The following is a 144,179-nucleotide window of genomic DNA, read 5'->3' as shown; positions in this document are numbered from 1 at the left end:
GCGGATCAGTTCGACAGGTTTTTGTAGCCGAAACACGGCGCTTTAGATCAGATCCAGCTTCCTCTGGTCAGCAGGCAGCGGTGTCACTCACTCTCTCTGTCTCACACACACATCTACACACACACACACACAGCAGCTCTGGCTGACGTGCCCCCTGAACTCAGCCACAGACATGTGCGCTCACAACAGACACTCCCACCACCTTTAGCTCTCCTCGTCACGTTCGCCGGCGCCGTCCGTTCCTCATCCACACTAGATCGGGGATTTTCAAGCTGCTATCTGAGTGATTTCTCGCAAAATCTGGCGACTTTCTAAACGCTCTTGATGACTAACGACGAGCGATCAACGGGGTTGTTGTTACTAACGTTTGTGCTTTGTATCACGGAGCTGCACGGAGCTGCACGGAGCTGCCGAGCCGCCATGAGCCCCGCCGCCGCCCCCTAAGCTCTCACCGGCGGCCAGAGTGTCACGGAGCGGCGCCGCTGCAGTCAGACACCCGCTCCGCTCCGTGAGGGGGGAAAAACACGCTATAGTTTTTATATCTCTCAATCCAAATGTGTTTTTCTGCACTTTATTTTGATGATACAAGTCTGATCTTCACAGAGGAGTAGGGCAAGACATTCAACATGGCGTTGCCATTAAAAAAACGCTAAGACGAGTTATCTCGTCTTTGGCAGACTACGCTTGGATTCGCTAAGACGAGATAACTCGTCTTTGGCAGTCAAAGAGTTAAGGAGGAATTTTTAGAGCTTTCTTCCTACATTATGGCTTGAGGTCAGATATATACTCAGGAGCGACTCTCGACTCTCCTCAGGTCACTCCACCGCATTTCTGTTAGGTAATAGTCTGCACTCAGACTGGGCCACTTCAACAGGTGGATTTTCTTTGTCTGAAGTCATTCAGTAGTTGTTTTACTTTGATGTCTGCGGTCATCGTTCTGCTGCATCAGTGAATTTATGCTGAGCTTGAGCAAATGGACAGATGTTGTCCTGTAAAAGCTACTTAAAATAAGACGTAGGATTAAAAAAAAAAAAAAAAAAACCCTAATCTCAGTGATATTAAGGTGTACATTTCCAAAGCAATTGTACGTTTTGAGATTGTTTGGAGCCAAATCAAAATCAATTAAAATTTGATTAATTACACAGCCCTGACAAGGACCCAGGTCTTCTGCGCTGGCAAATAGCCTGTATGTCTACCAAATTCATGTAGTTTAATATATTATTCAGTGCTATGTAATTATGTTTCAATTGGATTTTCAATTGTATCACCCTTCACTTACTTTATCAGAGTCAGTATAGACAAAAATATTGCCCACCCCTGGTCTAGAGTATTTAAATTTGATGGCTATAGCAGAGAACAGCAGCAATAGTTATGTGTTGAGATGTAACTGAATCTCATATTTTCACATAATGGTGGCGTCAAGTAATGTAACTTGTAACATGTTTTACACATTGCAGATGGGGAGTATGACTGCAGCTTGAAAAAATTTCAGTCAAAAGCACTTCTTTTTTTTTTTTTTTTTGCTTTAACCCCTGTGATATTTTCAATCCATCGCAATCTCTTCTTTCTCATTCTGCCTTGTTTCTTGTCTTAGCACCTCTACAGAGAACAGACACAGATCTATGTGGTCTTCAGTTTGCCTGACTGTGGAATGAATATTTAAACTCTTTCAAATCACTTTGTAACCCTTTGCAGCTTTATGCAAATCAGTAATTCTTGATTCTGTCAATTGTTTTTTTATAAGTCAAAGTAGCTCTAACCTGCACCTCCATCTGGTTTTGTTGTTTGTACTCAGGGTTCACAAACTGCTGACTCCAATTAGCTTTTGTTAACCTCAGGTCACATACTTTTTCCAACCCACACTGAATATTTTAATGATTTATTCAGTACAGACAAGAGCAACACAATATTTTTATTCATTATTGTAACTTCGATGAAGATCTGATCATATTTTAGACAACTTAATACATGAAAGAAAATAATTCCAGCGGGTTCATTTGCTTTCTTGCCCCTGTGCGCACACACTCACACAGACACATACACACACATGCACAGCAGCAGTTCCAGTAGTAGTAGTGTCCATGTCCTGGGTTACTACTACATGCCAGTCATTTCTCTAGATCCAAACCACCAGCTGTTGGTCTTTTCATATACACTCACGCACACACTTCACTCTCCCTTCCACTCTTTCTCTGCTGCGATCACATTCCCCCTGTGCATCGCATCGCAAGCCAGCAACGACAGATGCGAGCTGCAAGCCCTTAACACCTAACCCCACGCATGCCCCTATTTTGGGGCAAAGAATGAGGCGGACAAGCCTGAAATGGCGTCAGATGAACGTAGCATAGAGCACCAGCGTGGATATCGGCACTCTGTATCAGAATATCAATTACGACGATCAAATTGTCCTAAACAAAGTGTTGAGTAGGTTTTTCCATTTTCACTTCTAGTCAACATAATTTGTATCGAAATTTCCATGGGTGACCCCTGAGTCGGGCCCTTTGACCTACGGTAAGCTGTAAATATTCCATTAAAATTTCCACCTGAAAGGACGGAGAAAGAAGATGGCTGACTTCTGCTCTGTGGAATTTCCACTTTTTTTTTTTTAGGAACATTTTTGCTTCTTTGCATCTAGATTTCAGCAGCCATTAATAAAAGAAGGTATAAAATGTCGGCCATGTGTACATGTCTGTCACTGTGAGCACACGGCTCAGGCCTGTGCTCTATGGATGATGAAATCCCATCAGGTCAGCTGTAATAGAGAGTTATTAATATTATCCAACCAACCTCTGTGCCTCCATGAAGTGTGTGTGTTTGTGTGTGTGTGTGTATGTGCGTGCTTGAAAGCTGCCTGAGGAAGAGCACTCGACTCGAAAATGCGTTTAGTCTTTTTATTACTTTCAAGGCCAGAGCAAATAAGTCTTTTCACTTTTGTCAAGCTGTTTTTTTTTTTTTTAATTGATCAATTACCAGTAATTGTTTAGTCTATAGAATATCTGAAAATGAAGAAAAACACACTTTTTAAAGTATTTTTTCAATTTACATTTTTTTCCAGTTGCTGTTAAATTTATCCAACCAGAGTCCAAAAGCCAGTGATACAAAATGTATGATTAAAACAGCAAATCAGAAAATCCTCATATTAATGAATTATTTAGCAAATAAACAAATGTTTGAGATGTTTCTGTCTCATAAATTACTTTAAACTTTAAACAACTACCTCTCTTTTTATATATATAGTTATTTAGTTATATCAGCTGAAAACAGTGTGTGTACGTTCTGTCCCTGTCTTTTCTAATTGCCTACTCTTAGGTTGACATTTCTTTCTCTGGCTGCCAACTAGAATCACGGAAGATCAAATAAGACCAAACATTGCTGCAAGCACCATTGAGAAATGCTCTTCTGTCACCAGATGATTTAAGACTTGGCTTTCCGGCTTGGTGACTATTATACAGTAGTTGCCAAGTTATTATGTGCCACTAAACACTTTGAACATCAAAAAGTCAAAAGTTGTCCATTGCACAAGGCGCTTGAAAAAACATGCACATTATCCTGAAATGTGACGGTACTGTATGTATTTGAAAGAAGCCGTTACAACATCGCGTGTCTGTCCGCCCAGACCTGACTTAACCGTCTGTCTCATATGCAGCTGTTTTTATCAACTTGACTCATCCTTATCTCCATCTGTACCGAAACATTTGACCTCCCTTTTTTTAAAAACTCGCCCACTCAGATTCATATTTATCGCTGTGCGCGTCCATCTGTGTGTCTGTGCAGGTTTCGTCAGCTCCAGCTGGGTACCGACAGCCGGGTAGCCGAACTGTCCAACCAGGCCAAGCTGCACTCCTTCGAGGCCGAGCGTGCTCAGATGGTCAAGGATGAGACGGCCAAGGCCTTTGCTCAGTGCCAGGTGGAGTGTGAGAAACAGCAGAAGAAACTGGAGGTACTTCTCCCTATTAATATTAGCTCTTGGCCTACACTTCAGAAGGATTGATGATTCATCTCCATGGATTAATAGATATTAATTAATTAACTTATGAGAGGGAAACACATAAATCCCCCTTTTGCCCCCTCATCAACATTTTCAGTGGGAAGTAATAATCATTATATCTGGAAAGGAAATCGAAAATCATGTTGAACATTTGCATGTAATCTAGGTCTTCACTCATTTTCTATGAACAGGTTTTTTTGATGAGACATCCAGGTATTAGAGATACTGACACAACATTGTTAAAAGCAGCGTGACGTGTCCCTGATGTTTGCTCTGCTGTCCAGGTGCAGTGGTTGGTTTTGTGCTCAGAGCAGGTTTCACTGCACGTTAACACAATAAATGTTTTACTTAAGATTGCGGAGGACATTCACATAAATGATTATAGTCCCTTATTCTCTGCAGCGGTTTTTAATCAGGCTCAGTGCCGCTGTGTGGAAGCCCAGGGTATGTTCATCACGGAGAATAATAGAGGAGGTCTAAGTGAAACTATTCCTTTTTTCTTTGTGCTCAGATTTACAGTTTGTCACTTTAAGTGTTTCTTAAATCAAATCTCAAGGTTCTCCGCTAAAGCAAGGAAAGACAGTATAGTGCTTGCATCAAACATCGCATGAATTAATACAACCGAAAATGCACCACAGATCTTTAAATTCATAGCTCTTAAAGATTAATGTTCCACTCTCAGGAATATGTCTTCCCAAGTCTTTGTCTGTCTGTCCAGTGGCGCCAATATTATCTCTGTCCACCGGAGCACACCCATTTATACAAGAAGTTAATTGAGTGCAGATTGTTCTCGATGCACCTAGCGGAGTTCCACCTCTTCACCTGGATTTAACCCTGTCCTGCTTGCCAGGGGGATACACATGGTATAATGATGCATTGCATGATCACGGGAGAAAAAGGATGTTTTTGTCTTTTTAAAATTACAGTGAGTGAAAAATGAGCTCAGGTTTTGATGTTGGAGTTTGTTGTTCCGCATTGATTTAATTTAAGCTCTTCATAACTGTGAGGGTTAAAGCCATTTTGAGATTAAAGTCCTTTCATTTAGATTAAGATTTCTCATTTCTTTGGCCTCTCTCTCTTTGTCAATATGGGAACAAAACATAACATTTGAGAAGGCAGTCAAACACAATTAGAAGCTTGAGACGTGTATAAATAGTTTTTATTGTCCCTGGTAGAAAATACGTTGCAGCCTTAATGCTGCAAAAATGAATAATTAATGATATAATAACTGAATAATCAGGAAATAATACATCATCACACAAGTTTGTGCAAGTTTGAAATATTTTTTTTCAGCTGACCTCTGTGGAAAATAATGCTGCTCCTCTCCCGTCTCCTGACATTCTCTCTCTCCCTGCTCTCCTCGTGTCCCTCAGCTCCTCACTCAGGAGTTTTACAGGCTGCAGACGTCATCGGAGAAGCGGGTGACGGAGCTGCAGGCCCAGAATGCCGAGCAGGCTTCTCGGCTGGAGACGTACGAAAAGCTGGAGCAAGAGTTGGACCACGTCACCATGCAGGCTGCTGAGAGTAAGAACATAGCAATAGCTTCGAGGTGCCCATTACATTACACACATTACTGTAAAGTCAGAAAGATAAAAGCACAAACAAACAGACACCGATACCTTTCAGATAAAGTGAACAGGAGTCTGGCATCAGAGAGAGTGCGTGTGTAATAAAATTTACAAATAGCATCATATTGGATCAAGATGTAGGGAAATATCAGTAATTGCTATTTGGGAGGTGTATTGTGAAAATGGATATTTACTACAAGTTTTGTCCAATGGATTTAGAAAAGCCCAGACAAATAAAAACATGGGGTATCTGCAAGCATTGAATTTAATGCACTCTAAAAGGCCATAGATGGTATTAGATTTTACTTTTTATTGCCTCAGCCAGGCTAGTTATAAAGTTTAAGACTTGGTATAGTATTTTATCTCTTGCAAAAACTGCCCAGTACTGCTGTTCCAGAATTACATGATTTAAAATGAATCTGTGCTCCTTAAATTATAAGTTAATAATAGTTTTCTTCTTAATTATTTAAGATTAGAGATGGTGCTAATTGTAAATCCCTTTTATTTATTCAAACATTGAGTTTCTACCATAAATGTGTTGATAAAATCAAGCAAATCTTACCCATACTGATTTCTGATTATCTCTTTTATACCTTCATAACTGTGAAACTAAGTTGCCATCTATGTGCCGTCTCAGAAATCCTTACATTGAACTTGCAAAAGCCGCAAAACAGCGACACATTGCCACATGGTTATAACGGTCTTGGAGATGTATTGACTATTGTCTTTCTGTCTGTTGCCAGTTGAGGATGAAGAGGAGGCAGAGAGGGTTTTGTTCTCATACGGCTACGGAGCGAATGTTCCCACAACGGCCAAAAGACGACTAAAGCAAAGGTAAAGTACATGAGAAAAATTACTCCATAAAAAACTAACTGCTGAGTTTCCACCCTGGCTGCCTAAAAAGACCTTACAGCTATTTTGATTTTATTATCTATTTTCCTGTCTCAACAAAATGCAATGTGCTGTGCAACATCCTTAAGGTTTAACAAACTGAACATTTTTAATGTCTTTGCTAAGTCATAAAACATTACAACACCTTTTTAAATGCTCTGAAACCTGAACCGACGATATCTTCTGCTTCATGATGAATTTCTCTCATCTACATTGTTTGATGGAAATCAGTGTGCAGTCACCCACGCTACCTCCTACCACAGTGAGGAATTTTCAAATTGTTTACGTAGGGGCTTTGAAATTTATGTTCAGTCTAGATTTGGCCTGTCAGTGTCAACAATTATATACCTATAGCTTTTGAATGTGTTTTTGAAAACAGTACATTTAAGCACCTCATTCGCACAGTCTGTGTTTTGAAGCGTGCATGTGTGCAGCCAAAAAACGATAAACCTCAATCTCAACGGTTGTGGCTACATAAACTGCAAGTGACACAACATGGAAATGCACACCAGTGTAAACCTGTTTGCTATCTCATGTTTTGGAATTTCCATAACCATGTTTGTGGTGACTGTTGTTCAGCGTTCACCTGGCCCGGAGGGTGTTGCAGCTCGAGAGGCAAAACACGTCACTGAGGAGAGATCTGGAACGACACAAGTCACAGACTGGGCAGATATCGGAGGAGGTAAACACACACAAACATAGACACACACACACGAAACATCCAGGTGCCTACCAGACTGGGCTGTGAACCAACACAGATCGAATGACATTTATTTGATTAAAAAAAGAAAATAATTAAAAAGCTCAAAGCGCTTAAAGTACTTGGAACACATGCTTGTTTTCTCACAGTCACAAATCTCCCAGAGCAACTCAAATTATGGTTATTTCTATGAACGTCATTATGATTTATTTCACCTGGCTTTTTTACCTCTCTGATATAATAGTCATTATCACAGAGCCAAGATCACGGGCTCCTCTCTTATCAGCCTCCATTTAGCTTCTCACACCATCACACAGCTCTCTGCTGTTAAAGTCACTGGTGAGAGAACATCTAACCGCTCTTTTAAACACAGATTCAGCCATGGCATGAAACCACACTATTTCCTCAGAAGAGGACCATAAAAGAAATCTGTCCTCACCACGTATATCATTAAACGCACTTCAGGACAAATTGATGACAGTGTGCTCTACCTTTTTTGGTCCATGTTTATCAATGGTCCTGTAAAATGAAAAGAAACCTGTCAGAAAAATGACGGGTCGTTTGGCAGCAGACGGTGGACACCAACATAGACCTTACCTGAGAAGAGTGAGAGGTTGGAGTCTTAGTACCTGTCACACCTGTTGACAGAGTGGGAAACACTGCCAAAAACCATGACGGCCATGCTCTTTGCTCTCCCAACAACTCACTGCAGCAATCATTGAAGCTTTTGTTGTGTTTGGCACACCATATGTATGTGTGTTCAATGCTAAGACTTTAATTCAGGGTGTGTGTATTTTGTCTCTGTGTGACTGTGTGTGGAGTCACATGTCTACTATTTGTGCTTCAACGCTAAAAAAAATCAACCAGTAAGGTTTGAAACGATGAGAATGACAGTCCCAGCGACCAGTGCGCTTGTGTGTTCCCTGCTCTTTATTGTAATCTCAATGAGAGCGGTGATTTTGCAAGACAGAATAGACAGGCTGGGCAGATTTGAGACTAAATAAGCCCGGCATTCACCTGTCAGCTGTGACTTACTGGCACTTGTGTGAAATACCTCATGATTCATCGAGTATGAAAAGAAAGGGTGAAAAATTATACTTCCTATTCAATGTAAAAGGCAAGGGTGTTAACCACTTAACCACCCACACAGATGCCCTGACTAACTAACTATTGTCCCGACCCTCCACCCACTTCTACTCACTACTGGCTGCCAATAAAAGTGGCTTAATGTGTAACAGCCCACCAAACTTTATCTATTGTTTCACAGATTTTAAACATGATACTGGCCGAGCAATATTGCATTGGGTGCAGATTAGGACATGCAGCTTTGTGTGAGGGATCATTAAAGCACTTCACTACAGGTGCTTTTCTGTCAGTACTTGCAAGAAGGAGGTTGTTAGGATGTTAGGATTAGGGAGGGTTGTGGATGGATTTTCATTGCATTTCCAATTATGGCTTCATCTTTGATTCAAATGCAATACCGCTGTTAATAAAAATGATGTAGCATAGACATGCCTTCATAAAAACTTGCATTTATGGGCACTGAAGCCACCCCTTCATAGACAAGGACGTCAGAGATAAGGAAATCTCAGCTTTAGTAGTCAGTCACTGCACAAATATTGACAGGATCTCACAATTCTTTTTACAGTCGTAACTAAACACACCTTGGTTATTATGCATCATCTCTTTGCAATATCAAATATTAAGCGAAATGCCATTGGATACTTGTCACAACACTTGTGCATCTTACATTATGACTCCACAGTTGGCAGAGTTGGATAGCGCACGTGAAAAAAAAGTGCAGATGGAATAATTGCCCCTGTAATTGCTCCGTGCTTTACATATGTGCTGTTTCGCAGTTGTTGGCAGCCAACCAGCTGTTGGAGCAGACACAGCAGCCTTACAGCTACCTGATCGAGACGGTGAGGCAAAGGGATGCACAAATCAGCGCGCTGAAGGAACGTATGGCCCTGCTCGAGGACGACGTCAGGTACATGTGTGGCAATATGCCTCCACAGTGAAGAAAGTCTTTAATAAGGAGATCAACACGCATTACATTTTAATTAAGGACTAGATCTTCTGCCTGGCTTGTCATCTCTATGTCAGTTTAATTTTTTTCCAATGTATTCCTTGTAACTTACTCATCATGGCAACAGGCCATATTTTCCCACCCTAGGGCGTCTCTGTTGTATCATCCTATGTCGTCTTGTGTCGTTATTGCACCTAGCTCACGTTGTCTTTGTGCAACACACGCTGTGCCCAATAAAACGAGTGTTTCAGCACACATCCAGCTGCCTGGCACTGACCTAAATCCCCTCAGTGCCCCTCTGTATTTTCACCTGAGAAATATGCAAACTGACAGACTGCAGGTTTTCGCTTGCTGCTCACTACCACTGAGCGCTCACCTGGGGCAAGCAGGAGAGCGAAAAAAATCCCTTTTAAAACGCTCTCCAGCTTCTCAAGTCTCCCCATCTGATAAAGGCGTTGAAGTCTTCCTGTGGCTGCGCAGCGCTATCTATTTAACAGCAGAAACACGACTCGCAGGAGGTTTCTCCCTCCGTGCGCTGCGAGCTGTCTGTCCGTGTCCCAAGTATGAATTGCATTCACAGTTGTTTGGTGATCAAAATTCTCTCAGCTCAAATTGGACAACGTCATTATCTCAGTAGAGATCACAGGCTTTTTTTAAATGCTCAGTAGAAGGCGATCAGGCTACCAAGTAGTCATTTCAAGATTTGCAAGATGGTTCGTTCCTATTACAAGCTCCTGCTTGTACATTTCACAGCCCTAGGAAAGAACACTTGGACAGTACTGATGAGAGCCTAAGTTTTTCTTTTCTTTTTCACAGACTCACAAACCTGAACAAGCTCTCAGGAAGCAGTTGCTCATTTTGTATATTTTGAGATTCATGAATCATGTTCAGTGTATTATTTACCTATTGATGGTTTCATACCAGTGACTTTTGTTCTCAGTACTAGTAAAGCAAACTGCTGCTTAAACTGTACTTGCCCAGTTACACAAATGAAACAACACTCAAATTATAACGTACATTACACCTCACACGCCTCTCCTGACGCTAAAGTAAAGCCTAACTAACAATGGACGCCGCACGTTATAGTATTTCTACATCCTTTAAATATACTGCCATAATGAATCACATAAACCGTCAGTGATTCACAGGCCCAACTTGTTCAGCAAGTTTCTCATGACCACATAAGTAACCAGAATAAAGTGATGTAGGATTCATAACTTATGGTAAGTAAAGTAATAATTATCTGGTCTCTCTGTCTGTTTTTTGGGTGAAACCCCAGTTCTCTGAGGAAAGAACGGACCACTCTGCTAAGAGTGAAAAACAACATGGCCGCCGATATGGAGAGACTCCTCAACCATCGAGAGGTACACATATTAAACATGTTTTTAGCTGTTTGTTTTGTGCACCTGTTTCTCTGCTACGCTCACTGTCACTCAGTGCGAGACAGATTTGACCAGTTGTATTTCTGATATGTTTTTCAAACTCAAGCAATGAAATGACATGAAAACATTTTTCCATTATGGCTGCAGCTAAATATTATTTTCCTAGCTAATTGTTTGGTGTATAAAACATCATAGTTTTAAAACTGACCATCACAAATTCCTTCAACCCAAAGAGACACCATTAAATGACTTCTTTGATCTGACCAAAACATTAAAAAATACATTTATATAATTTCAGTTGCTGATCCTTACATTTGAGAACCTGAAACAGTATTAAATGTTTGGTATTCCTACTTCCTGAAATGACAATCAATTATCAAAGCAGTTGCTGATCTTCTGCTGATCAACGTATCACTTGATCAAATAATCGATGCAGCTCTGCTTTTGGCACTTAAAAAAGAGGCGAGTCACACCGGACAAATTATTGCACTGTGTTGCAATGTTTCCTTCAAGATTGCGTGTGCTCGTATGAGTGTGCGCGTGGGAGTATGCCCCCCCCCTCCACCGCACCACCACCACCACCACTGTGGCGGCCCCCACCTCCAAACCAGCCGTTTGCTGTACGAAGTATGTGCCCTGTCATAGACAGCTGGTCCTCAGTTTGGCTGCTTGGGATGCCACCGGAGTGCGTGTGTGCTCGTGTGCGCGTTTTTTTGCGTGTGTGTGTGTGCTCGTGCGTGCGTGTGACATGCCGGGGCTCATGTCCTCAGGGGTGATAAATAGAACCGTGACATGGCCCAGAGTTCTCCCCTCTGCCCTGCCGCCACCCCTGCAGACCCTTGGGCTTGTTGAGCTTATTGCAAGTTGTCCCATAGTTTGTCCTCAAGGGTTCAGCAGCACTGGCCTGTGGTGGCAAAATATAAATAAAATATTATATAAATATTGTCTCGTAATATTTATATTTGTATTTAAATCATGTAAAAATATTCATAATATATGAAGCTTAGTTTCAGTATTGCTGGTGAAACATGTCCTGGTGATTAAGTTGATGTTTTTTGGCCTTTTGGACACAACACTCCCACTTATTTCTTATAAGAGGTTCCTGTTTATTGTTTTACTTTTGTTTTCATGTCCCTATTTCAATGAACCATGTGATTCTGCAGGAGTTGGCGGTGATGAAGCAGGTCCTGATCAGCATGCGGTCCAGACAGGGAGACGCTCTAGACCTGTTGGACACAGATAAAACCGGTATCAGGACCTCTGCCGTAGGGAAACAGCAGTCCAAACGCACTAACAAGACCACAGAAGAAGAGTCACCAAACAAACCAAAACCCACTGTTTTTGTAAGTGTCTAACTTGGCAACACCCTTGTATGAGTCACACCACCTTAACCTGCCTGGACAGAGGTTCAGACAAAGGAGAACTAAAGGTTGTCAAGACATGATAAGTTACTTTCCTGCATTTGGTTTCATTTGAGCTTTTCAATGGAATCAGATGGGCAAAGTACATTATGTGAGCTAGGATAATAAAAAAATTCTAGACAGGTGTTGTGAAAGCTCCTGCTGTACCTCAGATTTGTCTTAATCGTCCTTTTCCCTCTCTGTCACTTTCACTTCCAGACCAAGAAAGACGTTCCTGACTGGTACCAAAAGCTGAAGCAAAAACCCAAGTGAATAGTCAGTCATGATGATACCACTGTTGGAATTAGTTGTCACTAAGGGGTGTTTGCAATCTTGTGTTTTATCAAAATGTTTGTATTTAAAATTTGTAAATCACGACATCAAATTTTGGTTTTTGAAATATAAAATTGGAAACTGTCACAGGTGCCCAAGTGTGTTTTTTTTGTCTTCTGTTTGCTCTCATCCTTGGTAATGTATTGTTCAGAAAGGATAAATTCTCTGCGCACTGGTCCAAAACCAGAAGCATTACCTTCCACAGGGTACACATTCCTAGCTAGCCGACTGCCCAAAAATTCCTCTTTCTTGGCAGTGGTCTGTTTTATTAGGTCTGTCTATCATTATTTCCTCATCTTTTCTAGGGTTGCAGATAGTGGTGGCCACAGACAAACAGCATTGCAGGAACCTTAGCCTTTGATTTGCACTAGCCGAGGCTCCTTTGGCTTTAAATATAGACATAGCAGGCATACCTTTATCATTTCAGACCATGTTCTTATCGGTGTCATATTAAACTCGGTCAGAGGACTGCTGTAAAGTTTGTTTGCAACTTTTCATCAGTTTTGTTTTCATTTTTACTCAAATACCTTTTCTAAACGAGCTTCCATTACTTCTGTTTATGGCCTTATTTTCTAATTGAATTGAATAATTTTGAATAACAAGAAAAAACACATAACTTTCATCATTTGTACATAACAACTGTTATATAACACCCTAACCCTATCTGCTTTACTTTCCATTTTTGTTTTAACATAAAAAAATTAAGATCCATTGCTATCAAATATTAAAGAGGCTACTCAGCCTTCAGGGAGTCCAATGAGAGACTTAGAGGGATTATGGGAAACAAAATATCTCAGCTATTGCTGCTCCAGTTTCGGCTGTTCTTGCTTAAACATGTCTCTTTTTGAGACTCCCAACCTTTATGTGACATGAGGGCCTTTACGTTTACAGTAGAAAAGGAAGTACAGTATGACACAACTCAGCTGGAGGCAGATACTTGACTTTACAGTTGACTTTGACAGCTTTAGGATGTATTTCCTAGATTCAAATTATTAATAAATAAAAATGAATAAATTATTATATAATAAGACTTGCCTTTTTTTCTTCTTTTTTTTAAATTTACCAGTTGCAGCATTAAAATGCAAATCATAAATATTATCCTTCCATAGAAATTTGGTATATCTTCACTTTTGCTTTTGAAACCTATGACTTTTACTTGTAGCAGTATTTCTCATTGATTGCATTCCCACTTTATCAGATCTGAGACGCTGATTTCTGATAAAATCTTAAAGCAGTCAGAAGAAAATGTGTTTATAAAAACACAGCAGACAGGTGAGTAACCTTCACGGGCTCTATGGATGTGTACGCGGCTCTGGTCGATGCTGTGTACACTTTACGACAGTGTTGATAATGTATTGAGATGGAGCGTAGGGCGGTGGCCGGTGAATGAATGATCAAAGGCTTTTTAAAGGTTTGGTGGGCGGCGCGTGTGCTGTATTTACACTGTGCAGCTCCGCCCTGGAGATAGAAAACTGTCTGTGGGCCGGTGGAGGGATGAAACAAGTGGACGGAGATGTAGCACACACAGGGCAACACAGTAATAACTCCACCGCTCCACCTCGTCGGCTTCATTCCTCTCCCTGGTACTGCTGTAGCATCCTCCTTTTTGTGTGTGTGTGTGTGTGTGTGCATAACAGGACGAACCAACGAAGCTAGTGCGTTTTGCGGTTCTGCGTCGGAGCTTCATGGCCGCGACACTCACGATGAGCGGCGGCGGCGGCGGGCAGGAGGATCCCTTCTACCCGCTGCAGAAGGCGACTCTCTCCGGCGGATTCTCTCTGGAGGACTCGGCGTTGTTCGGCTTGGACTGCAAGATCACGGACCCGGCAGACAAGGCAGGACAAAACGACTACGCACAGGTAAACCCCCCCACCACCTCGGACAGAAAGCAGCAGAGCAGACCGACTTTACACATTAGTGATGTATTTCATTGAATGGGCGTGGCAGACTGGTTGTAGACCCAGGTTGTTGTTTTTTTTGTTGTTGTTTTTTGCTGGCCTCCAAATTTCCAATCGACCGAGCGGCGCGGTGTTAATCGCCACTTTGTTGTGCACTATTTGCGGTCATGAGAGAGCAGCAGGCTGCTGCGACCAGCTGGACGCGAAGCCGAGCTGCTCCGCCTGCAAAAACGCATTCACCGCATGTTTTCTGTGCCAGCCAGTTGGTCACCAGTTGTTGGTCTCTTCTTGGCGTCCCCCCCACCTCCTCCTCCTCCTCCCCTCCTCTCTCTCTCTCACCATCATACCACCCCGACAACAACTGACTCCAGCTCCGGGACAGAAAGGTCCCAGCAACTCTGTCCCCCCCACTTAGCAGGAAACTTGTGCAGCAGAGGAGAGAGAGAGAGAGAGAGAGAGGTCTGTGGAACAGCTGGTACGACCAGGAGCCCAGAAATAGCAGCCCATCCCCAGGCTGCTGCTTCTACTACTGCTGCTGCTGCTGCTGTTGCTGCTGCAGCAGCAGCGGACAGGGAGGCATGGGTGTTTCCCCATTCCCTTTCATGTTGCTGTTTCATCCTCTGCTGCAGGGCTCCTCTAACTTTTAGATCCCACCAGATTCACAGGAATTAGAGATCGGAATATGAAAATAAAGGGGTGATCTTTGACTCAGAGTCGTTCACCTGTTTGATCAGACACTGGCTTGCTTCTTCTTATTATTTAGTCTGTTCTTGTAAGTGCAAGTGCAGGTGAATTTCCTAATGTTTTATTACCCAGATCAGATCTTGTTCTCTACTTGCACAAGATTGTGGTTTGATCCTCAACTGTTGCCCCAAACAGCTGACAGGTTTTTGAGTTCAGCCTTGCAGGCAGAGAGGGAATGTTGCAACCGCCTATTGATGACTACTTGATAAATGCTTCAGCGGTGACTCTTCCTATCAAACCTTTGTCTTCTCAAAATAGTGCCTGGGAATAGCTCCATGAGAAGCAGTTGTTGAAGTCGTAGCTGAGTGCGTTTCATTTCACCCAAAGTTTGCTTTAAAACCCAGAAACTGATCTGTTTCTTTTTGTCTGTGTTTGTCTTTTTCTATCTTTTTTTTTTTTTTTGTATCAACAGGCAAAATGTGAGATGGACAGGTATCTCTCCCCTCAGTCTCTTTCCCTTCCACCTCCTGCCGACAGCCAGCAGAAGTCACACAGAGACGGCACATCTGCTGTGGATCATTTCTTCGCCGACGATCACACCGGGGCTCCCTACACGCTCAACATGAATCTTTACCTCCCCGACGTGGCCTACCTGAGGATGGGCTTGTGTCAGCAGGTGCGGCCCCCGCAGCCCCAGACCCACACAGGTCTCACCCAGATCAAAACAGAGTCTGTCTCCCCGTGTTTCTCCCCCAACCTGCAGCAGCAGCAGCACTGCCCCAACGCTACGCCCACGAGTAGCTGCAGCACATCTGGGCACGGCCCCGGCGGCATTGCTATGGAAACCGCAGCCATAAACATGACGTTAACGGGGTTACCGGACTTCACCAGTGTTTTCAACCAGTCGGGAGGCAGCCAAGGCGGCGAATCGGTGCCGGAGGTCTTTGTCAAACAGGAAATGCCGTCACAGTTTGAACAGCAGGCTCTCCACCACCATGACAACAGCGGCTCACTGTTTCAGCTCCTGAACTCGGGCTTGGATCATCATCATCACCATGGTAATGGCATGGAGGCTCAGCATCAGCGTCACCATCATCACCACCACCATCATCACCATCACCATCAGCAGCATCAGCAGCAGATACAACACACTTCCACTTCCACAATCCACACAGCCTTCCACGACTTGCCGGTGGCTTCGTCTGCGTCTCCCCAGGAGCAGACTGCTAAGCCGGCCTACTGCGGCCTGGGCGGGGGGCCCGCCGCGTACACACATCCTCATGCTCAGCCGCACGCCCACTTCCTCCAGCAGCAGGTGCCCTACCTGCCTCCCTCGCCGCCCAGCTCGGAGCCTGGCAGCCCCGACAGGCAGAAGGAGCTGCTGCACACCATGTCCCCCCCTCCCTCGTACGCAGCCACCATCGCCTCCAAGTTGGCAGTTGGCACGCCCGGACACAGACCCAGCCCGGGACCAGGCGGCGGCGGCGGCGGTGGCGGTGGCGGTGGTTTAGCCCTGCCCCTTAACACGGGTCCCGCGCCCATCCCAGGCCAAGCCGCGGCCCTCCCCCAGGCCCCCGAGACCACCCCGGCCCCGACCCCAGCTCAGACCAGCGTGGCCGCCCGCTACAGCCGGAGGAACAACCCGGACCTGGAGAAACGACGGATCCACCACTGTGACTACCCAGGTGAGGACGGGAAACGACCATGTGCATGTGCTGATTCCCTGTCACTGTATGTGTGTGAGCGAGCGTTTATTTTTACCCTGCAGTGCGGTCAGGTGAATCTCTGGTCACTCAACAAAGGTCAGCTTCAAGAAAACCAGCTTTATTTTAAGACACCCCTTTTGCATTTTTTGGAAATTACATGTTTGCGCTTTGGAATGACTTTCCCAGGCCCTGTGAGGCACGAGACGCTCTGCAGCCAGAACACGCTGCTCTAGAATTTGAATATTTTAGCAATGGAGACCTAAAAGTCACTGCCAATCAATTAACTTAACAATTAACTAGGTTGTGCATTTATTCTTGCGTTCCAAATAGCTTTGGCACTCACAGTCATGAGCCCTCACACATTGTTGTGGCTTTAAAGTCATCACTGGCATGATTGTGTAATGAAGTGTGTGAGCGTGTGTGGGCGTGTTAATTACATAGTTGTTTTCCTTAAGTCATTTGATTTGTTTTTCCACATAAAATTTGCATAAAGCCACTCTTGACATTATGTGGACAGATTTCCTTTTTTAAAACTGCACTGCACACGCTCACATGCACTCACACACACACACACACTCTCACACACACACACACACACTGTAGCTGTGTGATCTGCAGCTACATGTAAGATATTTAATGTCAACTAGCCTGTGGCAGCGCGTAAAATAGGCTTAAGCGGAGCCTCCTGCAGCATGTTAGCACACGTCTAATTTTTTAAAAGTCAGGTGAAGCAGATCTGTCACACACACGCAGGGAGGGATCCTCACTTTAGTCACACTATATGGTCCTTACAAAACAGGAAAGTCTACTTTTTAAAGTCATAATAAAACAAACGAGTGTCTTTCTAAACCCCGATGACCTTCCTGACATTGTGATCTACTTCACTGTAAATAAGATAATGTGCCAAAGGGTTTTTAAATGCTGAACTTAAAATACCTCCAGTTTGATGTCAATCTAACAGGTGCAGTCAACAGAAGGTTTCTCCGTGTGATTAGTGGCATGTGGTCGAGTGAAATTCTTATGTAAATACACAAAATGTTATCAGTTTTTAATCACACTTTAACTTTTTAACTTTTGAGATTTTGGAAATCAGAACCAGTTTCTGTTTTCCCACAAAACAAACATTTACTATATGTCATTCCCCAACAGCTTCTGTTCTTCATTAGTGCAAAATATCTAGCATACCACCATGGCTCGGTTGATTGGGTAAATACATATCTGGCACCATGCGAATTATTTGGATTTGGATTCAGCCTTCTGTTTGTGTTTATCTCCCTGTCTGTCGTCAGGCTGCAAGAAGGTCTACACCAAGTCGTCCCATCTGAAAGCCCATCTCAGGACTCACACGGGTAAGACATTCCTCTAATTAATGCCACTTTTTTTTTAAAAACAGGACCTATTAGGGGGGAAAAAAAGACGCTGCCCACACACGACTCGTATTTCGGTATCTGTGCTGGCACGGTGTTGCTAGGCAGAGTGTTGTGTTCTTGGCATGTGTGTGTAAATGTATCCTACCCCATTCCCATCCACTGCCCAATATACTATTCCATCAAAACAGGTGGAAGTGACACACTTCTGCCAGGGGATGACTCTGGCGCTATGTGGTCAGTGCTAGACGTGTGGTGCCATCTCTCTCTGGGCCCCGTGGCCTGTCCAGACGGCCATGTTTGAACGCTTTGATACACATTTCTAAGACTGGTCGGGCTGGTTTGACACTATAAATATGTCCATGGATCTGTCTGTGCAGATGCACAATTATCTTAGATCATCTCGTCTTGTCTTATCTCCCCTTCAATCGTCACGGGGCAACTTTCCTTTTGTATTGTTTTCCCTTTCTTCTTCTTGTTCTCCTCTGCTCTCCTTCCTTCTTTCACATTTACAGTACATTCGAACTATTAGTTTTGGATGAGCAAAGTCAACAAACAACCGCTTAGGTGTCGGGGCCCCGCCTCACCCCAGCTAACAAAACAAAGCTTCTGTTGATATCTCCGCATTCCTCGCTCATGTGGATACACACGCAAAACTCGCTCTTTACCAGGTTTTGCGAACCAGAATCTGGTTCGCTTGTTGCAACTGAGCCACTCAGCTCAGCTCAGAGCTCAGAGCGCCTGTTGTGGGTGTGCTTGCCTTGCATTTCACTACTTGGGGGGAACATGACACGACAATTAGATCTGGCGTCATTCATGCTGCAGCCTGATTGTGGTTATTGCAGTTATTACAGGCCACAAGATGAGAACACGACACGTTGAGAGAGAGGGATGCAGCAGCAGCAGCAGCAGCAGCAGCAGCTCCCATCTCCTCCTGCTTTTGTCAGTCTCACTTACTTATTTTCTTTCCCCCTTTTTTCTATCGCTTTCATTCATCTAATCATCTTCTCCTCTGCTTTTGTGCCACCGTCCCACCTTCACCCCCCCTTGCCCCCTCCACCTCCACCCGTGTCTATCTTTGTCTGTTACTCATTCTACTTCTCTTATTCAGCTGCTTGAATGCACACTTACGTACTCACTCGCTCTCTCTCTCACACACACACACGTGCGCGCAGACACACACACGCACACACGTCCACACACACACCTGTCAGTAATCTGTATGAGATGATTCCTAATGCGTTTGGGTCCCAGTGGGAGTTCCCACTCTAATCTCCATCAACATCCATTACCCTGATTGTTTGTGTGTCTGTCTACGTGCATGCGTGTGTGTGCGTACGTGGGTGCGTGTGTTTTGCGAGTGCATTGTGAGAACTGAACACCCCTCTCACTTGACTCGTGCTGTGTTTTGTTTTGTTTTTTTTTGCTTTTTGTTTTTTTTTCTCAGCGTCTTTTCATTGTCTCTCATTGTGTTCAGTTTCAGGTTTGTGTTTCTAACTTTGGCGACGCTGTGGTTAATTTGCAAACAGGTTTACTGACGTTGTTTTAGTTGATGCCACAGTCCTGGTTGTGCTTGTTTAAAGGCTCAGTTCACTCAAATAAGGAAAACAGAATATGTCCTCAATTGCCTCTAGTGATGTCAAGCATACAGATACTTTTTGTTTTTATTTGTCCATTTGTAGTTTTGGACATGTCTGCTTCAGTCTGCTTCAGTTTAACCAGTGTCCAAGGTGCACAGAGCATTCAACAGTTTCCTTATTAGCCTGAAAAACCAATAAAAAAAACACATTTATTTGATAAAGATGTTGTTTTATTAACTGTTTATAATGAGGACTGGTGAGAGTAATGAGGAGAAAAACAAAAACATCACAATTTCCATTAGATTCCTTTATTATTTGCTTTTAAATTGTTGTTGGCCCTTTCAGAAAGTTCACAGTTACATGGAGAAACAGGAAAAAAACGTATTTACATAGAAGTTTATCACTCTTTAGTTTTAGAATACAGAAAAAATGAGAGAAAATTAGACAAACCAGAGAAAGAAGAAAAAAGGGATCTGTTCATTTCTTATGCTTCCATTCATTCATTGTTTCCAGACCAAACTGAAAGCATAGAGCTTGTAGAAATGGTTATTGATGAGTTTTGTAATGTAAAACTCATAATCAAATTCAAATAACAACAAAACGATCTACGCAAATAGATAAGTTACTTGAGGTAAGTGCAAGAATGTATGCGTTTTAACCCACATCAGGGCCAATGCACCTGCACTGATGTAGCTGAGGGCGTAAGACAAGAGGCGTGACTGGTCGCACACTTCCTCAGAAAACGTCTGTGGCTGCAGCTGATGACAGAGTGACAAAAGAGCCATGCTTCATGTGTCAGAGAGACGCGCTCAGGAGCAGTGACAAACAGTACAGACCAGTCGTCCGTGGGAAAGTTGTGCAGTGTTGGTGTTCGACTACCCGACGAATGCCTGTGACAATGCTATTACCGTACGTGCTGTCAGACGGCTGAGCTTTTCAGTAAAGCCAGTTCGCCCAGTCCCTCCACCCAACTGTCTGAATCACGTTACCCGGGCAATTACTGTCTGTTTTACTAATAATCAGCCTAATCAGTACCATCAGTATAATGTAACAGCCTCTAGAGCTGGAGGTCAAGTGATCAAACAAGAAATTCAGCTGAGTGGATCGATAGCAGCGCTCCACTCACCTTTTAACTCTCTGTTTTCTCTCTCTCTGCAGGTGAGAAGCCGTACAGGTGTACGTGGGACAGCTGCGACTGGCGCTTCGCCCGTTCTGACGAGCTGACGCGTCACTATCGGAAGCACACCGGCGCCAAGCCCTTCCAGTGTGCCGTCTGCTCGCGCGCCTTTTCCCGATCCGACCACCTCGCCCTGCACATGAAGAGACACCAGAACTAGCAGCATTTGCACACACACACACACACACACACACACACACATGCACACACCTACACACACGCACGCACACTACAAATACACAAGCACTATCTTGACAGACATAAAGCACTCACTCCATCTCCCACAACTACAATCTGCCTGATGCAGAGCAGCTTCCACTGACACCACAGCTCCTCCTGGTGCTGCTATCATGTGCTAAATCAGTACGATAGCCTAACAAACATGTTGCTCTTAACCCAGAGTGGGACGGTTTGGAGGTTGTAAAGTAGAAAGGTGGCGGCCAGATGAAGTCCCTGGTCCTTTAACCTCCAGATATACTTGGTATAGATTTCTTTGGACGAATACAAAGAAGAAAAATAACAACAAGAAAAAAAATGGTAGCTCTAAAATGTGTCTCCAGTCCATTTGGACTCTTTTGTGTGACTGGAATGAAAGCACTTACCACTCAAAACTTGTACATCTTGTTTCTTTTCTCCGTTCTAACATAGAACTGGCTTCATATATATATATATTTTTTTTTTATAAAGGAGAACCTTGTTTGCAAAACTAGTCAAACCAAATCTTTGTTTACTCCATGGTTTGTTAGTTTGTTCTTATAACTGGAATATCCAGATCTTTATTTTTTACCAAATCATTTGGTTTGCACTAGAACTGGTAATCCAAGTCTGAGCCTTTTTTTGGCACATGCATCTCACTCACCACTGGAACGATTATTATCACTACTGGACTGAATCTCACAAATCATTGCTGTTCAGATATTAAAAATTGAAGGCATTTATACTCTGGAGAGAGGGAAGATAGTGCAGGGAGTGGGGGGAAAAAAGAGAGAGAGAGAGACGAGGGAGGGGTGCAGATGGAGAGATAGAAAGATTTTAGATTTTAGAGAGCGGAGAACCGAGGATGACTGAGGAACAGAGGGAGGTGGATGGTTGCTAAAGAGCAGCAATTAGGTGATGAATTATTCAGATTGTCTTTCAGTGTATTCCCAGCCAGAGAAATGTAAGCAGAACCCGTGGACGCGTCCTAGAATTCATTCAGTTTAACAGAATTGACTGTGTTTGATGCACAAGCTTGAATTAAGCATCTTCAAAAAAAAACAACCACTTGTACATCTCTTTTTTAACCAAAGTATCATCTTCATCATCCAAACCTGATTAAGTGCCTCCTCCTCTGGTTTTATGTGTTTTTCCTTCAGTGGTAGCAGAGCTGTGATTAATGTAGACAGTCCCTTAAACACGCATGGTGCTGTTTTTTTTTTCTTAATCTATTCAATCTCTGGACCCAGCTCTGGGTAAAAAGGAAATGTATTTTAAGATTACATGGCGAGCCATCATTCATTGTAATTTAACAGCTCCGCTCAGGCCACTTTACCAACATCCTGACATTATGTGGATTTTCTTTTTTTTTATCATTATTATTATGAAAGTAACAGTCAGTCCTTTCTCTGAGGGTTTTCGCTCTCTGACTCTGTACACAACTAACTTGCAATGCAGCTCTATCAGTCAATCAAATGTGGACACAGTGTTTTGTTAAAGGACAGGTTTGTACTTTTTCTTTGAAATGCTGTTAAAACAACACTCACAGGCTCCTGACGCACTGGTCTCTGTAGGCGTTTTTTTGTCTTGTCCACACTGGCCACGGAAAAGATCCGGGAACAGGATGAATGAAATCAGTCTAACTAAAAAAAAACTGCATTGTAAAGATCATGAGGAGATAATATGAGGCTTTATCTCTCTTGAGTTAGACAAATCAAACATGGGTATCTGTCAGACTTCTTATCAGTGTGAAATCCCTTCTTTGTGCTGAGGAATAACACACACAGGGGATTTCTTACAACAGAAAAACATTACATTTTTACATTGAATTCAGCATTTTAATGGAGATGAGAACATTGTTTAGTCTTGATTGAACAAAATGTGAACCTCTCCTTTAACATACACTTGACTGTCCATTTAGGTGGTGTGGTTTAGCCTGAACTTACAACTGTATTTGTTCATTCACTGCAGGTAGCGTTAAGATAATATAGCACTGTATTGTATCTTGGTAAATCTATTTATTTGATTGTGTAGAAGTGGGGGTTGTATCAGATCAACCGTCTTTCTCCCCAACAAAAATGCCTTAATGTAAATATATGCACTGTAAATAACTTGATTTTTTTTGTGTTTATTTTTTTCCTCTTTTCTTATTATTTTATAAACAAAAGGGCAAAAAGAGGAAAAAAAAAGTGCCCTGCATCCAAAAAATATTTGAGCCTTTTTTTTTTTTTTTCCTTTTTTTTGGTTTTATTTTCTTGTCAAAGATATTTTGATGCCATTGTTTTATATAATATTGTCCTTCCAACAAGTTATTTTATAAAATCTTTTGTTTTTTCTTCCGTGGTAAACGTTCCAAAGACAAAAGTTGTTTTTTCTTCAACTGAGTGAAGCCGATCCTAATAAAGTCAACTGACACTTTTACACATGTGCTTTTTGTGCTGAAATCAGTGGTGACAGTGACTGAATTGCATTGCATGAGGAATTCTGTGGTATCCATGAGTTTTATATTAAAGCATGTTCTGGAGGAGTGAGCCGTGCTGTGCGGATGGAGAGTGTGTGTCATGAGTGTGGGGCCTCGTCAAGGCCCAAATGAAACAAATGAGACATAACCACACTTAATCTTTCAGAATCTAAACAGGGTTTTTTTTTTTGTGGAGATACTGATCCTTTGTGAGTCTGGGATTTGCTGCGGTAGATCCGACATGCTTAAAAGTTCAGTTATGGGCAAAAGGAGATAAGAAAAGGGAAAGATGTGGAGGAGAGGTGAAGGCGCTCTTGTCCAGGACCTGCAAGTAACCTGCAGCACCCTCGCTGATCAACAAACAATGGTCCTTTGATATCCCAGCAAGAGACAATGGACAAGAAAATAAATTTGACCACCACTCGGGGACAGGAGGGGGAATCCCACTGCATCGAAATGGACGTACAAACATGCACATGCGCGCACACACACACACACACACACATGCACGCACACACCATATGTTCTTGGTTTAAGTCATAAATGTGACCCAGGGTCTCTGTTGTAATCTACCTCAGATGTCAGAAAAAGAGGGAGGTGGAGGGGAGAGGGTGAAAGAAGTGAAATGCAGAACAATCTAAACATAAGAATCTCTGGGGGGACCCAATCAAACCACTTCCGTCCTCCTACATCTCCTCCTCCGCCATGTCTTCTTATTTAATTTCATTTTTTTTTCTCTCTTTGTCTTTCCATGCACCGTATCCCCCTCCCTCCCTCCCCTCCTCTCTTCTCTTCTCTCTTCTCCTCCTCCTCCTCCACCTCCTCCCCCTCCTTCCCGGTGGAAAGTATTGTATGAAAGTCCAGGGGCGCTGCTCTGTGGGTCAGAGTGGAGACTGTTCTCATAACCTGCTCCGCTCCTCATCTTTTCCCCTTCTTTAATCATGCACCTCGTCTCCCTGTAGCCCTCCCTGCTCCATCTTCTCCTCCTCCTCTAACACAGGAGGAGAATTATATACATATATATTATATATACTGTATATACTATATATATTTCAGGCGCTCTCTTCTTCCTCTTCTCATTTTTCATCGTCTCTCTTTCTCACCGAGTCGCACCAAATCTCACCAAGACGATTTACACAGAATAAGTGAAATATGTAGAATCAAGTGTGAATGTTAAAAAGTTAGACCTCATGTTACACACACATAGCCTACACACACACACACACACACACACACTGCAGTGATGAGTGAGTGGGAGCTACCGGTTCATGTTTGGGATCAACTAAATTAATGTCACACATCTGGAAGAAGGCTCCTGCCTGCTCCACCCTCTGCTGTGCTGCGTTGGTGTGATTCCCAGTTTCCCTTTGTGTGTGTCTATGTGTGAGTGTGTGTGTGTGTGTGTATGTAGGTGTAATGTTTCCAATGCTCCTCTCTTGGAACAGACCACCCACTCAGAAGACCAATAGAATGACCACGGGGAGCCCGGACAGACACACACTCACTCACACACACTCACTCACTCACACAGTCACACACACATGTATGCAACTTCCTCCAAAGTCAACCCTTCCCAATCTTCTCAGAATAGAACATGTTGTTATCAGAGATTGAAAAGATACCAGAACAGCTGACACGCTATCAAAAAGTTAAAGATAATATCAGAAATCGAGGAGGGTTTCATTTCAAGACGCTACGTTCATTTTAAAAAATGTTGCCTCAGGTGAACTGCGCAGTAGTTACAAAGTGTTGGAGGTTTGAACCCAAACAATCAGAGCGATCATCATCATGGCTGCCGACATACTGCAGTATTATGTTGTATCATGGTAGTCTACTGTGTTTCACACTGTACAGGAGCTGCTGTGAGAACAAACACAAGCAGAGGAGATAAAGATCATCAAGTTGCATTTGTAGTTCATAAAATGTGTTTTTTTTCTTCATTGCCTGGAGGTCCATCCTCAGAGCCACCTGAACCTGTGGTGTGCAGCTGGACGACTGTGGCTCAGCAGGTACAGCGGTTCATTCCCATGTTTAAGTGTCCTTGACGGGCGCTGTACAGTTCACTGCCTGTCTGTGGGACTGCTGCAGAGAAGCCAGTGTGTGGAGGCTCACAGTGGCTTATAGTGACAGCATGAGGCTGCTGCATGAACCCCCAAGTAGCTTTAACATCTGCAAATGTTGCACTTACATTATACCTATACCTGTCCTGCTGTCATATGAATTTTGGTGTATATGCTGGGTGTCTGATCCTAAAAATGGTTTAATTACAGCCTTAACCAGCCCTGAACTGAGATCCGGTAACGAGCTGTTTCCTTAATAGATTGACTGAATGAATGAAAACCCTCAATGACAAATTGCTCGCGATACACAGGCCATCCTGTGTGTAGGGGTGAATTAGAGGCAAATGGTAAAGCGCTCAGGATTAAATGGAGCCCATTTTGCTCTTTTGTTCAGCTCAGCATTTTACCTCCACTGCAGATGAATTATTAACTGGGAAAATCAGACAACTGGCACCAGGACCCCAGACCCCTAGAGGCCCCCAGTATCACTTACCTGGTGGTTTTTATTAATTGCATATTTGTTTTACAGTACGCACCACTAAACCAAGCATACAGTAAAATGATACGCATTTTAAGGAGGCATGTTACAATCCTTTCTTTTAGATTTCGCCCGCTATGATGTCCTAACAAGTAACAGCCAGCTGTTGGGGTTAGTTTGGAGAGAACGGTTCTTAATTTGCCAACGATTGTGGATCCAGTGCTCTGGCAACAGGTCTGTTCATGGTTGTCATCTCCCACAATCCATCAGATGGTTTTCTGCTTCACTAGACAGACAGGTTTTATAATCCTCCCCTATTTCTCATCCTCATACAATTAAATGTTATTAGACCAAAACAAAGCCTCGGACTGAGAGCCAAATAAATTAGAATGGGAGGCCCAAGCAAGTGCTATCAAAACACGCATTACAGATTAAGTCAGATAAATATGCATAGGGATATAGATGCTTGCAATCAATGTCCCACAAAAGAAGAATGTTTTAAGATTTGGAGGTCAAATAATAATTACTTAAAGACATGCATAAGTAAAAAATCACGCACTGCAGAGGCAGCTGAGGATTGATAAAAGTGGAGGCTTAGATTAGAGCTGTATGTTGGATAAATGTATAAATATCAGGGGTTACATTAGAGTAAGGGTTGCTGCTGCATTAAGGTTAAGTTTTACAAGTAGGTTTATGGTTACTTATGAGGCTGTGTGATGGTTTCCTTGGAAGCGTGGCTTAATATTAATGAAGGTTAATGTACATTTTGTCAAGTCAACATACAAGCATATTTTCTTTATTTGACATGCCAGATATTGCAGTGAATGCTTCCATCAAAGGTTAGGGGTTAGATCAGAGTTTTAGATGATTAATGTTTCAGTGCCGATGTTTTTTTTTTGTTTTTTTTTAACCAGTCTGGACTAGTTAGAGCAAAATAATAACCCATCCCAAACATGAAATGAAATGAAAACAAAACCAAAATTCAGTCTGAGTACTGGCTGGAGGAAAAGGCGTGTTTACTGGGACCATAGTTGATTTCTGTCCACAACAGTTTGACCTTTCCCTGACATCGTCATGTGGAGGTGAAGGCTGATAATCAATACAGAATCAGCAATGCTTCACTGATCGCTGCAGAAAGTGAAAAGAGTCAGCTGGACATTCACACACAGAGTTTTTTTTTTCTTTTCTTTTTTCAAAATTTTTATGGCTGTTGTGATTTCATAATCTCCCATTTTGAAATAAAATACTTGAAACAATGACCCGGACGACCAAATGTTCCTAAGTAGTTTCAGCTGCTGCTCTGAAGGGTGAAGTCTTGTTTTACTCACAGTCACAAGTTGTTTTATTAATCGAGTTTTTCAAGTTCACATTTTTTGTCACTGCCTCACCATGTGAAACAAAACGATGTAGTATCAGCTGTCAAGGAGTTTCAACATCACTCCACAGTGACTAACAAGAAAAAGATGACAAATCCTGCAAACCGTAAACCAATGTGATTGTCTTAGATCAACACAGGCGCTGATAAAACACTATTCAGAGGAACTTTCTGATAATAATTGAGCTATTTAGTCCAGCTCTTGCAGACATCTATTACGATAACCTGTGCTACAGTACTATTATTCCCTGGGTGGGTTCCTCTCCATGTAGAATGGGTTCAAAGGACAAACCCATTAGGCTGCCCTCCATATCAGACAAATATCTTTGCACCTGCAAAACACTCAGGGTGTCACCCTGAGTGGGCCTTCAGAGGATACAACAAAACCCTTTTGCTTTCGCACTTGAAGTGTGGAGACGGACGCCTTTCTGTGAGTTCTTATCGTGATTTGTGAAAACAGAGAAGGGGCTGCAGGCTATACATTGTCCATTATATATCCACACATACGTACACTTGATCAAAGCTGTTTGCTCAGCGTTCACTCCTCAGTCGGGGGACCGGGCAGAAACGCCTCCCTGACCAAACAGTTAATAGTTTCCTCTTGTTTCCTCACATGTTTTATGGTTTCATAGATTAGCGGCGATGAAGCACATGTGATTGCAGCTTGGTTAGACATATTGTATCATAACTGGAATCAGACAATCATCTGGTCTTCACTAGATTGATTGAAATGTAACCCTTGACTGCATGAATTATAGTTTTTTGCAGGTGTAAAAGAAATATTTGGACCTTTGTTTCTTTATAAATGAATTCAGTATATTTTTCTTAATATATTTAATAAAACTCAGTTTTCATTTCTTGGTTTCTGATTCTGTGGTGAACCTCTGGAAGCAGTTGTTATTGGTCATGAAATAGAGATTGGAATCACATTTTGTGTTCTTTGAAACACAATATATTTGTATGGCAGAAGTTAAATTCTCTCTTATCCCCCACTTCTCCCCTGTTACAGGCCACATTACACCAGTGTGCATTGGTAGATAGAAAAAACATAAACTAGGGTTACAATATCATGTAGTAATACTTCTCCATCTTTGAACAAGGTATTGTCTTATTATAACTGTACATTACAAAAATGCAATGTATGGAAAGTCACTTAGATTTGTCGTTCAAATGTGGAGATTAATGGACATGTTATCTTGATTTTAAAGTGTTAAATGGTCAAATTGGAGGGGCCGTGCCACATGTGGCTCTGCTTAATCTTGAAAGTGTGTCTCCCCCCTCCAAAAAAAGCAACTTTATACCCACATCAGCTCCTCATTTCATTAATCAGAAACATGTCGTCAGTCTTTGCAATGTGCAAAGCATCAAATGTGTATAAATGGGAGGGTGTGAGGGTCAAAAAGACTTTCCGTTGACGGAGGAAAATTACATACAGTAGAAGGTCAATGATTCGTCACTCAGTATGAACACAGTTGACTTGAACCTGCGGCTTGAGCGTCTGATTGTGCTGTCTGGTGTTATTGTTTCAGGTTGAGGAATCAGTTTGCTCTGTTTCAATTTAGATCTCCGTTGGGAAACCGTTAGCCCTTGCCATAACAAGGAAAAAAAAAACCACAGCAAAGACACTGATAAAATATAATGGTGTCATTGTCTTAGAAAAAGAAAAATACTGATCACTCTTTCTCTGGAAGACAAACTTAATTCCCAAATTTAAAGTCCCAATGAGACAGCACTGTTGAGACTAGCTGACATTTATAGTCCAGTGTGTTTTAACTTGAAACATATTTCCAGGCACAACATAAATAGGCATTATTCACAACTGTGTAACGAAGGGGGATGTCAGCTGGGACACCAAGGTAGTTTTATGCTATGGGAGAGGTGAAGGGTCAAAAAAATGTGATGTTGTTTTTATTGCTGCAGTTTTTATTGCTCACCAGTAATGAGACATTGTTTCCCAAGAAGTAGAAAAAACCAAAAACATATTTATTAGTAAATACACAGTCTTTGATTTGATTTCATTGTGATTTAAGCTGTGCTTTTAATGTGAAATCAACCAGTATGAGTGTTCCTTTGTCTAATTTGTTTTGGCGTTCGTTATTGGCACTCAGAAAAATTCTCAGGGTCCGCTTGGATTTGAATGCAAGCATCTGAGATTTGAATAGTTGTTTCGGTATCACTCTGGATGACATTTTGCTTTGCAGTCAGAAGTCACTGTAAACACATATATCATACAAACGCACTGATGGCAGTCTGGCATCCTGCCACGACTCAAAAGTCGGGTCAGGTTTTGGCTTGTTTGGGGGTTTTATTTCTGTCAGACACATGCAGGTTTCCAATGTAAGGGGTTAATGAGTTTATCCCTTTGTTTATGTTTCTTTTTTCTACATGTGATGTAGCTTCAGGTGTATGTAGCTACTAAAAGAAAAGTCCAATCAATGAATAAAATACTTTTACACAGCCAAAAGATGTATATATTGTCCTAAACACTCATCATACCTTCTTATTCCTCACATTTTGGCACTGTTTAAATATGTAATTAATTGATACAGATACAGAAAACTTTATTTATCCCCGAAGGGCAATACACTTTCTACAGTTCATCATAGAGCCATTCACACATAGAAACATACATAAAGATAAATGCGCACATATCATATTATATAAATAAATAAAACAGTATTGCACCATAGATTACTTTTACTGCTTTTGGCTACTGTATTGCACTGATTTCAAGTTCAACTCTCTGCATTCAACAGCCATAATAGCAGAAGGAACTAATGACTTGGAGTACTGACTACTGATCTTCCTAAGAGGCTGCAATATATCGCCGTCCTGTATTGTCAGAAAGGGTTTGCAAACCACTGAATTAAAGCAGCAATATTAAGAAACATTAAGAAGTCATGCTGGGATTCTCAAGGAAGACTGAAGAAAGTTACAGCTGAGTGCTTAACATTCCTAACACATAAACCTCATGTTTTTTACAGTCCCCACACACACACACATTGTTATTTTCAGCTCTGGCCTGGAGGAGTATTTGCAGTGGGAGTGAGAGATACATGCATTAACACACTGTTATCCAGGAAACGTCCAGTGTACGACCTCAGGCCATGTCACCTTGTCCAGTGAGCCAAATCTCTGTGTTTAGCGTTCAATTCAGCGGCGGTTGAACAAGCTCGAGTGAAACCAGCTCGCACTAATCTGGCACAAAAGAAGCATCGTACCTGCAGCATGTGCAGAACACACACATGCAAACTCTGACAGACATGTAGTCTCTTGTAGCTAAAGGATAAGCACATAATTCGCTACATAAATAGATGTCACGTAATGAAAAGACGTTCCTTTTGCCTGCCCTAACCTGTCTGACCAGATACTACCCTGTGTACATAATATTAATCTGCGTGTGTGATTGTGTGTGAGCACATATAATAAGTGCAACGGTTGTAATTTTTTTTTTTTTTTGTGGGTGGACAACCATGAAAAGAATCAATCTCTCTCTTCCCCTTCTCATTACCCCCTCACCTCCCTCCTTCTTTCTTCCGATGAGATAAAACATTATCCTATTTATATGACGAAGGCCTCTCTCATGCCTGAATCCCCCTGCTGCAGCCAAAATATCCCCCTAACACCTACACACAGTCACTGAACACATGGCTGACACACACACTCACACTCACACACACACACACGTAGAGAGGCTAAGAATCACATATCCCCTAACTCTCATCCCCCTCCTCCCTCCCTCCTTTTCTTCCTCCTTTCTTCTCTGGCAGCTGCGCGTCATTTTAACTGTGCTCTATGAAACCTGGTATTCATAACTGCTGCTCATGATTCCACCCTCGAGTCCTACTAACTTCATAATGGTAATAGTTTAATCTGTATGGTCTTGACCCTGTCCTGTTGTTTAGATGTGACCTGAGTGGGAGAAAAGAGGCTCCCTCAGCACACGCAACACACACACACACATACACCGATACACACAGCTGGGAGCCATTGTCTCCATGAGAAAGCAATGGCTAGTCCAACTTCTTGTATGACTTCTATCTATCTATCTATCTATCTATCTATCTATCTATCTATCTATCTATCTATCTATCTATCTATCTATCTATCTATCTATCTATCTATCTATCTATCTATCTATCTATCTATCTATCTATCTATCTATCTATCTATCTATCATTTTTGTTGTTGCTTTCGTTGGCGGCAAAACTCATGGGTAACTTACAAATAGCTAATTGAAAAGTTTATTTTCTTTCTTTCTTTCTTTCTTTCTTTCTTTCTTTCTTTCTTTCTTTCTTTCTATCTATCTATCTATCTATCTATCTATCTATCTATCTATCTATCTATCTATCTATCATTTTTGTTGTTGCTTTCGTTGGCGGCAAAACTCATGGGTAACTTACAAATAGCTAATTGAAAAGTTTATTTTCTTTCTTTCTATCTATCTATCTATCTTTCTATCTATCTATCTATCTATCTATCTATCTATCTATCTATCTATCTATCTATCTATCTATCTATCTATCTATCTATCTATCATTTTTGTTGTTGCTTTCGTTGGCGGCAAAACTCATGGGTAACTTACAAATAGCTAATTGAAAAGTTTATTTTCTTTCTTTCTTTCTTTCTTTCTTTCTTTCTTTCTTTCTTTCTTTCTTTCTTTCTTTCTATCTATCTATCTATCTATCTATCTATCTATCTATCTATCTATCTATCTATCTATCTATCTATCTATCTATCTATCTATCTATCTATCATTTTTGTTGTTGCTTTCGTTGGCGGCAAAACTCATGGGTAACTTACAAATAGCTAATTGAAAAGTTTATTTTCTTTCTTTCTATCTATCTATCTATCTATCTATCTATCTATCTATCTATCTATCTATCTATCTATCTATCTATCTATCTATCTATCTATCTATCTATCTATCTATCTATCTATCTATCTATCTAGCCACACATCTAATCCACTCACTGACTCAGGTGGTGAGTCATGGCTGAGCTACCACCAGGAAACATGACAGGGAAGTGTTAGATCCCTTCACACACATGCCGCCTGACTGGAAAAAGACAACATGCGGTCTGCGGAGAGTTTTTCGGCACCTTTGTGCAAAGAAGAACTCGTCATTATAGAGGACTAATTAGCCTCATCCCTGCCCGTGTGAGAAGTCACCCGGCAGGCCCATGCAGAGAGGTTTCCCAACGCAACGACTGAGCCCGTGTTGGTGAACACCATATTTCATGTCAAGCGAATGGCTGACATATCCAAACAGCTCTTCTCAGGGCACGTGTAGCGGTGTCGCAACATGGCAGCAGCCAGGGAGAATAAATAAGAAATGTACAGACTGTGGTTAATCATTGTGTGCCTTTTATGTGATTGTGTGATTGAGTACAATGGTGCATCTTCTCAAAGAAAACCATAAATATAGTCATTACTCATGTTATTTATATCACTGATTACAACATAAATCACTGATTTGACGTGTGTGTACATGCATGTGTGTGTGCAGGGTTAAGACCTTCATTGAAAGCGTGTGGGCTGAAAGTGTCATAACCTTGCACTCATAGGATGGGTGGAGACTCCAGACATTGTGGAGGCAGAGGTTATAAACTTGAGAAAGACTTTTACAATACTTGGGTAAACCACACATCTGAGTGTTGTTTACCTTGTACAGGGCATCAGGTGGTGTGATTATGGCTAATATACTTATAGCATTTACACTGCAAATGACGAGGAACTGAATAAAGAAAGTGGCAGCTGTAAAATACTTTTTTGTCTAACAGGCTTGAATAGTTTTGAAGCGTTGAGATTAGATCTCAGATTGCAAGTGTTTTGGTCGACTAAACTGCCACTTATACTTTCTCAGCAATTTCACCTTTTTCTTTCCCCTCTGTTAATTTTGGGATTAGATATGAGTTTGATTACTGTAAAGCTACAAGCTGAAACAATAAACAAAAGTGTTTCTGAGTTATGACTCATTTTTCCATCTCCAGGAAGATTGATTCATAATGAGACAAAACAAAATAAAACAACGATTTCTTCTTCCCTAAAATAAGTGGAACATGGTACACACTCGGATGAGGAAATCCACCTCTCAAACTCAAATTTCACTTGTCACACAACAGTGAATATTGTTCTCAGTAGTAAACAAACTACTTGAGATAATTTGTTGCTTTTGCTGCAGTTTCTTTACTTTCTTCTGCCACAACTTTTAAAACAAGACAAGATAAACAGATTTCTGTTCACAGTTAGTATAAAATGATCGCACAATCATTTCTGTGATGGAAGTACATAATACTGTGTAACAATTTAGTGGCACTTGTTTGTTACTTGAAAAATGTATTCTCCAAATGTGAGTTTGGATGTCTCGCCAAACTTTACTTTGCCAAGTCAAATTATTTATCCAAAAAATAGTCAGCCAGTACACCATGCCACATTATGTTATTATTGATATAATAGATGAAGATATGCAGCTTTATGTCATGTTATGTTATGTTATTTATGCGTAAAGTCTCTCTTGAAAATGATTCAAATCTCAAGGTGGTGACTTGTTTACTGTAAATAGAACAATAATACAATAGATAGATAAATAGAAAAAAGAATATTATATTAAAAAGAGTCACACATTAATGCATCCATAGTTATAATATAATAATGTCATAGGTAATATATATGATTCTGAAAGAGTTCATTTGGATTCCCAGACTTAAAGTCTGAATGCTTTCTATGATAACAGAGATAGATAATAGAGATTTTTCTACACTCTGCACATTGCTACTTTACCTAAGTGGAATATCTGAGTTTTCTCACACCAGTGTGTCAATATTTATATTGGCAACAGAGGACATAACATCACCCTGCTAGGAGAATTTTGGTTGTTGTTGTGAATAAATGTATTTGATTTGATCATTTCCACCCACTTCTGGCTATAACAACAAAATCTGAGCCGATTAATCGTTCACAATATTATGTGGTGTTACTTCCCATTCTTCCTGATTAGTGACACCCAGTTTATCTCTCCACTGATCAGGCCTCTCCTGTGTGTGTGTGTGTGTGTGTGTGTGTGTGTGTGTGTGTGTGTGTGTGTGTGTGTGTGTGTGTGTGTGTGTGTGTGTGTGTCCACCCCTGGGAGGAGCTGCTGGGTTGTTGGTCTGAGCCTCTAAAGACGAGCTGCTGTTGTGCACCTTCTCCACAGGCGTCTCTGCTCTGTGGGGATTATTATCAGCTTTACCTCCAGGCATGGGAGAGCACCAGGCCTGCCTTATTCTCCATCACTTGTTCATCCTGTCTTTACTTTCTCTTTCTTTCTTTCTTTCTCTCCCCCCCTCTCTCTCTCTTTCCCTCTCTCTCACACATACACAAACATGCACATGCTCCAGCACACACAGTCAGAGGCAGGAATAATATTGTCACTGAAAGCTTCTTGAACTCTGCAGATGGAATAACATGCCACTACCTTCTGCCAAACGGCCTCTTCCTGGTGGCGGCTGCTGCAGAGTTACCTTCTGGTCTGAGAAGGTCATCCAGCCACTCATCAATAAGGAGCAAAAAATAACTCAATTATACAGTCTTGTTTTGGTGCTTTGACCAATTATAATCCATTTAACCTCAGTGGATGATCAACGAGCTAATGAGCTCAGAGTGACTGAGAGAATTGTGATCTGCTGCCCTCTACTGGGTTTGTCTTGCATTACATTGATCACACTAAGTGTGCACTAACCATTCACTGTGGCTGGAGGGCTGGTCCTTCAGTTTTATGGCTTTATTGTAATGATTTCCATACCTGATCATACAGCTAGTCACTGACCTTTTACAAAATAGAGAGAGTGGTGGTGACAGCTGCAGCACAGGAACATGTGGGTTTTCCAAACCTTTAGTTTCTGTTCTGTCGGGGTTACGTAAAATAAGAGCACATGTTTTACAAGTCAAACTCTTGAGGAAACAAACCTGAAAGTACAAACACACTAAGCCTTGAATGGATGAATGACATTTTAAAGCTTCAGTAAGTGAGCCTCTCCATTTTATTCCCTACTGTATAAGACAACGGTGTTATGGCCTCTGTATGTTGTGTTTAGTTTGAGTTTTCCTGTGTCTTCTTCCCTCTCCCTGTTTTTTCTAACTTTGTGTCTCTTGCACTTGTATCTTGTTTTGTAATTAACCCCCTGTCTAGTCTGTGTGTTCCCTCCTGTGTTTGCCAGTTTGTCTCGTCATTTTTGCTTGTTCGCCCTCCGTTGTTTCTTCTCTGTGTTGCCCTTCTTGTGAGTATTTGGCTCCTTCGTTGTTTTTGTGATGCCTGGGGCTGTTTGGGAGTTTCTGATGATGTACTTGTGCTGGAGACCTTTTTATGTTCTTATTTGTGATATCCAGGTTTTCTACCCATTGACCCTTTGTTGGATATTTTCTGTTGCACTTTTCACTCTTTACAGCCCCCCAAAACATTACATTGATGATAAAGGGAAGTCATGTAGCTGTATGTAGATTGTAGACCCCATGTATGGACTTATGTATGGAGCTGACCTTTGTTTATAGCTCTGACCTGCTAATCTGACAGCCTATGAGTGCAGCTGATAGGCCTATCTGTTGTTGGGTCTTTGTGAGTCACTATCAGGTCTAAGCTAAAAACTCAGAGAGACCAGGATATTGGTGTCAGGGACTCTTGACCCTTTTGGAGGACCTCAGCAAAAAGATAAACGCTACTAAATCACATTATTTTAAAACAGAATAGAATATTTTCACAGCTTTATTCTTTTTCTTTCTTTTATGCACAAATTAATGTTAGGCTTTGTCACCTTCTCTACAGAGCAGAGGAAAAGCAGAGGAAATCCCTGAGTCACTCAACTCATGCAGCCATTCAGTTTTTCTTTTTTAGTGTAGAAAGAAAACCTAGAGCAACATTTCATTTCTTACATGACTGAGCACCGCGGTTGGACTGGATAATCACAGTCACAGCCTTTATTTTTGCCTTATCTCATCCCCTCCACTCTTCTTTTGCTGTGTCATGGCATTTTAATGAGGGATTTCAGCAAAATATGTCCACTATTAACATACAGTAAAACCTTTGAATAATGCAAGAAAATAAATGATTTTATGTGACATGTAAAGCCTCTTTGTTCTTGTCATTATTTAGATCAGGCAGCGTACTGTAGTGACATCAGCAACAGGATCCTATGTGGCATATCAGCGGAACTTTAAGTGGCGGTGAGAGAGAGGTGAGACAGAACCATGGTGAGTTTTCAATTCAAACCTGAAGAAAAATTGCTGTAATCAATCAGTCCAATCAGTGTAGCAGGAGAGAAAGGAGTCAGATCGGCTCTTTGCCGGGTCGGTGTAGAAACTGCTTGCAGGTTCAGCAAAAAACAATCTGAGGAGCCTCCAGGACGTAATAACATACACAAAGAGCTACATTTCAAGCATTTACTTCTGTCTGTCCCTGTCTGTTTGGGCGACTTTTAAATTGCAGATACACAGGATATTGATTTCACACAGTGGGCTGGGCTATTATGTGTGTACAGTAAGGGATAGTATAAAAAAAATGAACAGGGTTGCAGTGGTAGGATGATGTTTTTTGGGGGAGCAGGGGAGTCTCTTAACAAAATATGAATAATCATGTGATGGATTAAGAAAAAAAAAAGTGAAATATAAATATGAGCCCTTCCTTACCCTCCAAAAAACATCTCTGTAGTTCTCAGGGGAAGTTGATTCTAGGTTACCACTCTACATTTTACAGTGAATGCTTAAATGTTTCATAAATGTTGTGTTTTAGCTGCGTATGAACGACATCTTTGCCGAACTGAAAGGGAACATGAAAAGTTTATGTGCTGCAAAGAAACTTGCCCTAATCAAACAGACTTAGAAAAGACCAAGTGTGCGACTTCAGCATGAATTCCACGTATTTAAGTTAAGAAGCTTCTCCCAGTCTTTGAATGGAGCACCCACATGTGTAGAGTTTTTAATGAAGACACATTTACACAACAACCTTGTACAACTCATCACCACACACAATTTTAGAAAGTTATTTGGTCCAGCATACACCAGTTATTTTTTACATGTTTTTACTCAACCCAGTGTTAACATTACATGCACATACACACATCATCCTGGCCCTTCAGTGTAACCAGACAACACTTTAGCCCGCAGTTACTCAACACCCTGCAGCCGCCACTACAAACAGAATCATACGAAGTGAAAAAAGTTCTACCACTTGGACGGTTGAAAGTTTCATTACAGTGCCTGATATTATGTATCATCATGTTTCTGACATTTTTATCCAGAAAGACATGGACTCACGGTGTTTTTAGTGGTACAACTCCTGCAATATATGACCCTGGTGTTCACTGTTTGGTTGCTGAGCTCCCAACTACAACAAATCTAATTCTACTATTACTTGTACAGTGGTTTGATAGCACCTGATAAGGTTATAGAAGTCCATTCAGTGTGTGTATATTATATTATTCAATAATAAGTTAATATATTGTACAGCAGTTAGTTATGAAGCCCTGAGGTCAGCCATTTGAATTTGTTGTCACATCCATAGCTACTCATTTATACTCTTGAATATCTTTACTTAGGACTCACTCATAATGACAGACATCTGTGCAGCACTGTACAGAGATGGCACATTGGCACATACAGTACACCACATACATGGACATCATCTTATACACAACTTCGTTTCATTACCACAGAACAACTGACAGTGAATTTGATTCATTTCAAAGCATCATCTTTTTTTTTTATTTTTATTTTTTTTTTACCCTCCCCGTTATTAATTACTCAGGCTTTTTGATGAGCAGTTAGTGTTTTGGGATCATTCTGTGTTAGCGTTTGCACAGTATCTTGCTCCTGCCTATCTGCCTTTGTTTACTCCCATTCGCACGTCTGACACAAATGAACGGGCATGAATGAAAGACGTCACTCATCTCTGCTGTTTGCAAAAGGAGACAAGGTAGAAGAAGTCAGAGAGGGGGAAAAAAAACACACGTGCACGCCGCTGTAGTGAGATTCATCAATGTGACGTCCTTCTATACCGGTAAACATTTTCACTTCCTTCATAGAGCTTGGAGCCATCACACATCCAAAACCAGGTTTCTACACAGCATGTAAACAAAAACTAACATCCATCACAGATATTCATCATTTGTTAAAGAAGTCTTGTCTCGATCTAAATGTGTTGAATTTCACACTAATGGATGTACTGTTGATACTCAGTGTGAAATATTACTACAGTAGAGCTGATTCATTACAGCAGTGGAACAATGGGACAGAGGGCGTCATCAAACATGTTCTGCATCTAAATCTCTACTGTGGACGTGATTTATTTCTCTATTACTCACACCATGCAGGAGTTTATACCATATTCATTTTGTTAGGTGATTTTTTCCCTAATCTACTCTGTTCTAGTCTTTCACATCACATCAACTCCATTTCAGGACATAAACATTAAAACACTAAAATGAGCAGAAAGGCACTGTAGAAATATATAATTATAATAATAGATCAAGTTGGACAGCGTCATTTTTAGTCATTCAGGGTTTTCTAAAATGAGCTCAACTTGTGAGTTTAAAAAGAGGACATGAATTTCCATTATGTAGTCTTTGTCTTGAATAATCAAGAGCATCATAGGGGAGGATCCTCCATCCTACTCTTCGATCATGAATAAAAAGGAGGCTCAGCTCTTTCTGCAGCTGGGGTGATAGCGGTATTACCATAGCCTAAGAAAAACTTCAAATGCTTCCCCTCTTTTCTTTTTTTCCCCCTTTCTGTCTAACATACTCATATATAATTTGTTGCCAAGTAACTGTGGCCTTGCACAGTCCCTGGTGCATAATTTTTTCTCATTTGTGGTCTGAGCTGAGTGATATAAGCTCTACTTTCTGAAACCTCTGTGGATGTCTACTTCAATCCACCATGGGCATCGGATTAATCTGCAAATGCAGTTGTCATGGAGGATGATTTTTACACACGTGACACATTTGTAAAAGAAAAACATATCACTCTTGGATACGGTTGATAGTTGCATGTGCTTCAGCACTTTGTGATGCAGTCCATGATTTTATTCTCTCGCTCTCTCTCTACCTGCCTTGTCCACTTCTGCTTCAGTCAGTCCTCACTAATCGAGAACTGAGAAACCAATTTCTCCACAGAGACTAACCTCAGAGGACCTTAATGCATGCATGTGTAGCTGCAAGGCATGATGCAGTGTGAGTGAGGGGCACAGATTCACTCATGAGTGTATGTGAACAGTGATTAGATGGAAGGAGGAAAATTGGTTTCTCTGCCTTTATATATTGGATTTCTCCCTTTATGATTGTTAAATGTCAGTGGGGGAAAATGGTGAAATGAAATATAACCTGCTCTGATTCAGGGACTAGCACAAACATTTCTTAAATGATTGTTGATATTTTAGGACGTTAAAACAGTTCTTACATCAAATATAAATAAATTAAAACAACAGTGTTGTCTAGATATTTCAGAAACACCATTAAACAACAGTAATCTTGTCGCACAGCAGCAGTGATGTAAGTGGAGTGTACTCCTGGGTGTGTCTGTACACTGACATCACTGGCTGATGTGGTTTCTGACAACACTGTATCAAGTTAGACTTTAAACAAAGCTAGAAATCCCCATGTTTAAATAATAATAAAAACTTTTAACAGATTTTACTGAAAATTATTAAATGTAAATAAATGTAAAATAAATGTAAAATAATGTGTGTTTCCATCCATTTGTATGATTATTGAGAGTTGGGAGCAGCAGGTGGCGCTAATTATCAAGTTAGGATCATTAACCTGTTACATGCCAGTTAAAAAAGAATGAAAATGCTGTGGCGCATGTGGTGGAAATATGGCATTTTACATAATGCACACTCTGAGGAAGACTACAGTCTTTGGCTTTGGTGTGTTTAAATTTTTTGGGCATCTGCACTCTGGTTCTTTTAAGCACAAATAAAAAACATTTGCATACAAATGGATGGAAACACACTATGTGGTGGGGTATTTCTACTTTATAGTTACTCATTTATGCAGACTGAGGGGCAGAAAGTGCTTCTACAATGGTGCAATGGCAGCAGGTGACCCAATTGATTTAATACTAGTGTGTGTTATTTGTCAGTATCAAATAATGTTTTAAGGTCATTAGTTGATAAGTACATGACATGAGAGGGGTGCCCTCCTAAGATTTACAGAGTTACTTCAAAGTGAACAGTGATTAGATACATGCACACACACATACACGCACACACACAAGAACAACAATGACAACAAAGGTGCTTTGGATTAGTGAAAAAGTTAAAAAAATCACAATCTTGAGTCTCAGTGACAGAGTGACTATGGACATACACTCACAGTAATTTGTAAACAAAATATAAACAGACATACTGTACCTTATACTCTAAATCTACAGTGGAAATCATCTTTTTTGTTTTGGTTATAGTCATAAATTTTTCAGTCTTAGTTCACTGGCATAATTTTATATAATTCATTTCATTTATCTATGTATAGTTACAGAACTTACCTATTCATATTTTTCTGAGAGCAGTGTTATACTATCATTGGATTCAAAACTCAAAAACTAAAAAGGATTTTCTAAGAGACATGTTGCTAACTTTACAAATCTCCTCAAAGTGCAAGACTGCAATGTGGGGAAAGTGCATGAGTCCTGCCAGCGAATTGATCCACAACTCCACTCTGCCTGCATCCCGCAAAGAACTGTCACCCTGCTATAATATGTATTCACACATCTAACCATGCTGACGCTGCAAGCGCACACCAAAACCTTTCACTTCGTATAGTGTGACTCCAGCGTGACAATAACATGTCGACTGCGTGACATGTTAAGCAAAGCGAATTGGACTGAACTCCTCATTGAAGCCACAGACAGCAGTGAGGTGAGAGGACAGTTACATGCTCATCATCTCTCCACTCCCACTCCCATTGGCTGGACAAGGGATGGCAGATCTAAATTTGTTGCTAGGCAAGTGCCACTGGAAAGAAGGAAACGTTCACAATATTTACCAAAATGCGTCCATGCTTAATTTCAACAGACATAATATTTGCAAATCTTTTCATTAACAGTAACTTTTCATGTTTTTTAATCTTGACATGTCACCTATTTCAGAACAGTGTTAGCACTTTTTGATTTGATGCATTTGAGACCAGGAGTGTGTGAGAAACCAGGATAAGAGGGACCCACGCTCTTTTATCTTCATTGAGATTTGTAGCTTTGTTGTTCCGCCCGGACGTCTACTAAGCCAAGTGAGTCAGTTTTTACTTCTTGGATCTAAATCTTGTCAGGCAACATTATCCAAACCCCTGCCCACTGGCCAAGATAGTTCCTGTTTCCTAGCAACACAGGCTTACTAAACATCCAATCAAGCCAAAAAAAAAAAACAGTTCGCAGCATAAGCAATGAAATGGGTCAATATGACAATTTACATGTGTCGTTGGTACGAAAAGCTTCAGATTTGATGATTTCTTTTGTTTAAGACCCTGAAAATCTGTTTTCTCCATAAGCTGCTCACATTGGGACTGAGCTGACCCCATGAGGACACAACAACGTTATCTACACCAGATGGAACAGTTCAGATTATTTCACATGAGAAATGTAAGGTGAATTTCCACTGCAGGAAGCTTTCAGGGAAACAAAGACTAAATTAAGTTCCAGGGACATGACAGTTTTACAGCATTTCAACCACCCAGGACTGTTTCTGGTGTCAGCGAACTTTGGCTCTGCAGTGGAAACACAAATCACAATATCCAGGAAAGAAATTGCTGGACATGCGACTTGGGAAATTAAAGTTCTGGCTGGCAAAACACCTTTATTTATTTGTGTTTTGACCGTGCCCTTCTCATCAATTTGAAGAGAGGCAAACTCACTGTCATTTGTTACTTTATGTTAGTCGTAAATCTGATAAAACTATGCTCACACACACCTAAAGCTTTAATTCTTATCTTTTCAGTCATGAATATTTTTACCATTATTGAGAGACTGGCTTTTCAGATACTTTAAAATATCTGAGACCATTTTGTTTCTGCATGGCTGTGGGTTGGTGGCACACTGCTGGCTGTGGCTTAACGTCACCTGACAGTCTTCCCCTAGCGAGTACAGTTCGTGGTAGCACAACACATCTGGGTCAACAGCAGCCGTACATTTACATCCTCAGGCTCAATGTCGCACACACAAACTGCAGTTCCACTTGCTAAATAAATACACACAAACAAAATGTTTTCGAAAAAAAACCCACCTGGAGCAGAAAATCATTTTCACACTGAACAAGAGAACATCACAATCCAGATTCTTTATGCATGCAGCGTGTGAACACACCATAGTCCTGGTTTACTAAGCTTTTGTTACAGGGTCGCAGGTGTTTTTTTTTTGCAGAGAGTATGTATCGAGCTACATGTAGCCTTTTAGCCTGACGAGTGCGTGTTTGAACGCTGACACGGGAGATTCAGGCTCATATCAATAATTTCACTCTTTGATAAGAGTTAAAACTTGACTCTGACATCATTTACGGTTGAACTCTTCCTGTCGTCTTTGTTCCTGCCTTCGTCTCTCTCTCTGCTTGTGAAATAGCTCCTGTTCACAAATCCTTAGTAAATCCGTGTGGTTGAAAGTTGCAGCTGAGGCATGTGAACTGTCCCGTGGCTCGTTATTCTCTATTGGGTGTGTGTGTGTGTGTGTGTGTTAATGAATATTTACAGTACCACCAAAAACATCTAGAGGAAGAGAGACATAGGCTTGGCACTGCTTCAGTATTATCACATAGACACAGACTGCAGAGTCTGTACAACCGTAATGAGTGTACATGTAAGTGTGAAGAATGTGTGTGTCAAAGTGTATGTGTGTGTGTGTGTGTGTGTGTGTGTGTGTTTTTGTTGCGCACTCCTGCTGTCCTCCTCCTCTTATTCTTCTTCCTCCTCCTCCTCCTCCTCACTGTGTGGGGGAGCAGTCGTCCAGATCCAGCAGCTCTCTGACCAGTCTCTCTCCAAACTGCGCTCGGCTGTAGCGCTTGACGGTGTAGGCGTCAGACATCTTGTAGAGGATGTACGCGTTGTTGATGGCGATGCTGATGCTCAACCAGAATACCTGCTGCCAGGTCTTGTTGGGCTTATGGAAGATAAAGTACCTGTGGGGGGTTGGTATATATGATATTAGCCAATTAAGTAAACAATTGACTAATACATTGAAAAGCTAAAGCAGCACACATGTGATCATTTGGGTAAAAGTTTTAAAAAGTCACAAAAAGCTCAAGACAAAGAAGCAGAAGCAGAAGAAACAGAGAAAAGACTTGAACCTGAAATCAGGGAAGGTACTGAGAGGTTTTTGTTTAAATCACTAAAACTATTGAATAACAGGTGTGCTCATTACTGTAAACAATCTTCAAATAATCAAAGGGAGGGAAGGAATGGCCCCCAAAATGCTTGTGCAAATACAGATTATTTTTCTTCAGTGAGTTTCTGAACATCAGTTACAATGAGCCACTGGCGTGCGTAGAAACACAAGACTAATGAAATGAGAGTGTTTTATTGCTCAGGAATGAATTTCATTTAGTAAGAGAATGAGAGTGTGTTTTCAATGTCAAAGCTCAACAAAATCTTGCTTTAAGGGGAGAATATATCATGCTATGTCGATATTAGGATAGATTCAGGCATTTAGTCACCATGAAACTGCATGAAAGCAAAGATGACTGTTATTATCTCGACCCTGTGTGTTACTGCTGTGTGGTTAAACGTTGGACATACTTGCTGTACTTGTCGTCGTATTTGCAGATGTAGCTGAGGTGTGCAGCGAAGGCCTCGACAGCCAAAGGACATGGGATCTCCCCACTTTTCCTCTTAATGATCAGACCTGCCACACACACACACACACACACACACACAAAGTGAGATTGAGAGACGTACAGTAGAGACAGAAGTCTCCACTGAGGGAGCTCATTTTCTCCAGAGTCTGTGGTCACCTGGCCAACAACAAGACAAGGGAGAGAGGAGTCCCCTTGTTTAGTTGTAGACAAACTTATACTTTTGAATGAATGAATGAATTTATTTCATGTCTAAATGAAAGAAAGAAAGAAAGAAAAAAAAGTATATATACATATAAAACAAAACAAAAATATAATAATAAAAGCATCATCAAATCATAATATACACAAGTTTGAAACAGGAGTGGGAAGAAGTATGCACTTTTTTTTTTTAAATTCCCACCCCCTTTTCTCACAATGTGCTCTAGAGACTTGGAGAATTTGAACTATGAGACTCTGAGTGTGTCCAGCTGCCCATTAACTCCAATACAAAGATTTCCTAAGACACGCTCCCTGTTTTTAACTCGCATGGGTTTCTAAAATATTTACTCTACAAACACCAAAAACATATCAACATGTTTGCGAAGGCATCTGGCTGCTCACGGTGTACTTCTTGTTCTGATAGGAGCTACCGTTTTTCCACAATAAGCCCAAATGTAACATCAGCACTGAGGCCCCTCTCTCCCTTCCTTCCTGCCTCTGCCAGGTGTCTGTCTATCGTCGTGGTAACCTCTGAACCTCAGGCCAGAGCCGCAGCTGAGGCCAATTCATTAATTAGGAACTCTCTGATATCACTGCAGTTCTTCAACTATGTCACTGTCACAATATTTCAGACCCGATTCCCAAACATTTACATGACGTCCCTGTGAAACACAACCCCACACACACACACAAGACCACACTGTCTGCAGCTCAAACCCCAGGCCAGGTACATTTAAATTCACTCAGTAGAGCAGGTGCAATCACCGCTCTGTCTGTGCAATGTGTGGTTCCTGATGTTAAAGTGATGATGGGTTTGATTCGCATATTGACAGAGATCACACCCTGGCACTCTGGCAAGTTCTGTGAGGAAATGTTCTGGTTTCTCTTTTTGCTCTTTGTTGTTTGGTAGGCTTCGTTAATTGGGCCTTTTTCATGGCAGACATCTATCTGTTCCACCTTGAGTCCCCATAAGGCCTGACAGGGAGCCAGGATGCAAAATACCACTTTTCTCTACTGTCATTGCCCTAGAAAAACACATCAGCTGTTCTGGGAAGACTACATTTCTCCATGAGAATCTACCAAAATCAGATGGTGGATAAATCTGGGTCAACAGACACACTGCAGGCAGTCACAGAATAATGTTAAACTTTGTATCTATAATAACTAGTTAAAACAGTTGTGCACAAATTTGGTACTTCAGTTATTATATAAAAGCTGCTGAATTTTAAACTTGTGTCAGGGCAGAACAGTATGTCAAAGTTCTCGTTTGAACTTGACATTACATTATTAGCAGTTTTTCTACAAGAGCAAATGTTAATATGAGAGAGAAGGATTCAATTAAAGCATGTCCACCAAGGCTCAGGAGTTGCTGCCTGAATTAACAATGAAACATTACCTACAGAACAGGCGCTCATTTTGATATAGTACCTATGTAATATGTACAAAATGCTGCAGTTATTTATGGGATTGGCAGCTACTTAATTTTTTTCTTTAAGTACAGAGTGAAAAACATTTGCACACACACAGAGGTGGAAAGTAAATCAATACCGGAAAATAGGCGTTCAACTGATCTGGGGCTTCACTTCCACAGGCTCCATTCAAAACAGCTCAAGCACACGATGCAACACTTCAACTGGATTTAAAAGCTAACAAAACAGTTTAGACCAGAGTGGATTATGCAATAAGAGGAGGGGAATATCATGATCCCGTCGCCCCCTAGAAATGGATTATCATGGATTAGAAGCTCTCATTGACTTTCCCTGACATGAATGCTTAAAGATGTGCCAATTTCACCTGATGGTTCCACAGCATCGTTTCCATCAAACACATGTTGTGCGTTATGTATAATTGTGTGTACCATTTCCTGTCAGTACTTTGTTGTGGTAGAAATAATTGACCGTAGCGTAAAAGATGCGTCTTGTTTACCTTGTTTTGTTGGAGAGTAAGCGTTGGTGAGGAACCTGAAGTGTCCCTTGTTGTACCAGCTGATCAGTGACAAGCTGCCTTTCATCATCACCCGTGATTGGCCACGCTGCGCTGGCGTGGAGCCGCAGACCAGCATGCTCTGTGGTAAGCCCGTGCAGTCGCTCTTCCTGGTGCTCAGCAGACCACAGCAGAAGATGTCTGGAGGAGAAGTACAAAGAAATACAGAGATATGTTCATATTAGTACGTAATATGCTGCTGGAACTGTGTAGACATTGATTTACTATGGGTAGAAAACAACATCAACGAAAAAGACATGATCCATAGATCAAATTGATTATTTGGTGGGCAGAGAATTAAGTTTTTGTTGGTCTAACCAACAGACATTTGAACTTGTCAGCTTGGACTACTGATGCATAAACTGGCTAAATAACCAACCAGTTAATGGAATTTAAAAAAAGACCAAGATACCAAATGATATCTATCTGGACTGGGTCTACTAGTTGACTAATTGACTACTAGACTAAGAGGAAAATAAGTTTTGATGAAGTCATTCTTACAGCATGAATGCTTTAAAATATCGGTATTTGATATATTCTCATGTGATTGTAAATTAAACATTTGTGTTTTGGACAAAATAAGTAATTTGATCATTTTTGGGGGTTTAAGGACCGATGGAGATTTTATAGAGCAAACAGTTAATCATCATCATCCATGATCTAACTCTAACTCCTGTGCAGTTTTGTGCTTTTTGCTGTAATGAAACAAAACCTACAGAACTGCTTCTCTTTTTCATATCTGCATATTCTGCTTTCATCTCATCTTGTTGTTTCTCACATGGGCGAGTAGAAGTGAAACAATCATGTGCTGCTGCTGCTGCTGCTGCTGCTGATTTGTTCATGTTCTCAATTTGGAGAATGATTCCTATCTATGTTGTACATGTGTGTGTGTGTGTGTGTGTGTGTGTTCGACCACATTAAGTGCTGCAGAGAAGCGCAGGATAATTACGTCGGCTAATTAATCCAGCGTGATAAATCTGTATGAAAGATGTCGGACAATGCTTCCACAAGCTCAGAGCTGAGTTTTTTCGGCTTCACCTAATTAGGACAACAAAGTGCGGATTACATTCTGCAAACTTGTTGTTTCTTTACAACTTGGCGCGCTGCAGCTCTGCCCAGTGGAGTTTAAAACTGTTCCTCTGTTAGTGTTTAGTCAAAGAGCATTTGTGATAAGGGGAGTATTGAATCTTTTTAATTTCCAAGTTGTGCTGATAGTAATCATCAAAGGAGCCTCATCTGTCTCTAATACATCATTCACAATCTGCTCCGCTGAGTCACTCCATGTGGACTCTGAGCTTCCTGTTTTATTTTGTAGTCCCTTCCCTGCCATAGAGTTTCTTGTTTTACTTCTAGTTCTATTGAGTCTCCCATCTTCATGATTGCATGCTCTGCCCCTGTTAGTTTCACCTGCTCCCTGTCACCTAAATCTCCTTGTGTATCAAACTCTTCCCTCATGCTCTTTTGTCTCTCGTTTCCTTGGATCCCTGTTTATTTGTGTTTTTTTGGAGCTGGATTGCACAAACTAGTGGAAGAATGTAAGTTCTGTTAGTTCTTCAGTTTTTGCTTTGTACTTTATGTGTGTAGAGTTCAAGCATTTTCCAGTGCTCTCCTACTTTTTGGTTTTTTGCGTCAGGCAGCTTGTACGTATATGTGTGTGTGAGTGAATGAGTGTGAGTCGTAGAGTGAAGCACTTGGAGTGGTCATTGAGACTAGAAAAGTGCTATATAGATGCAGTCCATTTACCATTTCTGCCTGCCTGACTTTGACTTCTCCTCATCTACCTGGCAAAATGTCTTCTATCCTGTTTCCCTGCCAGCTCCACAATTTCTATCACGTTCTCTCATTTTAGCCTCTAATGACATGATGACACTGCTGTTATTATGAAAGGAGGAGAAAAAAAGATGACATTTTTAAATGAGACTCACTCTAGCACAGACGGTGTAACATGACAACATTGGGATTTTATGATCAATAAGACAAAGCACTTCATTGGAATCTGATTTCTAGCTGTAGTATGTTACAGTAAACAGTGTTTCACCACAGTGCCCAGTTTTCCTATTGATTTTTAAAGCTGTTACCAGGCTTAACACTCCACTCCCACTCTGCCGTGATTTACTGTGCAAGTCATAAGACAATGAAACAGTCTATTGTGGTGCATCCAGGGGCTGTTTTGGTCAATGATGGCTGCACAGCGAGAAAGCATCCATCTGAGCAAGTCACTTAGTGTCATGCATCAACAACAGATCGTGGGGGAAATTGTGTAGTTTCTCAAATACTTGGAAACCTGAGTGAACAAGGCAGCATTGTATTCAAACAGACAATTATTCTTGATTCTTTATTCTATTTTTTTTATGTCAAGCTTTTAGCTATTTTTAGCTTCTTTCAGAAAATTTTAAATTCCTGGCAGATTAAAAAAAAACAAAAAAAACAATGACTTTACATGACAGGCAAATCTCCACAGTCACAGGTGAAGTATGTGACAGGCGTGTTTGTATTCATAGTACATTCACAGGTTCCACTTGAGGTGTAACAACAGACAAAGAAAAGAAAACCGTGGTGCTGTGAGATCTCATCTGAAGGTAGATTATAACAGTTTTAATGTCTTTGTCATTGGGTTGTTTTAGCCTGGGGATGCTATCATCACAACATGGTTAAAAATAGATAAACAAATATAATTTGCAAAGAAGGTGGTAAGGTAGGGAGACACCTAAAGATAGATATCTGCTGTTGCCAGCTTGTTTGCATACCTTGTTTGCTGAATTCGGTGAAAAGGCTGAGGCTGGTGATGGACGGCCCGGTGAAGATGATCGTGTTCTTTCCAGAGATGTTCTGGCAGAGCTGCTTGGCCACGAGGCTGTGAAGCTGGAGCTTGTTCTTCAAGGTGGCCAGGCCGTCTGTACCCTGGCCCTCCTTCAGGTGGACTGAGATCTGCAGAGAGGCCGAGGGGAGGGCAAGGAGATTAAACAGAAATGAGGCTAAAAAACTTGAATCTCACTTATCTAAAGTATATACAGTACTGTCCTATAGGTAGAAAGTCTTTAGGGGACAGTGTGTCTCTAAGAAAATACTGCAGAACTGCTGAAATTTCAATCTACTTGGACTCATCAATGTGTTTGAGAGATTTCTTTGTAATCTGCCAAGTGGAATGAAGAGTATCTGATGTATGGAGGCGACTTTTTCCATCATTATGCAACCCAGTATTTTTCCCATTAATGCAGCCATTGTGGCTCCATGGGTCACGCTTCTTTGCACTTCCCATGTTCGTAATGTATAGATTTGAGGAAATGAGGTCTGACCCTGCAAGGTGAATGGATATAATTCCCAGGGCAGTTAGCTATAATGGTTATTTGAGTGTACTTCACTGTAATTGACATCTTTCCTTGTTTAGTTTTAGTCAGACTTACAGACAATACAATGAGCACCATTCGTGCCAGGATGAAATATACTGAGATTTTTCCTTTCCAGTTTTAATCCAGACAGAGTCTTTACTCAGATGTCCTCCCCCTTCCCCTCCCATCCTCTCTTTTATTGGCATTGGATAATATGAATAAATGGCATTTAGGCTTTAAGACAGCCCATATATTATGTAATGTTTAAAAAACCTCATCCTTTGGAGAGCTCAAGTGTTTTCATGATAATCTGCTCATTAAGTTTTGCTTCTTCAGGTTAATGACACCTGATGCTTTGGGTCAAGGCAGTAAGAAGAGTTTGGCCTCTGAAGGCAGCCATTATCAAATACATATAAACAGAAATGTGAAGCCACAAACAGTCCATTGTCCCTCTTGCACTCTCTGCTGTTGTCTCATGAACTGAGCGGCATTAGCCTGATTAGCCGGCATCTACATCAGGTCTATGGCTTTTACTCTAAGTGATCAGCCCATGTGTCTGCTGTGTACGTGTGTGTGTTTGTGAACTGCCGTGTGGTGTATTCACTAATGGAATCGCATTGATTCACTCCATTAACTCGTTTTATTTCTTAGATTTTTTTCTCCCTTGACACAATTCATTTGGAGAGAGAGAGAGTAGATCTTGGTGCCGGCACAAGTCAGCGTTCAGCTGACTGGTAAAGACTGAGTGACTGCCAAATGGCAACAGTCAGTATGAATGCTAATGCTTATTTGTTAAATGGATGGGATAATGGAATATGGCTTTAAAAGTCATACTTTAATGATGCCTCTTGTGTGCGACAGACACACAAGTGGAGATTTAGGATAAAAGAGAAATAGCGGTTAGATGTCTCAGCTGTTTTAACTGATATAAACCAATGACGACTGAAAGAAAGAGAATGGATCAAATTAAAATTCTGATCGTGGTTGTTCCTCTCTCCATTGATCTAAGTTTGGATTATATCCAGGACAAAAAATGAACCTCTTTCCCTGCACTGGTGTCTTATACCTGAGATCTATGTATTTATGGGTTGTGTGCAGTAAAACGTTGCCGCTTTACGGTGTTGTATAAGTATATTGTTGTGCTTTCTACCCAATGCATCCAACAGCGAGTACATTTTGTCCTTGGACAGGATGTTCTCAAACATGAACAAGAAAATGCAAACACACTACATTGTTTATTCTCTGTCTGATCTCATGCTAGATACACAGTGTAAACTATAATGTTATATTAAGCATGTTGGTGTTCAAGCATGTTGCTTCAGTTAGAAAACAAAGCAGAGAAAAGATTCCTTTGTCAACATGTTGTCAGCTAAGCCACTGTGACGCCTGTCTGTCAATCAGCCATGGAAATCTAAATTACTAATTACTTTCACATCACAACATACACCCACACTCCACAGAAAGTGGACACTTCACTGCTCACACAGCATCTACAGTATGCTGAGCACTGACTCTGTTTTCAGGTCAGTAGTATGTTCAGTCTGACACTGGGTCAAGCTGTCGCATTCAGTTCAGTTCAGTTCAAAACACGCGTACGCATGCATCTTGCACCGTTTACAGGGCCAGCAGCTCAGTGGCCATTCAAGAAAATATTTGTTGGTACATGTGACAAACTGCTCTTCATGTTTGCATGACAGTGATTTGTGTTGGTGGCATCATCAGTTTTGGAAAGCTACAGAAAAGGTCGCACACAAACTCGCCCTCCGACATCGGACAGCTGAGAGGGGAGGGTTTTTCCAACCCTATCTGAAAATCCAACCTGCTTTCTTGTTTTGTTGTTCCCGTCCGTCCCACAGTAACCTGTGTACTCTTTGCTAATTATCTAAAAAAAGATCAGTACATGAACACTTCGTCTTTGAAAGATCCTGAGAGGAGTTTTTCTCACTGGTTTATTTACATGATGTCGAGGTAAACTGGAAAAACAAAATAAAGCAAAATGATTTTTTTTTTAAATCCCTGAAAACTAATGTTAACATTTGGATACTTAGAAGTGAAGTTGAATCTCTAAATAATGGGGACACTGTCTCTGGGAAGAAATGTTAATGTTGAATTTTTAATGTAATTTATAACCTGCAGGACTCTCACAGGCGCAGAAGTAAAACTAGGTGAAATAAAACCACCTATTTGGTATTCTACTGTACAATCTCCTGAGATATACTATAAAAAGTCTTCATAGCGAGATACCTCTGCAGATAAATGCATTATGTCCTCTTAAATATAACAATGCAAGAATGAGTGTGTTTGCTGCTCTGTGCTTGTGTGTGTGTGGGAGGCTGAAAGACCTACAGCACTGCTTTGTAGTATAGAGGAAGAACAACTGCTATCACTTTCAGTTTGGCTCCACGTAGCGTGGCACAAATGCCGCCCAGCTGGGAGGTTGCCTCATGCAATTGCCTGCAATAAAACTATACAAACCTGTTTTCTAGGCTCTAATTATTCTCTGTCTGTAATGACCTCTGTAATGGTCGGCGTTGGACAGGTCTGTCAGTCCTCCTGCAGCGCCAGGCCACAGTTAAATGATGGTGTTATATAAGCAGCCGGCGTAGGAGTGGAAGGTTGCAGTAAGGGCAAGGTTGTTAGTCAGAAAAAGCAGCTCTGCCTCCCTGAGAATGTGACAACACAGATCTGATCCAGAGCCAGTAGCTGCTCCACTCTAAAACAACATCAAAAGGAAAAGTCTGACTAGCAATATTTCTCCCCAGAAGGTATTCCTCACTTTAGAGTTTCATCAGTTTGAAAAAGAAGAAAAATCAAATTTTTGTTCTTTTTTTTTTGCATTTAAAGCCTGAAAATGATCTGAAAAGCTCTGGAAAGTAATTGGCTGAATGCAAAATGATGCAACATCAATAACCCGAGAATGTGATTTGAAATTTGTTGAAGATAAAAGCAAACTCATAACAAGCCCACATGTCCTCTATTCTCTCTCATCTCTCGCTTCTTTTCACACTTGCTTCACTTCTACTTTATCTCCAACAAACATACACCCCCACTACTTCTAATGCACACACACACACAGTTGCACACTGTATGCTGCTACCTGACAGATGAACCCAGTGGAGGTGCACTGTCGAACCCAGAGGCTGAACTTCCTCTTCTTCCTCTTCCTCAGCTCTCTTTCCGTACAGGTGGTGATGAACACTGGGTCCTCGTCTATCAGCGGCTCGTGGAGAACCTAGGAACAGACACACAATGTGGGTTTTGATTTTACATAACTATATCACACGTAAAGTACAAGAGGTGTTATTGTGGAGAAAAAAAGATAAGAGAGGAAAGAAAAGGTTTTTTTTGTGTGAGATAAAAGTGAGGGAGAGGATGATGTAACGTTACAGCTAAGGGTTAGAGAGAGAAGGCAGCCAATCGAAGATCCTCACAAGTTGTGTATGTAGTTGGAGAGTAACAGTGTGAAGGGAAAAACAGTGGTCTCAGCAGAAACACGCTCTCTACTGTGCAGCTCTGTCTACAAAGCCCTTCAGAAAACTGCTTTTTTTATTGTTTCAGTTGCTCCTTTGTCCTTTATGTTTGAGTTTATATGTTTCCCCCTTCACAGTTTCTTTCCATACGTCTGTCTGTTTACAGTAGATGTGTGCATGACAATTTCTAACTTTATGGCAAACTAGACTAAAAAGTATGTCTATAAAAATAACTGTCACTTCGTGCTAAGCAGCAAAAATAGATAAAATCACTTTTTTCACCTTGGTGGTTCTGTTCTCTGCTACAGACAGTGCAAAGATAGGTAATAGATTCAAATATAATAGAAACAGTTTCAAATCGACTCTCCACCTTAAAGCTGTAAAACATAATCCATGGGTTGATTGTTAGAAAACAAATCTCATGAATCGGTTCAAGGTTAATACTGGGATTATTGTGTGGTGCTTTTACTTGAGTAAAGGATCCAGATGTTTTTTCCATGATTGAAAGTCACACAATGACACAAACAAACTGACCGAGTGAGTCAGCTCAGCTGTATCCTGTGAATTAAATCACTGATTTTGTCAGTGGAGTGTGGCGGCTTTGTACCGAGTGACATAACAACCTTTTGTTTCTGGTTTAACAAAAAGGATCCTATAATTAAACACAAAGTACTATCTCTGTAGGACTATATCTATCCATAAAATCCATAATGTTGGCTCATTTTCCGTAATAATAATCTGAATTTATTGGCAACCACTTTTAGTGCATGGACTTTGACACGGACAACAAGCCACTGTTTACATTGCAGCAGGTGTTTAGTGATTGCCTGTATAAGGTTCTAGCTCAGCTCAGTGCAGTGTAAACTGCAATTGATTTTTATCCCTATAAATAATTTTACACAAGAAAAACATTGGAATGGTCCCAAGTAAAAAAAACAAACTCCCAGGATTATCCTTTAAATCATTTTTCACTTCTTCCAACTCTTAAAATGTGTTTTGCATTTTGGGCTGTTGATGCCAAAGAAGTCCCTGCAGGCACCCACTGCTGTTGTTAAATGGAGATTATGTGGACCTCCTTATTTTACTTTAACATTAATGGACATAAATGTGAAATAATGAACATCATGCAAAATGTCCAGATGTATTTCAAAAGCAGGGTCACTTTTCTAGGTCTGCTCTCTGTCTCTAAATAGTTGATGCGTCAGATCGGATCCTGAGGGTGAATTTCCCAACAAGGATTAAAGAAAGCATTTTAAAAACTGGCACATGTTCACAAATCCAAACACACATTAAGAGGCATTAACTGAACACGCACACACAGACCCACAAAAAATAAAATATATCTTTTAACCTTTTCTTGGTCTATTACATCTTAATCCTGACCAAGAATTACACGTAGATGCTGTCAACCACAACATAAATATTTGCATTTCAAATTTCTCTCAGGCCTCCCCTCCTCTGGCATCACCTGCCTCCTTCCCCTCGTCCACCATGATTTGACTACAGCTGGAACTGAGTGGCGACCAGCAGCTTTCTCCAGCTCTCAGACTGAGAGCAACAAGTCATTTCCCAGTCAAATCTGGAGTTATGGATGTGCAAGTGGAAGACGAATTAGGCTCTCTAGCTTTTGGATGGATGACCTCACACAAACCACAATGGCCTTTTAAGAAATATCTCATTCTGTGGCTTTCACACATTAGCACTAAAGCGCTAACTGCTGCAGTTTTCCTCTCTTGATGATCCACACCTTCTCCTAACCGCTGAAAATGAAGTGGTCACATTTGTACCTGAACGCTGGTAGAAGTAAATCATTTGCATGTGCTCACACTAATCCTTAACTGGACAAAAATGGAGAGAAAAATCCATCCATCCACTCGCTTGCTGTCTCGCAGTGGATGTTCCTGCGACAGATGCTCGTAAAGATTTTACACTTACAAATCAATACAATGCCGAGTCAACAGATCATCTTAGCGACTGCAAAACTGCTAGAATGACACTGAACGTGTGAAGCATCGCTGTCAGCAGGAGCTAATGTTACAGGCTAACATTCAGCACTCAGCATTCACACATAGTACATCATGTTGAATGATGCTAAGCGGCAGATAAATACAGGTTGCAAAATATTACATTACTCCCTCCATTTGTTTCTTTGTTTGATCATTAAAAATAGATCTGAATAATTTGTTAATGATTTAATGAACTAATTGGGAAAAAATGAATCTGCTGCTACTTTATAATTAATTTTTAAATTCAAAATCTGCTAAAATGTGAGAATTTAGTGGTTTTCCTCTATAATATATTAATGTTATTATTATGTGTTGCACTCTGGCTACTAAATAAGTCAACTTAGGCTTGCACAAAGTTTTTTTGTTTTTTTCAGACATTTTGTGGACCGGATTTGCTTCCAGACTTAAACTGCCACATCCACCTTTTTCCTTGTGTGCCAGTCATTAAATGGGTTGATTACTTTTCCACTGTGTGTGGAGCCACAGTCTTGCCCTGTGCCACTCTCACTATCTGGGCCCACTCTCTGCTTCTGGCACACCGAACCAACAGATAAAACAAACTGGCCTAGATACACATGTATCCCCGCTACTGCTAATGACACACACATGCTGTCTGACAACCGGCTTGCCCTCATTGTTTCAGTCACTTTTAGACCTAAGTGGATAGAAAGCACGACACCGTGTAGACTTTCACCAAACCACCAATTACACCGGCTAGTGTTTTGTGAGTCAAAATCAAAAAGCTGCATGAGATGTGTGGACGCTATATGAGGTGGGGGTTGGTAGTAAAGGTCTGAATCCCCAAAAGCACCACAGCACTGACATATGTCTCACGATGAAGCTGATGTTACAGCACTCATACTGCAGAGACAGACCAAAAGCAAATTAATCAACCCCATCCCAGAAATTCATTAATTTTTAAGAGCTCGACAGTGGCTCCAGGAGCGACAACAGCACCAGCGCAGGAATATGATTAGCCACCCCTGGTGCCCTGTTCCTAACCACATTCTGAATATGAGGGGTGATTCGATTTCTTATTATGAAAGACCATTTAAAAGCCCTCACATGAGGTGGAGGCAGCGCTGTGTCTCCCAATAACAAACCAAACCAGTTTCCAAAATGACATGTTACTTCTACATGACAACTATTTTCATGAATCCCAGGCTGTTTTGTAAGTCAGGGGGTGAAGACAAATCAAAGTGGACATGGACAATCAGCAGCAAAGCAGATGCAGTGATTTCCTTTCATTGAGCACTGACTGCTGTGATTATAATTATCATTATTGTTATTATTTGACATTTTTACTTGATTTTCATCAGTTTAGAGACACAAGCTTGAGTGATTGCTGCTATGTATTTCAAATTTCTTTGTGCTGTTTTCATTGCTCGCACTCATGCACAGATAATGTAGTAATCAAGTTAGATAGGAACATGACAATGATATGCAAGAGCTGCTTTGATTTTAATCACTGTTTTTCTTTTCAGGGGTTCTTTCAAATCTGTAGTGCTGCTTTTCATCTGGAGGAATAGAAAGTGGTAGTTCAATAAACTCCAGCCCACCCAAAATAGAGTAGCGAGACTAGCGCACCACTGCCCCAGTTGCATAAATGTAGAACTAATGCATACAGTGCAACTCTAAGTTGAAGGCTTCTGGGGGGGAAGTCTGTTTAAAAAAATGAGTGCTTGCCTAAATACTTGCTGTGTAAAGGCTTTTCTTTGTGGGGGCTATTGCGTTGGTTTACCTACCTTCATAAGCAAATTCCCTTAATTTTTTATTTTACATGGTAACCTGGGAATTCTTTTTTTTCTCCTTGTATTAAAAGTGCACATACTGTGTTCCTTTTAAAAGTGAAGCAGTTTTAATTATACTGCTGAGAAAACAATGATTCAGCTCATGTCCTCAATTTAAACCTAAAATTTCTCTGCTGTTTGCCAACTGTAGATAAAAGGTGTAATGCTTGATGTCAACTGTGGTGTTAAGTCTCGTTGACCGCTGAAAAACAAGTGAGTCCTAGTGTAAACAAAACATTCACAGCCCCCAGCTGCTGCTGCTAGAACAGTGAATGGAAAATCAGCATGAGAATCACCGCTACATATATAGAGTACATGTATATGTAAAAGACGCTTTAAGGAAGCCCAGGTCTGGAGTTTTGCACACACCTGTGTCTGTGAAGGTCTGAATGTGCAGCTGAATGACTGTTGCAGCGAGTCCAGGAAGGGCTGGATCTTATACAGGCCCTGGTTGCTTCCTTGCGATGGCCGGAAAGCCACGATGTGGAAGTACTTGAGGATCTTCTCAAAGCGCGCCTGGCTCATCTTCAAGGCGATGCTGCGGTTGCTGAAGAAGCCAGAGCTCCAGATGCTGAGCACCGACTCACAGCGGTGCACGCTGGTGGAGGTGACGAAGCCCAGAAAGGCCTTCATCTCCTGGGCAGTGACGGGACGCCAACCTTCGTCCGAGCCAAAGCGCTCCTGGAACTTCTTGGCGTACATGTTGGTCTGGGTGACCATGTTCTGGATGCAATTGTCCGGGACGAAGAGTTGGAAAAAGTCCAAGGCTGTGGCGGTGGCCGGCATCTTCTGAGCAGGGCCTGGATCAGGACAGGAAGGAAAAAAAAAAACACATTATATCAGAGGAAAATGGACAGACTGGCAGATGGAGAGCCCCATATGGACTGAACAACTGTCACTTAGTGCCAGTTTTCAAACTTTGGCACCAAGCCTTCAGTTTGATTGACTGTGCTGAAAAGATATTTTTATTTTGACACTTTAAGATGTGATAATAATATTTTTTTACATGATTTTTCTTGAGCTACCACTGTCGCTGTGGGAATTGTATAAACTGTCTTGTATTTCCAACTCATACAACTAAAGGGAACAGCAACAGGGGGAACGTCTATGGGCTTTTTCATGAATCAGCCACAGCAGCTTTTGGTGTGAATGTCACCAGCCCAGGGCAGCGGTTAGGAAGTTTACACAACATGACAGCCACCACACTGTGATGCTTGTCACAGCGTGGCCTTTCTACGCTTCCCGAAGGTTTCGGTGCCTCGTTGCTTTAACGTTATGGCAGGCGATGAATCAAAATCATGTTCTGGCGTGGTGGAGTGAACTTTGAATGAGAGGTGTCACGTCAAACTGTCAATGAAGCGTCGCCCAGATGAGACAAGGTGCTGTTTAAAACAGCAGTATTTTATAGTGTGCATGTAACCAAACAGACTTACGTAAATATCCCACATACGTATCCCCACATATCCCTGACTCATAGCCCCACATTGAGTCACCTGGAACATCATGTGTTGTGAGTGTATGAGCAAGCGAGCAGCTAAGTCTGTTGAAATGGTTAAAAACAGTAGTTAATAATGACAAATTTGACTTAATGTAGTTAATAGTTTCTGGTATCAAAATATTGGATAGTGAAACAACATTGAAATAGTGAATACATGTTTGAAAAGACAGAGTAATGCATAAATGGCAACAATAGATTAGTTCAGATGAGTTAGTTGGGAGTCACTTAATAGCTGGATGTTAAACTTTTCCTACATAGTCATTTCCCCTTTGTTAACTAAGGGGGAAGTGACATTTCCCTCCCGTTTAAAAGCTCTCTGCCTGTAAGCTTTTAGGTTTCGCACTGAACTGAAGTCACAACAGTCAATACACAATGCAGCTTCTGGCTTGATGCATTTGCTCTAGTAAATTAGACACTTTCAGCGAGGTTGTTGTATCAGCCAGAGAGAGCAGAACAACTTCTGGCTCAATTGAACAGTGCGATCTCATTACCTCCCAGCAGCAGATTTTCACTCTCTTCTTTTTTTTTTTTTTTACCTTTCCTTCCTGTGTGGTTAGATGAGACCGAAATAATGCTCCAGTCTTTTAACGTTAAGATAACACGTACAAGGCTTAAAATTGAATGGTACACTATTGAGGCAACAACGTGTGGAGGAGGATAAGAGAAAAAAAAAAAAGAGGAAAAAACAGAGTGTGTAGCACAAGCAGGCCCACACAGCTGATGCTCACGGCCAAGACAGCAGGAGTAGCCGGGGCATGGCTTGAAATCTACTCATTTGCATTCGGTTAGACTTGAAAGCTGAATGTAAAATCCAGCATGACATCCTCGGAGTGAGGCACCCTTCGATAAAAAAACATCAGACATTCAGATGGAAGGTCCACCGAGGCAAAATGACTCACCCCCGGCTCATCTCGGGAGTAAGCCAAAAAATACTACCTGAAGAAGGACTCATCATTTTCATAGATAATGGAATTGCTTCATCTGCTCCTGCGCAAATATAACCTTCCTCCATAGATTTCTCTTTATACCTCCCTGCCAGCCAAGCTGCGGTCCGGCCTACATCACTCTGATTAAACTGGATCAGACATTTACATAATTCTGCTCTCAGACTGTAGTGTATAAGGGGAGACTTGAAATATCAATTTCCTGCATTACTCAATGCAAACCTCCACCTACGTTGCACATACAGACGTTTGTATAATCCCTCATGATTATCAGCTGGAGTGTTTTTATTGTTGAGGGACAATCATCTGCCTGCTAGAGCTTTTATAGCCATGGATTTAAGAATGAGAGATTATTGCGTATGTGCAGTGTGGATAAAGACCAAGCATGCTTTAAGATCACTTTTAAACTCAGTGGAAATTGCAGACAGAGTGTGAGAGAAACAGCAGATTATTTAACTAGTGTTTAGGGAATAGGGGTTCTCTCAGTCAAACCACAATAACAAAATTCAGAATTTTCTGATTAAAATTATGCCACAAAATACAAATGTGGCATAATCCATGTGTAAACCGAAGACTTTAACTGCTCATTTTATTTGTTTTTAATGACTGTTTGCTTGGACCAATTTACCATGAAAACAGCATGTGAAATATCCACAGTGTGTGTTTGCTAATTTGCCATGAAATGGGTTGACAAAAACAACGTCCCTGTGTACAGACGATAAAAATGCAAAGAATGTTAAAGTTGGCAAACTTAGCCTGGAAAAGAAGGCAGATGGCTTAATTAAATCCATTTTGACTGCTTCAATATTATACAGAGCACCAGTTTTATAGTGCTATATGAATTTGACAGAGGGTTTCGCATTTTGTTTTGCTTATTTTGTGGTATTTTCTGGAATTGTATGCAAAGTATTCTGGATCTTGCATTTAATTTTATTACCATTTAACCTGAAGTCTACACAGACACACACACATACACAAACACACATACAAATGCTAAATCAAAACATTATTCGTACGTGTACCTAAATAAGAAATACAGGGTCAGATAAATAAACTGACATATGGAGGGAACCAGTAATCTATGTGCTTCACTAAGGGAATGAATAAATAGCTTTTTTTAATTCCCTTCAACAACATAAAGTGGTTATATAATCTGAGACGTGGATGTATGCCTCATAATCTTTGGTTTGGTCTGCTGCCACCCCTCCACCTCAATTGCAGGGGAAGAAAAATCTCACGCTGGAACGGAGATGACACCTGTATACCTGACCTTGGGTAAAACAATTTTATGCAAGTCAAAAACACAGCATGGCTCCAAAAACTCTGCACCTGTCTCTGTAGCTGTAAACAAACCCCCCAAAAAAAACCTTGTGGGATTTTTTTTTTCTTTTTTTGCGTTTGTATGAGGTTGAGATGATGCTTTCTGACGGAGGCCAATGATTTATGTACAGGGTGCGCGGTCTCCAAGGAGTGGAAGTGTCACACCGACGCTGCCTCTGTGTCAGTGTTGTCACAGCCAGACAGTAAAGGCACAGTGAGACAGAGAAATGTGCAGGGAGACAGACAGGCAGGTGACAAGGAGACAGGCTGACAGGTTGCCAGGTAGACACAGGAATCCAGTCACATGATAATATCAATGATGATATTTCCACAGTAGGGCAGACTTATCAGAAACCGTATCTGTCTTAAGTAGCTTCCCATCTTGTACCATTAAAGTTGGTGAGGAAACATATTTATGTAGATATGCTGATGCTCCGGATACAGTCGGTCTTTTACTGTCCAAGCCGATTTCATCTGAGTACAGTCTTGGCTACTTGTGAACCGAGGTGTGATTATGCTCCCTGGCAGTCCTGCATCCATCCGAGCCAAGCGGCTCTTAATCATCTGAACCCTGATACAGGATGACGGGACCACACCCATGCTGCCTCTGCCTGTGCAAACAGTAACTATGTGTATTCTCACAAACAAGGAAAGACAACACAAAGCAGACAGACACACCTGCTGCCTCACTAGCTTAAATCAACAGAGCTCGGAGCAGGGTGTGGGAGTACGGTACATCCTGTGATACTCTTCCCACCACAGAAGCTCTTACGGTACCCAAGCTTGGCTCACTTTGGCTCAGATTATTTTGGATGAGTTAAAATAGGCACCACTCCATCTCTGGGCCCTTTCTCATAAAGCAGGATTAATGAAGTAAGTTAGCTGGATAACTGAAAGAACAAATCCAAAATGAAGCCCCACTGCAGGCTCTGCACTCTAAACCCAAACCTCACTCCCTCATGCACACTGGACTTAGTGATGGATAAAATCTGGAACATGGGCAGAAGTACAGAAAACAGAGATGTTGCGTGTTTTGTTTGCTGTCCTGCTGAGTAATCCTGCTTTCTGAAGCAGGTCAGTGGCACCACCTTCAAACTGGCACCAACTGCAATAGAAGATGCAGTAGCTGAAAACTGATGAGATACTCAAATGTGTGCGTTTGTTTTTAAGTAAGTCGTGCTTTGCTGTTGGCAATAGCACATCCCAAATCTTTGCATACAGCCAATGTGGTTCACTTAATCTGCAGTGGGTTCCTGGCACTCAAAACCTTCAGTGGATTTTGTGCAAATGCTTTTATACATGCTTGCTCCAAATGTGTGTTTCTGTGCCGCGTGGGGGCAGACACTGGAGCTTGGTCCATATCTGCTGCAGCCATATGCTGGTTCACCTCCAAGGGTGCAACCGTGCAACATGTCAAGTGTGGACACAGGATGGTATTTTCCACCGACCATCTTTGCTTCAGCTGAGGTGAAAGAGACGGGAGAGGAGAGCGAATCCAAAACGAAGCCTGACAGAAGGTGCTGCACTATGAACACAGACCTCACTCCCTGGTGCACCCAACACAGTGGTAGACAAATGGATAAAAAAACAAAAACTGTTCTGGAGACAGTGTGGCACATATTGGGTAGCAGTGGGTTTCATGCAGCATGACAACAGGAGACAGAGCAGTGTGGGTGCGCGGTGCTGCTGAACTAGTGTGTTGCCAAAATCAGTGTGTATCAAGCTCGTTTTAATACAGTTATAAATTCTCTACATTTACTTAGTAGGCTACATGAGGGCAGAGGTCAACATTTCTGTATCTATTCTACCCTCATACACTGTTACAGCCGATGCAATGTGTGTGTGTACACTGTGCATGTGTGTTGAGCCAGGAGGAGAAACATCATGTTGTGTCTCTAAATTAAACTTGATGTCTCCCTGCAATGCAATGCCCTAAAACATGAACACACACGCACAAGCTCTCCCCCAGGGCAGCCTGTGTACCACAGCACCAAGGGGTGAAGTATCAAAGGCTAAGCGTTTGCTATTAACTCAGTACATCAATTAACGATGCAGTGTCATGCTTCCCTCACTCACCCACTATACACGCACGCACAAGGAGGAGGCATGCACACACACACATACACATACACACACGGAAATCAAACAAGCATCCAGTTGTGAACCGGAGCAATAGGCTTTTTGTTTGCTCTTTGGGCAGCAGATGGATCTGGGCACAGAAACGGCCTGCCTGACCTGGAGTAGGCTGCTACATGAACTGCACTGTGTCACAGTCGGTCTCTAGCCTATATATTCAGTCACCTCACACCTACAGGCAATTCTTCCTCAGTTGCACAAACGACCCTATTCATCATCTTTTGTCGTGCGATCACGTCTCTCACCATATGTCTCTTTGTACGCCGGCACCGTGACATCCTGCAGAGTCTCCGTCCAGCCCTCGTCCTCTGCCTGGCTACGGGACAGGGTGCCCGGGGGACCGGCTCCGCTGCTCCCGGTGTTGCCTCCTCCTCCTCCTCCTCCTCCTCCTCCTCCGCTCTCCTTATCGCCCCGTTTCTGGTGGTGGTGGTGGTGCTGATGATGGTGCTGATGATCGTCCTCGCCTACCTCGGCTATGCAGTTGTCGGAGTCGGAGTCTCCGGAGGTGCTGTAGAAGGGATTGTCGCTGCTGTCATCCCCGGACTCGCCGAACACATCGTCGGATATCTGCAGGCTCTCGTACCGGGAGCGGGCCGCTTCCAGGAGAGACAGCGCCTTCCGCCCGCACTCCGCCATCTCTCTCTGTAGTGATGCTCAGCTCTACTACTCCCCCCCTCTTTCCTATTTCTTCCTCCCTCCTCTCTCTCTCTCTCTCTCACCCTTCCACTACGGCTTCAGACGCGTGCAAGTGGTCACGATTTGCAAGAACAGGAAGGTGTGTTGCTTTAATGTGGCGGCTACACCCTCCCCCCTGTATCTCAAATAAGCTGTGAATTATGATCCCCCGGCCCTCCAGACTCGAACTGCAGAGACACCGGCACTCAAGAGCTTGTGGATCCGGGAAGAGCTGTCCGTTTCAAGGGTACTGAAATATTTCCGATGCCTTGCTCAGCCCACAGCGCTGCGCACTGGGCAAAAATTATCAGCAGTCACGGCTCAGCATCCGGGTGGATATATAGGCGATTTTTCCACATAGAGGGAGGATAGACTGAGCAGTGGCTGCTGCTGCATCACCTGACACCATGGGCCTGCACTGTCATCCAATAAGAGTTCCTTTTCTAAAACAAACTAAGCGAGGACCGGCTGACGTTAAGATTATGGTGATTATGACAATATATTATGAGAATAAAATATTGGAAAAGGAAATTATTATAGAAGAAAATATAAATAATCAATGAAAATAATCTTTCACAAGCTTCAGGCTACACACATGGTCATTAAATATAATTCTAAGTAAAATTTGAAAATAGCCATTTTTGTTGCCAAGTATGGAAAACACAAGGGCGGCATTAAGATGAGGCTCTATAACTTAAGCCAAATCTAATATTAGGCTTAAATAAAATAAAAAAAACCCAAAAAACTAACTAACTTTGAGGACAGAGATTAATAGTAAAGCGGTATCATACATTAGCAAAGGGATCCACCAAAATACAGCATGTCCCCCCTCCCCAAGCACACCAAAACCCCAATCCTACCTTCCTCTTGTTCCACTGATGCAAAATATATTACATATTACCTAGACCCATTATAATATTTCCATAGGCTATGTAGGCTATTATCTTAATTATGAAACTGATACCACTTTGATCTGCTCTCTTGCTTGTTCTAATGATGTTACATTCACCTGTTTGGCACCATGTATTATGGCAACTGAACTTTCGAGTAAAAAATGTCCATAAAGGATGTCTATGCCACTGTGTGACATGTTGAGTGAGTGGGGTTGCCTCCATCTAATTGCCATGATTTCTGATGAACAAAGGGTTTTTGAAAATTTGACTTATGTTGACCACACCCACAAAACATAGTAAAAAAATAGAGTAAATTCATTACAAAACTCAGTACCTCCCAAATTAAAGCTAAAGTGTGTAACTTCTGTCGACCCCTAGAGGAATTTTATGTATTAGCCTAATATTTCTATGTCTGAAACACAATGAGTTCATTGCTCTCACCCCAATAGCTGGGTAAAGCGAGCCGCCTTCTTGAGGATGATGGCAAACACTCACGCTTCACGAGCCAATCGACTGAGCTTTGTGATGTGGGCCCTTGGTGTTTTCTTCTTAACCCACAACACCTCCAGAGGGCTTGACAGCTAACCCCAGCGTCCTGGGGCAGTGGGGCAGCCCCCCTTGGCACCTTGGGCTCCACAGCCACTGATGTTTACTCTCTGCCCGGTGGGTTGTTCAGTGCTCGCAGCGCTTCATCCACAGCTACCTTGATGCTGTCTCGGCTCTTTTGCTGATGTTAGTCACTAGCCGTCTTCTGTTGGGACCTCTGATTCTGAGTCTGGACAGGGCGATCCAAAGTGACTGCCCGCCCGGGAAATCCCTGATGGCCTACTTCCACTGGCAAATTCCATGCCTGCCATCCCAACTGCTTGCACTCATGGCCCAGCTTCCTCTTGTGGGCTTCCTCCATCCTCTCATCCTAAAGTATGGAACAGTCAGCTTGAGAAACACCACTTGTTTTGATGCCCTGGACCACAGCGCTATGTCTGGTCTGAGGATTGATAGTAATCTCCTCTGGAAACTTAAGTTGTCTCCTGAGGTCAACTCTCACGTCTCAGTCAGCAGCAGATAAATTATTATATATAACCCTGACTAATACTCATACTAATGCTGCATCAGCATCAAAACAAAGCCACAAAACATGCAATATTCATGAAATACGCTTTATTTTCTCAAGCAATAACCCCCTGCCTTCTTTTTAAAAAATGGTTTAGTCCATGCTGGAGCAACAGTAGCCCTGCAAACTCTTGAGACAGTTATTAGCTAATGTAGCACAGACAGGTTACTAGTGCTGGCTGAAAGAACAGAGAATGCGAGTGGAGAGAGAGGCCATCAGCAAAGTCATCAGACAAGGATTGCAGAATGAGCTTTGGGTGATCAAAAATTAGATTAATGTCTTGTAGTGGTGTATTTAAAAGCTTTCTTTAAAAAGGCGGAAAAAGCAAACAAACCTAGAGCTAATCAAAATGTGGGACATCATCTTAATATGCATGACAAGAGGGATCAAAGGTCATCAAAACCACGAATGGGACTTGAACCACCAGTCTCTTAATCACAAGTAAACAGCTTTATCCACTGACCTGTCCAGCAACAGGGAATAAGACTTTAGCTCCACCATAGTATTACCTTACATGTGCCACTTTGTTTTGCTTCATCATAACAAAGCAAGTTCCGCTTCTGAACCTGTCTTGGGCACTTCTTCGGGCTGTCAGCCTGTTGCTATGAGACCCACTGCTCCTCCTCCCCCTCCCATCCTAAGTTGTGAGGTAAAACAAGTCTTTTCCTGTGCACAGTGCAGGAATGTCACAGGTTGACACAGAATTGAAAACAACAAATATTGAAAAATACAGTGAGAGATTTGTGGAGCTGACAAGTTTTATCAACTTGTCGTATCTCATTTAGTATTGGCTTGTGTGTAACGGACATGTAAACATTACGTAGGCCTACTACAGCTTTAATTTAGTCTTGTAAACAAATAATTTGAACTCATGGGGGGTAAATTTCCTGAAGGTATAATACGAATAAGACAGTATGAATTTGAGTGATTTGTGATCATCTCATAGTTCTGAATCCAGCGAGAACAGGACCTCATGGCCACATTTCCAGATATTAGAATTTGTGATGATGATTTTAATAAAAGGCTGAAATTCACAGGGCTGCTGTACCCATTGGTTTAAGTATGACAGGGAGATCACAAATGAATGAAAATCATACTGTTTTATAGTGTACATATACAAGAAAGCCCTGTAAGTTTCAGCCTGATATTATCCTATATTCAATTTGACAGAATGGTAAAGTTTGTCATTGTCAAATGTGTAACTGGCCAATCCAGTGGTAACAAATCAGAAAAAATACACACACACACACACACACACACACACACACACACACACACACACACACACACACACACACACACACACACACACACTGGACAAATGCACATGCAGAGGAACAGTTCTAAAACAAAATTGAACTGTCAGACAATAATAAGGAAAGGCTGTCCTCTAGTGGTCATGTTGGACAATAACAGTTTCACTGCACATTTGCTACAAATTCTGTGGATAAACTACTGAGATCACTCAATGTATTTTCAATCAAACAATGCATGTGTCCGTTCTGTTTATTTTGTGTGTGTATGCGTTCTGTTTGTTGTGATTTACAGCTTTAGGACAAAGGATTGGTGGAGAACTGCAGAGTGGACAACTGCCTCAGGGCCCCTAGACCCCCAAGGGTCCTGTATAGTCAGTAGGCCTATATCAGATGGCTTGTGAGAGATCAGCCTAAAGGCAGGTCCTGATTTATTGCCTGCCTTGACCACCTTTCTCACTCAATCAACTTCTCTGTGATGAAATTTACATTGTAGAAAAGCCCACAAAGAGAGCTCATTGGGACCCAGAATATTTTTCTTTTTGCAGTAGACCAAAACAGGGGACAGTTGGCTTTGGAAATTAAGTAATAAGTGATAGTAAATTATTTATCAATCTGAAGCAATAGAAGGATTTTTGACAAAACGGGCCCCCAGGGACAGAAACGTAAAAGCTTTTTAACCCTCCACTCGTGCTACACTGCAACATAGGAGCTCAGTCAGTAAATATGAAAAGAGTTTTAAAATAATAAGCCAATTTGTTTGTGTTTGTGTGTTTGTTTTTTTGTCTCTTTGTTAGATCTATCTCTTTTGCATCCCTGTGGCTGTTTTGTGTGGCATTATGCCTTTGTGTATTTGTCCATGTTACACACCTCTATGCACTTGTTTTTATGTCCGTATAGTAATCTTGTGTTTAAAAAAGTCTTATAAAATAGATCAATTTACTTTAAATTACTTTATTTACTTGTCCTGCCAAATTTGTTTTGCTTGAAAACATCTCATTGTGACGGGTTCTCAACACTTGTCCTTGTAGTTGTTCAGTGACTATCTGTTTGAGATTATTTTTGCACCTGTTCATGCTTGTGTGACTCATTGTTTTGTCACTCCAGGATATTTTGCAGGTGAAATTCATGGGTCTTGGACCTGTGGGAAGGGCCATTTGAAAAGTCCCCCATGCATTAGGCTAATTTAAACAATAAATCCTTTATAGATGGCAGCTCATCAGAGAGCGGAATACAATTACTGTAAATTATTACTGGCTCATAGGTTATATTAAGCATTGCGTAATAGGGTAACGACAGGGTAACCATATATCCCTGTATCCATATAGAGTTTTATAACCACAAATTTGCACGTGACTCAATGGCTTATTATATTCTGATGTCACGTGTACGGTTCGCAGGAAGTAGGCCTATGTTGTTAACAAAATATGTAGCTAATAAAAAATATGCACTAGTACATGAAATGATACTAACTATCTGAACCAAAACAGGCAACCGAGCATTTCGAGGTCAACGCGCTGTGTCACCCTTTGAGACCCAGGTGACATCTCTACGCTCCGCCCAGCTGGAGGCGAGTGGAGGCTGTCGGTGGTAGGATAACACTGACTCTGTGTATGTGTGGAGTAGTCTGTCCGTACAGTTTCTGCCTCCTGTGTTGTTGTGGACGGTGTCTTTTTCCTTTTTTCCCCACCACCAGCCCCTACGTTGTTGTTTTGTGCGAGGATTCCGTATCTTTTTACGTCGCCGCGTTGTGTTTACGGACACTCGGACAGTCTTCTTCAGTCGGTTACAAGACTCTTCTTGGTATCATCAGTTGCTCGGTGTTGACACTGTAACTAAACTAACGGCTCGGGGATTCACTAGCTCGAGGGTGTTTGTTTCTTTTTCACGTCAAACTGGAAACACTAAACGGAAACACGGGCAATCCCCCAAGTCCTACTTATTTATTTATTAGCTTTTGTTGGTCAACTCGGCGTAGGAATTGTCCGTGACTTCGCGTTGTTTTTTTTCGGTTATGTTACATTGAACTAATGTATTGATTGACTGCTGGCGATGGACGAGCTACAACTTCCATCAGCGCATCTCAGTGTCCATAGTGTTTTTAAACTGAAAGTGAAACACTAGCTAACGTTACCACTACTTTACAACATGCTGATATTCACAAGACAACGAACAAGTGGACTCTTTGCTGACCCATCGTGGAGGCTACAAACATGCTCCTAACAGCGTGAGTGAGGTAAGTGTTGTCATATTGTAACTTACATCCATAGGCTACATCACGTTACATTGACTATTGTGAAATGGTTTGAAAACACTGTTATTATAAAGGTCATTCTGACAGGTTATATGGTGTGGCTATACAACATTGTAGCAACACACATATTTTATAATAAGGATGATCAGTGGTCTTCCTCTGTTTTTCCCATTGAGGCAGAAGAAGACATGTTTTTATGCATCACAACATCATCCCCTACAGTCATGACCTGCCCTTTAGTCACTCTACCATGAATGATAATGGCCAGGCCTTTATGTAATAAGCCTATACAGAGCACCTAATTATATAACAAGTTCTGCCCATTGAGCTTATATTGCATTTGCAAGATAAACTGGAATAATCTTGGAGGATTGCTTCTTGACAAATGTCTAAATGTGGCAGTGTGTCTGTGTGGCTCAGGGTTTTATATGTTAGGGGAACTCAACCTGATACACCACCAGTGAGATGTGCGTTCCTTATGCATGTCTGGATTAAAGGGTAAGTAACTATAGATGACTCACTCCTTCGTGTCATGAAGTTAGATCTGCAGCAGACAGGGAGTTCAGATTTAACTGGCGGGGTTTTTTTTTTATACCATGCAGTGCTGCCTCACATATTCATATTTTTATACCACCTCTGAAGTTGCTGTCATTCAAGTCTCATAACTGCGAGTGCGCGCATGTGTTACTGTGTACCATTTTGGGCTCTGATCCATTACAGCCCAGACAGTGCAAAGCGCCATGGCATCAGCGCGCCAGTACACATTAGGATAAGGCATGACTGATTGCCCTCAGTGTAAGTGAGATGGACACTCCCCTGGTGTCACAGTGTTTGGGTGGGGTTGCAAACACATACACACAAATGCAAATCTATGTGTGTGTTCCTCACGCACCTGTTGGCAGGGGTCCTGGAGCACCACCTTGGCTGAGGGTGTGTTTACAATCTGATTCCCCTCAACAACAGCTGAATGTCTCCACTGTGCAGCAGCCTATAGCTGAAGACCTCCCAAACTGCAGTTCAATGTGCGGTTTCTCCAGACTGTGTGTGTGTGCCCAAGTGTTTCTGATAATCTAGCTATGTGTGAAGATACACGTTACACACACTACCCTGCGCATAGTAGTCATTCCAAGTATAGTGCCCATGAAGGGCTGCCTTGAGGTTAGCAGATAAGATGTTTAAGTGTTTGCATATGTCTAAATGGACTATTTGCAGCACAAAGCATTGTTGAGTCATTCATATGACAATGCCAGATATGACACACTACAGGAGTCAGTGTAGAGCAAGGTGAGCAGTGTGTAATATCTGAAGATTCTCAGCTATGCAGGTCATTTTGAGACAAGAAGAGCTGAATGGAGGACATCTGGCCCTGGTTATAGATACTTGAAAACATTTCACCTCTCATTTAAGAGGCTCCTTCAGTTCTGAAAGGACATGCTCTCGATTCAGCTCTTCTTGAAAGAGGGATGTACAGCTCTTAGGACTAGATATGAGTAGTTTGCTTTCATCCTTTCCACTGTGGGAGTTGAATTTACTGTCGTTTTTCAGATTTCATTATTAGAACAATACGGACATGGGGAGTCTCTCACTGATTCTTGCTCTGTCTGATCGTACAAACTGATGGAAATAGCTGAGCACTTAAAATGCCCATTAAGGATAATACACAAGTTTTCACGTGTGTGTGTTGTTGTGGTGGTGGTGTTGTTGTGCTCAGGGCCAAGGGACATGACTTGACTTTGACTTTTCTCTGATCCTCTCTGCCCTCCTCTCTCTCTCTCTGTATGAGGCCTATCATTAGGGCTATACTTAGCCACGCTTATCAGTTGTGTCGTTCCCTCGGTAAGACCACAGATGTTTAACGGCTTTTAATAGCTCAGCGTGTAGAGGAGTGGAGACACAGGATCTCAGAAACACTGGCCCAGGGTTAGAAATTGACAGGTGCTTAGGACAAAAATGCCCTTCAGAAATGAAAAAACTACACAGTACCAGTACTTTGCATGATGTGTAATTCATGTTACTTGATTGTACTTTCTCATGTCTGTGGGACAACTGGGGTGTCTTTGTCAAGGTGATTTCTTTTGGTGAGATGCATAGATGTTCCTACCCTGAAGGAGTAGAAATTTGAAAGCAGTCATTTGTAATGTCGGTCTACAAGCACCAGCAGGCTATAAACTACTAATATGCTGAAAAAAAGAAGAGTTAAGTCCTGTTCTGACATGTGGAAGGTGATGCACTTAACTTTGTATTCAATTTTTTTTCCTAATAAAAAGTTATGTGTGATATGAGTTACAATGTGAACTCCTCTACAGTATGATATCAGATTGCAGGCTGTATACAGCTGCGCGTCTGGACCTCCTGTCCTTTCAGGAAGCAATAATACAACGTGGGAAAAGTTGAATACATGGGAGTGTTTTTGTCTACGTGAAAGTCCATCTGTTCATTTGCTCCGTTTTTGTGTGTGTGTGTGTGTGTGTTTACACAGGTGTTATTATGAAAACAATGCAAGGTGGTAGCAGCAGATGTCTGGCATTTATTGTCAGGATATAATGAACAGTTGCTGAAAATGTGTGTTTCACTGCAGACATTTTGCCTTCCAAAATGCAGGAGAAGTACTTATATGATATGCCAGTCTGCGCAATATCAGGACCCAGACAGTGGAGCCACTTAATAGAATCCCTCCATCATTAACTTAATCATTTATATCTGATTTTCTTATGGTGACATACATTTCAAAATGTGATGTACGTACGTGACTGTCATCTACTCTGTTGAAAATTAATTTGCATAATTAAAGGCTTACATACCAGAGCACTACTCTTACATATTGTAGGTAAACAGACTCTGTTTGATTGACAGCCTCGACCGTACAGCTATCTGAGAAAGGCCCTAATTAGCCATAACTGAAAATACCTGAATGAGTGTACATGACCTTTAAGTACAGGTGCAGGCGAGAAAGCGATCATTTACTTTATAATGGATAAACACTTATGTTCCAAGTTCCTTCTTTCATATAATGCTGTAATTGTTTTTCTAGTGACAGTACTTTATAATATATGATATTTAAAATGCATGCCATCCAGCAGAGTGTATGCCTCATCGTGTATCATTTCTTGCAGTCATCTTGTTTCATACAGTTTCTTAAGTATCAGGTAATGTCAGTGCATTAATCCTCCATCACACCGGTTTGCAGGGTCACTCTCATTAAAACCTTTAAGTCTGGTTCAATAATCCTCTGAGGCTTTGAGTCATGTGATATTATAGAGTCTTTGGCACAGTTCAGAACCGGCATTGACATGCGTATCAGGTGATCCAATCAGTGGTGGACAGCTCTAAGTACAGGTGTGAATGCATCCAAGGCACTCTGAGGAGACATTAGTGATCCGGGTCGGGTCGGGTCGGTCTGGGCTGACGTCTTCCTGTCTCTCCACATTTATATTTCTACAATTTTAATTGTCCAAATTGTCCTTTTATTATGCAGCTGCTCACAATGTAGTGTAGACTCGCTCAGTCCCATCTTCCCCAGCTCTCTCTCTCATAGTCACACTAACATGCACATAAACACAATGGACCTGTACAAAACACTCAGTTTTTGTGAACAAGAATGATGCGCCGTGGCGTCCAAAAGTCTGAGAGTAGCACTTTTCCATTTCCGGTGCTTGTCTTTGGGACCAGACGTTAAGACTGGACTGAAGACTGTGTTGTGTGTTTTGAGGGTGAGAGTTTGCTTTTAACCTACGTCCACAAACACTGCTTTCTAGCACAAGGCTCAGGTAATAGGAGGTTTCTGTACTCATGTTACTGCACAGGTTTCAATTGGCACGTTGCCTCTTTTTGGTACTGAATGATTAACTCAATGACACATAATTGCATGTTACAAACTGGATGTTTCTTTGTGATACACACCCGTAAAGCTGAAACTCTGGATCTGATGACTTACAGTAGGCTTTGTGAGATACTGACATTTGACTCTAATGTCGTTGCAAAAAACAAATAGTGTTCTGAATGTCACCTGTGCAGACATGGTCGTTGGTATTCAAATACCGTGTTTGCATGGCAGGCTGAACTACAGCATCATCTTGTATCTCCAGATATTGGATTTTATTGTGCTGCTTTGGCTTTCTGCTTTCAAATATTTTAAACAGCGGGGGTTTATGTAGCCATGGACGCCACTAATGAGTATTGAGTCAGTTCAGAAAAGGCTAGATCACTGTCCCACCCTCTCTTGGATAGGTTCCCTTCCAATTTCATCAGCTGACCCAGTAGCCCTACACTGTGTGAAAAACTGGACACAAAGGCACGGACGTTAACCACCAACTGTGGCCTGATTTGATGTAGGGATGCCTTGTTCTCCCTGGCTACATGTCAGACTGTTAGTTAGCTACTGTATTAAAATGTGCTGCCTGAGGAAACGGCAGAGATTGGGGGGTGGGCGGGCGTTTATTCAGAGGGACAGCCTGATAGAGAGAATGGAGAGGAAGGAGGCACAGGAAAAGGAGAGAATTTGGGCAGAAGGGAAGTTGACCTAATGGCAGTGTATTGTCCTCTCACAAAGGATAACTCAGACAGGAACATGATTAAAAGTTTGCTATTTGCACAGTTTCATATTTATTTTAATGCCGGGTTCATTCCCTTAAAGCGACATCTCTCGCTGGCCTGTGTTTTCACTGCAGCATGTGGCGGTAAGGGGAATGAGTCAGAGTTTGGGTAGGTCACATCACAACAGCGCAGCAGATCAACTGGAGATGTTTCAAATGAACTCACATGTCCCTGTGAAGAGTGACCTTATTGGGAGGTACCAGAGAAAATGATCAATGTTCTGGTCTCCAAGAAAAGCTTGGGTGAAGGAAGGCAGATAAACTTACCATGAACTCTCTGTGACTGAGTCCTTTTGTGTTTGTCATGTGAGAAAACATTCCTATAAAGGTTGATTTTTCACTTAAGACCTATGATAGCACTGAGTTATGATTACTTAATGCTATTTGTGTCTGCGCTGTATTGTCATAAACAATTATCTTTAAGTGAAGTCAGAGAAATACATGTTTTTTTCTTCTGTATTATAATGGATTTCTTCATGGTGAAAAAGTAGACCCTCTTACAGTGGGTAGTGCTAAGCTGGTTACAGGTAACATGATTTAAAAGGGGCTGTCAGATGCCCTGCAGTCTTCGCACAGAGGCGTTCAAATGAAGGTCACATACTGTAAGAGGGAGCAGACAGCGGCATGTCTGGGTAAGCATGTTCTACATCTACACGAAAAAAACTGTAGGTGCAGCATGTTGTTAGGAGAACTGTGATTATTGTGGATATCTGGATTGCTACAGCAGAGATGATTATTAGATTTATTGAAGCCCAACTACATCTATTGCTCAGCAGCATCACACCTTAGAAAGAGACCAGCAGAATTATTCATGTGGACAAGTACTTTAAAGGGCGTTTCTGCTTCGTGACTAGTCATTAGTATGACTAGTTCAGACTTAATTTAATATGTAATATTGTGACCTGCATGTAGACCAGCTGATTTTAACTGAACCGCATGACAGAAGAACTATATAAAAGCTTTATGAGTCTTTTGAAATCCTGTGTTTTAGCATTTAATTCTGTCGCTAATCTAACGTAGGCTGTGCCAGACCCCCGTACTGTGATTTATAAAGGTATATATGGCACCGCAGGCTCTTATAAACAGGAGATATTGAGGAACTGGCAATGCTTGCATGGTTTTACTGCTGGCACTTAGCAGAAAACGGTTGACTGAGTGGAACTGGTATGATGTCAAGCATGAAATGAGTGGGGGAAATTGAATTCACACTGAATATTTACGAGAACCACAACAAATTCCTCTTTACTGGAGTCACTTTTCATGTGCAGCTGAATGCTAGGAAGGCTCTGTTTTCCTTTATTATCCCCTCTGGTGATCTCATGACATCGGGCCAGCACAGTGCAAACTGAAATTGCTACTTAAGCTTGGAGATACATTTTCTTGCGTCGGGAGGATTATGTGGCTTTGGTCTTTAGACTTTGTACTATATTGTACCAAATGATCAGACTTTTTCCTGCTGTTGATAATCTTATTTTGTACTGGAAATGAGTCTTTGTAGTGTTTGGTGTAAAGCCCAATTTCTCCTTTCCTCTCCTCCCTGCTCCCGTTGCAGGGAGCAATGGGTGGGGCTGCTAAAAGATGCCCTATCAAATATTAACTGCACCCATGGAGGCTCTGTTCTCGTCAACCGCACACCCATCGGCACACACCGCACACGCGTCACATTTCACATACACACAGACACACATGCAGATAGAGAGAGAGAGAGAGAGAGAGAGTGAAAGCCAGGCAGCAGACAGATCAACCTCTGAAGAGTGTCTTCCTGTTCTTTTGGGTGCTGCCTCACTTTCAGTTTAGATGATAGAAAACTATAAGAGTGTTTTGACAACTTAGTTTCACTCTTATTTTAGTAAGTGACTCTGGGATGGAAATGACTGGACAAGTCAACTTTGCTTCACTGAGTTAAGGTAATGTTTTAAATGCACTTTTTTTTTACACAAGCAAAGACACTGGCACTGCACAGTACAGTAGTTCTTAATGCAGCAGTCTGCCACACCTTAACTTTCTCCACTTACACTGCATCTACTCACTCTTTCTTCTGTTGGTGTCTGTCATTTGATCTAGCACAGTTAGTACACAGCATTACCAAACCCTCTATGCTGTCTCATTGGATTAGCATCACTTAGCATCAGGGTAGCTCAGCCCAGTATTGCTTTCACTCAATACACATTAGCCCAGCGTCAGTGTTGCTTTCATCCCTGTCTCATTCTATTAGCCCGCTCTAATGGCACTCTGTTAATCTCTTCAGGGAGAGAGTTATGGGCCACTAGCTCCCTGTCCAGATGACTGGCCTAGTTATTACTCCACTGAGACGCAGAACGCTGTCAATATATGTAAATGAGTCTGGAGTTTGGTTTAGATTCATTATGAAGTGACATAGTCATCTTGGTATTTGATAGTCAGATAATACTTACTGTGCCCTCATCCATTCCCAGATTAGATACTTTGAATTAAAAGGCATTGGGCCTCCATATTTGTATTTTTTGATCTGTGTGGTAGATGGTTAATTTAACACAGGCCTTCAAATTTATTTGACAAGAATTAAATTGCACTGGTTATGTGTGTATTTGTGCTGCTTTGCCTTTTTGCTCGATATCTTTATTGGACTTTTATGCGAAGCCACCATACACCCGAGAAAGAAGATGGTATCATGTCCCCATGAAAAACCTTTGAGATTATACTGATATTTCCGTATGCAACACGTCACAAAAACCTAGACACACAAAACATAAACCAACACAAACAGAAATGAGTGCATTGTCCTTTACAAAAAATGCCTTGGTGTCTTACAGGAGAGCCACTTTGATGAAATGCTAGGCTCTCCAAACTGGTCGTAGAATCATTGATCCATGTAATCGATTGGTTCTGCGTTATGAAAAACAGATTTTCTAAGATAGAAAGATTTTGGAAAGAAATAGGGAGGGACAGAGAAGTTCTGGTTTGCAGCTGTTTTCAAAATCACGCCAAGAACAAACAAGTGCCAGAAAAGAGATTGCATCTTTTCGTGCTCATTCTATCCAACCCATTTGTCCCAGCCCTCCCTCTTTGTTTTCCCTTATTCAGTTATCTTCATTATGCACCTTAACCACAGTCCTCATGGACTTGAATTGCTCAGACAGAATAAATTCAAAACAAAAAATGCTCTGCTTGTTGAGACTAGCTGAAGGGAGTTTTTTTTAATTCCCCATCCACATGATATGGTTGTGTTTAGGAAACCGTTCTGAAAATGTAACCAGAAGCTATACCCACTTCTGTACACAGGAAATGATACAGCCACAGCGAGTCTATCACTGCAAAAAAGGAAATGCCACTTAGTGCAGATTTTTAAAGTCATTATAGCATCTAGATTATTTTAATGGTATGATAAAGTTTAAGATGGAAAAATTACATGTTTCCAAATAAGTTGTGGTTTTGTGGTCTGTTTCTTTCTGTTCCATCAGTTGCTTTGAATAAAATTTGTCTGAAATGACTGGAGCACCACTTGTTTCATGAAGACAAGAAAAAGTAATGTAAGCGATTTCTTTCTTCACAAGTGTAGATTAGAATATATTTTCTTCAGGAAGTGGCCTTGCAAAGTTGTTACATCATCTGGATCTTGTTCCATATCAGTTCATAATCAGTGTTGAGTTTGTAGAAAGTCTATATCTCATACATTCTCTCATTCACTGATAGTGGGAAATCAGTGTGTGTTTTCTAAAATACTGTGGAATGAAACACTTTTGCTTGGACTCTGTCCAGGGAAATACTCTTCATATCATCCTTGGCCTTATCCCCCTCTGGGCTTCCACAGTCTGAATGAAGTCAAATAAACACCTCCTTCTTAATCTTTCAGAATTGAAGGAAAGATAAGAGGAAAGATGGATGTAGCCAGCCATGCTGAGAAATAGCACTGTTGCTGTGTAATGATGGGGAGCTATGAGCACTGGGAGATGGGGACAGGCTGGCTATTGGGAGAAACAGCGGGACGGGGGATTTGCTGTGTGTTGTAGAGTACCTCCATTCATGCGTAGCGCCAGTGACCCAATAGATCATAGCTCTGGAGCTGTCGCATCCTATCTGCATCCATCCCGTTACCCCTGAAGAATGCATCTCTGTAGTGTGTGTACATGTGCGGCCCAAAAGTGAAAACTTTGCCAGGAGAGTAATGAACGACCTTACTCTTGTAGATCCAATTTTTCAGCCCTCCTGCATCTCTGCCAGGTGCTGTCTGTCTGGTTGTCCTCTGAGTTGGAAATGAAGAAAGGGCAAATACCCTCCCTGGCAGGGATACAGGAAGCTTCCATTCCTTTGCACTACAGAGAGAAAGAAAAAGATGTCATATCACTTTCTCGGGGACTGCTGCTGAGATGCTGAGGATCTCTCTGTGGGAAAAGTCTGCTGGGAGTCTTTTCTGTCTTTCCCATTCTAATTCTATTTTGCAATAATCGCCTGTCTCTGTGTCTGTTTCTCTTCTCTTTTGATCCTTTTCATTCCCCACGCTGCTCATTGTTGCCTCTCTCATTGTGTTTTTTCAGTCACTCTTGATTGGGAATGAATCCATAGAGAACCCAAACACACTCACACACACACACACACACACACACACACACACACACACACACACACACACACACACACACACACACACGCACTGGATCATAAGAGATGTAAATCTTTTAATCTGTTCCATATCACTCTAAAAACTCTTTTTTGCTGTTGACCAATTGTCAGAGCAAGTATTCAGAGCAGAAGACCAAGAAAAACTTAATTATTTAAACTCTCGCTCCAGACATCCATGTCAAACCAGGTTAGAAAGAGACCAACAGCACTGAGGCTTTTCAGGGTTTTCCCCTGTTATGGCAGTTTTTATTTTATTTTCATCATATAAAAAGAATATGATTTGAACTCTAACTTCAGTAGGAAGTGTCTATCGCCTGACCTGTTTCCTTTCTTTACATTACTCATCCACTCAGACTACCAAGGGTTCATTTGGTGCCATGCAGCGAAGAGCAGCAGAAAGATGCACTGCCGTCATATAGTTTATTGCAGGTCTTGTGCTATCTGTTGGATATTTATTTACAGGGCTATACTCTGTGGGGGGAGGGGCAGACCTTCAGATATGAGCGTTTGACAGATGGCATGAACGGTTTACTGCCCTACCTCTGAATATGTGTCAGTGAGGATCTTGTTTATTTGTGACCTGACCTGTCTCTTTGTACTAGCATTTGGAGTATCACTGTGTGTCAACCACTTTGTATTCATAGCACTGAGCAACAGTAACAAATAGGTAATAGCTAAATCCTATTTTTCTGGTAAAAACATGGATATTGAATGGGCACCTGACCTGACCTGTGGCTGTGATGGTGTGGTATTAGTAGGGCATTTACTTTAGGAAAAAATGCAGTGTTTGAATACAGCATCTCTCAACTAGGTTACCAAAGCACCACCGATGTGTTCAGATGTAAATGTTAATTGAATATTTTTCAGATTTTCCTTGTTCTTTAGTCTGCTAATCAGTTATTTACATATTTAATATATTAATAATAACATATTTTCTAGGGCCATACTAACTGCACTAGTACTATATGAACACCTGTTTAATGAGAGGGTTGACTTGCATAGTATTTCTGATTTCTGCTTTTATCAACAACATAACCGCGCAGACAGAAATTCTGCAGTGTCTGTATGAAGATTGAGATGACCCAGTTGTGTTAACATTTGTCACAGCAGTGTGTGAATCTGCTGATATGTCATAGCAGTGTGTCACTCTGGATATGAATGAAACTTGAGAGGTTCTGGGGCCACAAACAGCAGCGAAAACCTCTAATCTAATCGCTACCCATTGAACACACACAGACACACAAAGTTACCACCCCCTCCCTTAGGCAAAGAGGCTTTGGTTTCCCTGCTTGCGCATGCTGACCTGATTTTGTGTGTGTGTGTAGCTGTGTGTTTTTGTGTGCATCCCCATTTGTGTTTATGGCGCAGATTAGGATTGTGGCATTGCCAGACACTTGTGTGTGGAGAGTGGTTGAGTGTGTCTCTTTGATTGAAGACACGTGTGTCTGTGCAAGAGAATGTGGGGCAGTGTGGTACAGGGTTTATTTTCCAAAACATAAACCCACATTGTCACAGAATACCCCTCCCCCAGCCCCTCAAAAGTTGAGTGGATTACTGCTGCAGTATCTGCCTTTGTATCTTTGTGCCAGTTTGTCAAAGGATCCACTCATGTGGGTGGAAGGGCTTCAGCTATTGCAGAACAACAAACACAGCCAGACGTTTCTTAAAAGTTGATGAGTAGTTGGGAATATTGTCATCATTTGATGCAACATTAAGTCAGTCTGAAGTAACTGCTTTTCTTCTTCATGCAAGTGGATTTACTTTCTGTTAACCGCACTGCCCATCTGGGTCTGTGCAACTTTTTCATTTTATAATCTTCCAGCTCCCGGCAGATGGATGTAACACACAGGTGCACCCCCCAAACACAAGTACACTTCTCTCATGGCTGATTAGAACTGAATGAATCTAACAATGAGTGAGAGGAAGCAGCCCTGTGTTCTTCCCCACATTGGCATTACATAGTGTACATCCTCCATTCACCATTCACAGTGCGTTGGCCACCTTCCCAGCTCTGGTTTCCCATTGCCCCTCAGGCGTTGTCTATCTGTTTGCCCATTCTTTTGTTTGCCAGTAGGGTTGGCGCCATATCCTCATCTGTCAGTTGGGTTAGGGTGAGAAAACATTAAAAATCATTACTCTATTAACTTCTTATTTAGTATGGACAGTCATGTTGGTCCTCAGTTTACCCTTTTATAATTAGAACTGATGTGTATGTGTTATGTGTGTGTTGCCTGTTTTTAAACAGACTGTAAAGCACACATTTATGCTGCAGTGCATTTAATTTTGTGTGTTTTTACCTCTTCTAAATAGAGTTGCAAGTACTTACATCATCTCCAGCATGTGTGACTCAGATATCTATCTGTTAAGTTGTGTACTAGTTCCACACAGATAGAGACTCATTTAACCTTTATGCCTCTCATGTGGTGACATGAAAGCAGCCAGACAGACTTGCTGTGACAAAGTCTCAAGTCAACCCTCTAAGCCTGCCAGATTAATCCCTAATGCCCCTCACAGTCAGCGATCTTTGAAAAGGAGTCAGACATGCAACTACTGTAGCAGGTGAACAGGAATACCTTTGGTGTTATCACAGTGTTCCATTTCAGATAATCAATGTTGATGATAGCCTGTGTTTGTGCTTGTGTTTGTATCTCTTTGTGACTTTTTACTCTCACTTTTACACAATCAGTGACTTCCCTTAGTAGTGTTTTTCATGTCATGAACAGTGCATTATGGTACATTCAGTCCAATATACTCAGGGTTAGATCTTAGTCATTAGTTCCTGTCATGTAGCAAAGCCTTATGTACATTAAAGTTGGACAGTTAAGCACAGTCTGAACAAATGGTACCAGCAGTCAAGATGAAAATGACACACAGTACAATAAATGTGTATGACATTTTGCCATTGAGTTTGTATTCAAATACAGTGACAGTTGGATCTCTTTTCTGGTCTGAGTTATTGGTTTAACATCTCCATCTTTAGGTATTGTTATTAAAACTACACAACGTATCTGTAGCAATGTAGTGGCAGTTGGCATTAGTGTTTCAACAGACTCCATCTGGACGTAAAGCTTGGGGTCAGTGTCCTAATTCTTAACGTTTACTCAAATCATGCACAAATCTAATCATCTCTTATTTTGTCTCTTTGTTTTTTCTTGCCCCAGTTGTGTGTGCATGCCCCTCCATGTCTGTGTTGGCCTCTAATGGAAGAAAAAGCACTGACCAGGCCCACCATGGTTTCCAGACTGCCTAAGTTCGGTGGACGCTCCTCAACTGGTGGCGCCAGCCCAGTGACCAACGGTTCCGCTCAGCCAACTTCTACTACCCAGGATGGTCAGACCACTCCTCCAGAAACACGCCCAAATGGTGTGATCCACACCTCTCCCCTTTCTCTGAAATGGAGGAGAGATGAGGGTACGACCCACTCCAGCCTCACCGCCCCTGGGGATGGAGGTGAGGACAAAGCTCAGTCACCGGTCCTGACATTGGCAAAGGAGGTAAGGAATGGGTCTCCAGGGACACCTATGATGCGGAGGTCAGGTGCTTTGATGGTCTCCACCTCTAGCCCCAAGGCCATTCCCAAGCAGTCCTCGAAGCTGAGTCCCAAGGTAGGGACCAAGCTCGGCCAAAGCCCACTTAATGGAGGTCCCAGATTTGGAAATAATGGCTCAGGCATTCCTGCTCGAACAGGTTCAGATTCACGCCTTGTACGGCCAAGGTTAGGCTCCAGCTCTACCAGAAGCAGCTCCCAAGACAGCCTCTCCCTGTCCAGCGACAGCCTGAAGACCTTGGCGCTGGACAACATGGTCCGTTCGAACAGCTTCACTCACTTCAAACAGATTCCATCACCCACAAGCCAACCTATGATACGGTCTTTTTCCTTTAACCGGGCCGTGGAGCTAGCCAAACCTCTGGCCAACACTCAGCTCCGCCCTCCGAGGAGTTCTTTCCTCAAACCCCCTCAGCTGAGTAATGGCAGAGTGGGTTTAGGACTCGGAGGCCTTAATGGTAGCCTGGGAGGTTCGGGAGGTCTTGGTGGAGGACTTCAGTACAGCAGAACCCCCCCAGCTGCCTCCTCTCTGCCTACTCTCTCGATTCCTCCAGCACCCACTACTCCCAGTGCTCTGAAGAAGCCTCTGCTCCCAAGTTGTGTGTTGACCAAGCCACTGTGCAGCAGTGGGGGGTCTTTGGGCTACCGGCTGGCTAGATCCGGTCAGGCCAAACAGCAGAAGCCACTTTTTTCAGGTAAGGTCAAGGGAGATATCAGACCTTCAGCTACCCCTGAATGTGGAGAACCATTAGATAAAACAATAAACGCTGAGCAGACAAGTGAAGCTGAAAAAGTAGACTCTCCAAGTGACAGTGATGGAAGTTTCGCAGCTGTAGCAGGAAACGGAGCAGGAAGTGGTTTGCTCCGGCAGAGCAGCATCCAGGCAGCAGGCGAGACTCTGGAGGACATGTCTTTATCTTCTGCCTCATCTCTAGACAGAGTTGACACAAGTGAAGACTTTCTAGATGACATTGACAGTGTGGGAGATGTGCTCAGTGATGGCGACCTGCCAGACAACAGGAGAACTGGCAGCACTACACAAACCTGCCCACACAACTTTCTCAACGAGACCATTGACTGGGACACTATAGATCTGGCAGGTAAATATACTCGACTGAGAGAAAATTCAACAAAATTTGTCACATTTCTGTCAATTGTCCAGCCCTGAGTTCACATACAGTATTGTATCTTCTGCAGTACATGAAGAAGACAGCCCCATGCAGGACTCACAGGGACCACTGGTGGTGTTGCCAGACGGAGGTGATGCCCCTCAGGCTTCATCTGTGGAGCTATCGCCCTCCAACAGCTCTGGTGGAACTTACATGTGGGACGAGGAGGGTCTTGAGCCCCTCGGGGGACCGGGGACTCATCCATTAGACAACTATGATGACTCAGAGCTCAACAGCATGGTGAGTCCTGGTTCAAGCTTTTCATGTGATCTTTCTCAAAACACTGTACACTGATCTTTTCACAGTTTTGGGTTTCAGCCAAACATACTGATATAACTTTATTATGAAACCAGTTTACTCAAATTTGGGTCTTTTAAATGAAAAATTGTTCTATACAATAGTCTGCTGATTGACTAATTGATAGTAAATTACTTATTAGCTTCAACTCTAATAGGCCTTGTTTTGCAGTATAGTATAAGCAAGCACTTTTGTGGTAGCTTCTACCAGCAAGCCCTCCTGTCCTCCACTCCTCCTCCCTTTACACCAACTGGCAGATTGATCTGTGGCATGTTTCAGAGAGGGAGGGTGGTGGAGGGAAGCCAAAACCCTTCAGCAGTGATACAGTTAGTCCAGCAAAAAAACTTCTGAGAACATTTAAAGCTGTTGCAGCTTAAACTGATTGAAAGTTGGCAAGGATAAATGTGTGTGTGACTGTGATTCATTCCTAAGTACAGTCGACTTTCGACAGTCGTTCCGTTTGCAGAGTTTATGCATCCACATTTGACATGCTGAATACAGTAACACTGTGATTTTGTAGCTACCAATAAGAAGACTTGATACGTTTTAAAATGCATTTTGACATAAAGGGAGAACTATCAACAGCACATGTCTCAATTCTCCTTAAAACGAGGCTGATCTCACTTATCTAATGTACTTTGAGGCTATTGCCAATCACATACGCTTTACTTGAAGGCTGGAGGCCCTTTTAACATGACATACTGTACTTGCCTTGGTCCATTAATCAGTTTCACTTTTAAATAAATCCCCATTGCTTGTATAATTTGGGATTAATTGAGCAGAACAATGACTGAGAGGAAAAACTAAATTGTCCTGAGTTTTCTGCCAGCTCTCACCACCAGATTGATGCCAAAATCTCTCTCTCTTTTGCTGACCTGGCCACCAACTGTGAGTTAATAGCTTTGCTGGCCTTTGCTTTGGTTCTCTGTATTCCTGTACCATGGCACCTGATCTCTGGAATGCAATAATGATCTTAAAACGAGCTGGATTAGGAATTGTATAATAAGCTTTGTGTGTTTACAACTTTTACCATGTGATGTTGACACGTGGTTCAAGTCATTAAAATGTATAGTGTATTTCTCTTAAAATAATGGATTTGTAGTAGCAAGAAAATGTGTAAGAAAAGGAGATGCAGTGAAGAGTAGTGTGTGTATGTGTGTGTGTTTGTGTGTTTGTGCTATGTGCCCGTTCTATTTGTGTGTGTTCACAGCCGCTGTCAGAACAAGCACACGTGGTTTAACCATGTGTATCTGATTAAGAGTCATTCAGGATGTCTTAAGGAGTCTGTGTGCGTGTGTGTGTTTTGTGTGTACATGTCTATGTATAGTGGATTAGTTAAGCAGGCATCATGTGGGAGACTTGTTCGACTTTAGAAAAGACAAGGTCCCATTGACTTATTGACAGACGGGAAACAATGGCTCAGACCACAGCTTGTGTATCTTTTCATCTTGTCATCCCACTAAATCTCAGTATTGTACTGCCACGTAAACAATATTCTCCATAACAATGATGTCAAATGTTTATTGAATTACATCATAATAGACAGGCCAAGTACTGATTATGAGTTTTTTAATTTGTCCTCGAGGATGTGCATTCCATTGATTTGTGAATGCAGTGATCACAAGGAGATTAATCATTGAAGATGCCGTTCATATGGATTGGCTGCAGTAGATTATGCTGTTAGAACTGCACATGATAATGTTAATGTTTTTACTGAAAATAATACTGTAAAAAGTAGGTACAGAAGTTGAATAGGAGAGATTTGGAATCAAAATCGAGATACTACAGTAGTTTGTATTAAAGTGGAGGATTTGTTTCCCTGTGTGTGACTGAAGGCTGTTAATGCATCACTGGCAGCCATGCTCTTGGATAATGCAACTAAACCCCACAACACTGCGGTGAAATGACTCAATGTGTGTCTGCAGCTTGTGTGTAACCTTTCCATGAAACATGTGAGAGGAAAATATACTCATGGTCTCCTCGTGTTAAATGGTTGCAGAAGTGGTTTTGAACATGGTCTGTCTCGACACATGCAGTGTAGGCAATGATATCTCTTAGTGAAGTACAGATCTGTGGGAGGAAGAGGATAGCATAGGCCTTTGCTGTGAGAGAGGGGAAGGCCTGATGGAGGAGATGGAGGGGAAAAAATATGTACAGGGTGGAGAGAGGAGAGAGAGTGAGGGAGAGACTCAGACTTGGAGATTGCTGATGTGTGAAGATCAGCTCTATGGGGAATCTGCCTTTGAGATATTTAACTGAGCTGTTTGATTAGAGGAAATGGGCCCACTTACTGTAATTGGATGCATTGAGCTCATCCCACCCCTCTCTGCTTCTTCCTTCTTCCTTTCCATCTGCTTGTCTCTCTCTCTCTCTTATTCATTCTTCTCTTGTTCACCGAGTTAATAGTTCCTCGTAATGAGGAGAAGAAAACCATGAATATAATCCTGTCACAAAGCAGTGTCTGTGTCCAAAATGATTAGTAATTCTCTGGGATTTATCCTGCATAATCTATGTGGTCTGTAAAGCCCAAGGCAATGATGTGTATTGCAGTTTGTTAGTGCTTGAATGAAGTGCCCTTTGCTGTAGGAGTTGTCTCAGAAAGTAAAGCCCTCTCCTCTGAATTGGATGTTGGAGTAAAGGAAATGCAGGGTAATTAGGGCCAGTCTTAATGATAGGCAGAGCTTTCAGTAATCCCTCTAAAAAAAGACGAGTAAAAACTCTCCACTTTAGGAAGAATGTAACTGCTGTTTATACCATCTATGTGACTAAAGCATGTCATTGTTGTTGTTAGCTGTTATGAGAGCAGGTTAGATGTTAAGCTCCCAGTTGGTCCACACAGACACACTGCAATGACAAGCCCAGTCCACATGGGGGCACTGTGTTTCCTCAAGACAACACAATGTGCGTGTGCTCGCTTGTGCTCCTGGTTTGTGTGTGCCAGTATTTTTCTGGCTATATATGGCTCTATCTGCATTCATATGCCTCTGTGCAAAATCAAGGAGTGGGCTACCTGAGCTCATAATAATGTTCCCATGATGCACCATGCAGCACTGTACAGTACCAGCTTTGCACAATTGGCATTGTGAAATGGAGGGCCACTTCTCATGGTGACTATTAATGTCTCCCCTGCCTCCCGGCAATTCATCATGCAGTGCAACAGCATCAGGAGATGTGAGCACGATTTGGTTAAATGGTTTAAGTATTTCTGAGTACGTGAGATTTCTTATTCTATTTTGTCAGGCAACTCACAAGCAATCAGGAAGGATAGGATAAGAATAAGAGAGCTTACATAGTAGGGGGTTCGGTTCCGTTTATATTTATGTTATATTCAATATAATGCACATATAATGCATTTTATAATAAACCACATTTCACACTTTTTCTTTAAACTGTAATGAGTATGAAATGCTGCTCATGCTGGGAGTATATTGTTTCTTATGTTATTGGATTATAATAAATGTAGCTTATATTTTGTCAGTGTATTCATCCTTCAATGCAGTTACCACTTCTACATATTATGGCTATTATGGCCCCATAAATTGTCATTAGCAGCTTTACAGCCATAGTATATATTGCAGGGTTATCATATTGCAGCACATTCATTTTCATCATGTATTAAAGGGTGTTCTCTTTACATGATCTAAGATTTTGTTGTCACAATTCATACAAAAACTTTAAGACTTATGATCAGCCAGAGTAAATTTTTATAGTGTTGTAAGTTTGCATTTGCAGCTGTTCCTTGAAGAACTGAATTCGGATCATTTCATTAACTATGTATCGGAGTGTCTCTCCTTAGAAGAAATATATTTCCCTTGAAATTACAGCCTAGCATCCTCCCTCACAGCAATACCCCTGAGTGCAAAATGTTTACCTTTTCCCCTTTTATAATTCTGTGAGTCCCTACAGTATGCCTTCCTCTCCTCTCTTCCTGTTTTCCATGCAAACTCGTGGTGGTTCTGTAATCCTGTGGCTTCTCCCCTCAGTTGCCTCTTTCCCCCTGATCTATTTATTTTGCCTCTAATTTTAGGCCTTTGTGGAGCCAGGTTGAGACAGGTCAGTTCATTAGTGTTTGAATGAGTGAGGTGCTTAAGCCCTTTGTCTGAAGAGTGCTCAGCCATTTATGGAACATGCTGCCAGTGAGCCGGCTATGCCGTTGCATTAATGAGGCTTATAGCTCACCTGCTTTTGTTTGAATTGACAGGAGCAGCCCTTTAAGGTAAACAATGTTTTGTGTTTACTTCTGTTGTTGCATTCAGTGCCTTCTTTAAAGGCCATTGCAAATGCACAAAACACAAGTTTTTTTTTCCTGTAACGACAATGGTCTGAGTCATCCCCAAAATTACAGGCTGTACTTCTGTCAGGATCAGTCATGAGTCAACTTTAGTTTCCAGCCACAATCGTGACCTGTTATTTTAACTACACATCATTACCACAGTCAGTAAGTATGCTGCCTTTTCCAACCACTTTGTCTCTCAGCCGACACTCACATTTTGAACATTTTAAACTGTCTTCTTATTGTGCCCCTCTGAGATGGATTAAGGCAGTAACATATCAGATGTTGGCAAGATAAAAGCAAATCAACTTTTACTGACTGAAGATTAGGTTGCTTCTGAATAATCCCTTTATTGACCACAGACTTTCCAGGCATGATTGGACATAACTGTCCTTAATAAAGATTAAATGCATCCATCATACCTAAATGTTTTAGAGCAGAATAAAATAGAGAACACTGTAACTTGATTTCTTAGCATAGTCTGAAACTACAGTTTCCTTTTTAGCTGGAATTAGCAAAAAAAAAAAGAATCTTCTAGGTCAAGTCTAGACTGAGCTGTTAACAGAGTTAAAAGGGTTTGAAAAAATAAGCTTTTATTCGTTTGTCCAAGGAGACATATTTTATTTTTAACTGTCAAAAAACTTTTCAAGTTAAGTTTCCGATGCATAATTTGCGCTCTTATATAAATGCATTATATCCCAGTATTGTTTCACCTCAAATCCAGTGAATTACAACAGAGCCAATACAGAAAATAAAGTGCCACAGTCCACATACTGTATTTAAAGAGTGGTCAGTTTGGAAGCAATTGTTTGCATATCATTATTTCATTGTATTAGCAACTGGGTAAGTAGTACCAGTGTACAGCTAAATTCAAAATACACAAGGAATGAAAAAAAAAGGTTTGATAGGAGCGAACGAGACATAGCTGTTAAAAATTTAATCAGATTTGAGCAAAATAATCTTGTGTAATATGAGACTTATATCAGTGTGGGAGACACGCTGCATACACTCTGCATTTCTTTGTAGTTTTTGTTCTCTTACTTCCTTTTTATTTTATCTCACAGATAAAACAAAACGGATATATTTAGTATGTATGTAAAAACTTCAAGCATAAAAATCTCATTACTTCACGCTCACAAAAGACAGCCATGGTTTTACTTATATTAGGTTGTAATTTCAGTTTATCCACTATAAACTACACAATTCAATGTTTTTTTCTTTCAAAGCAATAAACAACAAAATGCTAACTACTTTGCAGTATGAATGGTGCTAATTGCAGTAATCGAACGTAAGAAACAAACTGCAACTGTAGCACCTCGGAAAGCGACATTTATAAATAACACATGATCTTGAATCATCTGCTTGTTTGCCATGAAAACATCCATGAAACATCCATTCATTAGCACATGCCAGTGTCTGTGAGACAAACGCAATCATGCCAGTACATACAGCATGTGGCTGCATATACAGGTGAAGGATATGGTACATCATGACAAGCAGCACATTGTTATTATTTTATCACAGTACATACAGTACATCCTGGGCACCAAATGAAATGGGAAAGGTGAACCTGGGAAAAAAAGTTCTGCTTTTATATCAAGGTTCTCTTTGCTTTCTTCTGCAGCTGTCATCACTTATTGAACAATTAATGAAACAGTCATTCATCACCTCCTCCGCACTGCATTGCGTAGTTCTGAAACAGAAACAAACTGTGGTATTGTCAAGCAACAATGCTCTGCTCAAATGCAGAGGAAAAAGTTTAACACTTTTCTTTTTCCAGATCTAAAAACAATATGATCTAAAACAAATGGTACAGCTGTGATCCTTTACTTCATTTCCATTTTAAATTCTACAACTGGCACTTTCAATCACCACAACTCCAGATGAGTTATTATTTGAAATGGGTTATAATTAGAGAGAGGGAAATTAGACTCTTATTCCTAATTTCCCTGCTTTGTAAGTATTATCATATTACAGTTAGACAGACACCTCCTATTAGTTTGATAGTACTTTACAGCAGTTCAGGGGTCGTAATCCATTCTATTCACCTGAAGGCTTTTATTGTGAAACATCTGCAAGAGTTGAATTTCATTATCTATTAATCAACGATAGAGAGAGACACCATTAGAGAATATGAAGTACCGGTAATCAATAATTCATTGATTATTTTTTTCTATTTCTAAGAGACAAGCATAACAGTATGTACACATTTCATAAATGGTTTGTAATACACTATAATGGAGGGCAAATTTTCATGAATTTATCTACAACTCCTTCTATGGGCACCCAATAGTGTAGGCTGGTATAAACAGATAATGAGTGCTTAGACTCATGCACTCATGCACTCATGCACTCGTGCTTAGCTTTTTAGCTAGAATTGAGTACATTTTATTTTAAAATGTTTATCAATGTACATTGTCCCTCTTCATCAAATAAAAAGAATTGAATTGAATTGAATTGTGACAATATAGTAAAACACAGTTATAAATATGTTGTCATTAAGAAGTTCAAGAAGTGTTTACAATGCTTAGAAATACTAAATAGGTAAGACTCTTGAACTAGTTATAATGGTGGAAATAAAGCTGTCGGAAGTCCTAGTTTGACAAATGAGCCATTGCACAGACGGGCAGGTAATTATTTGGAACCGGTCTGTATTTGTTTCAGTTTTTCAGAGCTCTCTAGTATTTGAATACCAGCTTTTATTTGACAGTTTGCAGAACACCATGTTACTGTTATCTTTAGTGAGCTCTCCCTTAAGCCCCCCGACTCTGTCATGACAGGGTGTCTATTAAAGCAGAGGTTGAAAGAACCGAAAGAGAATAAAAGAAGATACATTATTAAAATGGATATTTTGTTTTAATTAAGTTTTTTTCTTCTGGTATCCTGTATTTCTTAATAAGCCCATAATTTGGAGTCATTCTCTGGATGTTTGGTCTTTCACCACACACACTAATTAGACCTAATTATTAGACCTAATTATCCCTCCAAAAGCCCATAAGACCAATAAAGCATTTACAGTTGTGTAATAGATTAAGATTATCCCATATTTTACAAGTTTTAAAAAGGTTGTATTTGGTAAGACAGGAACTTAGTATGGTATAGTATTTCTGTTGAGAGGGTGCCTTAGTTCAAGAGCAGCAAATGAGTCAGGTAAATGGATTACACTGACATGCACAAATGAATGGGGTAAGAGGACACGTCCTCCATCAAAACCACTGGCAAGTCCCAAGATGTAGAGTGTAAAGAATTATGCTGTTAAGTAGGGGTGCTAATGTCACACAAGAGATACATAATCTATAGTCCATACACACATGCAGGCCCATGGTAGCTGAGCCATCATCCCTAAACCCAGCCTATTTCAACATAAAGACACTTCATTAGTTATTATGTCATATTTGAGTAATTCTCAGGGCATTATTTTGGAAAGTATTTGACCTTCACAAAACTAATGATCCTGGACAAAGATGTGTTTGATGCTACTTTCTTTCCCCTTCTCTGGTGAAGTTCCTAGAAGAGGAAGACAAAGATGTCTCATTGATTTTACCCTGTTATCTAAGTTTGAAGTTGTTTTTTTGAAGTTGTTTGATTAAACCCAAAAAGAATTGCCTACTTTGCCTTTTTGCCTGATTATGAGCCATAATGCCAATTTACATTCGAGGCACGGTAAAAATCTAGTCTACCAGAGATCCCAAAAAGATACTCTTGAGGAAAGCAATGGGTAGAATGAATGTTTCTGTAATAAGCTTTGTAAGTCTGTTGTGTAGGCACCCAGGTCACTCGAGGGTAAACTGTCAAAGTGAGAGAAGTTCAGCCTCAAAACTTTTCTCTGTGATTTTGAAGTTTTAATCAGTGTTTGATCGAGTCGTGTTTGTTTGAGGATTCAGCCGATGTTGCAGTGGGAGCAGGGAGTGTGCCATGAAACAGAGTATGTTGGAAGACCTTCCAGTTAGATTCTGCATGTTGCTCGTGCTGCAGGGTCTGGATTGATGGAGCACCTTTGGGTATCTAAAATACATCAAAAATACACAAGTCATGTGCCAAATTCAGATTGCTGCAAGTGAAATCATTACTTCCTTAGTAAGAACAAGTGCAACAGCTACAATTAACCTGACTCAAAGCTGCTTGTAAGATGAATTTTAATGATAGTTCATAAGAGCTGTCGATGTTACTCTACTTCAAGGGTCTACAGCTCATCCAAATCTTGAAATTCATTATTAAACAAAACATTTTTTATACTGAACATACATTTTTAAACTGAACTCACAATATGCCACTTGAGTTATGTAAATATATCGTTTTCTGTTTCTTCCCTCACAAGAAAAAACCCTTATAGAACATATTGGTCGAACTTCTTCCTCAGCAAACACTAAATTATTCCTGCAAAATGTTGTTGTTATGTAATTAATCTCAGCTTGTTTCCCTTCCAGAGTAAGATTTGCTTTGGTTAATGATCACTTCAGAATGTGTGAAAACCCGTGGACATACACTTCATCTGATCCATCGTTAATATCCATGTGTGTGCACACACACACACACACACATGCACACAACTAACTCACTAACTCACTCCTTCACAGAGAGATGATCCAGATTGCTCAGTGCTCTGAAGCTTGTTGTGTCCTGCCAGTGTTGAATGTAATTTCCTCTGGAGCTACTCACTAAAACAAACACTGGCAACGAAATGGGAATGACAGAGAGTTGTGACTGATGCTGAAATAAAGCAAAAAAAATCAGAGTGGTTCAGAGCAGCTTTTATAGCATTCATAACACAACAATATAGTGCTCTACTTAAAATATACAAAGTGTATGTTCATGTTGTGGAACAGAAAGGCTGAAATCTTTTTGTTTGTTGACGTGTATTTGAGAAAGACATTGAACCACATACTCCTGATGTGAGAATAATGCAACATAAGAAATTGGGGTGAAATCTTGCGATACGTCCCTGTGGTAACAGTGGTATCCTGTGTTACCTGTGATTCTGCAGCATGTGTCAAGCAACCATTCATGATACACCAACCTATCTGTGTCTGTGACCGAAGGAAAACTTGTCACACTACACGTACTCGTCGCCTGTATTCTAAGCTTTGCACAACTTTACAGGCAGCTGTGATGAAATGGTGTGTAATAACGAACAAAGGTGTCTGCAGTGGATGCTGTTTCTGATAGAAATGGTACAATTTTCATTTTAACAACTGCGGCTCTTCACACTGGGAGTTTGACGCATAGGTTCTTTATGTTGTTGTGTACTGTTTAGGTGTGTGACTATATTTGCTGTAAGTTCTGTCAAACACCTGACAGTGCTACCATTGGTACTGTGGCTAAATAGGAAATGGTGGATTCACAGCTGCAGCTTGTGTTGGCGGCCTGTTATTTTATTTTTTTTAGATTATTTAAAAAAAGAATTTGGGTAACAAAAACAGGTGTGACGTATAGGTCACAATGAAAACAAACCATGAGGGTGAGCACTGTTCAGTAAAAACTGTAATTCAGAAAATAAGAGCAACAGGGTGTTGGGAGAAGAAGAAGACGAAGGAGAAGAAAGTGGAATCTGCGGGCCGAGCAATGAAACGGGGTTGATTTTGCTTATGGACTCCACCTCCCATATCTTGGTTGAGAGTATTTGGAAAAATGCAGAAGTGTGTTTTGTTTATTCTATTTCCTTCATTATTCCTTCTTCATTAAGCCTGAAACACTGAGTGCCAGTCAGTTATCATGCAACACATGAGATTTTCAATAATGAGAAATTTTATGCTTGCGTCTTCTAGTCAAAGCCCTGTCAATTTAGTTTCATGAAGCACAAAATTGCCTTGAAAAATAAAGCTTTGAACTATTGATTCATTCCTTTGCTTTTGGGTATGCTTTGAATTATTCTGTAGACAGCAGCGCAGCAGTCAGACTAACTGCATATTCTGAGGCTGTTATGAGAAGAGTTTTTGTTGGCTTTTCAAAGCATTCTGCATTATCATTCATAATTGAATGATGTTTTTCCAGAAGCTTGTTTTGTTATCTGTGGCTTAATGTATGGAATAAAAGTGTCTCCCCCCTGTTGTGCTGTCTGTGTGAGAGAGCTGTGTGAAATTGAACCATAGAAAATGTCATTGATAGTGCTTATGAAATTGTTATAGTTGAATAATAAGGAGCAGGGGATGACAACAAATAATAAATAAAGTGGCAAATGAATGTACAAATGTCATAATACAATTATTATAATATCACAAGTCTCAAGAAGGTCGTGTTCATGGAATGATTGGATTACATTACTGTTAAAAGTCATTCCTGCTGTTGTGTTCGTTTCCTGTGTTTTTTATGCAGCTGCTGAAACTGCACAGTGAGGAATGAGCAGGGTTACTCGATATCACAGCATATATTAAACCTTGGTGTGGTAAAATATATATCTCTGTCTATAGTTTTTCATATCCATAATATATTCTAGTGGATAGCAGCAAAAAGCTGCTGTGGTGCCTTTAAAAGACATGGCTAATGCCAGACCAAGGACAGAGAGATCCTGACAAGATTTAGTGGAGATATGTGAACATCCATTTGTAGCTAATTGGAGGTGTTGGAATTAGGTTTATGTATATACACCAAATTTTAAAACGATGTGTCACATAGAAATATGCCTCTGGGGTGTTATTAATAGCTGGCAAAGGCTGTGTGTGTGTTTCTGTGTTGCGTGTGTGTGATTTTCTTTTTCTGAATCTGTACAGCATTAGATGTGTACGTCCTCTGATGTCTAGAGATTTCTCTCTCAGCAAAGCAGACACTTTTACCCAGACACAAAATCACAAAATGATACAGTGACTCTAATGCACTCGCTGTGACTATAATGTTATCTAATGCAATGAACTGAGTCTTAACTGTGATCTTTTTTTTGTGTATGTGTGTGTGTGTGCTTCTCAGGATATCCTGAACAACCTGGACCCTCGGGGGACTTTAGAGCTGGATGATGACGACCTCATGCTAGACGTGGACCTCCCGGAGGATGGCGTGCATGGTCAGCACATACATGAGATACACATATAGCCACACACGGACACACAACACCTCATGTAATTGCTGTCATCCTTACACAGGATTCAAATTTCTGAGGTTATTCTATGGCCACGACACATGCTTCCATTTTATTGGCTGGAAGTTGTCCATTATTTTTGTATAAGCAGACACCTCTAGCAAAACGGGTCTGATCATAATTGTAAATTAATGCATTACCAATTCTATTTTCAGCAGTATCATTCTATGGCGTATAAAGGCTTGAATAACTTAGATCCTACCTTGCCTTGGGTGCAGATTCTGCCTCTGCAACATCCATTAAAATCCTTTAACGGACACCTTGTTGTCTATTATGTGCTGTTAGTCTCTCAGTGTTTGGTTGCTGAATAGTTATTAAATTACAACCCCCCTGCTGCTGCACAACTGGCATTGTACACCAGTATTTCTTAAGCTGCCTGGCTCTGGTTATATGGACAGATGCACACATCCTTGCATATGGTACCAGCACGGCAGTATACGTATATATACATTATGATGAGGTCCCATTTCAAATAAACCTTTAAAATGTATATAAAGAGGCTTAGTAGGAGCAGAATTTGCATTTGATTGCCTTGACAACAGCAGTGTAGGATTAGCATGATTACATTAATAGCTAAAAGTTCACACATCACATTAACACTCACATCTTGATATCATATCTACTGAAGTCATTTTCTCTGACACCCATTTCCACTTTGTGAATGTAATCATGTACCAATCTCATTAAAACCGAGTAAAATAGCTTCTTTGTAGACGTTAAAGGTAATCAGATCACATTATTACACCGTGGCAATGGTATTGATAGCTTTATTAAGGATCGGTTAGTGTGTCTCACATGTTGTATCCAGGAGGGGGAGGGGAGAGGAAGGGATGTGGAGTATTGACCTCTCCTGTCATGAAATATAACGCACTCTATGAAGTGATTTTTCCCTTCTGAAGCCAGCACCGTTTATGGATAATGTGTTTAATGCACTAGTTTAATGTAGAATGACAGGCTTGATATTTACTAACAAGACAACACCACAATATACCATGCACAGAGGGGGCCGTATGTTCATCATACATGTTCACCTGCAAGCACACGCCCCCCCATGACCACACAGTGAACACACAGAGTAATGTAGTAATAATCCAACAGCCCTGCAGTAGATTCTGCCTTTTATGAAAGTCGTAATGTTCAAGCCTCGGTTGAAACTGTGTTAGAGTTGTGTTGATTCAACTTTATGGCCATTTTGGAGGTGGTGGGTAGTGATGCTGTTGAACTGTACCCTCTTACACTGAGAGCTGTTACTTTCTAATATTTCGTCTATCCTCACCCATATAAATGAAAACCCCCAAAGTGACCATAGAGTTGAATCGACTCCTCTTTAAAACCACCTCACCACCGCAGAAATTGAGCAATACAAACTTCGAAAAGGGAGGATTTGTTGCAGGTCTGTCGTATTGGACCGCATTCGTTTTAGCATGGCGTACCTAATAAACCTGTAACTGGATGTCCATTACTGAGGCAGCTTTATAACCCTGGTATCATTCTTAAATTTGTTAACAGTGACCTCCTTGTTTTGGAGAGAGTAGGAGACAGAGAGTGAGAGAGAGGGAAAGGAATGTTCACTCCGGAGGAATGTGAATTGAAGTGTCGTCCCATCCTACTCCCTTTTTGGGAAGCGACCATATTTATAGCTCTCTATGTCATGGCTAGTGTCACGAGAAGTGGTGTGAAAGAGCCACCGGCCGAAGAGTCCAGCCCACAGGGGCCGGCCCTGAGACGTGGGATTCGGAAGGGTGTTTCCTCCCTCCTAAAAGACACCCTGGCTCTGCCACAAAACAGGAAGAGAGGGGAAGGGGAGAAGAGGAGTAAAAAAAAAAAAGAGGAGGGTAGAAAGGGGTCTTGTGTTGTATTTTCATCCAGCTGTCCTTGACGGGAGAGAGGCCCCAGCTTTTCTCTATTGCCTGCCTCAGCTGGTGACTTCCTAGCTTTGGACTAAAACCAGTCACCTCAGCTGCTTCTCTCACCACAGTCCTCTCTCCCAGTTCCAGTTCCTAGGGAGTTCCCAGAAAAACAAGGCTGTCAACAAACGCAGATCCAGGCAGTCTGGGAACTGGGTTGACTCTCTTTCTTTCTCTCTCTCTCTCCTTGGCCCTTTAACTGCTCACCAGCTGACTGGACAAGAAGTCATTCCTCTCCGTCTCTTGAGTTTCTCTGTCATTATGGATTTTTCGTTCCCACTTGGAATATATGTCCATTGTAGCACTTTTTAGAGGACGTTTTTCTGAGCTGAAAGGGAGACGTTTTCTGGAATGTAGCAGTTCAGTATGAAACAGCCTGTCTGCTCCTGTGCTATGAGGTGACACTCAGGGTAAAGTATTTTAAACACCACTGCTGAATTCCTTGAATTGGGTCTTTCAGTCTGCCAGTTTTTCTTTACCTAGCTTTCCCTTTCTCTCTTTTTCATGCTTTCTCTCTGTCCAAAGACTGTCAAGTATATAGAAAGTCAAGGGGCCTTTTGATTTCCTGGGGGGTCACGCTCTGTTAGTTGTCAATTTTGTTGCGGTCATGGTTCATTTCATGGCTATATGCTATTGAGTATTGCCAAATACTGTGTCCTTTTAGCTTCTCGAAAATGAAACGGCCTGTCGCCGTCTGTGTGATGGTGTGTTTGCATTTGATGGTGCAGATAGCTCAGAAAAATAGAGAATGAGATGGATCAGATCATGATTTATATGCAGATATTCTGGAGCATTTGAAATACACAGAGCAGTATTCATTACCACAAGGTATGAAAAATTCACTGTTGTGCATTTTGTGTGTGTGTGTTTGTGCGATTTCACCTCAGAGTTGAGGTGAAAGTGAGAAACAGCTGAAGAAAGAGAGAGAAAAACTGATTCCACCCTTTGCATTATACTGCTCATCTTCACCAACAATCATGAGCTAGTTTCACTTCAACAAAGCTATTGTAGATGCTTTTCTGCATTTCAAAGCATCACCAAAACAAGATTTTTCAAAATTTTTTGGGTCACTGTGCTCTAATTTCTTTTTTTCCTATGTAGACATTGACAGGATGTCCCACTCAGAGAGAGCTGGTCGGCAGGGGCAGGGACAGCGGCGTAAACAGCATCGCTGGAGTGCACCAGATCACTTCCACAACGATGGCAGGTTGGTTAGAGTAGAAAAAGATTAGGAAATATTACCATAAAAGAATCATAAAGTTTGTCTGTCTGACTCTCACTGGCTGTTTGTCTTTGTCTCAGGGCCCATGTCTTCCAGCACTATGATGGGTTCAAGTCTTCGAGGATGTCTTCTCGGCCCGCCCCCTCTGAGGTCAGACAGCGTGGCTACATGGCGATGCTGGACGACTTCACACTGGAGCACATGACTCAAGATTGTAGCTCGCTCAAGAACCAGCTGCTCAGGCTCAAAACATTACTCCAGGTTGGATCCACATCTGCAGAAACATACAAATAAACACAAATGTGTGTGCTGCATGTGCATGTACATGCTCACACTTTCACATCAGACACATATGCATTTACATTATTATAGGACAGCAACACATTTCAGTTCATATTGTGTATGTGTGTTTACATCCTACCAATGCTTCTGCATCAACCTTTGATTACACACACAAAAATTAATGCTCATAATGTCAGCAATCCAGGCTTTTATTTTTGGTGGAATAACTAGGCCATGCAGTTAGAATAATCTCCCCAAGGAGTACACTGCATCTCAGGTGTTCGGCATGCCTGACACAATAAATACTTCCTCACAAAACTGAACAAAGCTATTTTTAATTCTTAATATGGTCCCACCTTCAGCATTTAAACTGTTTTAAATGTTTAATTACATTAGTTTAATAAATAATTTCATCACACAGTGTTGTTGCATTGCACACAGATGTTGTATAGACTAAGAAAGATGTTAAGATGTTTATTGGTAAAAAGAGGGAATGCTTTTCAGTGGTCTTAGTTCACTGGACCAGTCTGACAGCAGACTTGGTATAAGATGTTCTGGGACTTATTCTCTTTTCTGTCTACACTATTCAGAAATGCATGTTTACATGTATTTATTTGTGCTTGTGTGAAACTGACCACTTAACAGATCAATCTCTTTCAGTTGGAGAAATCCACAGGGAACAGGGATAGAGAAGAGAGAAATAAAAGATGTCAGCCTCCTTTAAATGTGCTCCTTTAAATCACATGTCCTCATTTAGGCATTCAGAGAAATGCACAGAATCATTTCACATAGCAAACTCTGTGAAGAGAAATCATCTTGAATAACTTGACTCAGTTTGCCCTCTACAGCAAAAAAAATAGTGATATCGGCTTTTGCATTTAAATCAAACGTCTGCCTTCATCTGCGTTGACTGTGCTCACTGCAATTAGACAAACGCTTTAGCTGTATAGCCTGAAGAGGGAAAAAAGATTCAGTTGGCCCATTAGTAACCATGTTCTTAATTGTGTTTTTTTTTATACGATGTTGAACTCATGACAGTGAATGTAAAAGGAGCCTCCAGCCGTACTGAATCCTAATTGATCCTTGCTTCCTTTTGCCAACAGTCAGACATGCAGCAAAATGTATTGTGCTTATTGGTTCCGGATTGGGCTACGTGACCTGAATGAGCAGGAGAAATTTAGTGAATTTCAGATAAATGACTGACAGAATATTTTCCAACAACACTCTGATAATCTTCCCTAAAAACTCTTAATCTTATAATAAAATAAAACGAAAAACAACCTACAAGAAGATTATCAGCCGTAATGATTCACTTTCTTTTTTCTCTTTCCTGTCAGTTAGAGAACAGGCTTAACACTTGGCCAGATCAAACACACAATTTCAAGACGTCACCTGGTGTAACCATGACATTTTTGTAATTTCATCATCTTAATTGAAATAGAAAAAGCAATCAGAGGATTTTGTTTGTTGTTAAAATGTTGCTTTGAATGTTCAGAGATGAAAAGCAGCACTTAGTTAAGTAGCCTTTCAAGTGAGGATGTATTTTCTAGATCAAATAAATGTATTGAATGTTAAAAGAATTCCTCAGCAGTTCTGCCGCAGGTATCTAACATCGATGGTTGACAGTTCAGGGTCAACAAAGTATATGTGCTAGAGAGCAAAATTATTCCACCACAGCAAAATATTGCTCTTGCGGCATGCCTAAGGCAATTGTCATTGATCCAGCTCACTGTGTACTCTGTCTGTGTTTGCCCGTTCCTGTGTGTGTGTGTGTGTGTGTGTGTGTGTGTGTGTGTGTGTGTATTTTGTTTGTTTCCAGCTCGGGGATACAGACTCTCCAGCAGATGCTCCTGAGGACATTGAAGACAATACCACTGCATCACAGGTAAATAACTTTACAGTGGTGATTGATTGGCTATGCTGTAAGTATAAATATATATACAGTATAAATATATATATGTTTTTTAGTTTTCTAGTATATATATATATCTATCTATATGTGTCTGTGGTTTCAGTTGGAAGAGCTGATTAAGGAAGTGCAGGTGCTCAGAGAGGAGCTGAGGAGTCGAGACAAGACCATTGCTCAGCTCACACTGCAGTGTCAACAGCTACAACAACAACATCAGCGGGAACAAATGGTGAGCTGGTGTGAACAGGACTAATACAAGGGAAAAGTCTGAAAAAGGGGGATTGTGTACAATGGAGAGGAGATATAGTTGCAGAGTAACCATTTGGTGCCAGAGGTGCATTGTGCCTCTGTCCTATCTTTGAGAAACTGCATCAGACAGATCTTGGATCTTTTTCACTTGGCTGCAACAATGGGGCCGGCTCACAACCGACTGACTGATAGACAGATAGAGTTGAGAGATCATAGCTCCATCACCAGTCAGCCGAATGCCTTGTCATTGACTTGGAGTTTCCCACATTGGTCTGTGATATTCCTAAATGACTTGGTGCAGACAGTTTCTGTAAGGGGGGCACTAACAGTCTGCAGTGTTACAGAGGTCTGCAGAGGTGGAGCAGCAGTTTCCTAACATCACCTCGACTGAGGCTGTGCTCTGTTTGAGAAACTAAACAACCTCTAATATTCTCCCTAATAAAAGGTGAATATACTGTAGCTGGAATCAAAGCACAGCCAATGTCTTTAATTCATGTGATCAGGAAATCTGGATTTTAGCAGTGCAGAGCAGCAGTTTGGAAATGGCCTTTTCAGTCAACATGTAGTTTTACTGGGCAGCGTTTCAGTCACTGTTATTTCACACTTGTTCTGTCGTCTGTCAACACGAACAGAAAATAACGTACCTGTAGATGAGAACACTGGAAATGCAGATGTAATAGAAGAACACTGTATATGTGAGCAGGGAGGGTGGGAGAGAAACAAACAAACAGATAAAGGGATGAAACTGGCTGACACCAGGCTGAATGCAAACATGATGCAATGATGTCAGTTGTTTACCGCGATTCAACAGCAGTTCCCAGCCAACCATGAGCATTGACCTAAACTTGTTGTTATGTGTATGTGTGGGAGTCATTTCTGCAGTTGATACCTGATTGTTGGTTTAACAGTTAAGTGTAGCTTTTTTAATTTTATTTCATGCTATCCTTTAAGGGCTATTGTGAATCAGCTCAATGGCAGAGCAGATAGCACCGTCCTCTTTATCATATGAAGCAAAGGTTGTAAATAGTAGTATTAATTCTGAGGAAGTGCTTCTCGATTTAGTTATAGGATCAAGGCCGAAACACTGTGAATGTCTCTGCGGTATGTAGAATATCAATACAGACTCATCTTCAGTTGTGTGTTGTAGGATCTAGGTGTGTATTCTTTGATTGTTCACAAGCAGAGCTCTAATAGCTCCAGCGCTCATGTTTGCTGATTGCTTTCATTCATGTTGAGTTCAGCAAGCACAAGGCGCCTCCTCAGGTAGTTCACATCTTTGGCACCAATTCTCTTGACAGATCTGAAGTAGTTTAGCATGTCTGGGCGCAACTACCACCTTCCATTATCTTTTGTTTACACCAATTCCAGATTTATCAGATTTCACAAAGAGGAAGAGCAGGAGTGGAATAAGGGAAGAGAGTATTCACCCTCGGCTTTAAAGCACGGTGAAGAAAGTGAGGGACAGAGAAAAAATATTCAGCGTGGAAGTTGTTACATGTTGTCCACATCCACCGCTCGGCTTTCTAGTGATCAGTGAAGACACACTGCAGTTCACTTCATCATAGTGGGAGTTCAGAGTCTGCAGGGTATTTTGCTGAACTCCCACGTGCACTCACACAGTTGCGCTTTCCCATCAATAACCTCTCTTCTGTTCACTTTTAACCGGCTCCCATCTTCCCTCTAACACATATCACTGTCTTGACCAGGCTCCCTTGTTAACCAAACATGCCTCGTATACCTGGCTGACATTATTCAAATCCCCGCCGTGTCGAGAAATACCAAAATGTCAAAGCCGGGCCTGTGAGCCAGCATCCCCGCTGCATGCCATCCCTCCAATTAGAATTAGCACCCGCCCACAGCAGGTTTCGTAGGCCGGGCGGCAATATTGTTGCGCACTCACTTTCAACAAGGGACAAGAGTGAGAACGAGCTGGAACATATTTTCAGATACGTGCCTGACATTAATGAATGTAGAGGCCTGGAAGGGTAAAGATGTTGGGGGAAGTAGCGAGAAGATAAGAGGGAGACAGGGATATTTACTCTGCTGTTGAAGCTCTACAGTATGTGGGCACCTGACGTTCGGTTAAAAGGAAATGGTATTCTGTTTGTGTTCTCATGGCCTCTGGTGTCCCTGCAGTACCGTAAATAAACAAACACACAAGGCTTGGATCATGAATGTGTAGCTTTTGGTACTGAAAAAATACCAGTTAGAACAAAACTAGTTGAGGGTCTTTGAAGATTGCCGGTCGTGTGGTATGTGTGTATGTTCTTATGATATCTTGAGGTCAAAAGGGCAAAGTTCCTCTCGATCGCCTGCCTGTGCTTGAAATGGATTAAAAGCTAATATTGCTGTTGGTTAAGAGTCAGGTAAACAAGGAAGTGTGAAGTGTTGCACAGAAACTTGAGAGAGACAGACGAGTGGAACAGCTGACTGAATTGAACATGATCAAGTAATGAGAAAACGAAAGCGTGTGGCCAAAAGAAAGTGTACGTCGTGTGTACGTCTGTTTGTGTCTTTGTATGTGTGTGTTCACAGGACCGAGAGCAGAGATTGGGAGAGAAAATGAAATAATGGGAAAGAGAAAAGTGCAGCTATGAAAGATAGAAAGTTGATTTCTCGGTCCTACTTGACAGAATGAAGTTTTGGATGCTGCTTTCCACCGCTGCTGAGGCAGACTGTTCATGATTATACGCTCCTCTTGTTTGAGCTGCGTTGAAGTTTCCACCAAGCCTGGCAAAAAAGTACAATTTCTGTTGGATTCTGCCAAAATCTTTGCAGCCAAGTACAAGTTGTGCGGCTATTTATTCACGTATAAGAGAGATGTAATGACACTCATTACTAAACTCTTTGCACAGACACTTACAGAATGATTTAATGCACGTCATTAGTTGCTCTGATATTCTGTTTCAGTGTTGGATCGAGTTTGAGTTTAAAGAAGATGATTCATGTTTTAACTCACATCAGTGAGTAAAACTGATGATGTGCTCACTGAGTGAGCATGTATGTAAGGTGAATGTCAGTGAGTCTAATTCACTGCAGGGGTTTTCAATTTCAGCCATTTACAATCTGGACTGGTTTTTTTTATCCTTCCAGTCACTTAAAATCACAACGTGTGTTTGGTCGTTCACAGTTTCTTCCATGTTTTAATCACAGTTGGTCCTTTGTTCTGCTTCTGCTTGGATTAAATTTGAAGTGCCACCAGTTTTTTCTTTGAAATAAATTTTAAATCAAACAAATTCTGAAATTGCTGCTCTTTTGTTTTTGTTCATGTGACTGTAGGTGATATTCTCAAGATTTTATTACCTATGACAACCATGTGCATAGTTTCCCTGTTATTTTTACTGCTTCATTCTCACATTCTTCATTCTCACAGATCTTACTTGGAATAACAATTTTCAGGTTTTTTTTCATGTAGAAACTACGTATTTAATAATAACAATTTTTGATCTCTTGCCACTTCTGTTAAAGTGAAAATTGGATTAATGTTGGTTTAATTGTTACTTTTAAAAGGTCACACATTCATTACTTTTGTTTCCCTTGCTTGTTTGATTGGATTTCACAGCTTTACAGAGTAACAAGCTTTTAACCAGGATGACAGCGAATGTGTGAGAAAAAAAAGTGTATCAGGTGTATTGTAAATGAAGTAATACAACACTCTGTTATTGTATTACTGTGTTTTTTAAAACATGTTTTATTGATTGATTCGTTCTTGCTCCTGCAGCCTGCTCAAGGTCAGGTCAGGTGTCAGTGCCACCACCAGAGGGCTCCCTCCTCACTGAGACAGAGCAACAGACAGATGGACAGACGGGTGCAGCATCACTATGACAAGGCCACCCAGACTTATGGGAGATCGCCCAGCCAAACTGTGAGTCCAAACATTTATGACACTGAGGAGAGCACCCTGTCATGAGAGCACTCTTTCAACCTTTGTGTTGCAGAGCAGGATTTCTACAATCTTTAACTGGTTAAAAGTAGGATGTGTGTGTTTCACCTTCTTTCAACAATAGGTGTTTCTATATATCATCATTCAACCTCACAGTTTAAACATCCGCAGCAGGATGCAGTGGTGATCCGAGTGCACGTGTTCAGTATGTTGCTAAATGAGAGAAAAAAGATTTAGTATTCCAGTGGTTCTGCTTGGAAATATTAAACTTTTGAATTGCCAACAGTTTTATTTATGAATATAAATCAGCTAAATGCTGAAAGAGGCCATTGCTCATTTTTGTTCAAGTTTTTATTAGCTTACAACAACTACGTGGGTGGTTTTTAAAAGTTCCATGGCTATGATTCAAAAGTTGAGTCGAGGTTGTTTTAATTGCACCGTAGGTGTTGTATTGAAAGGGGCAGCATTCAGTACCTTTCGGTTTTGCCTTTTTATGTTTCCCTTGATTGGATTTGACTGCTCCACAGAATGACAGGTTTTTAACCAGCGTGACAGGGGAAGCAGAAAAGGAAGCAGGTTAAAAATAAAATAAATGATACAACACACTATTATTGTGTAATAAGATATCTGCAGCCTCTCTCTCTCTCCGTGGCCAGCCATGTCTGAAATATGAAATGACTACACCCTGCCCCCTCTATAGAAGCCGGTTTATGAGCTTGTCAGTGTGCTTGTCTCCCCGTCTCGCACACTTAAAATCCATCTCTTATGCTGAGCAGGGAGCAGTGAGGCTAGTGTTAATGTTTGTGATGGAGAAGATGTACAGGAGGGTGGGATGGGGAAGAGGGATAGATTCATGGCAGGGAAGAAGCAGACGGAGAGAGAGAAAGGTGGAAGTTTGATGGATAGGTGTTCAGTGTGTATCATGCCACAATAGCACGCTGTGTGGCAGCCAAGTATTGATTCAATAGCAGGAGTGCCACAGGCAGGGTGCCTAGTAAACACTCCCATAATTGACCTGCTTTTAGCTAAAAGGGTGACACACACACCCATGCACATGCACAAATAGGCAGACATAAGCAGTATAAGGAGGTTACACAGAGAAAAGAAAGGAATAGAATTCCAAAAACGAAACCAAAGAGATCTTCACTGTTATCTCCTATTTACATATTTTCAATAATGAATAACAGAGCTGAGGCCCAGCCAGTAGGGTGCTGAACGCTGGTTGAAATATTTAGTCAAATTGTATTTTTTTAATGTAGCACGCTCCGGCTTCAGAGTTAAACAAAAAAAAAAAGGACAAAACAAGCAAGCTCAATAACTACAGTGGGTCCCTGCTTAACACAAGAGCATATGGTTTAACAGTTGCTATGGCAACTATCAAAGCAGAGCTCGCTTTTCTCTGTGGGAATCATCTCCATGTCGGGAACATCTGTCTGTGACCTGGAGTATCTAGTGTATCAAAACACACCAAAGCACAAAACACAGAAAGACTGGGTTTGTTTTTTTGTTTTTTTTGTTTTTTGTGTGTGTTTTTTTATTTTTTATATTTTGCCAGACCTCAGCAGTGGGGTCCATCTGACTGACTGAGTGATCAAGTGATCAACTTAATGCAATTGTTCCGAGACTTACAGACTTATCAATCTGCCTCAGCAAAGTTTTTCTTAGGCACCTACTGACAATTGTAATTACATTTTGGACAAACCTTAGCTACTTTCCATAGAGGACAGACACTGCTATTATTTAGGTGCTGGCAGCCTGATAGTTTACGGCTTTTATTCATCCTATTTTAAACTATAAATTCTACCGAGACCTGGAATAATGACAAATGATGTTTGTGTATTTCAGATATTGCCTTGCTGGCACTTGACAAAAAAGCACAGCAGTTGTTGCGGGTTAACATTGTTAACTATTTCCTGCAACTGGGTTTTGCAGCATTGTGTGGACAAACAGCATACAATTCCTCTAAAATGATACCTGTGAGTTTTGTGCTGTGTGTGTTTTTTTGTTTGTTTGTTTTGTTTTGTTGACAAGATAACAAGAAAAGAGAGCACAAAGCAAACAAATAACAGAGAGAAAGGGACATTTCTTTTTCCGTCTATCTTGCTTTTAGATGGTATCAAAGCTCTTGGTATCACTGACAGTTTTAGCACCTTCAACAAGCCTGGGTTCAGATTGTTCCTCACACAATACTTCACTTCTACCTGTCATATTTTCTCACACAATAATCTTTATTTTTGTTTGTATCTCTGACTACAATAGCCCTTGACATTTCTTGCACTGATATTACCCCACCACCCCACTCACATTCAGTTATTAAAATGAAGTCATCTTCTTTGTTTTCATACCTTTTGATCTCTTTTGTTGATTTTTCTCTCCTCTAACAAGCATAAAGTGCTGCTGTATCAGAGCAGAGTAGCTCTTGGCCTCTGATAGTATTTTGAGCGCTAAGCTAAGCTGGAAGAATCAGTGAAGAATAATACTGATGTCAAAGGCCACACGCTGTAATCGTTTTAAAGCTTTAATGCTGATATCAAGTTGCCTTATCAGTTGCCTAGAGGCTAAATTGTACAGCTTGGGTCATGGAAGACCTAGAGTTGAGCCATGCCGACGCCGACAACTTAAGCTATGTTTTAAAAATATATACCTCAGCGGTTTAAACTTTTGAATTTATTAAGAGAATAAGTTTTTGGCTTTCAGATACGTTTATTTAAGAACCTTTATTTTCTGCTGTATAGCTCATTATTCATGCAGCATCTTCAAGTAGCTGATGTATTCTCTTTTGCTTTGTAAGCTGCTTTAATCAATTTCTCTGTTTGTGGAGACCAGGGATGTTCTCGTCTCCTAGCCTTGGCAACGTTTCCCAACCAACTGCTTTGGACACCCGCTTCCACAGTCTCCCTTTTTAATCTGCTTACAATTCATTTTTGGGTCCAGAAAGTGTGCTCAGGAAAAAAACAAAAAACACAAAACAAATCTCTTAATATGGTTTGAATATATGGCTCTCAATGTACAAGGCTGCAGACAAATATTGGACACACCTGTCGCAGCACGGCACACACGTAGTATGACATCAGAAACTACCTAAATGTCACTTGTAGCAAAATAATCTTCTTGAAAAGCTCCCCAGAGCAATCACAGCAGCAGAAATGCTTTTTTGTGCCTCCTCTGCCTCTCACAAAGCATAAAATATGAGCAAATACTATTTCAGGCATTTCAGATGTTGCACAAGAGAAAACTATGAAGCATTGTGTTTGTGCGTGTGTGTCTGCTTGTGTTTTTTTGTTCTGTGTGTGTGTGTATGTGCGATAGACAGAGGGAGGTCGTAATTGTCTGCATATGTTTGTATATGTGTGTGTATGTGGGATGTGCCACATGCATTTCTGGTATTCGAGGAGTGTGGGGCAGACTCAGTGTGACTGAACAATGAGTTCAGCAGACTGCGGACCGGGGAGCCGACCTTGTTAATAACCCAGATAAACAAACATGCAGATGAGCAGCAGCAGTGAAACAATGGCAACACAATAGGCAGTGTTTCATCAGTGGCAGACAGAGAGGATAATTACAGCTACCCACCCACTCCCTCTTTGCCTTTTAAACATCCTCTTCTTCTCTTCGTCTCCTCTTTTCTCCTCACACATCCCTGTATTTCTCTTCATCACCCCTGCTCTCTAACTTTTATTTTTTCCTCTCTTGCTACAGCGATTTCTTCATTTTTTTTTCTTTCTCTGACATTACCTCTCTCCTTCTTACTTCATTTGTAATTAGATCAATTTGCTGTCACGCAGAGAGGGGGAGAGGGAGAGGGAGAGGAGAGGGAGGATAGGGAAGCGAGAGGCAGGAGGATTGAACAGGGTTAGTGATCAGTGTCAACCTGGACGTTGAAACAAGTTCCCCCCCTTTAGATCCTGAAATTACCTCTCCACCCACATCCTGCTGTCGTCCCCCCTCACATTCACAGTCACAGCATAGCAAATGCACACACACCCACTTACAAATGCACACTCATTAACACACACTCACACAGCTGAGTCATCTTGGACAGGTGAGGATTTAATTTGCCAAACTCAGTCAAGTAAGACGTTGTTGCTAGACCTGAGGTATTAGCTGTGGGCAACCAGGAGAGGCTCTGTGCAGCAGATTAGGGGATTCAAGTAGAGAGAGGCCGATTCAGGGACACAGAATCATGGCTTCTTCTAAATACTGTTGTCTTTTGATGAAAAGGTTGTAGGATCAACTTTTCCATGACTTTTAAATTATTCTGCTACCTCTGCCAAGTTTCACACAATTTACTTTCGGGACTTTGCACTGATGAAATTATTGTTCTGTTGTTTTTTTTGCTTCTTCCCTTTTTTCCCAAGCTCCTCTGCCTCATGCAAAATTCTTTATACCATACTTAAAAAAATAAAGCGTAACCCTTTTGGTTACACACTATACCTCTTACAGTTAACCAGGTTTACAGAGTAAAGCAGGTTTACAGAGCACAAATATGTGCAATGCAACTACAGTATGACTTGCTGCTCTTTCATTATAAACGTAAACTATTGTCACAGGCACATTTTCATCTTAAAAAACTCAATTTACACTGATAAAATCTTGAAATTTTGTGCTCTTTCATAAATAAATAGAAAAAAAATGAAGTTTGTGAAAATTGGTCAGAGATGAAGCTGTCACCATTGTACAGGCCGCGCCAAAGAAAGAAAGAGCTGTGAGTGAACTAAACTCGTATACAGTTTAATTTGTTGAGAGAGCCAAGCAGGAAGCAAGTCGGCTACCAGGTATTAAACCCAAGGTCCCTGTGCTTTTGAGGGAGGAATAAAAGAGGTTTGATGAAATTGATGGAATATGAAAAAAAGAAAACTTTTATATTTCCCCAATTTCTGTCTCCGTGCCCTTGTGAAGCTCTGTTGGCCTTTCATTGGGGAGCCTTTACAGCGGTGAAAGAACTGTAAAAAGTTGACAGGCTGAGCAGCTGCTGCGGAGGTCTAATAAAGCTGCCAGACACTGTCAGATAATTCAAGAGCCCTCCAACATACCCACTTGTTCTCATCGCCGAAGGTTTTCCTCTCCGCAAATGAAGCCTCAACGGGAGGTTTCTACCGAGACCTCCTGCTGTAACAGTTGTTGGTGTTCAAGGGAGGACATGGACCAGAGCAGATCAGTGGAACTTATTCTTTTTCTCTCCTCAAGCAGTCGCACTAGGAGGCCTCTGAAACAGCCTGGGCTGGACCGGCTGGGAAGTTGCTACCTTCCCCCTTTCGACTTTTATCTCTGCTGCTTCTTCTTCCCACTGACAGATTTGGTGCCTCTCTTTTTCTCTATTAGTGTTGAATTGAGAGGCGGTCCTCACCACATCTGAGGAAAAGGAATAGCACTTTATAAGGTTTCAGTCTGTCGGCTTCGCTCTGTGGCCTTGATGCTCCTTCACTTTGACTCTCCCAGTCAGGAGCCAGGGATCTTTGAATTGCTTAGGTGTTGGAATAGGCAAAGGGCTTGTATTCTTTCAGGAACACGTTTGTCTGCAGAATCACAGATGCACAAATGCTGTAAATGGATAAACATTGACTTGACACTTTCTGTCTTTCTGTAATTAATTATATGTTATGTTATCACAGAGTTATAATCTTATCTTACTGTGTAGCCCAAGATCTCAGGGAAATGCACTGTTGCCCATAAAGTTTGTGAATTTTTGGAAAATAGTGGTTTTATTTTCACAGTGATATTTTATAAGTTTTGAGAAGATATGCATCTTATCTATCTAGAACAAATCACATTATCATTTCATGAGAAGAGGTAAAAAAATATTTTATTCCAATTTTGTTGGCAGCCGTGTATATACAACTCATTCAACAGATGTACACCAAATTCCCAACCAGTGACGATGTCACTTCATAAGGAAGTGACTTTATCTTTAATTGGTGCCCCCCCATCTCACACACACAAACTGTCAGCCTTCACAGTGATGGATGGAAAAGTTGAATGGCAGTGTTTTTGATGTGGTCTACGAAAGCTATTTAAAGGGATAGTTCACCCTAGAATGATATTTCGCTCATTATCTACTCACCCTCATGTGGACTAAGGGCTGGAAGAAGTTTGAGAGTCCTCCGTCCCTTCTCTGAGTTACAGGGGGTCTCAGCGTAGCAGTGCATGTCCATATAACGGTTGTAAAGGGACACCAGAGCTCTTCGTAAAAAAACACACACAAAAAAACATCCAAATACCTCCATGATGCTCGTATGTAATGTCCGTCTTGTGCTGAAGCCCCAAATTGCGTAATTGTCCCGAAAAAAATTAAATAAGTCTATATTTTAAGCTTGTTTGTAGCGGAAGCTTCTCAAAGCTCCTCTTCCTGGTCCGTCCAAATCTCGCGTGATTCGCAGTAACCGCACTGACGCCGGCGCAAATCACGCGAGATTTGGACGGACCAGGAAGAGGAGCTTTGAGAAGCTTCCGCTACAAACAAGCTGAAAATATAGACTTATTTAATTTTTTTCGGGACAATTACGCAATTTGGGGCTTCAGCACAAGACGGACATTACATACGAGCATCATGGAGGTATTTGGATGTTTTTTTGTGTGTGTTTTTTTACGAAGAGCTCTGGTGTCCCTTTACAACCGTTATATGGACATGCACTGCTACACCAAGACCCCCTGTAACTCAGAGAAGGGACGGAGGACTCTGAAACTTCTTCCAGCCCTTAGTCCACATGAGGGTGAGTAGATAATGAGCGAAATATCATTCTAGGGTGAACTATCCCTTTAACTTTCTAGTATTGCTTTGTTTTTGTGCCATGCCTCTGATGGAGTGCTCTTCAGCGGATTTTAGGTCAACCACTAGGGAGCGTGGTAATGGATTTGATTCATATAAAAAAGTTAAACAATTATAGCGTAGGAGGCAAACAGTTTCCACAGTGGTCCAGGAAGAAACAACATGAAGACGATTGGAAGTCTCCAGGTAGCAGATGGTTTATAGGATAATGAGTAAACTTCAATACTGTGTCAGACAAAGTGAGAAAATAAAAAATAATACTATAGCCTATACTATACTATAGCAGAAGATGTAGAGAGCAATATTTAGGTTGATGTTCGCACTGAACAATTTCCTGTTAACAAGAGCCTTATGTAATTGTTGCTGGAGAACTTATACTGTAATCATAGATGTGGGTGGGTGGGTGGGTGTTTGTTTCGAACAGTGCCATGCTATTTAACCTCTGTAGTACATTTGCAGTTTGAAGTCAGTGCTCATAACTTTTTAACAAACCTTAAGGAATGACCCATCTAACAGTGTAACATAGTGTTTATCATTTCTGTGCATCAGTGTGCGTGTGCATGTCCTCCCGTCCCTGTTAATCGTCCTATCCATACTCTTTAACACTGCATTCATGCTTGTGAGTGCGTTTTTACCCTGTGAGCTTGTGTGTGTGTGTGGGTGTGTGTGTGTTCTAGTACGTCATGCCTTTTGTCCTTTGTGTTTTTCTCTGCATAGGGTGTGCTGCCCACCCCGCTGCTGTCCCCGTGGCAGGCACAGCACCAGGGCGTGACCCGTACCAGCATGCCCCAACGCAGACAGAGTGAGTCACTAACATCCTTTGCTGCCTCTTCCCCATCTTTTCGTAACACAACATATCCAGGGGTCTGTAAATAGCCTAAAAAAAAAAAAAAAAGTTTGGCTGTGTCTCCAATTAAACTCCTCTAAACTACAGAGACATCTTTGTTCCAGTTAGTAGCAGTGTTTTTTTTTTTCACTATGCAATTACAGGGCCATTTGTGCTGCGTGTTTACTTTAGGTTAATTTGGAACAAGATTAATCAGATGCAAAATAGTTTTTCTCGTTTGCTTTACTAAAAACAGTCTGACTTCTTGTCCATTAACAATTAATTTCCTGGTGTTTATTTCCTGTGCTGTCCATAAAAATCTAAAAGTTCCCCTTTATTAACTGTGTTCAGACAGAAACAGCTAAGTTTGTCGAGTTTCTACGACCTGCGGATGACCGTATTTCAAAGCCTCAGTTTCTCTCTCTCCACAGTTTGTAGATATTTATTCAAAAATCATACATTTACTATAATTTTGCAGTGGTAATAGTGGGAAAAAAACAAAACAATACAAATAACACACGTCAACATAACACAATCTTTGCTTTTGGGTTGAAAGAATTCATTTTGCAACCTTCCTCAGAAAGAGTTTGACTTCATTGAGAAAGATGGGACTGCAGAGACAATGACAGTTCAGTCACAACACTCTCATCCATCCCTCAGCAAAGCTTTTGTATTATTCAGCGCTGATGAGGTGGCAAGTAGGGGAGCCAGGTAAAGAGACTGACTGTCAGTGAACAGACTTCAGAAAAATGCACATACGTGAGAGAGTGAAAATGAAAAATAAAGAAGGAAGCCCACGCTGTGCTCTTCTGAGCTATCCCAGTGGGGATCTGCTTTGTATCAAGAAGAAAGTTGGGAAAAAGGTGTTTTTTTAGTATCTCAACCTATTTCAATATCAAGTACACTTGTGTTTTTAGACTATTTTGACAGATACTGTATGTAAGTACAACATAGCATTCAGTCAACGTGCATTTCCTCCTACCAGTAGATAGCGTGGTCTAATTAAGCAAAACACGGAGTATCAAAAGAGGATCTGCACAGTGGGAGGAAAAGAGTAGGAGGAAAGAGGTAATGACACTGTTACATGCTAGAATATAGCTGCTATGAAGTCATACTTCGATATAAGATGAGAAACAACGGACGGGAGGAAAACAAGTGTAGTTTTGTTTCTCTGGATAAACCACTAATGGTCTGACCTCCCGTAGGGAGATCTGGCTGTAAACAAACCAGCAAAAAGAGTTCTTGCCAGCAATGAAGGTCTTCAAAAATAGAAATTGCCAGGCCTGAAAAAAAGAAAATTGGGCCCTTAACACACATCTCAATGAACTGCATGAGGCAACGATAATTATATTTTGCATTAAATTGGTTTGTTTGTTGAACTAATGTGTGACCTTTTCTTGCGAGCACGAGCTGCGTGTCAATTCTGGGTATAACATTTCTCAACTCCAACAAATGTCAGTCTTACATATCTGTGCCCTCCTCTCTCTCTCTAAATCCCACTCTACCCTCTATCCCTGTCTTTTAATCCTTCTCTCTTCTTCTTTGCTCAAAAATATCTGACAATGGATCTCCCATGTTCTTCTTCTACCTTTGCCTCCCCACACATAATGCCTATGGCAAGGAGTGGAGCATCTAGTGCACTACTTCACTGACACAGCGTGGTACAGTAATCCTTTCTTTAACCTGAAGTCAACATGCTGCTCCCGCTGACCCCCAGCTCCTGCACGCTGAGCTGTGGTCTGGTGTCACGTGGAGCAGAAGCATGCTCCTCTACATCTGCGCGTGCATGCTCTGCATTGGGTTTGCAGTTTTTTAATTTGTGTAATTCTTCATGACACCTGAATGAATGAGTGTTGAGTCACAAAGACACTGTTTGAGTTGTGATCTTTGTTTTTCATATTTCATTTCTTTGTTGGGTTGTTTTTTTTAAAATGGTTTAGTGTTGCTGTGATGCTCTTGTTATTTTCTGTCTTTTTTATTAGTCCCATCCAACCACATTAGGTCTATATAGGAACTGTTACGCATGCATTGGGAAATCTCTCTGTGTGGGTTTGTTCTACTATATTTAATCCTTGAATACTGTAAAAGCGTGGTTATTCAAAGGTTTCACCTTGAAAGACTTGGATAAAGTGTGTTGAAAGGAGTAACGTTTAAGAGTAACCTTGTGATATTGAATATGAATGCACATTACTACTGTCCTGAGTGATCGCCTTCATTCTAACTTCAATATCAAAGGCTGTTGAGCGCAGCAAGCAGAGACAAGTAATCTCACATCCACGGCTGTCACACTCTTCCCTCTGCTTGATTTCAAACACAATCCGAGCTGCCATCCTCACAACCACCTACATTAAATGAAAGTATGAAATCTAATATGGCTTTTAAATGGAATGCCACCATATTGTCGCTCTCATCTGCTGAAGCCCCATTGTCTTCCATCACCCAAAAAGGGGGTTATTTACATCTTATTAGCATCTTATTCATATTCTTGCATGTTGCCTTTCTAATCACATACCATTTTTCATGGTGGGCGAGGCTGCAGCTGAGGCCGGTTATGGTCGGCCCTGACATCTCCAATGTGCCTAGAATTGGCACCTTTCTTGGTTAGACAGGCTGATTTTCTGTTAAAGTGATAGCCGTCATTAGAGAGCTGAGATGTTTACGTCTTGGCAGTGTTGTGAAGAGCTCAAAATGATTGCAGCCAATTATTAGTGTCTGTAGCAGACAGCTAGATGCAAATCATTATTGAGAGCCTACATGCATGTATATGCTACGTGCTGCTGCCACCGGCTTCTTCATCTGCGCCAGATATACATTTATGCACTGATTGCAAACCTCGCAATTAGTGTCACGCAGAGTCGTTTTCATTTCACAATGGATGTTTCACTCGATTTCTTTCTTTTTTTTTTTTTTGCTGTGAACCACACTGTCCTAATTGCAAAATACTACAAGGCTTCAATGTGTTGTCTTGAACAAAACAGGAAATAAGATCATATTAATGATGTCACTCAACTTTTTGATGATTCATTTTGATGATTTACTTGGGGGACATAAACTGTAATTTTTGTATTTTGCTTCATGCAGTGGGAGTCAGAGGGGAGTGCTCTCTCTCAGACAGAATCATGATAGGAATGAGAGATACGACAAAGCTAAATAAAAGACTTAATAACATGCTCATGCCTGGAGTGGCAGACTAATCAGAGCTATTGTAAGAGGCAACAAAAACATTCTTTATTTAGGAGTTTTCAAATTATAAACTTTGAAATCTAAAATCATTATTTACTAGCTTGAAAAAAAGAAAAAAAGCAACTGAGATTGAGCGATAGACCAGGGTTTTATAACAGGGTAGTGAGTGGACGCATTGTGGTAGGGGACCAGGAGATGGAGCTGTGGCCCTGGACATCTACTCCCACTCAAAATACAAGTGACCGATGGTAGACACAGTCTGAGCTGCCTGACCTGCACAGCTACACAGTGTATTCACATCCTCTGCGAGCCTTTCGCTTTCACAGTGGGTATGCTTCTGATGAAACTAAGGTCATGCTTTTAGCAGCTTTAGATGATCCTCGATGGATTTAGATTCTTTAGGTTCTGATCAAAGGACACGGGCAGAGAAAGGCCAGTCCTTGGATTTATGATGGTAAATCTGACAGTGTTATCATCAGTTTGCCTTTGAATTAGTTTCAAACTATGAAGACTTACATAAGATATGCCAAAGTATTTTTATAGATGCTGAGGTTGTGAGCTATTCAAAAAAATTGACTGGATAAGATATTCATATAAAGTTCAATAGTACTTTTTCTCCTGATCTGAGCAACTGTTCTTGCTGGTGGTTGTCTGCATTAATAACTGCTCGTGGCCGCTTATCTGGAAATTTAGCTGAGAATTGTTGTTGAGAACTTTAAAGTTATCTTATGGCACGCACTATACACTACGTTGGCAATATACTGATTCCTCTTGCAAAATGAAACAGATGTACAATCCCCCGTCTTTGAAGTGAAGCTGTGAAGATATTGTGTGAACAGCCTACTATTACTGTACAGGCGTGTTAAAACAAGTGCAAACTCTAATGAGCTTTTGTTGAGTCTGTGGCACAAAGGTGGTTCTCAATTCTCACAACAAATACAGAATTTAATAAGCCTTGCTGAGACAGTAATTGTTACAGGGCTGTTAAAGAATTGCATTAGATTGAAAACGTGCTAATAAGTTTATGTGCTTAGAGCACCGTGAATGTCCCCTAGTGTAGGACAACGCTGTGGTCGGTCTATATTCACGTGGTTAACGGCTCAGCACGTTCTCAAGCAGGCAGCAGGCATCTATCTCAGTGTGAATGTTTTGATTCAAAGACTTCAGTGGATTTCAGGCGCTCGCATGGCAAGGTTATTCTCCTCTGCTTGTTTTTAAGTGCTGAATCAGGGCTTCCTCTGTGACTTTTCCTCTCCCATTCCAGAAATAGTTCAGAGACTGGCAGTGGAAACAGGTCGTTGATATTCGAGAGTAAACAAGTCAGAGAAAGTCAAAATCTTCTGTGAGCTTTTAGACTCATAATTTCCTTTTGCAGTTTTCAAAAATATTCAAAAGCCTGGATTCCACAGGGATCAAAGATATCAAATAAAGGGGACATTTTTTTTTTTTTTTTTTAACAGCCATTTCTGGGACATGATAAGACAAAAGAGTTTTCATTATTCACTGACTGTTCTGTGTCTTTTTCATACCAGTTTTTGTATATTGAAAAATCTGTCTTTTTTCCCCTGCAGCCTCAAATACTACAGCCTTTCAACCTCTGCCTCAACGAGCACCTCCGCCAGGGAAGAATAGTAAAAACTCCCCCCACCGAGGGCCGCAGTGACCTTACGAGGAGCAGATCAGACGGAGAAACCCATAGAGAAGCCGACCGTCCTCTTGAAGGCCTTATGGCAGATGTTTCCAGCCCAGCAGACCCCGACAAGCTGAGTCATCTCCTCAGCACCCACCTGCACTGCCTGGGCTCGGCTGCCCCACAGGGGGCAAATGCTAGAGACATCCCGACGTCAGCAGCTCAGTCTGCGGCGCAGCATGAGTGGGGAGCCCCCGCTGTGATGCTGCAGAACTCTCTCACCCCTAGATCTGCTGCTGCTTCGTCTTGCCCGCGCATGCTGCTGCAGCCTCCTCGCCTTCAGAAGCGCGTGTCTCTCCCTGCACTCAGGCCGGGCGGCACCCAGGGCTTTGTCCCCCTGAAGCCGGGGTCCTCCCTGAGGCCTCTGACTAACTGGACCAAGCAGCTGCCTCCTCCGTCTAGAGGCCTTCCCTGCTTTAACTCCGGACCCCAGGTGAAGGCTCAGAGTCTACGTCGCACTTCACTGCTTCAGCCTAGCACAGCATCAGACCCTCGCAGGGATCCACAGTTCTCCATGTCCAGCCCAGTGGAGCCTGACCGAGGGACGCTCAAAGACCCCGGGTCAGCCAAGACCCTGATCCCTTTGAGTCGATCATGTCTCCCCAAGCCAAAGATTCCCTGAGGAGCTTAAATCCGCTCATCAACACCTAAAACTGGAATCACTCAGACATTGATATTAACCCCCACTCCCACGCCGTAGTAAAGTGTGACTGTTTTTTCTTTTGTGTATCAAAAGAACATGAGTACATTAACCCACATTGACAATTCAGGGACTGCCTGTGTCAGTGACATTGGTGCGGTAACTGCTGTACAGCATTGTTTTCTAACTGCCTGACTGACAAATTGGAAAATAATATGTAGCAAGATCTTGTCTTCACAGCAGTCCACAGAGAGAAAAAATAATGTCCAGTTTACTAGCTTTGCACATGCTCGTGAATGCTGCCGATGCACAAAAAAAAGAGTATTTCCATTCAGAGAAGTCAGCCTATTGTTTTGTTTTGCAATACCTGCTGGCTATTACCACATTTTAAAATCAAGTTCACTTGTCCTTACACATCTGTGCCCTCCTGACACACAGGTGCGTTTGGTTTTAAACACTGAGGTGACATAAACGTGACCTTTGCTGTGTAATAGAAAGCCCGGGGGAGGATAGAGGCAAAAACAAAGTGAGAAATAAATTTTAAAAAAAGAATAAAATAACAGAAGAATTGAAATAGGGTCAAGAGTCTGAAAAGCAAATTTGTCAAAGCTCTCTGGAGCTGTCGCCTCCATAATGAAAATATGTGTTTGTATAAGTGAGTGTGTGTGTGAGAGAGGTGAGGGACAAAGAGAACGGCAGCCTCCATACTGTATGTTTGTGTTTCTAGGTCAGCTCGCTAGGCTTTAATCCTGCATCAAACTTTGAACCCTGTACATGTTAGCCAGAGGGGCCGCAGAGATCTTCTGTGTAAATGCAGCTCAGATGGAAATACCATGCTGGTGGCGGAGATATGATTTGGAGAACAGTATGCAAGTGAGGAACTCGCTCTCATAATGTGGAAAAGAGCAGTGTAATAAAGCACTCACACACTTAAGTGAGCTCAGGTACAATGTGGGCTCGCTCATAGCCATGCCCAAACACACACAAAGCACTTCAACACTCTGAAGTGTCTGTTATTTCAGAGTTACTGTGCATTTGTTAGAGAGAAAATAGTGGAAGAGTAACAGGAAGTCTGCCGAGAGCCGACAGCTTTGCAACAAAGCTAATTTAAAACCTTACTGGATATTATTGTCCCTTAAAAGTCAATCACAACTCCCCCAAAAATAAAAACATCACTTGTTTCCAGTGCAAATAAATGTGTTTTAGAAGTTCAGAGAACTTTTCATGGTGGTTTCATTAGCTGGCTCATTTTAAGAAATCATGATTTGATGCAGGAATATTTAACAAGTCAAATTCAGGAGGGAAACGAAACACTTAATTTAAGAAAAAGAGAATTTTGGATCGAATTAAATAACTTGTTAAGAAGGACGCTTTTGCAATGCACGCTGACCTCCTTGAACTATCTCCCTCAATAACCCACACATGGAAATATCAGCTAACAGGGATTCATTAGACGTGGGAAGCTGCTGCCCGCTGTGTGTGTGTGTGTGTTTGAGCTGTTGCGTTTTTTTCCCCCTCCCTGTCTCTCCCCTACTCTCGCTCTCTTGCACATCTCCCCGGGAACATCAAAGGTATTAGCGTGGTATTTTCAGGTAGGGAGCCTTCGGGGCTTTAGAGGTGTTTCTCTGGGAGTTTTTGAGAATTGTGTTTATCTCTCCTTTTGCGGAACCATTTCGCAGTCAAACGCTCCCGAAATGTCCCCTAACGGAGAGCAGCAGTGTGTTAAAAAGGCCTTCTGACAGCAACTTTGCTCTCTTCTCTGTCACGCCGCGTGACCACTTGGTGTACGCCTCTGGCACTGTCCGGTCTACTGCGTCCAATAATGCACCCTATATAGACAGAGTGAGACACACACACACACACACACACACATCACATGCATACACATAAACGCACATGTACAGGAACTCTGACAAAACTCAAAGAGACACAAACTCAGAAGGGGCACATACATCACATCACGCTTCTCAGCGGCCGCACAAGTGCTGCAACACGCACACACACTTTTGGAATTTTATTCCAAAGTGCATAAAAGTCTGTTAGTGTTGTTTTGGTAGTTCGGACAAAATGAGCACAAAGTACACACTGATCCATCTGTCCGCGGAAGCTAAATAAAAATGGCTGTCTCCCGGAAATAGGTAGAGTCTTGTCTGTGTGTGTGTGTGTGTGTGTGTGTGTGTGTGTGTGTGTGTGTGTTTCTGCCTGTGGATCCATGTGGCTGATAAAACATGTTTACCTGTTGGTTGGATCAACATTGTGCTGAAGCATCCAAGCAGTTAATGGCGCTCTGTGAAGCCAAGAAAAACTCATTTCTTTTAATGAAAACGGAAACGGAGACAGAGAGATACATACAGAGGACGGGAAAGATGCTCAGCCAGAGACAATAAGATGAAGCAGCAGGAAAGAGATAAGATTAAGAGATGTAACGATGAACTACTGAAGGAACTATCATCAAGATAAGCCGAATGTTTGCCTGTAAAATGTTGTGAAGGTGTGAATAAGAGAGGGAGGCAAAAAGCCATAGCGTGGTGGTGTGTTTGTGTGCACTCTGTGTCCAGAGAATAGCCTGGTCCCCACAGCTGTGTCACTCACTGCTTAGCAATGCCAAACAGGAAATCAATGTTGCCTGCTGTGTGTTTGCCTGTGTGTTTGTGTGTGTGAAAGCGAGAGAGAGGGTAAGGGGGTGAGAGAGTGTCTCTAGCCACCTCTGGCTGCCAGGGTTCATTCTTGGAAGAGTGTGTGTGTGTGTGTGTGTGTGTGTGTGAGAGAGAGAAAAAGAGAGAGAGATGTGTCTGCTCACAGGCCAAAGGCAAACCCATGCCAGGGAAAGCAGGGCAGTGCCACCCTATCTCCAAATCAATGTCCCTGCTCAGTTTAGCAGTCAATCCAATCAGTTGCACTAGCTATGCTTTATCAAAATCAAAACTGGTCTGAAAACTCCAACCAACTTGGATCAATTCTACAACAGGCTCTTGTTTCACTTTGTTTTGAGACTTCCTAATTATTGAGGCTGCGTTACATGGCAGGAAAAGTGTTACCAAAGGGGCTGTGATGTTCTATTGTACCTCTCTGAATGGCACAGAACTGCATTTCTGCACATTATCTATCTATGAAGATGTTTTTTTTATTGCAATACAGTGACAATGCACATCAACTAAGACGTGTTACCTGACTTCTGCTACCACAAATTCACTGATATTTAGAAAATACAGAAGAGTTACTGCAAATAGAAGAAAAAGATGGAGGCATATTTTCAGTTTCAAGCTCTTGGTTTTACTTTAAGCTGCTACATGCTACATTTTTTTTGTACTAACAAAGAATCAAATGATTATGCTTATGTAAAATGAGTTTCTTTAAACAATAAACCCAGAGATTATAATCACCTATCTTCACAGTTACTGTAGCCCCAGCTCTGTGGAGCATTTTAGCTCTAGTAAACCCACTGAGCGCTACCTGCACGGCATCAAACTGCAGAGAGAGAAATGAAGTCGGTGGCTAGTGGTGAACACAATGGGGCATTTAGCAGCTAAAAAGAGTCACAAATTTCCCTCAGGAGGAGGAGGAGAGCCAAACAGAGAAACAAATATTGGATGTGCATTTGTCAGGTGGACACAAACAGGGCTGAATGCTAATTCTGCTACATAAATGTAAGATGCTGTTTTCAACTCCACAAGGTGATCATGTTTTTATTTACAGCTTGTGGCCATTAAAAAAAAATGCTAATGCATCTTTAACACCATCATTAGGAGAAAGCTGCCTCCTCTAACTTTTCCTAATGATGGTTCAAGCAAAAATGAAATCCCTAGCTTGAAACATTATTTATTTTTGGAGTAACTCTACTGTTATACTACATTTGACCTGTGGTTTGTTGTATTTGTTGTCCAAAGCAGCAACAACATAGTCCATTGATCCACCACCCAAGTGACACAGTTATTATTTTCATCATAGCTGGATTTCCACCTGGAGGTTTCGAGTGTTAGCAGATAAAGCACATACCGTAGTGTAGCTGTTCATATTTTCTTCACATAATATGCAAGGTCACTGCATTTATCACTACATACCGTAATGCTCTCAGTTTAGCACTGTCTCCAGAATAACTGTGCAATATTGTTTAAAGCAAACAGAAGAGGGAATGCTATACTATATTTTAGTAACCTTTTATGCAAATACAAAAAAGCAATTAATGCTTTTTTAAAATATTAATATTAATTTTAAAATTCTAATCTGAAGCACTTTAAATGACGTTGGTTGTTGAGGCTGAATGAACATTATGGATTTAGAGGCTACTTGTATTTAATTTGGTACCTGCTTTGATTTCTCTTCATCTTTCTTCCTCTTTCACCGTTTGTCACTGTTTGCAGAGCTGATAATACTCTTGTGGAAAGTAATGTGAGACAGCAACAAAGGTTGAAAAATAACTCTGACATAATGGTTTTTTCTGTTGAAGCTCTGCCACCTTTCACTATCTTTCTTTAATATGTTGTTTCCGGGCGTGTTTATACCTGTGTTTAAACTGTGCGGAAGAGTCAAAATGTTAAAGACGAGGGCACAGGAAAGACGCTCTCCCATCGATGAGAGGGCACAGGTGAAAATGCTGTGTCCTGCAGTGAGAGGTATGATTCTGGCAGTCGGTGCTCTTTATTGATCTGAATCACAGATGCTCAACAACACGTAAAAACAACAACAACAAAACATAAGCATAAAGCTGCTGATCTCAGTGCAAGGTCAAGAGAAGTTTCACTCTCAATTTGTGTTCCCTGGTTTTCACTGTCTACTGGTTTTACTTCTGTTGAAATAAAGTATGATTGTGAAAAATATATAATTATGTCTTCATCTTGTTATTCTCAGAATAAATTCTTAACTTCTTTCTGTCGAATCCCTGCATTTATTTTGGCGCTATATAGGAGATATTAGGAAGTCCATGATTCTTCAGGCCAATCAGCAATTTCTCTGACAACTTCCAGGAGCCCAGTTGTAATGAGATATGGGGGCTGTAGCATGAATGAATATGGACACCTTCATTTTGAGAAAATATGCGATGAGATTTTTAAGTAGAAGCAAGGAGACGTAGACTTGGCTATGACTTTATTGTGTTATCTTTGACAGGAAATGCCTTGAAGTAGAAGCATTTCCCTTCCCGTCATATAAATTAAACTGAGTAGCATTACTCATCTCTACTCATTACAACGCATACACTGTACACCTTGCACATAGTCCGCTAACTAATGAGGTTACGCGCTTCACAGAAGATGGGTGGGTAACAGCCTGCCAAGCGCGTGGAGTAGCATGTCACTGTCATTAACTTGGAAACGTGGGAGATGGAGTGCAAAAGGTTTTCTCTTGAAAAGAAGCCGAGTTCTTTTATCATAAACTGTCAAATATGTGTTGGAGATTTTCACTGTTGAAATTTCCGAGAGCTGCAGGTTGCTTCTCAGAGAACACCTATTAAGTAGAGTCATTTAATGGATAATGCTGAGGAATGCGGAGATGCCTCAATGAAAAATTATCCTTCTCAATATAGAGACCCTTCCAACAGAAGGGTGGTTTACATCAAGCTTCTTTTCCCACACTATCTAACAGTCACATCTGAAGCTTTATGGTGTTTATACTCAGCTAAATGTTCAAACCTCAGGCTACTTGATTTTAAAATATTGTAGATTTATGAATACATCAAATGCAGCCTGACATATTTTGTAGGGTAGGGAGATGTTAGGCATTGACCATGTGACTATAAAATCATTGGTTCAATTAAGGTTTTCTTCATCTGTCTCTTGTCTTCATTTTGTGTATGACCTGTGGCATAAACGAGGCAAAAAGAAGAAGAAAGTTCAAATAAAGTTCAAATGATTATACAATGACTAAGAGCCTCACTCATAGAAATACAGGTAGCTGCAGCCGCAGGGCCTTTTCCACCAGACTGCAACTACTTCTTCCCTCAAGCTGTGTGACTCCTGTGAACTTGCACACCTATGTCAACTCAACCATTCCCCACACACAATACCACCTGCCTGTATCTACTGCATCCATTGACAGTGATGGTTGTACAGGAGGCTACACACCACTTAAACCTTTTGCGCTTTTTTTTTCACTGCACTCAATATCATAAAGACCACCACTCACTTGCTCACAGTAGTATTAACATTACAACAAACATCGTGTGGTAGCCAACTGAGCAATCAGCTAATAAGCCAAGTTATTAGTGCTATACATGCCTTTGTGATACCTTCATATGCCTACATTTAACGTTTTTGTTATCTTTTAATATTATTATATTTTTTGTTTTGTTTTGTTTTAATCAGGAATTATAATTGTGTTTGTTCATGTCTATATGTGCTTTGTTTTCCTTGAATAAAAATAAAGAGTCACCTTCACCTTCACCTACACCCAACACACCCACACACAGGACTAAAAAACAGAGAGAAAATAAATTGTTCTAACAATATTGCAATATTTTAATAAAACAGCATGTGCAAAGACTATAACCATAATACAAATCTTAATTCATAATTTTCTTCCACCCCTTTTCTGGTTGCAAACTCGTTGATTATCCAATCAGGTGCAAAGAAAAGTGACTCTAAAAAATGTCCTTGCAGAAATGTTGAGTGTGCTGGGATAGCGCGGGATCTACACCGTAAAGAACCAATTAAGACCTTGGTGGTCGCACCTGGTGCTCCATCTTTGAGGGGCGTACGTAACGTGGCCGCAGGCGGCGCCACAGGTCACGGTAAAGGGGGAAAGCGAGGACGTGTGTATGCTGGGCCAGTATTGATCCGCACAAACAAGCAGTGCCTACATGCATGCTTGCAAATGTTCGCTTACCCTCCGCAGTTTGACTGCAGGCTATAGCTGGACACTGGTTGGGTGGCCAGGGAAAGGAAGGCCCTAAAGCTGCGGTCCTGAAAGTTCAGGATCTGCACACCATGCAGAGAATTTATTAGTGCACCTGAAATAAACATGGCGGCCATAGTAGGCCAAACTTCCTAGCCACTTTTGTGTGTAATGTTGTGTGGGGCTGCAAACTGTCACTGCTACTACAGCCTACTCGTACACGGACTCGAATAACGTCTCCTGCCGACGTTTGGACTCGTTTATGGGGGCAAAGTTTTCTCTACCCTCCGGTCAGAGCTGCTGACTATGGCCCAACAAGGAGCAGAGTTGCCTGAAATCACCACTTCAACTTGATTAAGGTAAGTTTCTGCTCATCTACACGTCTCTGAGTGTCAGCTTTGCTCTGTGCCGTGAGGCTGCTGCTTGTTGTTCTGCTCCTGGTTTCTGCTGCCTCCTCATTTCTTTCAGCTGTTTTTTTTGCTGCTTCATTTTCTCATATGCAATGTTTGTGTGTTGATGTGACTTGCGCATTAATTTCCTGCACTGGTTGGATTTTTTTACTTAAGGGTTGTTTTTAGCATGTGCATATTTATGCTTTCATGTTGATAATTGACTTAATTAGTTGTGAAATGCCTACTCATGGTTTGAGTATTATGAGTGTTGAGGGTTGAATTGGTTTAAGGCGTGTTTGACTTGTGACTGGATTTCTGGGGCTTTATTCCGAAGAGTAAGTTCAACAAACTCTGAGCTGCTGGTCTGAGTTGGTTCATTCACCTCAGACTGTGTCAACTTAGAGTGTATTATGTATTTGTAATGACCATCACAAAGCCCTCATCAATGGATGCTCTTGTACAAATCACCATGGTAACCAGTGGAGGAAACAAGGCTGCTGTCCTTCACCTCAGTGATTATAAGTTCCTATAGCAGCTCCCTCCATCTCCTGGCTTGATGTGCATTATCAGCAGTGAGACCTTGCATGGACAGGTATATGTGTGTGCATTTCTTAATCTTCTCCAGTAAATTGAATTTACCACGCGTTCTTGTAGAAACATGTCAAAGGGGATGAAGTGAAATGGCAGGAAACAGCTGCTGAGCATTCATGTGTCAAAGCACAGGGTTTTACGTCAATCATACATGCAATATTTCAGTTTTTCCTTTGATGAATGAACAATATAGTCCTTATGGCATGTATGAGGTAATTTTTTAGAAGCAACACAGGAACTTTAGGAAACAGGAAAAAGAGTTGTGGCATGGGAGATAATTGTAGCCTGAGTCATTCAAATTAAATGTTTCGGAACTTTTTTTTATTCCGGTGCAATCTCATGGGCACAGACTGGAAGCAACTGGAAATTAAAATGTAGGGGGGAAAAAACTGGGTTCAAGCGAGGTGGGTATATTTTGCTTACATATCCAAATTTAGTTTTTAATCATATTTGACTAAATATCATTCAGTATGAATACGTGTACAGACTCAATAGGTACAGATAGAAACGCTTAAAGTCAACCTGAGTAATGAATTATAAAGCAGCTAAATGTAAGATTACTGCCAGTGAAAAACAAATTATTTTTGTCTAAATAATTTATGGTTATTGAAATTTTAACATCTCAATTTTTTATACATCTGCAACAAATATTAAATTTCACAGAAAAGTTTCACATAAAAATAAAATATTTTAAAGTTCGGTATTCAGCTCTGTTTAGCAAGATATGTGGCACTCAGTTTTTTATGTATGTCCAAGTAACTTCTAGATGAGATGGATATTTAAGACTCTTCATCATTCATTATTCATCATTTTAGAATTTGATTACTTTAAGACATTCAGCAACAACTGCGTACATTGATACGTTTGGCAATTTATCCTTTACAGTTTCTTGAATGTTCAGAAGAAATTTTGAATCCAGTGAGAAATGGGGAAACAGCTTCTGGTACATGTCCAAAAAAATATATAAAATATGACTCAGAGGACCTAAAATAATAATTAAAAAAATTATAATTAAAAACTATTCAGAGTTGTGCAAGCTTCTGTGAATTTAATAGAAGTTTTTATTCCATTGCTTTCCAAGCAATTCTATGAGAAAACTTATGCATTCTTAGTGAGTTGGCATTGAATGACCCAGAGGCAGAGGAGCTGGCCCGGAGCCATAATACTATGCGACCAGCGACTGAAGGCATCCCTGGAGAGAGCTCATCCAAACCACTAACCTCAGGGACACAAGTGCCAACATAAGATGTGAGTGTGTTTGAGTGGGTCTGTGTGTGTTGCTGTTGTTTTTATTTATTTTTTTATAAAACAGTACATATACAATTTCCTCTTTGGGTTTTTTTTTTTTTCATTTCTCCCAACAGTCACTGCCAGTGTTATCTGCCTCGTTGAGCCTCCTGCCACAACAGAGCTCCTTGCAGCTGTAAGTGCTCAATAACTCCAGAGATTTTGCCAAATATAGTGGTTTTAAAATCTACTGAAACAGAATGCTCTTCCTCTGCACAGCATGGCAATGATGATGAAGACACAGTCTGCTGCAACAGACAGGGACTCAGGGAGGCCCACAGAGAAATGTATCCATATATTATGTAGGGCTGAAACGATTACTCGAGTAACTCCATAATTCGAGTACAAAAGATGATTGAGGCCATTTTTCCTGAATCGAGGCTTTGTTTAAGTAATTACACTTGTAATATGCGGCATGCACCGCTTGTGTTTCACGTGGACTTTTATTACTGACACACAGCGTTGTCAGAGTTCTGTGGAGCGATCTGAGAAAAGACAGAAAATACGGAGAGAGAGACCAGATCAAAGGCGTGGGACCACTGACTCCATGCTGTGTTCACTGTAGCTCAAGTTTCATACTTTAAAGGGATAATTCAACATTTTGGCAAATTGGCCCATTGCCATAATCCCTATAGTCATAGCAGTAGGTTTGCGTTACCTTTAATTGTCGGTGCAAGCTATTTTTAGAACGGCGGAGTCAAGTCGCGAGCTGCTCAGAGCTACGCTACGGAGTTGTGACCTGCAAGAACGTGAATCCATTGTGACGGCTGGTTATGATGTCGCTGACATTTATTTTAAAAAAAGATGACGCTAGGCCTAATTAGCTCCAGGAAATGAAATAAAACGCTGCTACGTTCATTTAGCCTAATTAGTATTTTGTTGAAGTGATTTGGCCTAAAACACACAAGAACATACACTCCTTTTTATACAGCACCAAAATCAAGGAGGTTGATAATAGTAGGGATTGGAGTTTAAGATGCAAAATTATAACACGGGTATTATATTTAATAAGCATATCAGTACATCACAATTATTGATTGTTCATTTGCAAACACGTCTTTTTAATATAGCAATTTAATACAGCAAAACTCTGTATTAGTTTACTAGATTAATCGATAACATAATGGGTAGAATAATCGATAGCTGCAGCCATAATATTATGTATCGAAATGATTGTCTCTCCCCATGTTTTTACATAGGACTTAGACTGGACTGTAAATTGTTGGAACATTATTACAATACAGACTGTTGCATTTGCATTGGTGGGAAGAGGAAATGAAACATGAATGATTTATCTTTTTTTTTTTTACTGCTGGGGGTGTGTGTGTCTTTGACAGCTTGTCCATCCCTGACATGTGCATGCAGGATGGGATGGTCTTCCTCACTGATTACTGATTAGCACAGCAGACTGTAGCTATATGTGTGGCAATATTATGGAGAACATTATAAATGATCTCGACATTGCAGAGAATGAGAGATATTAGTTGCAGTATATTTATTATGATGTCGGCAGCTAATGTACCTGCACATTAATGCAGTGTAAAGACTTGACTGTGCGTCTGATGTAAGGCTGCAGTCATCAGCACGTCCACCGTGGGTCTCAAACATCCCCTGCCAACGTAACGGCTGTGCAAATGAAATCGACTCCGACATCGATTGGGTAAACGAGAAATAGGACACCACATGTCCAACAGCTGCTTCAGGCTCAGCAGGAGGAGATGGGAAGAAACTCTGGAACTGTTAAAAAAAAAAACCTGCTCACCGGTTAGTTTCACTGAGTCTGTAACCACCACTGACTGAAAGTTTTTATCTTTCTCTCTGAAATGGAAAACGTGATCCTTCATCTGAGGGCTAACAAGCTCAGTATTCACTAAACTCGCTTTCTTGAATGTGTCCCTGCTGTGTTTGTTTGTTGTTGTTGTTATGTTTTTTTCCCCTTTGGTTCATCCCAAACCTGGTGGAAGATAATTATGTACATTGGCTTTAGAGATGTAAACAAGAATGCTTTCATGTCTTAAACTCAACCTGGCTTTTTTTCATGTGTAACATCAGTGGTCACATATTGTCCACAGAATTCATGTGTTGCTAATAGGGGTAGAACAGTTCAAAAACCCCCCCCCCCCCCCCCGGTCGTCAAACGAGTACTCGAGTACCCCAACCGAACCGAGACAGTCGAACCGTTTGTTTTGTACGGTTTTCATAAACCGCTCCATCCCTAGTTGCTAAGGATTAAAAGAGATTTCTACTGAAATCAGTGGGCTTCATTTCACAGATTGTTTTGCTGTTATCGTATCATAATTACAATTGTTCTCTTGAATTGCTGCTTTACCATTTACTGCTGCTGCAGTCATTCCCTGCCAGTGCTCTGTGTTCATTTGCAGCTTTTAACTGCTGTGAAATCTCTAATATGCTCAAGTTAACAAATATCTGCTTACACGATTTAGACATGTTCCCTTCATATTGCAATAGATGGTCATGCTGCACCTTTTAACTAATCAACCTCACACTTGGCATAATGAGGTTCTGATGTGAGAGTTGTTCTCACTCACCAGTCTCTGTTACTCTGAGCTTGGTGTGAATTTGTCAGTGGCAAAGTCATGGGCCAACATGCAAAATACCAACTGTATATAACATGGGAGTAGGGCTGTTTTGGAGATTTGAGGCAGATTGTGAATCCCTCCAACTGGCAGCAAAGTAAAGCTGGGATCAGACGTGAATGACAGTAAACATCCTTTTTTTTGTCATCAAGGCATGTTGCACATCTGCTCTTGTCTCTTATTATTTTGCATTGCTAGTGTAACATCTCATTTTCTCCCCTACATAATAACTTTTAACCATTTAAAGAATATTCCTCTACTGAAATCAAACACCCAGGTTTTGCTGGTGTTATGAATTTAACTCGCGATACAAGACTCCTTCAGTGGAACTTGGCTTTGGGTCAAATAATCCCATATCTCAGTCTGACAGGTAGACCTGTCCAGTGGGTAATCTCTTTAGCCTGTGAGCTGATAAAGCTGCTACTTTCATGGAGTGGTGTTGCATGCAACCATGTGTGATCTCCTCTTACCTCAATCATTTCCAAAACTAATCTATGTGCTTTTAATTTGTGAATGTAAATAGTTTGCATGTAGGTTACAGAGCGAGTTGCTGCTGAACATGAGGAACAGTTAAAACACTAATATTATACATCTCGAACACTCATATTAATGGGTCATGTTTTACAATTCAGTCCATGAATCTGTTTAGCAGAGGTGACATGGCACTTAGATCCTGATGCACCATGACTTGATCAGTTTAATTACATCGACAACAGCCATGCTCATTAAGGATCTCTGGTGTTGTGTTTGGCGTTGACAAGCTCACCCTGCTTTATGAAACTGCAGCAAAAACCTGACCGTCATGTTGAGTGGCTCATGAGCGCTGTGGGTGGGTGCTTTCAAAAAAAAAGTTGAGGTCTCTGTTCCTGTCACTGTGCTTGGTTTTCCAAGTGGCGAGCGGTGCATAAAAGGTAAACAGGACACCGTTAATTGTAATTGTACAGTATGTGATTTTAATCCCTGGCGTGTTGTAGCGGGGGTTAATGTTGGGATCAGTTGATTAAGTTGCAGTATGTCTTTGCCGGGGGCCAGAGCTAACAGCTGGTATTTTGCATCTCAGTCAGTTTTAACGGGGCGCTGCAATAATACAGCACATTGTCTGTATATGTCAAGGGTTTCTGTGCTCCTCATTAACTCCCCTTGTTGGTTGCGAGCCCCTCTCTCTGCTATCAGTGCTGTGTGGGAGGTAGCTTTAGTGTCCAACAACTAAATTTGACTGCACTTTCAGGTGCAGTTACTTTAGATGTGGTTAACTAGACTGAATGCCACTTAATTTCACGAGTTTTTCCATTAAATCGCTGTTGTTTATTTCCTGTGCAGACATATTTTCCGAACACTCTCCAGAAACTCATGGCGGAAAAAAGAAGAAGACATCTGAGTTTTTAAAATCTAGTCTGCTGAGTTGTCACTGTTGATTAATGTGCTCTGTCCCACGGAGATGGATAAAAAATACCAGATGTGTGTGCCAGCTGATCTTTTAATTAAGGATTTTGTTTGTATTTTCAGTTCATTGACCTTTCCGTCACTGTTACTTAAAATCTTGGACCTGCTGTGACGGCATGCAGGGAGGCGATGTTTCCTCAACAGTTAAGCAAGCGACAAAGACACAGAAGGTCTTTTGTAGACTTGATTTCCACTGTTTTCAAGCTGAGACTTTCTGCCAACCGGCGTACCCAGTCACTGCTCTTGAAGGAGAAATGGCAGCCTCGTTCTCCTCCCGCAGCTGTACTTTCACATATTCACAAATGCTGCAGGCGAGACGGCTTAACTTGAGTGTGGAGGGAAGGTTTTGCTGAAGGAGGGGGAGAAGGTGCGGGTGGGGGGGACTTACATTTGAGTGGGCGCTGTGGGATGGCTGAGGAACATGAGCATAATTGGATCCCTTGACAGCTGTTTGACTTCCACCTCATCTAAGACAGGACCCTCTTGCACTGATGCTTTAATTCACAGGCAGATGCTCATTGCTATACATGGCTGTCCTGATCAGTTTGAGCTATACAGTGGTGATTACCTTTAATGACCTAACATCCATATACCATCAGCGCGCCTGCTGTCAGGGGTATTCGCTGGGAAATAAAAAGAGAGTGGGGGAACAAAAAAAAAAACAATGTCCTTGTGTACTTGGAATATTTAGGCCTCTGAGCTAAAACAAAGTCACATCTTAATTCTAAACTTGTGTCTGTAGTCTAAATCTGGTCAGAAAAAAAGTTAGATAAGACCCTATATGTATGTATATTTTGCTTTGACAGTTCAAAAGAGAAAACTCCGGCACACTGTTTTCACTTGCATCAGGTTTATTACACGATGCTGTGTAACAGAGACATTGTATAATAAACCTGATGCAAGTAAAGACAGTGTGCCGGAGTTTTCTCTTTTGAACTTTGTTGGCCTTTTGGTCCTCTACAACGCATCTGTCGATCTTTTGAGGTGTGGATACATTTTTTGTTCTTTTACAGTTCTGCATTCATTGGACAGAAGGTGGACAGCTGACTGGAAACAAGGATAGAGTGTGAGATGAGATGTAATCATAGGTACATGCATTAGTGTTGGACGGCATGGTGGAACTCTGGTTAGAATTGTTGCTTCTCAAGAAGTTTCTGGATTTGATTTTCCAGGTGGAGTTTCCATGTTCTGCATGTACCTGTGTGGGTTTAGTGTGTGCGCCGTCTCGTTCATCTCTATATGTCAGTCTAGCAATGATAGACCGACAGTGTCGTGTATCGTGCATTCAGCTTGTTGTCAGTATTGATGGATTTTCTGACTGATGCACCTGCAGTGGGACATTGATGATTTGGCCTCCTATGAGCTCCAATAATTTAAACTTCATTTATGATATGCTTTTTGCTTTCATATTTGACATAGAGCATCGTTGTCAGTCAGCTGGAGAAATGTCCAGTATTCGCTCTCCTTTTGGGTTCTGTTTTGTTCGCTGCCATCTCCAGAGGGAAATATCTTACTGTTCAAGAGCTAAATGCTTCACTACATGTTCACCAGCCAGTTGTTAACTTGGTCTTTTTGTTCAGTCCTGGACAGATTGCGTAAGGCTGCTTTTTAAAGGCCTTTCACAGAAGAACAGCTGCCTGCAGGGAGTGAAAAACCTCAGCACTGAGCTAAGAGATGCTGTCTTGCTCCTGAGAGCTGAGGCGAACTGGAGGGTTGAGGGTGATAGCTCTCTCTGGGGGTGTCAAAGCTAGTGACCTCTTTTTACACAAGTACAGCCCTAAGATCTGTTGTTGACATACAGATCACGGGCGGTTTAAGATTTAGTTTTAAGATTTGTGCTTGTTGAAAGTGGAAACTGATCACATACACAGCTCATATCAGGCATTGGTTTCTTTCCTCCTTTTTGTAAAAATACACAAACCATAGCAGAGAACATGTTTGAACGCACTGTTCACGAAATGGCTGAGCTCCCTTGTTTTTGACCTGAGGCTTACAAAGTTATATACAGAAGCTTTCTCTCTGATATACTCAAACTACTCTGATCTACATTGCTAGTCTGCTCTTTTGTTGTAAGCTTGGTGTTTTTTTTCTCCCAATACCATGTCTTTTTTTATGTCATTGATAAACCATATTTATGTCGATGTAATGTATTTGGCTTGAATGAAGAGGAAGCATTTTACAGTCTGGTACTTGGTGTTCTGATAATGGGCACATAAAAATAAGCCTGTTTTTTGTAGCCTATTCGACTTGTTTTTTTTTTTTCTCATCTGTGTCTGTCCTGATAGGAAAACAGATGGCTGGAGGACTGTGTGCACCACAAGAAATCAGACAAAGCAGACAGGAAGGAGCCAACACCTCCCTGTCTGCAACACTGGCGCTTGATTGAAACAAAGTTTTAAAGGGCATGGAGTCGTCTCTGTTTTACCAGATGCAAGACAAGTTTTGGATACACATTAGAGCATCACGCAATGGATCAGAGTGAATGGAAAAAAACAATATTGAATATAAAAATGAACAGTAATACAATTTTAATTATTTATGCAGTTGAAATTAATTCCAGTTCATTTCTCAAGATCCCCTATACTGAGTAAAAAATAACAGCTATGAAGAAAAACAACTGGGAAAAAAAGCCAGCCAATGAGCAAGAGAATGTCGAGTGCTGCTGAATCGTAACCCAGATGCTGCTCTGTTCACCTTGAAGGTCCCATATTATGCTGTTTTTCAACCATTTCACACACTATAGGTCTAAGTGGCCCAACCACATTGTATTCGTAGTGTATTGCCCCCAAACAATCTGCAGTTTTAAATCTCAGCAGTCTAAAAGTGGCTCTCCAGAGCTCTGCTGAGAATGAGCCGTTTCTGTCTTCACCTTGAAATGCAAATAAGATGTGTAAACCACGTCCACTCCACACCCGTCACGGAGAGAGTAGAACTGTAGGGGAAACACTGAATGGGTTTCATCACAAGGCATGAATGATTATTGATTAGTGGCTATCAGCAAAGTCCCCTCAGGAGAATACATTTACCTCAAGCTCCAATTAAACTGCCTATAGAGGAGAAATTTCATTTGGATTAGGGATGCACATTTAGATTTTTTTTTCTGACTGATAACCAACGCTCATTAACCGATTATTAACCATTAACCAATAAGATTAAAACGCTCGCGGGGGCGATCAACGATGTTTTTTCCCCCGTTATAAAACACACACATCTGTTCTGCAACAGCAGCACCACCACATCCACTGTGCTCTGCCCCCCCTCCCTTTTTTTTTGCAGCGCCGTTGTTACAGGTGATGCACATCTATGTCCGTGTAGCCATGTTGTCTGGCCTTCCTTCACGGGGATTGCGCTTCATAACTGGCACATACTGTCAGTCCTCACCCTAATAGCAAATTTGGCTTTGGCTTGGATGTTTACAGAAGTTTATGACAGTCCATATCTGTTTGAATCATAACATAGCCAGACCTCTACCAGAACTGTACAAACTACAAACAGTTCACATGGCTTTAGCTGGGCCTCATGGCTGTGTTCAGTTGAAGCCCTATGGCTCTTATGTGGCCCCCATGGCTGACAGACCAAAATCCAGACTTTACCCAGAACTAGGGGTGGTATACCGTACTTCGGTATACCACGGTGGTGTAAAGCCACGGTGGTGACACCGTGAGATTTCCAAGCCCACGGTGACGGTAATTAATTAATTATTTTAATATTATGCGGCGCATGCCGGCGCAACTCCACTTCGGGAACTCAAAACATTTCACTTCACGTTCACATGCAAGTCGGCCGGAAATAGCTCGCTCCTTCATTGGTTTCTCTTTTTTTCCCCTCTCCGGAGCTCCCCCACAGTTCTGGGAGGCACATGTCACTGTACACACGCACGTGCTTTTGTTTACAACGGGCTTTCAGATCGGCTCTGGTGCCTACGCTTGCAGACCAATCACAAATCGTGATTGGTTGAAGCCGGAGGAAACCATAGAAACACGTTGTTGGGGAAAAAAAAAAAAAAAAAAAGTTTGGCTCGTGGTCGGAGAGCGGTATTTGCTAAGCCCTGCTAACATTGGGCTAGTGCTAACACGGAGCGTGTGTGTGTGTGTGTGTACACACAGACATATGTCTGTGTGTGTCTATAATAGAGAGAGAGACTAGTGACTGAATATAAATTACATTTAGCTGACACTTAAGTATAAACCAAATATAAGTTGTATTACTTTACATAAAGCATTTACTTTAATTTTAATACCGTCACCGTGAAATAGGCCACATTTGGCCCTAAGGTATATTAGCCCTAACTGAACCATAACAAAACCATACTTCTACCAGGAGTGAACTAAATTAAAATAATTATATGGCTCATATCTGGGTCACATACGGAATACGTGTGGCTCAATTCTGTTGAATCATTGTGGCACACATATGATTGACAAAATGAAACTGGTGCTCAATTTTTTTTTTAACCAAATCTAAAACACACATGCATAGGAGCATTAAAGGAGACATATTATACCCCCTTTCCACAAATTAAAATAGTTCCCAGGTGTTTTAAAGACTGTGACGTGCTTTGGTCAAAATACCCTAAGGATTACACATCACAGCTCTGTTCATACTCTCAAAACAGCCCTGTTCATAACGGCTGGTTTCAGTGCCTGTCCCTTTAAATGCAAATGAACCACTGCTTGCCCCGCCCCACCCCTTCTACCGGTCCCAGGTATTAGGGTATTATGCAAATTCGAATCCTAGTTGCATCACTGGAAGACAACTGAGGGAACAGCTCATAAAACCACATGGATTTCAACCTAGGGAGCCTGCACATTACAGATTTTTTTGAAAATTCTCACAAGACAAACATGTTAAAGAGCCTTCAAAAAGTGATATTTCCATAATATGTCCCCTTTAAATTAGCCAGAGCAACAACCAGTGGGTAATAGGCCTATTTGGTTGTTTGACTGATTGTTCTGCAAAGTGTTTGAAAAGAGTGACCATCTATTCAAAACCCAAAGATAATGAAATAACAGTGGAACGAGCCTCAGATTTAAAGAACTGGAACCAGAAATTGTTTGAGTTATTACCCACAAGAAAAGACTGAGAAAACAATCCATTATCAAAGGAGTAGATTTGATTTGCTTGTTTTGCCCTTGCTTTTTTGACCAACAGCCCCAATGTGCAATTAACTGTCATATCAGCCAAAGAAAAACAAAATGCTCTCATGTTTGAGAAACTGAAACTAATGGATCTCCTGAATCCCAGCTATTTTTACTTCCTTTCTTATCATATCAAACATGTCTGGAATTTTGTTTTTGTGTCTGAAAACTGCAGAACTCTCTCTCTGCATACGAGGAAAGAAAAGTAATGCCTTGGGCGAGTAATTCTGTTGCGTTGAGCTTGAAAACCTGTGTATATGAACCTAAACCTTGTCTTCCCTATTTGAGGATCATATAAACCCACCCACACAGCCACCCACAGTCGCTGAAGCGCACACAGGCGCAGATTACAGACATGCACGAATAACATGAAAAGAAAAAAACAAAACCAACAACAACCCAAAGACAGTATGAGCACATCTGAGAAGGCTAGCCAAAAGCATTGGTTAGCATAATCATGCCAAAGAACTGGCTGATATCAAAATACCACTGTCACAGTCTTGAGCATACATGGTGGAAAAAAAAAGTAATTAAATGAGTCATCAGTCCATTGCATACTTTAATACAGCGTAACATTGTTTGCCTGAATGATGTGAATTCATTTTAGGCAGATTCAGATTCCTCCTCATACCATGGATTTTACAACGCACATCCTGCTTTCTAATGTTAAATGCCTGAAGCCTTGAATAATTAGTTTATGAAGAGATGAGTGCCTTCATTTTTTTTTTTTAGAAATGGTGTTTTTGGGAAGGGAGGCTGTTCCTTAATGTTCATTCAGATATTTTGACATTTGTTGATACGTTTCAGTTTTTATGAAGGTGCTGTCTGTCAGTATGAGTCCTCTAGGACTACAGTACTTAATGACTAATTTATATTATCAGCCATTTTAAGATAAAAAAATATGTGAACAAAATAAAGTCAGGGTGTTTATTGTATCCATTTGATAAGAGGCATCTGTTCTGGTTGTAGCAGCATGCATGTGTTTGTTTACTTTTGTAAAATCAGCAATGGTACTGATGGCAGCATTGGCAAAATATGGGACCCCCTCGTAAATGAGATGCATCTCAAGGGGCTATCCCTTATTCAATAATAAATTCAGAATATGAGTGAATATCATCCTTGTATTGGTCTACTGTTGTGGTATTTTTAGCTAAACTAGCAGCCTGTTTTAAATGTTTGGTCTGTGATTGATCTCACGTTGAATGTCTTGAAATTTTGCATATGGTTACCCTATGATTAATCTGAGTGATTCTGATGCCAATGTGAAGTTGGCGTTCAGTCGTTTGTGGTTATAAGTAATACTCGCTCCACTAATGTTGGCGGTATCGCCTGCCATGACATTTGGTTCAGTCATGTTCCTGTTTCTCTTATAGTAATGGTCTTACATTTTCATCTTGCATGGGACTCAAAATCTGTCCCGTAAAAATTTAAAGAGCAAATTAATATGCTGATGTTAACGTTTAGCTTACAGCAGTACCGTCATCGTGATATTACGCATAATACCTCAGAATCTGCAGGTGTGGTTGAAACCCCATACATGAAGAAATCTGGACTGAACATGCTCGGATCATGGCAATGTAAAATGTCACATCAAAAAATCTCCACATATGACCCAGATTCTTGCAAGGGCCTCTCTGCTGTCTCTTTGTTTTGGTGCAGTTTTCTCAAATTGTTCCCAAAGGTAGACATTTCACAATATAATTAAGCGCTGAAAAGCAGGAAGACCTCACTAGCAGCTGGAACAGCAAATTTCTTCCCTGATCACTGACCTGTCTTGACAGTAAACTGACAAACTGATTAAATGACACGTTTTTCCAGCAGACATGAGAGAGAGAGGTATAAATTGTTAAGCGATTTGAATCTTTAAACTTGGCCATGAGCTGATTTTTCTTGCCAGCAGGCAAACTTTTGCGATATTGACACATTTTGGCAGAAGAAATTATTATAAATTGTTTTTTTTTGTGTGATTAATGTGAACATTTTGGAGGAAAAGAAGCAATGTGAAATAAAAACAGTTGTCCAGATGGCCAGTCTGCATTCTTGTTTTTTGTCAGTAAACTTATATGTCAGCCAGACAGAGTGATGACAGTGCGCCTGCTTTACTGGCTACACTGCTCACAAAGATCAGGTGCTTCTGTTAAAGGTATAAAGTATACTTCTCCTGTCTGTTGTCACAGTAAAAACCTATACACTGACTTGAGAAGTTGTTTTGAAACTGTACATACAGTACTTTGTAGGATTGATCCTTCAGCTTTAACATATAGAAACATTCCCTTTGCATTGCTGTTTTGCTTCTGCCTCTAGTTAACTGTGGCCCTATATCCAGTCTGTCACAGGAAGTCACGGGGTGCACAGTCAGCAAGTGGCAGAGCTGATGGGATAATACTGGCTGATCACAGGCTGAAAAACTATAAAGACTATATACATATCTACAGGGGCATTGACCCAGTACTTACCAAGTCTATTTTCCGTTGTCAGTGTTCCCACAGTGCCGATACATGCTGGCTGACACATTTAACCTACCTGAAATGAGGTAGAAAAAGGTGAGGATACATTATGTATGTGAGTGCAGGGCTACAGGCCAAGCACTCAGCTGTGGAAACACTAAAGCCTGCCACTCATGCAATAAGAGTGAAGGTCGATACAAACCCGGTTTGCTTCTCCACAGGTCAAAATATCAATATATGCTTAAAGTATATACTGAATACAATATAGAGCTCAATTGCAGACATTGTAATTGAGTTGATTAGATTGGCCACCAAGTCCAGTTCCAGCAAACGTACAGCTCTCTCTGCACACCCTGAATGACAGGCACACAGAGATGCTCACCGAAGAGATAAACTGGGAGGATTAAAAACATACATGAAGTTTTTGATGGTCCACTCATGACACAGGATTTCCTCTGGTGATCCCAATTTTCTACTTTGACAAACTGTGTTGGAGAGACATTAAAGCAGAAGTAAGTGATATATTTGTGTTAATATAAGTCTTAAATAGTTATATCTTCCGACAGCAATCACTTACATAGAGTGTTTGGTCTGAAACACGGGTCTGTCAGTCCCTCTGCTCTGCTCTGAGTCGAGAAGAAAACATTTATCGTATCCTACAGTTTTTATCCAATGAGGAGAGAGAACGGCATGCAGGGCTGTGTGTGCAGCCAAGGGACGCCGTGAATGTGGCGACGTAGGGACGAGGACTGTTATGGTGCGTTCAAGGAAACTCGTTTTTTCCGACCTGTTAAGTCGTACCAGTTCGATCTGGTACATAGACTGTACAAAAAGACGTACTGGTACGATTTCACGGGTCGGAAGTTAAGAGTGGCCGTTATAGTGACTTTCACCGGTAAAACAGGTCGGAAAAACACGAGTGGGTGCCTGGAACGCTACAAAGTCGTAAGTTGTGACTTGAAGCTGTAATTTATGATTTCAAAAGCCTGCCTGGAACGCAGCATTAGCGAAAACGACCGGATCACTCACTTCTGCTTTAAGTTATAATGGCAAAAGATGATGATAAAGAAGGAAAATAATCTTGAATGTTGGTTTTGTGGTACGGGTTGACACAATGAAATTATTGTATGGAAAACACTACACTTGTGGTAATTTAGCCAAATAAATGAATGGATAAGATTAAAAAAACTCATGTGGATATAGCATGATGGTGACCACCAGTACACAGGAAAAGACAGTGGTGGTGGGAAAAAAAAATCAATTTCCAGACCTGTACACTTCAAAGAAGCACCAACCTGTTTTTTAAAATAAAAGAAAGCGAGAGAGAAAAAAACATCTTACCTACAACAGTACAAACAAATGAGTCTTTGGATGCATCCTGTGATTCAAAAGAAGAGACTGATGGGGGCAAACCACATGAATGACATCAGGGCTGCTCATTCATGTTGAGTGTATGAGTTGCGCTCATGTTACGCCCCTTTAATGTCTCTCTCAAAGGAGAAAAGCTGTTTGTTAGAGATTATTTGACCCTGGGGTCTTTTCATCCACATTGCAGCGAAAGGACAAAGCTGACCTTGAAACTTTGGATAAAGAGGGACATGTCTTCAAACACTTACTTTTTCTGCATGCTCTGTCTTTTTTTTTTTTTTTTTTGGACTTCCTCCCCTCTGTGTTCCTCTCATCCTCTTCCCCAGCTTAGTTGGTGGGAACGGGAGGAGATTCATGTCCTGGGGAGAGTATTTGTCAGTAACAGATCAGCTGGTGCTGCTGTGGTGGCAGGTATCTCCATCACCCCAGTGGTGCCTTTCCTCCCCTGCATTGATCAGCGCCCTGTGTCTGGCTAAGTGGGGTCTAGAAACACATCTGCTGCCTGTGAGACCCTCCGACGGCTGGAGACTAGTTTGAGATCGGTGCTTAAAGCTCTGCGGAGGCTTGGCCCATAGCTCAGACTGAGTGTAGGTGCTTTATCTCAGCTCCGAGGCTCATGTAGGAGGATCTGGCCAAAAAGCAGCTGCTCTCAAAAAAAGGCTCAGAAATCGGAGACCTTAATACCTTACTTACAGAAATTTAAGTCATATGCACCCTCCCTCTGTGTCTATTGAGCGCTAGATGTCATTGCAACACTCCTCTTTCTCAGAACACATAATAGACTTGTCCAATATTCAGAGATAAAGCCACACCAGCCCTAACGCGCTTCGACACCGACTTTATAGCGCTCCCATGTTCTTCTGAGTGAGACCAGGAAACAAGGTGTCGCATGATGGACAGACACAATCACAGACTGTTTTCTTGCACGTACAAATCTGTCAAGCGCCTTCCCATTTCTTAGATACATCAGTACACTGTTTGACAGGAGACGTGATACTGATTCTCAGGGTATTGGTTGAAGAATAGCTTTACTGGCAAACTTTATTATCCTTTGGTCTTATTGACAAAGTGTTGATGCTCTGAATGCGTGTCTCCGGAAGACAGCTGAGCAAGACATCTTTTTTTTTTTTACGATCGTGTATACTGACAGCTGTTTTTTTTTTTTATCCTTTCTTTTTTTTCTAGGGTTGCATAACCTGTGTCAAATTTACTTATAAATTTGCATCTGAACTCACTTACATAATGAGTTGCAGATACAGAGGAGGAAATAATGAAAAAAGAGTTACACAAACAGACAGGCGAAAATCAAAAGGTTCTCGAGATCAAAAGGGTCTCACACAGAGGGCTCCTGAAAAGGGACGAGGTTTAGCTTCATCAAAGCTACCCTGATTACCTGGCAGGTGCAAACTCTTAGCTCCCTAACTGCAATGGTCTAATGTGGAGGACAGGACAGCCAACTATCAGGGCCAAACAGATCGATGTGAGTCTTTCCAAACATTCTAAACTGGGCTTTGGCTGTAATGAAATTCTGCCTCCCTGGAGGCCAACACGTAAGACCGGTGAGATGGAGAGGGAGAAAATTACTCCAGCTAAGAAAATAACTCCCACTTCAATGGCATGAATAAGTGGAACACTGAGATTCTCAGAGTTCATGCATCCTTGAACAAAGGGTGAATATACTGTATTTCTTCAGGTTCGCAAAAAATACATGGAAGTGTCTTTTTAAAAGGAGATGGACCTTGCCCTTGTCCACTGAGCAGAATGCTTTGAGAGTCTCCCAACTGCTCATCTACTTTCTTAACAATTGGATAATATCATGGCAGTGAACCAACTTCGTGTGAGGAACTTTCATACTTTTGAAATGTTTGGGGACAGTGATGATGAAGTAAATCTTATTATGTTAAATGTTCCATGACAAAATCTGTTTGTCTCAACAGCTTAGAAGCATGTACTGTAATAGATTCTAGATACAGACAATGAAATTTTTGTCTCAAGGGTTTTCTGAGGTTGAGTCTCAATTGAAAGCAAAGGCGTCAAACTTTTTCTATGATACCAGGTACTGACAAAAACACGTAGCCACTGCTTTGGTCCAAGGCAAGAAATCAATACCTTTATTTTTGGGCTATTTTCATGGACAAATTTGACAAAAGTCAAATTATTCTGCATTCAAAAAAGCTTGTGGCTTGAAGGCCAAGCTTTTAAAGATGACTTGATGCCTTCTGCTGTGTCAGACGGACGTCACAGACACCACACTAAATGTAGTCACTTGTCAGATGAATGCATATTTTCTACAACAGTCCATAGATTTTCCTCGCTTTTCAATGAATGCAAAACTTGAGAGTTCAATGCAGGGAGCAAAATGGTCCTGGGGGGAAGCAGCTGTGATTTCTAATATTCAGTTGCCCTTGCTTGCTGTTTCACCTCAGATAGTCTATTTGGGGTTTGAGGCAGGCGTTCTCAGTTGTCACATTGGTCGTGGCCTACCACATTTTTGTCAATTACTCTGCAATGGTCTGGGACACATTGGAAAGGTTGAGGTGGGGCCTTTTTGGCAAAAGCGGGATCCACTGATGTAGAGTGACGCTTGGCGTAAAGTGCCCTCACAGAGATGGCACAGAGGTAGAAGAGTGTCAACTCCATCAGCCCGTGGAGGAAATCCCTATCAAGTCCGTTTAAGAAATCTCAACATCTTCCTCGTCTGCATGCCGACTGACTGAGGACTCAATCGTTGATAGGACCTCTGTTGTATGGGTCAAAATGACTCAGCACCTGTGTCTCTTCATCTTAGTCTCTGTCTTTCTTTTCTCTGTCTTTCTGTCTCTTTGTCATTCCCTCCTTTTCACATCATGAAAGTGATGTACTCTGCAAACTTGGAAATAACCATGTTATAACAATATTCATGAGTTCAGCAGTAGAGGTTGACTAGATATCTTTCGTGGTCATGTGTTTCAATTGAAATGATCAAACTATATATTAGTTCATCAATTATTATGTGCATTGATTAATCACTCAAGTCATTTCCCAAGCAGAAATGTAACACATTTCCTGGTCATTGATCATTGTAGAATACCCTCAGGTTTAGACTTGTTGATCAGTATTCAAAGGCGCCATCTTGGGAAATTCAAATTTCTGCCACTTAATAGACCAAACAGGTTTTTCATGAGATAAATTATTTTCATATCCTTCAGCAATGAAAACACTGATTTAATTGTGCAGGTTAGTTGCAACCCTAATCCTCCTTTTTTCACTTTAACTTGGTCAGAAAATTCTTCAGACCATGATTATACTTTATTGTACAAATAATGAGTTTTCATTTAATCCAACACTAAGGAACTTTTCAACCTTCATATAATATTTTCATAACTTCTGTGATGGTACATCGACTTACAACAGGTTGAATGACACCTCTGTCATGGCCTGAGGGGGTCTGTATCGCCTTCACTGGCACTAAGCAGCTTTGAGGAGCATGGTGGGAAACCGGCTCTCACTTAAGTTTCACTTTCACTTTTGCGAGTCACGACGAGGAGGGAGCAGGCAATGCGGCACCTTTCCGTCGGATTGTGCATGTGTGTTTACTGTGAAAGGATTTGCTGGTAACAGAAACTTAGTTTGGATGTCTTCTGTTAATTTCCATGCACCGGTAGATTAGGATGTTTACGACGCTACGCGCTGGTGCTCATGGGAAATGGAGTCTTCTTTCAGGCAAAACACTACTGCTTTGGGCCACTGGCGCCGCCAAACTCAACCAAAACTGAAAGTTCTTAAGTAGGCTACTGCTTTAAGGGTATGCGGATGAATTTCACAATAGCGGGGTCTTCTAACAAGGCTCGTCACGATACCAGAATTTCAGTAACGATACCAATACCAGTGAATTTCCACGATATTCAATACTCATTCGAAAACGGAAAGCATGGACTTTTAAATTCACTACTGTTTTATTTTCCAGCTAGTACAGTTCACGTTCTCACACATTTGTCTTCACTCTGGTCTGGTATTTTTTGTGTGTTGGCATTGACTATCAGTTCTCATGACAAGCCCTAGTTCTAACTATGCAGGAACATTATGCACATTGGTGCTGTCAATTGGCCTCCATGACATTTTCTAGTTAAAGCAGATATCAGTGGAATGTTTTTGTTAATATAAGTCCTAAATAGTCCTATTTTCCGTCAGCAATCACTTACATGAAGTATTTCAGCCTAAACACGAGTCTCTCCGTCACTCTGCTCTGCTGTAACCCGAGGAGAAAATTTTCCTTGTGGGATACAAGTGTTATCCAATGAGGGGAGAGAACGGCATGAAGGGCTGTGTGTGCAGCCAAGGGATGCGCGTGAATGTGGTGACGTAGCACGAGGACCAATTGATGCCTGACAAGGGCGGGGGCTGCTAACTCATGGTGCGTTCAAGGAAACTCGTACTTTGTGTTTTTCCTTCCTGTGAAGTCATACCAGTTCGATCTGGTACGAGTTCACGGGTCGGAAGTTACGAGTGGCCGTTATAGGGAACTTTCACAGACAACAGGACGGTAAAAACACGAGCTACGGGTTACCTGGAACGCTACCAAGTCGTAGTTGTGACTTGAAGCTGTAACTTACGGTTTCAAAATCCTGCCTTGAACACAGCATTAGCCGAAACGGCCGTGCCGATGATATCTGCTTTAAATTGGAACCAAACCTGTTGCAGTGCAAATAATTATTTGTTGGATGTGATGTTGGAGCTGAATGAGCAGGTTTGACTTGTGGCACAAAGATAGAATTAATCAACAGGAATAAATCACCAATTATTTGGATAATTTCTGACTAACAGAAACAAAACATGCCAAACATTTGCTTCTGAATTGTGAGGATTTCGCTGCATTTCTCAGTTTTGATATTCAGTTACAGAGGAATAATTTTGACACTTTGTTAAATCTTTTTATTCTTTTTCTTTTTAGTAAATTGCCAATGACTAAGAAACCCACTAAGTATTCATATTAGTGAAGCAGAAATTATCTCTCATGCTTTTCACTGTCTTTGGCATCTTCTAATGGCTGATTAAAGCAGAAAATGGCCA

At 41.3% G+C, this 144,179-nt stretch overlaps 4 protein-coding genes across 10 annotated transcripts in view; 3 read left to right on the top strand and 1 right to left on the bottom strand.

Moving 5' to 3' along the window:
• Positions 1 to 12,376, top strand: part of pibf1 (progesterone immunomodulatory binding factor 1) — a 21,151-nt gene extending 8,775 nt beyond the window's left edge. The window contains exons 11-18 of the mRNA XM_085799685.1: positions 3,775 to 3,940; positions 5,362 to 5,512; positions 6,300 to 6,390; positions 7,027 to 7,129; positions 9,007 to 9,137; positions 10,456 to 10,540; positions 11,722 to 11,901; positions 12,178 to 12,376. Of these exons, the coding sequence (XP_085655811.1) occupies positions 3,775 to 3,940; positions 5,362 to 5,512; positions 6,300 to 6,390; positions 7,027 to 7,129; positions 9,007 to 9,137; positions 10,456 to 10,540; positions 11,722 to 11,901; positions 12,178 to 12,231 (961 nt within the window). The 3' untranslated portion in view covers positions 12,232 to 12,376. The remainder of the gene's footprint in view (positions 1 to 3,774; positions 3,941 to 5,361; positions 5,513 to 6,299; positions 6,391 to 7,026; positions 7,130 to 9,006; positions 9,138 to 10,455; positions 10,541 to 11,721; positions 11,902 to 12,177) is intronic.
• Positions 12,377 to 13,743: 1,367 nt separating this feature from the next.
• Positions 13,744 to 23,323, top strand: LOC146973298 (Krueppel-like factor 5). 2 transcript variants are annotated; one of them, XM_085799678.1, is made up of 5 exons: positions 13,744 to 13,915; positions 13,948 to 14,150; positions 15,346 to 16,558; positions 17,869 to 17,928; positions 20,685 to 23,323. In XM_085799678.1, exons 1-5 carry the CDS (start codon positions 13,786 to 13,788, stop codon positions 20,861 to 20,863), a joined length of 1,785 nt encoding a protein of 594 aa, XP_085655804.1. In that variant the 5' UTR covers positions 13,744 to 13,785; the 3' UTR covers positions 20,864 to 23,323. The 2 variants fall into 2 exon arrangements, with proteins under 2 accessions (XP_085655804.1, XP_085655805.1); XM_085799679.1 differs by having other exon boundaries at positions 13,744 to 14,150.
• Positions 23,324 to 42,552: 19,229 nt separating this feature from the next.
• Positions 42,553 to 63,762, bottom strand: pgbd5 (piggyBac transposable element derived 5). The gene is made up of 7 exons (XM_085799677.1): positions 62,993 to 63,762; positions 57,219 to 57,649; positions 52,681 to 52,815; positions 49,002 to 49,182; positions 46,198 to 46,395; positions 44,015 to 44,120; positions 42,553 to 43,398 (listed from the first exon to the last, which is right to left on the bottom strand). Exons 1-7 carry the CDS (start codon positions 63,381 to 63,383, stop codon positions 43,203 to 43,205), a joined length of 1,638 nt encoding a protein of 545 aa, XP_085655803.1. The 5' UTR covers positions 63,384 to 63,762; the 3' UTR covers positions 42,553 to 43,202.
• Positions 63,763 to 68,271: 4,509 nt separating this feature from the next.
• ccser2a (coiled-coil serine-rich protein 2a) lies at positions 68,272 to 118,193 on the top strand. 6 transcript variants are annotated; one of them, XM_085799675.1, is made up of 11 exons: positions 68,272 to 68,909; positions 81,289 to 82,774; positions 82,872 to 83,083; positions 94,314 to 94,407; positions 97,491 to 97,596; positions 97,692 to 97,872; positions 99,713 to 99,778; positions 99,909 to 100,031; positions 103,773 to 103,916; positions 111,418 to 111,502; positions 116,281 to 118,193. In XM_085799675.1, the coding sequence occupies exons 2-11, from the start codon at positions 81,328 to 81,330 to the stop codon at positions 116,370 to 116,372; spliced, it is 2,550 nt and encodes an 849-aa protein (XP_085655801.1). In that variant the 5' UTR covers positions 68,272 to 68,909; positions 81,289 to 81,327; the 3' UTR covers positions 116,373 to 118,193. The 6 variants fall into 6 exon arrangements, with proteins under 6 accessions (XP_085655801.1, XP_085655800.1, XP_085655797.1 ...); XM_085799674.1 differs by having other exon boundaries at positions 68,272 to 68,918; XM_085799676.1 differs by lacking the exon at positions 68,272 to 68,909 and adding an exon at positions 75,211 to 75,435.
• Positions 118,194 to 144,179: the final 25,986 nt, after the last annotated feature.

Source organism: Trachurus japonicus, chromosome 15 (genome assembly GCF_045865225.1).
Source record: "Trachurus japonicus isolate A0001 chromosome 15, Traja_1.0".
In the NCBI taxonomy this organism is placed as follows: Eukaryota; Metazoa; Chordata; class Actinopteri; order Carangiformes; family Carangidae; genus Trachurus; species Trachurus japonicus.
Note: the sequence above shows the minus strand (reverse complement) of the source record. Positions and strands in the feature narration are given on the sequence as shown.

What these genes read in the sequence shown, in the direction of transcription:
- LOC146973298 (XM_085799678.1), top strand. Translation starts at nt 13,786, where the DNA reads ATGAAACAAGTGGACGGAGATGTAGCACACACAGGGCAACACAGTAAT. An exon ending in TTTTGTGTGTGTGTGTGTGT is followed by an intron (nt 13,916 to 13,947) that starts GTGTGCATAACA and finishes CAACGAAGCTAG; the next exon opens with TGCGTTTTGCGGTTCTGCGT. An exon ending in GACAAAACGACTACGCACAG is followed by an intron (nt 14,151 to 15,345) that starts GTAAACCCCCCC and finishes TTGTATCAACAG; the next exon opens with GCAAAATGTGAGATGGACAG.
- pgbd5 (XM_085799677.1), bottom strand. Translation starts at nt 63,383, where the DNA reads ATGGCGGAGTGCGGGCGGAAGGCGCTGTCTCTCCTGGAAGCGGCCCGC. An exon ending in TCAGACCTTCACAGACACAG is followed by an intron (nt 52,816 to 57,218) that starts GTGTGTGCAAAA and finishes GTCTGTTCCTAG; the next exon opens with GTTCTCCACGAGCCGCTGAT. An exon ending in CCACTGGGTTCATCTGTCAG is followed by an intron (nt 49,183 to 52,680) that starts GTAGCAGCATAC and finishes GCCTCTCTGCAG; the next exon opens with ATCTCAGTCCACCTGAAGGA.
- ccser2a (XM_085799671.1), top strand. Translation starts at nt 81,328, where the DNA reads ATGGAAGAAAAAGCACTGACCAGGCCCACCATGGTTTCCAGACTGCCT. An exon ending in CCCGGAGGATGGCGTGCATG is followed by an intron (nt 94,408 to 97,490) that starts GTCAGCACATAC and finishes TTTCCTATGTAG; the next exon opens with ACATTGACAGGATGTCCCAC. An exon ending in ACAATACCACTGCATCACAG is followed by an intron (nt 99,779 to 99,908) that starts GTAAATAACTTT and finishes CTGTGGTTTCAG; the next exon opens with TTGGAAGAGCTGATTAAGGA.